Source organism: Taudactylus pleione, unplaced genomic scaffold (genome assembly GCF_031769625.1).
Source record: "Taudactylus pleione unplaced genomic scaffold, aTauple2 ptg000435l, whole genome shotgun sequence".
Classification (NCBI taxonomy): Eukaryota; Metazoa; Chordata; class Amphibia; order Anura; family Myobatrachidae; genus Taudactylus; species Taudactylus pleione.
The window spans coordinates 2,379,902-2,524,080 of record NW_028284837.1 but is presented as its reverse complement, the minus strand read 5'-3'; the positions used below and the strand labels follow the sequence as shown (position 1 = coordinate 2,524,080).

Here is a 144,179-nt window from a genome sequence, read left to right as displayed (position 1 = left end):
ACCACACCAAAAGGCAGTTAGGCAATAACCGAACCACCTTTCTCAAGTCACGAACAATCGCATGGCGCAACTCTAAGGAAGTTTGCTGGCCCAAATCATTGCCCCCGAGATGTATAATTAACACTAAAGGGGAACCAAATTCAGCCACTGACCTGTGCAAGTTGCGCAACAAAGCTTCCCAAAAAAATAAATAAAGGAGTGACCAATGAGCCAAATGGGCCTAGCGTACTGGACACCTGCAAATATACAGAAATAAAATAGATAAGCATATATGCAGCATGTGAATCACAAAGGAGGAGTGGGAGGATGGGAGGGGGGGAGGAAGACTTGACCCGAGGTGAAAACCTACAAAAAACCTGCTGGATCTTTTCTATATTTCATTCGTTCACATTAATATTATATTAAGCTAAACGATCAATGTCCAGAGCAGGGCAAAAAACAGGGCAAAATCTCTCGGGACCCCCACCGGAAAGGCAGCGAGTTGGCCAAGGCACTCAAGTCCAAACGAATAAAGTATAACAATTTATGATTCCAGACGAACATAATTTCTGTAGGCATTGGACTTCCATCTTCCGAGAGCCTGGATCTCCTGTGAAGAAAGACCCGAGGAGGCCGCAAAAGTGGCGGCACCCATTCTAAAAGAATGGGTGCCGTAATCCGAAGGGGAAAGCCCGAGGTGCCGTATGCAGCGATGGAAGACCGATCTAAATTGGAATTTAGTCAAAGGACTTCCGTCCTCGTGCATAAGCCAAGCCCCCGGCTGCATTGGCCTGCAAAGAGTATATTGGGAGGCCAAGTGAACCGGACAAATCCCGTCATCAGGACAGGACTTCAGGAAAACCCAGCGACCTCTACCCAACTGATCGGTCTTGGCACGCCGAACACGGCACCACCGCGTATCACGCAGCAAAATGTGACAACGAAGCAGAGGGGGCTGAGCGCGGCGTGAAGACGCTACCAGCTCGCTGATGCGAAAAGCCATGAAAGGCCATCGCAAAAGCGAGGCAGAATAACAGAACCTCGAATTGCGAAGAACAAATGCCCGTCAAACTTTCACCTAGACGCGCTAACAAATCAGGACCAATAGGACGACGCTGGTCATCCGCGGCAGGCCTGACGCGAGACCAACCCCTAAGGGCCCTTTGTATTAAAAAACCCTTAGTTATGTCCCTCCGCCCCGCTAGGCGCAAAAAGAACGAAAATCCCAGCAAGCCTCTGGGCAACATAAGCCCGCGACCTGCCGGAATCGAACAAGAAACAAACAAAAGCAACCATATTAGTATCACGAGAGTTACCTGACGAACTCTGTCCTTGCAAAAACTTCTCCCACTGTTGCCAAGATGTCTGGTAGGCCGTCATCGTCCGTGGGGCCACGGACCGGCGTGCGAGATCTTCCATTCTGGTTTGATGATCTGCCAACAATGAAATGGACAAAGCTCACCTTTTAATGCAGCGTACGGGTCCAATTCACGGAACCTTCGCCAATCCTGTCTGGAGAGCGCATCAGCAATGGAATTATCAGTACCCGGCACATGACGAGCTGTGAACAATATGTTAAACTGCAAAGCGCGCAGAACCAGCCAAGCAAGCAGCCGCAACACTGGCAGCGACGACGATCTTTGGTTATTGATCGCATGTACTACCCCCAGGTTATCGCACCAAAAAACTATGGAACGGTCGCGCAACCGCTGACACCATAGCTCTAATGCCACCACTATGGGAAACAGCTCCAGTAGGAGCAAGTTCTTGGTCAATCCTGCCTGTACCCATTCAGCCGGCCAAACTGAAAAACACCAATCTCCTCCCAAAAAGGATCTGAAACCTGATGATCCAGCAGCATCCGTGAAGAGCTGCAGGCAAGCATTAGGCTGAGGATCCGCAGGCCAGACGCGCACTCCATTAAAATCGACCAAAAATGCGTCCCAAACCGCCAGGTCCAGCTTTAGTTCAGACGACAGTCGCAGAAAATGGTGCGGGTGACGCAGCCCTACCAAAGCCCTCTGTAGCTTCCGACAGAAAATCTTCCCCATCGGGATAACTCGACACGCGAAGTTAAACAGCCCGAGCAGGGATTGACCTTGACGAAGAGTTACCTTTCCTCCTGCCACCGCTAGGAGTATAGTATCCTGCAAATGACGAATCTTGTCCGGCGGCAGCCGGCAAAGACCCTCCAAGGTATCAATTTCAATACCCAAGAAAACCAGCTTAGTGACTAGCCCTCAGTTTTATTGTGCGCGATAGGTACTCCAAATTCCGAGAAGAGTGCTTGCAATGAAAAAAGGAGACGATTGCAGCGACGCGAGCCAGCTGGACCTACGCACAAGAAGTCATCCAAGTAATGGGCTATGCTCGTCTCCCCAGACCCCACCGCGACACACCAATGGAGAAAGGGACTGAAACGCTCGAAGAACGCGCAGGAAATAGAACAGCCCATCGGAAGACATTTGTCCAGGTAATAGCCATCCGTCAACCGAAACCCCATGAAGCGAAATGATTCAGGATGCAGGGGCAACAATCTGAAGGCGGACTCAATGTCCACTTTCGCCATGAAAGAACCCGGACCCGCTGCGCGAACCAATGCTAACGCAGATTCGAATGACTGGTACTGTACGCGGCAGACCTCAACATCTATGGCATCGTTAACCGACGTGCCTGACGGATGTGACAGGTGCTGAATTAAACGGTAACTCCCGGGGGCCTTCTTGGGGACAACACCCACCGGGGAAAGGACCAGATCGGGTATCGGAGGCTGCGGGAAAGGTCCAATCATGCGACCCAGCCCGACCTCCTTCATAACCTTATCCTTTAGCACGTGAGGTAAATCGCAGGCCGAGCGTAAATTCCTAGGGGACCCGGAACCGACAGGCCGTATTATTGGAAGCGAAAATCCCTCTGTAAAAACACTTACGCAAAAAGGCGGCGTTGTCCCGCACAGGATACCAGTCTAACCATTTTGCCATGGCATCCAGACGAATGGGAGTCGACGCTTTACTTCGAAGTCCCAGCCCCCGACCGTTTGGCAGAGGGTGCTGCAGAGGAGGCCTGAGCTCCCCCTGGACCGCGGGAGCAGTCCTTACTGGGGTGTGCCGCGCCGCAGCGGAGGCACTGGTGTCGAAAGCGACACCTGTTACCAAGGGTACAATTCCCATTGTTGTATGCATAACACTTCCGCTTGTTTTGCCATCCATTGACTGTCCTTGGTGCCGAGGGGGACGAGGGTTGAACTGGCCGCCCAGGGGACTGATCAACAAGGACGTGTGTAGGCTGAGTCACCTCCATCCACACTTCAACATCTTTACAACCCAATTCCATGACCTTAACCTGATCTTGCTTTCGACGAAACTCTTCGTCGTATTGGCGACACGCCGTACTGCGTGAGGCCTTGCATAGGCCATGTATCAGGTGTAAATATCTTATCACATTAAGGTACTCGGAAGGCCTGGTTTTGAGATAGCAAGTTGAGAACACGCAGAACCCAGATAACCAATTCGTGTAAGACTTAAAGGCCTCCATACCAATACCCCCTTTTGCCTTTGCGGTCGCAGCAGCTTTCTTCGCCGTAGCTGTAAGGGTGAACATATCTACGTAGCGCCCTTTTTTGATCCGCTGCTTAACCCTGGTACGCATACCTCGAGTGACAGCTGTATTAGCGCAGTGTACAACATCCTCCGAACCCGCTCCGCGATCTACACTGGTACTACTGCCAGAGGACCGTTCGCTAGAATGCCTGTGACGACGTGAGCGACGTCTGCGAGACCTCCTTGCCCTTTTACGCCTAGCCTTCCGTGAACTATCGCTTGAAGAGGAGGAGGAAATGGAAGTAGACCCGCAGTCAGATGTACTGTCACACTCACCAGAAGCACTGGCAAGGGCATTGGTAACTCCAGCGCCTGCGTTAGCTCCGACTTCCACCGTCGCGCTTCTGGTCGGGGCTGCGACCACTGTTAACTCCTCCAGACTGTCGTCTGTAAAAGAAGAGACTGAGGCGGCATCGTGCGCATTGTCTGTGTCCGTAGCCTGATTGGGCTGTGGAAGGGAGATGGCAGAGGGAGAGAAAGAAACGGAAGGAGCTGCGGGCATGGGAGCGAGGGGAAGACCGCAAATCCTGCCTAATTGCTGCACCAGAGGGCCAAGCTGCGTCTGCACGGCGGACACCGCTGACGCAGAAGGGCCTCCAGTGTCAGCGTTTCCAGGCTGCTGGGTCAAAAGCGGTGTCAGTGCACCCACCACAGACACCAGCAGTCCGGCTATGGCACCAGCATCCAGCAACGGAGCATTCCCTGGTGTCGCAGGCCCTGCAGGCATAGCAGGTGCCTGAGCAGCTGCCACCCCCGTAGGCCTGGGGGAGCTGGCAACTGCAGACATGGGGGACCCCATGTCTGCATCATCATGAACAGAGGGCAGCAGAAGAGGGGGCGGATTAACCTGCCTGTCACTATGCAGGCGTTGGCTCCGCCCCCTTCGTCTCCGCCCCCCGCCTGTAGGAATATTGGCCTGCGTGCAAGCCGGCGCCATGACAGGCATCCGGCCTGCACGCTTATGTGGCCGCTTCCGCCGCCCTTCCCCCCGGACTTCAGCCGGCTCACTCCGAGCGGCCATTGGGGGAGAAGGGCCGGGCGGTGTAACTGCCCGCTGCTGGCCGCGTGAACGGCCGGAGCGCGCACCCGCTACATGCGCGGGCACTGTATTAAGCCCGGCCGCCGATCCCCGCCTGCCCTGGTCCCCCGTCGCACTAGTACTGGCGACCAGCGGGGATCCAGGGGCAGGCGGAGGCAGCAACCGCGGCGTTTCGCGGGACCGCCGCGTTCGCGTGCGCGGGACCGCAGCGTCGCCAGAGAAGGGGGCCGCTGTACCTGACCCTCCCGAACGCCGGGAGGGTAGGACCTGAGGGGGATAAAGCGCGCCGGGCCCAACACCGTCTGACAGACGGGCGGGTACCGAGCGCGCGCGCTGGGGGCGGCTCATAGTGCAGGGAAGCAAGATAGGACAGGTAAAGAAAGAGAAAGAAAAGTTAGATAAGAAAAGAGAGAGTGTAGATATAGGGAAAGTATAGAGAATAGAGTAGGGAAAGATATAAAGTAGGGAAAGAGAAAGTAGGGATGAATAAAAACGATTATCCTAACAGACAGATCTGTTAATAAAGGAACTGTACTTTCCTGGTCGCAGATCAATTCAAAGAGGCAGATTTTCCACAGTAGATTCACTACACCCTCTCACTCACCCCGCCCCTAACCTAACGTCCTATCACATCTGCCTACTACTGTCAACAAACATTTTTAACTTTATTAACCCCTCTATCCCTGACTAGAAGTTTATGTGCCGTCGGCTCTATTCCTAACCTCCGTTATATTTATATCACTGTACTGGCTATATATGTGTACAAGGCTGTGACTAGCACTATATATATACATTTATATCGCTGTACTGACTATATATGTGTACAATGCTGTAACTGGCACTATATATATATATATATATATATATTTATATCGCTGTACTGGCTATATATGTGTACAAGGCTGTGACTAGCACTATATATATATTTATATCACTGTACTGGCTATATATGTGTACAAGGCTGTGACTAGCACTATATATATATTTATATCGCTGTACTGACTATATATGTGTACAAGGCTGTAACTGGCACTATATATATATATATATATATATATATATATATTTATATCGCTGTACTGGCTATATATGTGTACAAGGCTGTAACTGGCAGTATATATATATTTATATCGCTGTACTGGCTATATATGTGTACAAGGCTGTAACTGGCAGTATATATATATATATATTTATATCGCTGTACTGGCTATATATGTGTACAAGGCTGTAACTGGCAGTATATATATATTTATATCGCTGTACTGGCTATATATGTGGACAAGGCTGTAACTGACACTATATATATATATATTTATATCACTGTACTGGCTATATATGTGTACAAGGCTGTAACTGGCACTATATATTTATTTATATCGCTGTACTGGCTATATATGTGTACAAGGCTGTAACTGGCACTATATATATATTTATATCGCTGTACTGGCTATATATGTGTACAAGGCTGTAACTGGCACTATATATATATATATATATATATATATATATATATATTTATATCGCTGTACTGGCTATATATGTGTACAAGGCTGTAACTGGCACTATATATATATATATATATATATATATATATTTATATCGCTGTACTGGCTATATATGTGTATAAGGCTGTAACTGGCACTATATATATATATATATATATATATATATATATATATATATATATATTTATATCGCTGTACTGGCTATATATGTGTACAAGGCTGTGACTAGCACTATATATATATATTTATATCGCTGTACTAGCTATATATGTGTACAAGGCTGTGACTAACACTATATATATATATTTATATCGCTGTATTGACTATGTATGTGTACAAGGCTGTAACTGGCACTATATATATATTTATATCGCTGTACTGACTATATATGTGGACAAGGCTGTAACTGACACTATATATATATATATTTATATCACTGTACTGGCTATATATGTGTACAAGGCTGTAACTGGCACTATATATATATTTATATCGCTGTACTGGCTATATATGTGTACAAGGCTGTAACTGGCACTATATATATATTTATATCGCTGTACTGACTATATATGTGTACAAGGCTGTGACTGGCACTATATATATATTTATATCGCTGTACTGGCTATATATGTGTACAAGGCTGTATCTGGCACTATATATATATTTATATCGCTGTACTGGCTATATATGTATACAAGGCTGTAACTGGCACTATATATATATTTATATCGCTGTACTGGCTATATATGTGTACAAGGCTGTAACTGACACTATATATATATTTATATCGCTGTACTGGCTATATATGTGTACAAGGCTGTAACTGGCACTATATATACATTTATATCGCTGTACTGGCTATATATGTATACAAGGCTGTAACTGGCACTATATATACATTTATATCGCTGTACTGACTATATATGTGTACAAGGCTGTAACTGGCACGATATATATATTTATATCGCTGTACTGGCTATATATGTGTACAAGGCTGTGACTAGCACTATATATATATATTTATATCGCTGTACTGGCTATATATGTATACTAGGCTGTAACTGGCACTATATATACATTTATATCGCTGTACTGACTATATATGTGTACAAGGCTGTAACTGGCACGATATATATATTTATATCGCTGTACTGGCTATATATGTGTACAAGGCTGTAACTGGCACTATATATATATATTTATATCGCTGTACTGGCTATATATGTGTACAAGGCTGTAACTGACACTATATATATATTTATATCACTTTACTGGCTATATATGTGTACAAGGCTGTAACTGGCACTATATATATATATTTATATCGCTGTATTTGCTATATATGTGTACAAGGCTGTAACTGGCACTATATATATATTTTAGGGGTGAGCGGGTTCGGTTTTACTCGGTTTTACCCGGATCTTTTTATTGGCTACCGCCGAACATGTGTTTTGGATAGCGAATAAAATCGAGCCAAATTTGCGGTAAAGTGGCGATAAGAACCGAGTAAAACCGAACCCGCTCACCCCTAATATATTTATATCGCTGTACTGGCTATATATGTGTACAAGGCTGTAACTGGCACTATATATATATTTATATCACTGTACTGGCTATATATGTGTACAAGGCTGTAACTGGCACTATATATACATTTATATCACTGTACTGGCTATATATGTGTACAAGGCTGTGAATAGCACTATATATATACATTTATATCGCTGTACTGACTATATATGTGTACAATGCTGTAACTGGCACTATATATATATATATATTTATATCGCTGTACTGGCTATATATGTGTACAAGGCTGTGACTAGCACTATATATATATTTATATCACTGTACTGGCTATATATGTGTACAAGGCTGTGACTAGCACTATATATATATTTATATCGCTGTACTGACTATATATGTGTACAAGGCTGTAACTGGCACTATATATATATATATATATATATATATATATTTATATCGCTGTACTGGCTATATATGTGTACAAGGCTGTGACTAGCACTATATATATATATTTATATCGCTGTACTAGGTATATATATGTACAAGGCTGTGACTAGCACTATATATATATATATATATATATATATATTTATATCGCTGTATTGGCTATGTATGTGTACAAGGCTGTAACTGGCACTATATATATATATATTTATATCGCTGTATTGGCTATGTATGTGTACAAGGCTCTAACTGACACTATATATACATTTATATCGCTGTGCTGGCTATATATGTGTACAAGGCTGTAACTAGCACTATATATATATTTATATCGCTGTACTGGCTATATATGTGTATGAGGCTGTGACTAGCACTATATATATATTTATATCGCTGTACTGGCTATATATGTGTACAAGGCTGTACCTGGCACTATATTTATATCGCTGTACTGGCTATATATGTGTACAAGGCTGTGACTAGCACTATATAAATATATATTTATATCGCTGTACTGGCTATATATGTGTACAAGGCTGTAACTGGCACTATATATATATATATATATATTTATATCGCTGTACTGGCTATATATGTATACAAGGCTGTAACTGGCACTATACTGTATATATATTTATATCGCTGTACTGGCTATATATGTATTCAAGGCTGTAACTGGCACTATACTGTATATACATTTATATCGCTGTACTGGCTATATATGTATACAAGGCAGTAACTGGCACTATACTGTATATATATTTATATCGCCGTACTGGCTATATATGTGTACAAGGCTGTAACTGGCACTATATATATATATATATATTTATATCGCTGTACTGGCTATATATGTGTACAAGGCTGTAACTGGCACTATATATATATATTTTTTTTTTTCTATCGCTGTACTGGCTATATATGTGTACAAGGCTGTGACTAGCACTATATATATATATTTATATCGCTGTACTAGCTATATATGTGTACAAGGCTGTGACTAGCACTATATATATATATATATATATATATATATATATTATATCGCTGTATTGGCTATATATGTGTACAAGGCTGTAACTGGCAGTATATATATATTTATATCGCTGTACTGGCTATATATGTGTACAAGGCTGTAACTGGCAGTATATATATATTTATATCGCTGTACTGGCTATATATGTGTACAAGGCTGTGACTGGCACTATATATATATTTATATCGCTGTACTGGCTATATATGTGTACAAGGCTGTAACTGGCACTATATATATATATATATATATATATATATATATATTTATATCGCTGTACTGGCTATATATGTGTACAAGGCTGTGACTAGCACTATATATATATATATTTATATCGCTGTACTAGCTATATATGTGTACAAGGCTGTGACTAGCACTATATATATATATATATATATATATATATATATATATATATATTTATATCGCTGTATTGGCTATATATGTGTACAAGGCTGTAACTGGCAGTATATATATATTTATATCGCTGTACTGGCTATATATGTGTACAAGGCTGTAACTGGCAGTAAATATATATTTATATCGCTGTACTGGCTATATATGTATACAAGGCTGTAACTGGCAGTATATATATATTTATATCGCTGTACTGGCTATATATGTGGACAAGGCTGTAACTGGCACTATATATATATTTATATCGCTGTACTGGCTATATATGTGTACAAGGCTGTAACTGGCAGTATATATATATTTATATCGCTGTACTGGCTATATATGTGTACAAGGCTGTAACTGGCAGTAAATATATATTTATATCGCTGTACTGGCTATATATGTATACAAGGCTGTAACTGGCACTATATATATATTGATATCGCTGTACTGGCTATATATGTGGACAAGGCTGTAACTGGCAGTATATATATATTTATATCGCTGTACTGGAAATATATGTGTACAAGGCTGTGACTGGCACTATATATATATTTATATCGCTGTACTGGCTATATATGTTTACAAGGCTGTAACTGGCACTATATATACATTTATATCGCTGTACTGGCTATATATGTGTACAAGGCTGTAACTGGCAGTATATATATATATTTATATCGCTGTACTGGCTATATATGTGTGCAAGGCTGTAACTGGCACTATATATATATTTATATCGCTGTACTGGCTATATATGTGTACAAGGCTGTAACTGGCACTATATATATATATATATATACATATATTTATATCGCTGTACTGGCTATATATGTGTACAAGGCTGTGACTAGCACTATATATATATATATTTATATCGCTGTACTAGCTATATATGTGTACAAGGATGTGACTAGCACTATATATATATATATATATATATATTATATCGCTGTATTGGCTATATATGTGGACAAGGCTGTAACTGACACTATATATATATTTATATCACTGTACTGGCTATATATGTGTACAAGGCTGTGACTGGCACTATATATATATTTATATCGCTGTACTGGCTATATATGTGTAGAAGGCTGTAACTGGCACTATATATATATTTATATCGCTGTACTGGCTATATATGTGTACAAGGCTGTAACTGGCACTATATATATATTTATATCGCTGTACTGGCTATATATGTGTACAAGGCTGTAACTGACACTATATATATATTTATATCGCTGTACTGGCTATATATGTGTACAAGGCTGTAACTGGCACTATATATATATTTATATCGCTGTACTGGCTATATATGTGTACAAGGCTGTAACTGGCACTATATATATATTTATATTGCTGTAATGGCTATATATGTGTACAAGGCTGTAACTGGCACTATATATATATTTATATCACTGTACTGGCTATATATGTGTACAAGGCTGTGACTAGCACTATATATATATATTTATATCGCTGTATTGGCTATGTATGTGTACAAGGCTGTAACTGGCACTATATATATATTTATATCGCTGTACTGGCTATATATGTGTACAAGGCTGTGACTAGCACTATATATATATATTTATATCGCTGTACTGGCTATATATGTGTACAAGGCTGTAACTGACACTATATATATATTTATATCACTGTACTGGCTATATATGTGTACAAGGCTGTAACTGGCACTATATATATATTTATATCGCTGTATTGGCTATGTATGTGTACAAGGCTGTAACTGGCACTATATATATATTTATATCGCTGTACTGGCTATATATGTGTACAAGGCTGTGACTAGCACTATATATATATATATATATATTTATATCGCTGTACTGGCTATATATGTGTACAAGGCTGTGACTAGCACTATATATATATTTATATCACTGTACTGGCTATATATGTGTACAAGGCTGTGACTAGCACTATATATATATTTATATCGCTGTACTGACTATATATGTGTACAAGGCTGTAACTGGCACTATATATATATATATATATATTTATATCGCTGTACTGGCTATATATGTGTAGAAGGCTGTGACTAGCACTATATATATATATTTATATCGCTGTACTGGATATATATGTGTACAAGGCTGTAACTGGCACTATGTATATATTTATATAGCTGTACTAGCTATATATATGTACAAGGCTGTGACTAGCACTATATATATATATATATATATTTATATCGCTGTATTGGCTATGTATGTGTACAAGGCTGTAACTGGCACTATATATATATATTTATATCACTGTATTGGCTATGTATGTGTACAAGGCTGTAACTGACACTATATATACATTTATATCGCTGTGCTGGCTATATATGTGTACAAGGCTGTAACTAGCACTATATATATATTTATATCGCTGTACTGGCTATATATGTGTATGAGGCTGTGACTAGCACTATATATATATATTTATATCACTGTACTGGCTATATATGTGTACAAGGCTGTACCTGGCACTATATTTATATCGCTGTACTGGCTATATATGTGTACAAGGCTGTGACTAGCACTATATATATATATATATATATATATATATATTTATATCGCTGTACTGGCTATATATGTGTACAAGGCTTTTAACTGACACTATATATATTTATATCACTGTACTGCCTATATATGTGTACAAGGCTTTAACTGGCACTATATATGCATTTATATCACAGTATTGGCTATATATTAAGTGTACAAGGCTGTAACTGGCAAAATATATACATTTATATCGCTGTACTGGCTATATATGTGTACAAGGCTGTAACTGGCACTATATATACATTTATATCGCTGTACTGGCTATATATGTATACAAGGCTGTAACTGGCACTATATATACATCTATATCGCTGTACTGGCTATATATGTATACAAGGCTGTAACTGGCACTATATATATATTTATATCGCTGTACTGGCTATATATGTATACAAGGCTGTAACTGGCACTATACTGTATATATATTTATATCGCTGTACTGGCTATATATGTGTACAAGGCTGTAACTGGCACTATATATACATTTATATCACTGTACTGGCTATATATGTATACAAGGCTGTAACTGGCACTATACTGTATATATATTTATATCGCTGTACTGGCTATATATGTGTACAAGGCTGTAACTGGCACTATATATACATTTATATCACTGTACTGGCTATATATGTATACAAGGCTGTAACTGGCACTATACTGTATATATATTTATATCGCTGTACTGGCTATATATGTATACAAGGCTGTAACTGGCACTATACTGTATATATATTTATATCGCTGTACTGGCTATATATGTATACAAGGCTGTAACTGGCACTATACTGTATATATATTTATATCACTGTACTGGCTATATATGTATACAAGGCTGTAACTGGCACTATACTGTATATATATTTATATCGCTGTACTGGCTATATATGTATACAAGGCTGTAACTGGCACTATACTGTATATATATTTATATCGCTGTACTGGCTATAAATGTATTCAAGGCTGTAACTGGCACTATACTGTATATATATTTATATCGCTGTACTGGCTATATATGTATTCAAGGCTGTAACTGGCACTATACTGTATATATATTTATATCGCTGTACTGGCTATATATGTATTCAAGGCTGTAACTGGCACTATACTGTATATATATTTATATCGCTGTACTAGCTATATATGTGTAAAAGGCTGTGACTAGCACTATATATATATTTATATCGCTGTTCTGGCTATATATGTGTACAAGGCTGTGACTAGCACTATATATATATATTTATATTGCTGTACTGGCTATATATGTGTACAAGGCTGTAACTGGCACTATATATATATTTATATCGCTGTACTGGCTATATATGTGTACAAGGCTGTGACTAGCACTATATATGTATATTTATATCGCTGTATTGGCTATGTATGTGTACAAGGCTGTAACTGGCACTATATATATATTTATATCGCTGTACTGGCTATATATGTATACAAGGTTGTAACTGGCACTATATATATATTTATATCGCTGTACTGGCTATATATGTGTACAAGGCTGTGACTAGCACTATATATATATATTTATATCGCTGTACTAGCTATATATGTGTACAAGGTTGTGACTAGCACTATATATATATTTATATCGCTGTACTGGCTATATATGTGTACAAGGCTGTGACTAGCACTATATATATATATTTATATCGTTGTACTAGCTATATATGTGTACAAGGCTGTGACTAGCACTATATATATATATATATATATATATATATATTTATATCGCTGTATTGGCTATGTATGTGTACAAGGCTGTAACTGGCAGTATATATATATTTATATCGCTGTACTGGCTATATATGTGTACAAGGCTGTAACTGGCAGTATATATATATTTATATCGCTGTACTGGCTATGTATGTGGACAAGGCTGTAACTGACACTATATATATATTTATATCACTGTACTGGCTATATATGTGTACAAGGCTGTGACTGGCACTATATATATATTTATATCGCTGTACTGGCTATATATGTGTACAAGGCTGTAACTGGCACTATATATATATTTATATCGCTGTACTGGCTATATATGTGTACAAGGCTGTAACTGACACTATATATATATTTATATCGCTGTACTGGCTATATATGTGTACAAGGCTGTAACTGGCACTATATATATATTTATATCGCTGTATTGGCTATATATGTGTACAAGGCTGTAACTGGCACTATATATATATTTATATCGCTGTACTGGCTATATATGTGTACAAGGCTGTGACTAGCACTATATATATATATATTTATATCGCTGTATTGGCTATGTATGTGTACAAGGCTGTAACTGACACTATATATATATTTATATCACTTTACTGGCTATATATGTGTACAAGGCTGTAACTGGCACTATATATATTAGGGGTGAGCGGGTTCGGATTTCTGAAATCCGAACCCCCCCGAGCCCCCCCGATCCGAGTCCGATCCGAATCAGGCTCGACTTTTCCCGCCTGACTCGGATCTGAAATCGAGGCAAAACGTCATCATCCCGCCTTCCGAGTCTCGCGGGTTTTGGATCCTATATAAGGTACCCACGTCGGCGCCATTTTCTCACTCGGCTGTGGACAGTGAAGAGGGAGGGTGGGAGTTAGGGCTGTGTAGTGTAGTGTAGTGCTGCTGTTGTCCACTACTTCAAAGTCCATAGGGGCTGGCTGTGTTGTGCTGTGCTGCTGTTGTTAATAGGGGCTGTGTCCACTACTTCAAAGTCCATAGGGGCTGGCTGGACTGTGTTGTGCAGTCAGTTCTCCATAGGGGCTGTGTCCACTCCAAAGTCCTGTGCAGTGTCCCAGTCCTAAAGAGGTGCTGTAGTGTTGTCCAGGGGGTGCTCTGTCCATCAGGGGTGCTCCCCCCAAGTGCTAAAAAAATAATATATTTTCTGTGTTTGTGAATTGTGTGCGCAGTAGCCGCACGTGCATCAACAAAGTAGTGCCAAGCGTGCGCCTGTGTCATAAGTAAAGGGCCGGCTGGCTTGACCGTTAAAGGGTGCTGTAACCCCCGAAAGTACACTCCTGTCCAAACCAAAAAAAAATTATTTTCTGTGTTTGTGAATTGTGTGCGCAGTAGCCGCACGTGCATCAACAAAGTAGTGCCAAGCGTGCGCCTGTGTCATAAGTAAAGGGCCAGCTGGCTTGACCGTTAAGGGTGCTGTAACCCCCAAAAGTACACTCCAGTCCAAACCAAAAAAAAAATTATTTTCTGTGTTTGTGAATTGTGTGCGCAGTAGCCGCACGTGCATCAACAAAGTAGTGCCAAGCGTGCGCCTGTGCCATAAGTAAAGGGCCGGCTGGCTTCACCGTTAAGGGTGCTGTAACCCCCGAAAGTACACTCCAGTCCAAACCAAAAAAAAATATTATTTTCTGTGTTTGTGAATTGTGTGCGCAGTAGCCGCACGTGCATCAACAAAGTAGTGCCAAGCGTGCGCCTGTGTCATAAGTAAAGGGCCGGCTGGCTTGACCGTTAAGGGTGCTGTAACCCCCGAAAGTACACTCCAGTCCAAACCAAAAAAAAAATTATTTTCTGTGTTTGTGAATTGTGTGCGCAGTAGCCGCACGTGCATCAACAAAGTAGTGCCAAACGTGCGCCTGTGTCATAAGTAAAGGGCCGGCTGGCTTCACCGTTAAAGGGTGCTGTAACCCCCAAAGTACACTCCAGTCTAAACCAAAAAAAAAATTGTTTTCTGTGTTTGTGAATTGTGTGCGCAGTAGCCGCATGTGCATCAACAAAGTAGTGCCAAGCGTGCGCCTGTGTCATAAGTAAAGGGCCAGCTGGCTTGACCGTTAAAGGGTGCTGTAACCCCCAAAGTACACTCCAGTCCAAACCAAAAAAAAATTAATTTTCTGTGTTTGTGAATTGTGTGCGCAGTAGCCGCACGTGCATCAACAAAGTAGTGCCAAGCGTGCGCCTGTGTCATAAGTAAAGGGCCGGCTGGCTTGACCGTTAAAGGGTGCTGTAACCCCCGAAAGTACACTCCAGTCCAAACCAAAAAAAAAATTATTTTCTGTGTTTGTGAATTGTGTGCGCAGTAGCCGCACGTGCATCAACAAAGTAGTGCCAAGCGTGCGCCTGTGTCATAAGTAAAGGGCCGGCTGGCTTGACCGTTAAAGGGTGCTGTAACCCCCAAAGTACACTCCAGTCCAAACCGAAAAAAAATTATTTTCTGTGTTTGTGAATTGTGTGCGCAGTAGCCGCACGTGCATCAACAAAGTAGTGCCTAGTGTGCGCCTGTGTCATAAGTAAAGGGCCGGCTGGCTTGACCGTTAAAGGGTGCTGTAACCCCCAAAGTACACTCCAGTCCAAACCAAAAAAAAATTTATTTTCTGTGTTTGTGAATTGTGTGCGCAGTAGCCGCACGTGCATCAACAAAGTAGTGCCAAGCGTGCGCCTGTGTCATAAGTAAAGGGCCGGCTGGCTTGACCGTTAAAGGGTGCTGTAACCCCCGAAAGTACACTCCAGTCCAAACAAAAAAAAAAATATTTTCTGTGTTTGTGAATTGTGTGCGCAGTAGCCGCACGTGCATCAACAAAGTAGTGCCAAGCGTGCGCCTGTGTCATAAGTAAAGGGCCGGCTGGCTTTACCGTTAAAGGGTGCTGTAACCCCCAAAGTACACTCCAGTCCAAACCGAAAAAAAATTATTTTCTGTGTTTGTGAATTGTGTGCGCAGTAGCCGCACGTGCATCAACAAAGTAGTGCCAAGCGTGCGCCTGTGTCATAAGTAAAGGGCCGGCTGGCTTGACCGTTAAAGGGTTCTGTAACCCCCAAAGTACACTCCAAACCAAAAAAATATATATTTTCTGTGTTTGTGACTTGTGTGCACTGTGGCTGCACGTGCATCAACAAAGGAGCAGCGCCAAGCGTGCGCCTGTGTCCCATAAGTAAAGAGCCGGCTGCCTCATTTCTTAAAGGGTGGTGTAACCCACAAAGTGCACTACTCTCCAGCAAAAATAAAAAAATATTTTCAGTGTTTGTGTGCGCTTTAGCCGCACGTATATATATCAATATAACATAAATGGAGGACCAAACTTTCTCTGATAAAAATAAAATAGGGAAAGATCAAGAACCACTTCCTACTAGTGCTGTTGCTGCTGCTGGGAGTTGTTCATCATCCCAGAGAGGAAGTAGGAACATCACTACTTTACTAAACAATTGACCCTCCAACAGTCCCTAGCGATGAGGATGAAGTACGACAGCAGTCATCCTGAAGCAAAACGTATAACTGAGGCCTTGACTGCTATGTTGGTGTTAGACGTGCGTCCGGTATCCGACATTAGTGCAGTGGGATTTAGACAATTGATGGAGGTAGTGTGTCCTCGGTTCCAAATCCCGTCTAGATTCCACCTGCATCCTCAAAGCAGCAGCGACAAGCGTGCGTCTGTCTGTTAAAGGGTGGTGACACCCTCAAAGTGTGCTACACAAACAATTAAAATATTGTTCTTTTTTTTTCTGTCTTTGTGAAATGTGTGGGCTGTAGCCGCACCTGCATCCTTAAAGCAGCAGCGACAAGCGTGCGTCTGTCTGTTAAAGGGTGGTGACACCCTCAAAGTGTTCTACACAAACAATTAAAATATTGTTATTTTTTTTCGGTCTTTGTGAAATGTGTGGGCTGTAGCCGCACCTGCATCCTTAAAGCAGCAGCGACAAGCGTGCGTCTGTCTGTTAAAGGGTGGTGTAACTCTCAAAGTGCTCCAAAAAATAAAAAACTATTTTTTTTATGTGTTTGTGACTTGTGTGCGATGTAGCCGCACTTGCATCCTCAAAGCAGCAGCGACAAGCGTGCGTCTGTCTGTTAAAGGGTGGTGACACCCTCAAAGTGTGCTACACAAACAATAAAAATATTCTTCTTTTTTCTGTCTTTGTGAATTGTGTGGGCTGTAGCCGCACCTGCATCCTTAAAGCAGCAGCGACAAGCGTGCGTCTGTCTGTTAAAGGGTGGTGACACCCTCAAAGTGTGCTACACAAACAATTAAAATATTGTTCTTTTTTTTCTGTCTTTGTGAAATGTGTGGGCTGTAGCCGCACCTGCATCCTTAAAGCAGCAGCGATAAGCGTGCGTCTGTCTGTTAAAGGGTGGTGACACCCTCAAAGTGTGCTACACAAAGAATAAAAATATTCTTCTTCTTTTTTCTGTCTTTGTGAATTGTGTGGGCTGTAGCCGCACTTGCATCCTCAAAGCAGCAGCGACAAGCGTGCGTCTGTCTGTTAGAGGGTGGTGTAACCCTCAAAGTGTGCTCCACAAACAATAAAAATATTCTTTTTTTTTTCTGTCTTTGTGAATTGTGTGGGCTGTAGCAGCACTTGAATCCTCAAAGCAGCAGCGACAAGCGTGCGTCTGTCTGTTAAAGGATTACATCGGTGACAGCATCCAAGTAGGCATGTCAGACAGTCCGTACCTGTACTGGCAGGAAAAAGAAGCAATTTGGAGGTCCCTGTACAAACTGGCTCTATTTTACCTGAGTTGCCCCCCCTCCAGTGTGTACTCCGAAAGAGTGTTTAGTGCAGCCGGGAACCTTGTTAGCGAAAGGCGTAGGAGGTTGCTTCCACAAAATGTGGAGAAGATGATGTTCATAAAATGAATGATCAACTCTTCCAGGGAGACCAGCCTCCAGAACGTACAGAGGGACCTGTGGTTCCAACAGGGACGAATTAATACTCTGTGAGGATGAGGATGTACATAACACTGAAGAGGGTGAGGAATCTGTGGATGAGGAGGATGAGGACGACTTCTTGCCTCCGTAGAGCCAGTTTGTGCAGGGACAGATTAATTGCCAGCTTGTTTTGTGGGGGCCCAAACGAACCAATCATTTCAGCCACAGTTGTGTGGCAGACCCTGGCGCTGAAATGATTGGTTTGTTAAAGTGTGCATGTCCTGTTTATACAACATAAGGGTGGGTGGGAGGGCCCAAGGACAATTCCATCTTGCACCTCTTTTTTTTCTTTGCATTATGTACAGTTTGGGGCCTAGTTTTTCAATGCCATCCTGTCTGCCACTGCAGTTTCACGCCTAGATGGGTCACATGTTTGTGCCGCCCACTCGTGTCGCTTAGCATAGTCATCCAGCTACCTCGGTGCAACCTTTTGGACATAAAAACACTATTGTGAGGTGTGAGGTATTCAGAATAGACTGGAAATGAGTGGAAATTAAGGTTATTGAGGTTAATAATAGCATAGGAGCAGAAAAACCTACAAATTCTGTGATTTTAGCTGTTTTTATGCTTTTTTTCAAAAAAATACAGATCCAAAACACAAAACCCAGAACCCAAAACACGGAAGGGTGGTTTTGGCAAAACCAATCCAGATCCAAAACACGAAGAAAGATCCAGATCCAAAACCAAAACACAAAACACGAAAAGTGGCCGGTGCACACCCCTAATATATATATATTTATATCGCTGTATTGGCTATATATGTGTACAAGGCTGTAACTGGCACTATATATATATTTTAGGGGTGAGCGGGTTCGGTTTTATTCGGTTTTCCCCGGATCTTTTTATTGGCTACCGCCGAACATGTGTTTTGGATAGCGAATAAAATCGAGCCAAATTTGCGGAAAAGTGGCGATAAGAACCGAGTAAAACCGAACCCGCTCACCCCTAATATATTTATATCGCTGTACTGGCTATATATGTGTACAAGGCTGTAACTGGCACTATATATATATTTATATCACTGTACTGGCTATATATGTGTACAAGGCTGTAACTGGCACTATATATACATTTATATCGCTGTACTGACTATATATGTGTACAATGCTGTAACTTGCACTATATATATATATATATATATATATATTATATCGCTGTACTGGCTATATATGTGTACAAGGCTTTGACTAGCACTATATATATATTTATATCACTGTACTGGCTATATATGTGTACAAGGCTGTGACTAGCACTATATATATATTTATATCACTGTACTGACTATATATGTGTACAAGGCTGTAACTGGCACTATATATATATATATATATATATATATATATATATATATTTATATCGCTGTACTGGCTATATATGTGTACAAGGCTGTGACTAGCACTATATATATATATTTATATCGCTGTACTGGATATATATGTGTACAAGGCTGTGACTAGCACTATATATATATTTATATCGCTGTACTGGCTATATATGTGTACAAGGCTGTGACTAGCACTATATATATATATTTATATCGCTGTATTGGCTATGTATATGTACAAGGCTGTAACTGGCACTATGTATATATTTATATCGCTGTACTAGCTATATATGTGTACAAGGCTGTGACTAGCACTATATATATATATATATATATATATTTATATCGCTGTATTGGCTATGTATGTGTACAAGGCTGTAACTGACACTATATATATATATTTATATCGCTGTACTGGCTATATATGTGTACAAGGCTGTGACTAGCACTATATATACATTTATATCGCTGTACTGGCTATATATGTGTACAAGGCTGTAACTGGCACTATATATATATTTATATCGCTGTACTGGCTATATATGTGTACAAGGCTGTGACTAGCACTATATATATATATTTATATCGCTGTATTGGCTATGTATGTGTACAAGGCTGTAACTGGCACTATATATATATTTATATCACTGTACTGGCTATATATGTGTACAAGGCTGTGACTAGCACTATATATATATATTTATATCGCTGTACTGGCTATATATGTGTACAAGGCTGTAACTGACACTATATATATATTTATATCACTTTACTGGCTATATATGTGTACAAGGCTGTAACTGGCACTATATATATATATTTATATCGCTGTATTGGCTATATATGTGTACAAGGCTGTAACTGGCACTATATATATATTTTAGGGGTGAGCGGGTTCGGTTTTACTCGGTTTTACCCGGATCTTTTTATTGGCTACCGCCGAACATGTGTTTTGGATAGCGATTAAATCGAGCCAAATTTGCGGTAAAGTGGCGATAAGAACCGAGTAAAACCGAACCCGCTCACCCCTAATATATTTATATCGCTGTACTGGCTATATATGTGTACAAGGCTGTAACTGGCACTATATATATATTTATATCACTGTACTGGCTATATATGTGTACAAGGCTGTAACTGGCACTATATATACATTTATATCGCTGTACTGACTATATATGTGTACAATGCTGTAACTGGCACTATATATATATATATATTTATATCGCTGTACTGGCTATATATGTGTACAAGGCTGTGACTAGCACTATATATATATTTATATCACTGTACTGGCTATATATGTGTACAAGGCTGTGACTAGCACTATATATATATTTATATCGCTGTACTGACTATATATGTGTACAAGGCTGTAACTGGCACTATATATATATATATATATATTTATATCGCTGTACTGGCTATATATGTGTACAAGGCTGTAACTGGCACTATATATATATATATATATATATATATATATATTTATATCGCTGTACTGGCTATATATGTGTAGAAGGCTGTGACTAGCACTATATGAGAAACCGAAAGATTGCATAAGAAAAGAGGTGTTTTAAACCTCTAGGATGGGGGCAGGCATGTATGCAAATTACTTGTGGGAGTTAGCCTATGGCAAGCAGGGGCGGGTTTGTAACAGGAACATTATATAGTGGGATAAAAGTGTGGCCAAAGCCTCTTTGTTCCAGATTCCTCCAGGACAGGGAAGTGCATTTTGTCAGTTGTCATTTTCCTTAATAAAACTCTCTTAGTGCTTCTCCTTCTTCTCTTCTTCTCTCCTCCTTTTCCTTATTGTATTTAGTCATTCTTTTCATTTACTTCATATCATTGCTTTTACTTTTCCTTTCTGTCCTCAATCAGTGTCTTTTCTGATTTCTTGTTCTGCTGGGGGTGGGTGTAGCTATGTCCTGCATAGTAATGAGCCTCCCCAGACCCTGGTCCCTGGCTCCACAGTGCCCCCATGTTATTAGGAGCTGCAGGTGTGGTTCCCCTATTGATAGTTCTATCACCCCTCAGGCTGCAGCAGCTTTGTGGAAGGTGTGCCAGTGTGGGGGAGGGGTGCTTCCCTTTAGTCCTTAATGCCCCTGGTCAATATTATCTTTGTGGCTGCAATGGCCAGCACCATAGGCAAATGCAGGAGGGGTTTATATTGAGTGCCTTGCCTGAACCCCCCCTCAGCCCACACCATGATGACTACAATAGAAATAGCATATAATACTAAAGTTGCATGTTTTTTAGGATCCCCTCAGTGTCACAAATGAAATAACTAGCACTACAGTCCCTGTTGATCTTTTAAATGTGTCAGCCAGTAGAAAAAGTTAAAAAGCCAGTAATGAATATTGTTGTGCACCAACTAGATCTGGAAAACATGCACTGTACGGGGTGCACTGATATGGATCACCTATTGGATCAATTATTAATACTGGATAATACACCATCCAGTACATAGGGGGACCAATCTGTGCATCTATGTCCAGGACAGTGCATGGTTTCTTTTTCTGCCCTCTCCCAGATTCCCCAACTTGCTCATATGATCTGTAAAGGAGCCGGCACATGAAATAAAAAGATTCAGCTCAGACAGGATGGCTCTACTTCTACATATAATTACTTACTGTGTTTGCTGGTCCTGTATATGCCAGAATTATATCATTCAGTACATTCGTATGATGTATTTTATAGATGGTCTAAGTGCTGATTATGCCCTCTTAATGGTAGAAAACAGTTGCAGCAAACAGTGTCAGTATTATGCTGGGCATTGAGGTATCATTGGGGGAATAGAATGCTTTAGTGATGCGTTATATGACAGTAAGGGGTAATGGCTTTGACACTGCTTTATTTATCTATAGCACCTAAGATCTAGCTTTTATCTCCTTTGAATCATTATTATCAGCCAATAGAGGAGATTGTATTATATACTGTATTCTGAGCATTTAACTTACAAAATAGACAGAATACATGTGCTACAGTGAATTTCTACAGGGTGCACAGCTTATTATTGCAATCACTGCCCCAAGCAGCTATCACCGGGAAGCTCCATTCTCAGCTATGCTCCTACTTCCACAAATATACATTGCTGGAGGTCACGCAGCCTTCGCGTCCTGCCTATGAGGGGTACAACGCGTGCAAAGCAGCTAGTTCAGTTCGTCAGGGCTAACAGCAGGCGTCTGGGGAAAATGCTTCGCCTTTAATAATTCCACATTAAAATGTCGTTTTCGTCACCTCTGCTTGCGATGTGGTGGCAATCACCCAGTTGCCAAGTGTTTCAAGGGGGGTGCCCAGCAGCAGCCTGCACAGCCAGCAAAAGGCACAAGTGCTAAGTAAAGTTCCATCCCCTGTCCGTGTCACAGCGATAGCAAAATGGTTGAGTTGGTACCCGGTTCTGCAGGACGCAGAATTTTCGTTAAAAGGCTTCAGTTTTGGTTTTCGTTTACCTATTTGCAGGGATGTCGACACATATTCGCCTAGAAATTTGAAGTCTGCCTTTGAATTGCCTCACATTCTTAGGGAAAAAGTGGCTGGCGAGGTTAGCGCAGGCGCATTGCTGGGCCTTTTGCAGAACCCCCATTAGGGATCTTGTGAATTCCCCGGTGGGAGTGGTTCCCAAGAAAATTCCAGGAAAATAAGGGCTCATGCAACATCTGTCTTATCCGCCAGGCTCGTCAGTAAATTATGCCATACCAGTTGAGGTTTCCTCGGTGGTGTACCAGTCTTTTGACGATGCTTTGGACGTCATTAGGTGTTATGGTCCGGGCGCACTGATGGCTAAGATAGATGTTGAGTCAGCTTTTCGTCTACTTCCTTTGCACCCAGAGTCATTCCAGTTTATGGGTTTTTAGCTTGGACAACGGATATTGCATAGACAAATGCTTGCCTATGGGGTGTTCTGTGTCCTGTGCGTTTTTCGAGCATTTTAGCACCTTCCTACACTGGTGCGCGGAATTTATTTATTTAATTTTTGCGGTAGTCATGGAATAGCCCACTATCTCGATGACTTTCTGTGTGTCGGCCCTTCCGGTTCAGGCAGATGCAGTTATCTTTTGTTTTCTTTACGAGCGCTGTTTTTTCATTTGGAGTTCCCGTTGCTGTGGACAAAACGGAGGGCCCTTCCCCTTGTCATTCCTGGGTATCGAGATCTGTACCTCGGTGGGTTCTTGTCGCATTCCTCTCGATAAGCCTGTCAAGTAATGCCATAGCGGAATGCACGGCTTCCAGTAGAATTACCCTGCGGCAGGCGCAATCCCTCCTGGGCCTGTAAAGTAATTCCAATGGGCAGAGCTTTTTCACGTAAATTGGAAAGGGCCACGGCTGGTGTCACTAACCGAGACATTTGCTACGTTTATCCTCAGAGATTAAGCAGGACCTCTCTGTCTGGGTCTCGTTTCTTCGGGATTTTAATGGCGTTCGGTTGTGGATGTCTCCAGCCGCTGACAATTTGCAGCTGCAGCTGTTCACCGACGCAGCAGGCACCACGGGGTTCGGATGTTACCTTGATGGCTCCTGGTGCATTGGCTGTTGGCTGGAAGAATGGGTGGGAAAGGGTTTGACTAAGGACTTACTCCTTCTCAAACTCTTTCCCATAATGGTTTCCTTGGAAATCTGGGGGGAATGGTTACGCAATCGCAGCATCATTATCAGGTGTGACAACCTGGGCATGGTCCATGCGATACAATCAGCAACATGCGGCTTCCCTGCTGGTTTTGCGCTTGCTAGCGCAGCTGTGCTCACATGTTTGCGCTGTAACATCATGTTTAAGGCAAGACACGTTCCTGGGGTGGAGAATGAGATAGACGATGCGTTATCACGTTTCCAGTGGGCTAGGTCCCGATCTGTGGCCCTGGTGCTGACGTTGTGCTTTGCCCCTCTTATGTTTGGCAGGTGATCGAGCCGGCATGGAGGGCTAAGCAGAACAGTCTTTAGCCCCCTCCACGTTGCGAGCATATCGGCAGGCATGGAATGAATGGGAAGATTATTCCCGTAGCAGCAAACAGGCAGGTAAGAGTCAGCATCGTTCGATGCTTTCTTTTATTTGGAGTCTCCGTTTGGCTGGCAGATCCAGGGCTTCTGTTGCGCGCTCTTTGGGGGGCATTGCATATTATTGTAAATTGAAGGGCCAACCTGACTTTACTAAAAGTTTTCTGATAGTGAAGGCTTTAAAGGGTTGGGCACGGGTCTCCCGGCCAGTAGCTGACCGTAGGAGACCTGTGGACGCTCATCTGCTTCCGGCAGTATTAGGGGCGGTTCTCGGAGTGGCTCTTACTGCGTATGAGGCGGTCCTGATTCAAGTGGTGTTTTCGGAGGCTTTTCACGGCACCTTGAGGGTATCGGAGCTGGTGGCATCATCCAAATGGGTTGATGCCGCCATGCTCCTCTCGGATATCCTGGTCAGTGAGAGGTCTGTTCTCTGTAGGATTCGGCAGTCCAAGACCGACCCGACTGGTAGGGGTAGGTGGATCTCGTTGGGTCCATCTAGGGACGAACAGATCTGCCCCGTGGCACTAGCTATGCGGTATGAGTTATTGCGGCCGGATGTTCCTGGTTCATGACTCATGCATATGGACAGGACTCCGCTTACCAAATACCAGTTTGGTTGGTTTTTGAAGAGGTGTGTATCAGTTTTAGGCCTCCCGCCTCAAGATTTTGGTACACACTCGTTTCTGATCGGAGCCGCAACTTCGGCGGCAGCTGCGGGTTTCTCGGCATCAGAAATTAAGGCCCTAGGACATTGGAAATCGGATAGTTATAAAGGTTACATTCGACCTAGGCATGAAGGCCCTTTGTTTAAAGTCATTTCACAGTCTGTTCGGGTTACGTTTATATTTTATGCTTGCCTGGTTTTTGTCTTGTCTCATGTACTGTCCTGTCTTGTCTGTTACCCCTGTCCGTCCTACTCGGGATTAGCTACTCGCCATTGCTGGCAATGGGAGTCTTGAGGGATTTTACAATTTTTACCTGAACTGACGGATTCAATTCGGCTATTCTCAATCATTTAATTAGGCCATAGTCCATCCCTCAGCAGGTTTTTATTTTACCTCTTGCCGAGTTCACCTGTTTTTTCCCAATTCCCCCCCACCCATTCTTCCCCTTTGTGTCTTCTGTTTGTCTCAGCCACTTCAAATAGTAAAGTCGGCGACCAATAGAAAATTTTTCTTTTTGGCAGATACTCACTTATGTTCTATCAGATCCCACTAATACACCATAAAATTTTATTGTTTTATGACAATTACTAATTTTTTATTTACTGCTTTCCTCCACCTTTAGGATTGCTCTTTGACACGCAGGACATTTGGGTTATAGGCCACTCATATATTTTCTGGGCTGATAGGTTTGAGTTCAGATCAAGCTCCAATTTTTGAATATTCAGCTAGGGTCCGTTGGATAGGTTCCAGAGGTATGAGATGGCATTCCTTTTGTCCTAAACTGTTAGAGTATGCAAGGCTTTTTGGTAGGCCACGTATTTTGGTGGCTTATTTAGGAGGCAACGACTTAGGGCAGAGGTCCACTGTAGAATTACGAGTTGATATTGTCAACGATTTGGCGAGGGTGCTATCGGCCTGGCCCTTGTGTAAATTAATTTGGTCTTGCATTGTACCTCGACAGGTCTGGCGTGGGGTTAGGAGTTTTCCTGCTAATGACGAAGCTAGGAAGAAACTTAATTTCGCAGTTGCCAAATTTGTGATGGCCAATTATGGCCGTTTCATTTACCATAATAACATTCAATTTCGATTTAGTTATATGTATAGACCTGATGGAGTTCATTTAACAGAGGAGGGTGTGTCATTGTTTATTGGGGATCTTTTTGAGGAGTTGGCGTTATTGGGGTAGTACTTGGTATGGTGGCGGTGCGGCGGTTCTATAAGCTGAACCTTGCTGTGGCGGGAAAGAACGGCAGGTCGCCAGTCCGGGTGCAATTATGATTTAAGGGCGCTCCCTTCGTTGACTGGTAGTTGGCTGTACCAACCTAACGGGGGGCAGTATCACCACCTAAACGGGTGGGAAGTCAAGATGGGGGTGAGCGTTACCTTTTGTTGATGATATGAGTTACATGGTTATGTGTATGCACTCTGGGCGATCTACGCCTGCTATGCCTTTTGTTGTTTGTGTGTGGGCATAGCAGATCTGGCTGATTTCTGGCCGTCCTTTCTTTGCCACCATACAAACTTAAATAAATAATAATTATTATTGCTCCAATAAATCGCCATCAAGTTATCTGCCAAATCCACGTCTCAGTGTCTTTATTTTATGTTAGTATGATAAGTGGTTTGCACACATGACAACACCTCATCCGATAGAAGGTTTAGAGAAACCGAAAGATTGCATAAGAAAAGAGGTGTTTTAAATCTCTAGGATGGGGGCAGGCATGTATGCAAATTACTTGTGGGAGTTAGCCTATGGCAAGCAGGGGCGGGTTTGTAACAGGAACATTATATAGTGGGATAAAAGTGTGGGCCAAAGCCTCTTTGTTCCAGATTCCCCACCCTCCCTCCCCTATAAATTTTGGTATGTTGTGGGTTTGGTTTTGGGTGGCGGGAAAGAACGGCAGGTCGCCAGTCCGGGTGCAATTATGATTTAAGGGCGCTCCCTTCGTTGACTGGTAGTTGGCTGTACCAACCTAACGGGGGGCAGTATCACCACCTAAATGGGTGGGAAGTCAAGATGGGGGTGAGCGTTACCTTTTGTTGATGATATGAGTTACATGGTTATGTGTATGCACTCTGGGCGATCTACGCCTGCTATGCCTTTTGTTGTTTGTGTGTGGGCATAGCAGATCTGGCTGATTTCTGGCCGTCCTTTCTTTGCCACCATACATCCTTAAATAAATAATAATTATTATTGCTCCAATAAATCGCCATCAAGTTATCTGCCAAATCCACGTCTCAGTGTCTTTATTTTATGTTAGTATGATAAGTGGTTTGCACACATGACAACACCTCATCCGATAGAAGGTTTAATATATATTTATATCGCTGTACTGGATATATATGTGTACAAGGCTGTGACTAGCACTATATATATATTTATATCGCTGTACTGGCTATATATGTGTACAAGGCTGTAACTGGCACTATGTATATATTTATATCGCTGTATTGGCTATGTATGTGTACAAGGCTGTGACTAGCACTATATATATATATTTATATCGCTGTATTGGCTATGTATGTGTACAAGGCTGTAACTGACACTATATATATATTTATATCGCTGTACTGGCTATATATGTGTACAAGGCTGTAACTAGCACTATATATATATTTATATCGCTGTACTGGCTATATATTTGTATGAGGCTGTGACTAGCACTATATATATATTTATATCGCTGTACTGGCTATATATGTGTACAAGGCTGTACCTGGCACTATATTTATATCGCTGTACTGGCTATATATGTGTACAAGGCTGTGACTAGCACTATATATATATATTTATATCGCTGTACTGGCTATATATGTGTACAAGGCTGTAACTGGCACTATATATATATTTATATCACTGTACTGGCTATATATGTGTACAAGGCTGTAACTGGCACTATATATATATTTATATCGCTGTACTGGCTATATATGTGTACAAGGCTGTGACTAGCAATATATATATATTTATATCGCTGTACAGGCTATATATGTGTACAAGGCTTTTAACTGACACTATATATATTTATATCACTGTACTGGCTATATATGTGTACAAGGCTTTAACTGGCACTATATATGCATTTATATCACAGTATTGGCTATATATTAAGTGTACAAGGCTGTAACTGGCACTATATATACATTTATATCGCTGTACTGGCTATATATGTGTACAAGGCTGTAACTGGCACTATATATACATTTATATCGCTGTACTGGCTATATATGTATTAGGGGTGAGCGGGTTCGGATTTCTGAAATCCGAACCCCCCCGAGCCCCCCCGATCCGAGTCCGATCCGAGTCAGGCTCGACTTTTCCCGCCTGACTCGGATCTGACATCGAGGCAAAACGTCATCATCCCGCCTTCCGAGTCTCGCGGGTTTTGGATCCTATATAAGGTACCCGCGTCGGCGCCATTTTCTCACTCGGCTGTGGACAGTGAAGAGGGAGGGTGGGAGTTAGTGCTGTGTAGTGTAGTGTAGTGTAGTGCTGCTGTTGTCCACTACTTCAAAGTCCATAGGGGCTGGCTGTGTTGTGCTGTGCTGCTGTTGTTAATAGGGGCTGTGTCCACTACTTCAAAGTCCATAGGGGCTGGCTGGACTGTGTTGTGCAGTCAGTTCCAAAGTCCTGTGCAGTGTCCCAGTCCTAAAGGGGTGCTGTAGTGTTGTCCAGGGGGTGCTCTGTCCATCAGGGGTGCTCCCCCCAAGTGCTAAAAAAATAATATATTTTCTGTGTTTGTGAATTGTGTGCGCAGTAGCCGCACGTGCATCAACAAAGTAGTGCCAAGCGTGCGCCTGTGTCATAAGTAAAGGGCCGGCTGGCTTGACCGTTAAGGGTGCTGTAACCCCCGAAAGTACACTCCAGTCCAAACCAAAAAAAAAATTATTTTCTGTGTTTGTGAATTGTGTGCGCAGTAGCCGCACGTGCATCAACAAAGTAGTGCCAAGCGTGCGCCTGTGTCATAAGTAAAGGGCCGGCTGGCTTGACCGTTAAGGGTGCTGTAACCCCCGAAAGTACACTCCAGTCCAAACCTAAAAAAAAATTATTTTCTGTGTTTGTGAATTGTGTGCGCAGTAGCCGCACGTGCATCAACAAAGTAGTGCCAAGAGTGCGCCTGTGTCATAAGTAAAGGGCCGGCTGGCTTGACCGTTAAAGGGTGCTGTAACCCCCGAAAGTACACTCCAGTCCAAACCAAAAAAAAATTATTTTCTGTGTTTGTGAATTGTGTGCGCAGTAGCCGCACGTGCATCAACAAAGTAGTGCCAAGCGTGCGCCTGTGTCATAAGTAAAGGGCCGGCTGGCTTGACCGTTAAAGGGTGCTGTAACCCCTGAAAGTACACTCCAGTCCAAACCAAAAAAAAATTATTTTCTGTGTTTGTGAATTGTGTGCGCAGTAGCCGCACGTGCATCAACAAAGTAGTGCCAAGCGTGCGCCTGTGTCATAAGTAAAGGGCCGGCTGGCTTGACCGTTAAGGGTGCTGTAACTCCCGAAAGTACACTCCAGTCCAAACCTAAAAAAAAATTATTTTCTGTGTTTGTGAATTGTGTGCGCAGTAGCCGCACGTGCATCAACAAAGTAGTGCCAAGCGTGCGCCTGTGTCATAAGTAAAGGGCCGGCTGGCTTGACCGTTAAAGGGTGCTGTAACCCCCGAAAGTACACTCCAGTCCAAACCAAAAAAAAATTATTTTCTGTGTTTGTGAATTGTGTGCGCAGTAGCCGCACGTGCATCAACAAAGTAGTGCCAAGCGTGCGCCTGTGTCATAAGTAAAGGGCCGGCTGGCTTGACCGTTAAAGGGTGCTGTAACCCCCAAAGTACACTCCAGTCCAAACCAAAAAAAATTATTTTCTGTGTTTGTGAATTGTGTGCGCAGTAGCCGCACGTGCATCAACAAAGTAGTGCCAAGAGTGCGCCTGTGTCATAAGTAAAGGGCCGGCTGGCTTGACCGTTAAAGGGTGCTGTAACCCACAAAGTACACTCCAGTCCGAACCAAAAAAAAAATTATTTTCTGTGTTTAGCCGCACGTATATATCAAATCGATATAACATAAATGGAGGACCAAACTTTCTCCGATAAAAATAAAATAGAGAAAGATCAAGAACCACTTCCTCCTAGTGCTGAAGCTGCTGCCACTAGTCATGACATAGACGATAACATGCCATCAACGTCGTCTGCCAAGGCCGATGCCCAATGTCATAGTAGAGGGCACATACAATCCCAAATGGCAAAGTTCAGGAAAATGACCTTGAAAAAGACATTTAAATCAGCTGAAGAGAAACGTAAACTTGCCAATATGCCATTTACGACACGGAGTGGCAAGGAACGGCTAAGGTCGATCCCTAGTATGTTCATGACTAGTGGTTCAGCTTCACATGACGATGGAAGCACTCCTCCCACTAAAAAAATCAAAAGAGTTAAGCTGGCAAAAGCACAGCGAAGAACTGTGCTTTCTAAGAAGATATCACAAATCCCCAAAGAGAGTCCAAGTGTGGTGGTGGTTGCGATGCCTGACCTTCCCAGCACTGGACGGGAAGAGGTGGCTCTTTCCACCATTTGCACGCCCCCTGCAAGTGCTGAAAGGAGCACCCACAGTCCACTTGCTGATATGCAAATTGAAGATGTCACTGTTGAAGTACAACAGGATGAGGATACTGGTGTAGCTGGCGCTGAGGAGGAAGTTGGCGAGGAGGATTCTGATGGTGATGTGGTTTGTTTAAATCAGGCTCCGGGGGAGACAGTTGTTGTCCGTGGGATGAAAAAGCCCATCACGGTCATGCCTGGGCAGAAGACCAAACATTCCACCTCTTTGGTCTGGCAATATTTCTATCCAAATCCGGACAACAACTGTCTTGCCATATGTACCATATGTAAAGGTGAAATAAGTAGGGGTAGGGACGTCAACCACCTAGGAACATCCTCCCTTATACGGCACCTGCAGCGCGTTCATAAAAAGTTACTGTCAAGTTCAGAAACTTTGGCTCAGACCGTAAGCAGTCCAGGGACACCTAAATCCCGTTGTCCTGTTGTATCCAAGCGCCTGCAAACCACACCGTCAACTCCCTCCTCGTCAATTTCCTCCTTAGTCAGGATCGGAAGTAGTCCTGCAGGCCATATCACTGGCATGACTGACTCTCCTATCCGGGATTCCTCCGGAGGATCCTGCATTGCTACGCCTACTGCTGCCGCTGCTGCTGTTGCTGCTGCTGCTGGGAGTCGTTCATCATCCCAGAGAGGAAGTAGGAACACCACTACTTTTACTAAACAATTGACCCTCCAACAGTCCTTAGCGAGGAGGATGAAGTACGACAGCAGTCATCCTGAAGCAAAACGTATAACTGAGGCCTTGACTGCTATGTTGGTGTTAGACGTGCGTCCGGTATCCGCCATTAGTGCAGTGGGATTTAGACAATTGATGGAGGTAGTGTGTCCCCGGTTCCAAATCCCGTCTAGATTCCACTTCACTAGGCAGGCGATACCGAGACTGTACAGAAACGTCAGAAAAAGTGTCCTCAGTGTCCTGAAAAATGCCGTTGTACACAATGTCCACTTAACCACGGACATGTGGACAAGTGGAACAGGGCAGACTAAGGACTATATGACTGTGACAGCCCACTGGGTAGATGTATCACCTTACGCAGCAACAGCAGCAGCGTCACCAGTAGCAGCATCTCAGAAACGCCAGCTCGTTACAAGGCAGGCTACGCTGTGTATCACCGGTTTCAGTAAGAGGCACACCGCCGACAACCTCTTAGAGAAACTGAGGGAAATCATCGCCCAGTGGCTTACCCCACTTAGACTCTCCTGGGGATTTGTGATATCTGACAACGCCACCAATATTGTGCGGGCATTACATCTGGGCAAATTCCAGCACGTCCCATGTTTTGCTCACACAATAAACTTGGTGGTGCAGAATTTTCTGAAAAGCGACAGGGGCGTGCAGGAGACGCTTTGGGTGGCCCGAAAAATTTCTGGCCACTTTCGCCATTCAGCGACTGCGTGCCGAAGACTGGAGCGCCAGCAAACACTCTTGAACCTGCCCCGCCATCACCTGAAGCAAGAGGTTGTGACGTGGTGGAACTCAACCCTCTATATGCTTCAGAGGATGGAGGAGCAGCAAAAGGCCATACAAGCCTATACATCCACCTATGACATAGGCAAAGGAGGGGGTATGCACCTGACTCAAGCGCAGTGGAGAATGATTTCCGTGTTGTGCAAGGTTCTTCAGCCCTTCGAACTTGCCACACGTGAAGTCAGTTCAGACACTGCCAGCTTGAGTCAGGTCATTCCCCTCATCAGGCTTTTGCAGAAGCAGCTGGAGAAAGTGAAGGAGGAGCTAAGACGGAGCGATTCCGCTCGGCATGTGGGACTTGTGGATGAAGCCCTTCATTCGCTTTGCCAGGATTCCAGGGTGGTCAATCTGTTGAAATCAGACCACTACATTTTGGCCACCGTGCTCGATCCTAGGTTTAAAGCCTATGTGGTGTCTCTCTTTCCGGCCGACACAAGCCTGCAGAGGTGCAAAGACCTGCTGGTGAACACACTGTCAGCTGAAGCGGAACGTGACACGTCAACGGCTCCTTCTTCATTTTCTCCCGCAACTGGGGCTGCCAGGAAAAAACTTAGGTATCCTAAGCAACCCGCTGGCGGTGATGCAGGGCAGGCAGGACCAAGTTTGGACATCTGGTCCGGACTGAAGGACCTGGCAACAATTTCTGACATGTCTACTGTCACTGCATATGATACTGTCACCATTGACAGAATGGTGGAGGATTACATCGGTGACAGCATCCAAGTAGGCATGTCAGACAGTCCATACCTGTACTGGCAGGAAAAAGAGGCAATTTGGAGGCCCCTGTACAAACTGGCTCTATTTTACCTGAGTTGCCCCCCCTCCAGTGTGTACTCCGAAAGAGTGTTTAGTGCAGCCGGGAACCTTGTCAGCGAAAGGCGTAGGAGGTTGCTTCCACAGAATGTGGAGAAGATGATGTTCATCAAAATGAATTATCAGCTCTTCCAGGGAGACCAGCCTCCAGAAGGTACAGAGGGACCTGTGGTGGTGGATTCAAGTGGGGACGAGTTAATACTTTGTGAGGATGAGGATGTACACACTGAAGAGGGTGAGGAATCGGTGGATGAGGAGGATGAGGATGACATCTTGCCTCCGTAGAGCCAGTTTGTGCAGGGACACATTAATTGCCAGCTTGTTTTGTGGGGGCCCAAACGAACCAATCATTTCAGCCACAGTTGTGTGGCAGACCCTGGCGCTGAAATGATTGGTTTGTTAAAGTGTGCATGTCCTGTTTATACAACATAAGGGTGGGTGGGAGGGCCCAAGGACAATTCCATCTTGCACCTCTTTTTTTCTTTGCATTATGTACAGTTTGGGGCCTAGTTTTTCTAACTGCCATCCTGCCTGCCACTGCAGTGTCACTCCTAGATGGGTCACGTGTTTGTGCCGCCCACTCGTTTCGCTTAGCATAGTCATCCAGCTACCTCGGTGCAACCTTTTGGACATAAAAACACTATTGTGAGGTGTGAGGTGTTCAGAATAGACTGGAAATGAGTGGAAATTAAGGTTATTGAGGTTAATAATAGCATAGGAGCAGAAAAACCTACAAATTCTGTGATTTTAGCTGTTTTTATGCTTTTTTTCAAAAAAATACAGATCCAAAACACAAAACCCAGAACCCAAAACACGGAAGGGTGGTTTTGGCAAAACCAATCCAGATCCAAAACACGAAGAAAGATCCAGATCCAAAACCAAAACACAAAACACGAAAAGTGGCCGATGCACACCCCTAATATGTATACAAGGCTGTAACTGGCACTATATATACATTTATATCGCTGTACTGGCTATATATGTATACAAGGCTGTAACTGGCACTATATATACATTTATATCGCTGTACTGGCTATATATGTGTACAAGGCTGTAACTGGCACTATATATATATTTATATCGCTGTACTGGCTATATATGTATACAAGGCTGTAACTGGCACTATATATACATTTATATCGCTGTACTGGCTATATATGTATACAAGGCTGTAACTGGCACTATATATACATTTATATCGCTGTACTGGCTATATATGTATACAAGGCTGTAACTGGCACTATATATATATTTATATCGCTGTACTGGCTATATATGTGTACAAGGCTGTAACTGGCACTATATATATATTTATATCGCTGTACTGGCTATAGATGTATACAAGGCTGTAACTGGCACTATACGTATATATATTTATATCGCTGTACTGGCTATATATGTGTACAAGGCTGTAACTGGCACTATATATACATTTATATCGCTGTACTGGCTATATATGTATACAAGGCTGTAACTGGCACTATACTGTATATATATTTATATCGCTGTACTGGCTGTATATGTATACAAGGCTGTAACTGGCACTATACTGTATATATATTTATATCGCTGTACTGGCTATATATGTATTCAAGGCTGTAACTGGCACTATACTGTATATATATTTATATCGCTGTACTGGCTATATATGTATTCAAGGCTGTAACTGGCAGTGTATATATATTTATATCGCTGTACTGGCTATATATGTATTCAAGGCTGTAACTGGCACTATACTGTATATATATTTATATCGCTGTACTAGCTATATATGTGTAAAAGGCTGTGACTAGCACTATATATATATTTATATCGCTGTTCTGGCTATATATGTGTACAAGGCTGTGACTAGCACTATATATATATATATTTATATTGCTGTACTGGCTATATATGTGTACAAGGCTGTAACTGGCACTATATATATATTTATATCGCTGTACTGGCTATATATGTGTACAAGGCTGTGACTAGCACTATATATGTATATTTATATCGCTGTATTGGCTATGTATGTGTACAAGGCTGTAACTGGCACTATATATATATTTATATCGCTGTACTGGCTATATATGTGTACAAGGCTGTGACTAGCACTATATATATATATTTATATCGCTGTACTAGCTATATATGTGTACAAGGCTGTGACTAGCACTATATATATATTTATATCGCTGTACTGGCTATATATGTGTACAAGGCTGTGACTAGCACTATATATATATATTTATATCGCTGTACTAGCTATATATGTGTACAAGGCTGTGACTAGCACTATATATATATATATATATATATATATATATATATATATATCGCTGTATTGGCTATGTATGTGTACAAGGCTGTAACTGGCAGTATATATATATTTATATCGCTGTACTGGCTATATATGTGTACAAGGCTGTAACTGGCAGTATATATATATTTATATCGCTGTACTGGCTATATATGTGGACAAGGCTGTAACTGGCACTATATATATATTTATATCACTGTACTGGCTATATATTAGGGGTGTGCACCGGCCACTTTTCGTGTTTTGTGTTTTGGTTTTGGATCTGGATCTTTCTTCGTGTTTTGGATCTGGATTGGTTTTGCCAAAACCACCCTTCCGTGTTTTGGGTTCTGGGTTTTGTGTTTTGGATCTGTATTTTTTTTTTAAAAAGCATAAAAACAGCTAAAATCACAGAATTTGTTGGTTTCTCTGCTCCTATGCTATTATTAACCTCAATAACCTTAATTTCCACTCATTTCCAGTCTATTCTGAACACCTCACACCTCACAATAGTGTTTTCATGTCCAAAAGGTTGCACCGAGGTAGCTGGATGACTATGCTAAGCGACACGAGTGGGCGGCACAAACACGTGACCCATCTAGGAGTGACACTGCAGTGGCAGACAGGATGGCAGTTAGAAAAACTAGGCCCCAAACTGTACATAATGCAAAGAAAAAAAAGAAGTGCAAGATGGAATTGTCCTTGGGCCCTCCCACCCACCCTTATGTTGTATAAACAGGACATGCACACTTTAACAAATCAATCATTTCAGCGCCAGGGTCTGCCACACAACTGTGGCTGAAATGATTGGTTCGTTTGGGCCCCCACAAAACAAGCTGGCAATTAATGTGTCCCTGCACAAACTGGCTCTACGGAGGCAAGATGTCATCCTCATCCTCCTCATCCACCGATTCCTCACCCTCTTCAGTGTGTACATCCTCATCCTCACAAAGTATTAACTCGTCCCCACTTCAATCCACCACCACAGGTCCCTCTGTACCTTCTGGAGGCTGGTCTCCCTGGAAGAGCTGATAATTCATTTTGATGAACATCATCTTCTCCACATTCTGTGGAAGCAACCTCCTACGCCTTTCGCTGACAAGGTTCCCGGCTGCACTAAACACTCTTTCGGAGTACACACTGGAGGGGGGGCAACTCAGGTAAAATAGAGCCAGCTTGTACAGGGGCCTCCAAATTGCCTCTTTTTCCTGCCAGTACAGGTATGGACTGTCTGACATGCCTACTTGGATGCTGTCACCGATGTAATCCTCCACCATTCTGTCAATGGTGACAGTATCATATGCAGTGACAGTAGACATGTCAGAAATTGTTGCCAGGTCCTTCAGTCCGGACCAGATGTCCAAACTTGGTCCTGCCTGCCCTGCATCACCGCCAGCGGGTTGCTTAGGATACCTAAGTCTTTTCCTGGCAGCCCCAGTTGCGGGAGAAAATGAAGAAGGAGCCGTTGACATGTCACGTTCCGCTTCAGCTGACAGTGTGTTCACCAGCAGGTCTTTGCACCTCTGCAGGCTTGTGTCGGCCGGAAAGAGAGACACCACAGAGGCTTTAAACCTAGGATCAAGCACGGTGGCCAAAATGTAGTGGTCTGATTTCAACAGATTTACCACCCTCGAATCCTGGCAAAGCGAATGAAGGGCTTCATCCACAAGTCCCACATGCCGAGCGGAATCGCTCCGTCTTAGCTCCTCCTTCACTTTCTCCAGCTGCTTCTGCAAAAGCCTGATGAGGGGAATGACCTAACTCAAGCTGGCTGTGTCTGAACTGACTTCACGTGTGGCAAGTGCAAAGGGCTGGAGAACCTTGCACAACACGGAAATCATTCTCCACTGCGCTTGAGTCAGGTGCATACCCCCTCCTTTGCCTATGTCATAGGTGGATGTATAGGCTTGTATGGCCTTTTGCTGCTCCTCCATCCTCTGAAGCATATAGAGGGTTGAGTTCCACCGCGTCACAACCTCTTGCTTCAGTTGATGGCGGGGCAGGTTCAAGAGTGTTTGCTGGTGCTCCAGTCTTCAGCACGCAGTCGCTGAATGGCGAAAGTGGCCAGAAATTTTTCGGGCCACCCAAAGTGTCTCCTGCACGCCCCTGTCGCTTTTCAGAAAATTCTGCACCACCAAGTTTATTGTGTGAGCAAAACATGGGACGTGCTGGAATTTGCCCAGATGTAATGCCCGCACAATATTGGTGGCGTTGTCAGATATCACAAATCCCCAGGAGAGTCTAAGTGGGGTAAGCCACTGGGCGATGATTTCCCTCAGTTTCTCTAAGAGGTTGTCGGCGGTGTGCCTCTTACTGAAACTGGTGATACACAGCGTAGCCTGCCTTGTAACGAGCTGGCGTTTCTGAGATGCTGCTACTGGTGACGCTGCTGCTGTTGCTGCGTAAGGTGATACATCTACCCAGTGGGCTGTCACAGTCATATAGTCCTTAGTCTGCCCTGTTCCACTTGTCCACATGTCCGTGGTTAAGTGGACATTGTGTACAACGGCATTTTTCAGGACACTGAGGACACTTTTTCTGACGTTTCTGTACAGTCTCGGTATCGCCTGCCTAGTGAAGTGGAATCTAGACGGGATTTGGAACCGGGGACACACTACCTCCATCAATTGTCTAAATCCCACTTCACTAATGGCGGATACCGGACGCACGTCTAACACCAACATAGCAGTCAAGGCCTCAGTTATACGTTTTGCTTCAGGATGACTGCTGTCGTACTTCATCCTCCTCGCTAAGGACTGTTGGAGGGTCAATTGTTTAGTAAAAGTAGTGGTGTTCCTACTTCCTCTCTGGGATGATGAACGACTCCCAGCAGCAGCAACAGCAGCAGCGGCAGCAGTAGGCGTAGCAATGCAGGATCCTCCAGAGGAATCCCGGATAGGAGAGTCAGTCATGCCAGTGACATGGCCTGCAGGACTACTTCCGATCCTGACTAAGGAGGAAATTGACGAGGAGGGAGTTGACGGTGTGGTTTGCAGGCGCTTGGATACAACAGGACAACGGGATTTAGGTGTCCCTGGACTGCTTACGGTCTTAGCCAAAGTTTCTGAACTTGACAGTAACTTTTTATGAACGCGCTGCAGGTGCCGTATAAGGGAGGATGTTCCTAGGTGGTTGACGTCCCTACCCCTACTTATTTCACCTTTACATATGGTACATATGGCAAGACAGTTGTTGTCCGGATTTGGATAGAAATATTGCCAGACCAAAGAGGTGGAATGTTTGGTCTTCTGCCCAGGCATGACCGTGATGGGCTTTTTCATCCCACGGACAACAACTGTCTCCCCCGGAGCCTGATTTAAACAAACCACATCACCATCAGAATCCTCCTCGCCATCTTCCTCCTCAGCGCCAGCTACACCAGTATCCTCATCCTGTTGTACTTCAACAGTGACATCTTCAATTTGCATATCAGCAAGTGGACTGTGGGTGCTCCTTTCAGCACTTGCAGGGGGCGTGCAAATGGTGGAAAGAGCCAAATCTTCCCGTCCAGTGTTGGGAAGGTCAGGCATCGCAACCGCTGCCACACTTGGACTCTCCTTGGGGATTTGTGATATCTTCTTAGAAAGCACAGTTCTTCGCTGTGCTTTTGCCAGCTTAACTCTTTTGATTTTTTTAGTGGGAGGAGGGCTTCCATCGTCATGTGAAGCTGAACCACTAGTCATGAACATACTAGGGATCGACCTTAGCCGTTCCTTGCCACTCCGTGTCGTAAATGGCATATTGGCAAGTTTACGTTTCTCTTCAGCTGATTTAAATGTCTTTTTCAAGGTCATTTTCCTGAACTTTGCCATTTGGGATTGTATGTGCCCTCTACTATGACATTGGGCATCGGCCTTGGCAGACGACGTTGATGGCATGTTATCATCTATGTCATGACTAGTGGCAGCAGCTTCAGCACTACGAGGAAGTGGTTCTTGATCTTTCTCTATTTTATTTTTATCGGAGAAAGTTTGGTCCTCCATTTATGTTATATCGATTTGATATATACGTGCGGCTAAACACAGAAAATAATTTTTTTTTTGGTTTGCACTGGAGTGTACTTTGGGGGTTACAGCACCCTTTAACGGTCAAGCCAGCCGGCCCTTTACTTATGACACAGGCGCACGCTTGGCACTACTTTGTTGATGCACGTACGGCTACTGCGCACACAATTCACAAACACAGAAAAGAATTTTTTTTTTGGTTTGGACTGGAGTGTACTTTGGGGGTTACAGCACCCTTTAACGGTCAAGCCAGCCGGCCCTTTACTTATGACACAGGCGCACGCTTGGCACTACTTTGTTGATGCACGTGCGGCTACTGCGCACACAATTCACAAACACAGAAAATAATTTTTTTTTTGGTTTGGACTGGAGTGTACTTTCGGGGGTTACAGCACCCTTAACGGTCAAGCCAGCTGGCCCTTTACTTATGACACAGGCGCACGCTTGGCACTACTTTGTTGATGCACGTGCGGCTACTGCGCACACAATTCACAAACACAGAAAATAATTATTTTTTTTGTTTGGACTGGAGTGTACTTTCGGGGGTTACAGCACCCTTAACGGTCAAGCCAGCCGGCCCTTTACTTATGACACAGGCGCACGCTTGGCACTACTTTGTTGATGCACGTGCGGCTACTGCGCACACAATTCACAAACACAGAAAATAATTTTTTTTTTGGTTTGGACTGGAGTGTACTTTGGGGGTTACAGCACCCTTTAACGGTCAAGCCAGCCGGCCCTTTACTTATGACACAGGCGCACGCTTGGCACTACTTTGTTGATGCACGTGCGGCTACTGCGCACACAATTCACAAACACAGAAAATAATTTTTTTTTTGGTTTGGACTGGAGTGTACTTTCGGGGGTTACAGCACCCTTAACGGTCAAGCCAGCCGGCCCTTTACTTATGACACAGGCGCACGCTTGGCACTACTTTGTTGATGCACGTGCGGCTACTGCGCACACAATTCACAAACACAGAAAATAATTTTTTTTTTGGTTTGGACTGGAGTGTACTTTCGGGGGTTACAGCACCCTTAACGGTCAAGCCAGCCGGCCCTTTACTTATGACACAGGCGCACGCTTGGCACTACTTTGTTGATGCACGTGCGGCTACTGCGCACACAATTCACAAACACAGAAAATAATTTTTTTTTTGGTTTGGACTGGAGTGTACTTTCGGGGGTTACAGCACCCTTAACGGTCAAGCCAGCCGGCCCTTTACTTATGACACAGGCGCACGCTTGGCACTACTTTGTTGATGCACGTGCGGCTACTGCGCACACAATTCACAAACACAGAAATTTTTTTTTTTTTTTGTTTGGACTGGAGTGTACTTTCGGGGGTTACAGCACCCTTAACGGTCAAGCCAGCCGGCCCTTTACTTATGACACAGGCGCACGCTTGGCACTACTTTGTTGATGCACGTGTGGCTACTGCGCACACAATTCACAAACACAGAAAATAATTTTTTTTTTGGTTTGGACTGGAGTGTACTTTGGGGGTTACAGCACCCTTTAACGGTCAAGCCAGCCGGCCCTTTACTTATGACACAGGCGCACGCTTGGCACTACTTTGTTGATGCACGTGCGGCTACTGCGCACACAATTCACAAACACAGAAAATAATTTTTTTTTTGGTTTGGACTGGAGTGTACTTTCGGGGGTTACAGCACCCTTAACGGTCAAGCCAGCCGGCCCTTTACTTATGACACAGGCGCACGCTTGGCACTACTTTGTTGATGCACGTGCGGCTACTGCGCACACAATTCAAAAACACAGAAAATAATTTTTTTTTTGGTTTGGACTGGAGTGTACTTTCGGGGGTTACAGCACCCTTTAACGGTCAAGCCAGCCGGCCCTTTACTTATGACACAGGCGCACGCTTGGCACTACTTTGTTGATGCACGTGCGGCTACTGCGCACACAATTCACAAACACAGAAAATAATTTTTTTTTTGGTTTGGACTGGAGTGTACTTTCGGGGGTTACAGCACCCTTAACGGTCAAGCCAGCCGGCCCTTTACTTATGACACAGGCGCACGCTTGGCACTACTTTGTTGATGCACGTGCGGCTACTGCGCACACAATTCACAAACACAGAAAATAATTTTTTTTTTGGTTTGGACTGGAGTGTACTTTCGGGGGTTACAGCACCCTTAACGGTCAAGCCAGCCGGCCCTTTACTTATGACACAGGCGCACGCTTGGCACTACTTTGTTGATGCACGTGCGGCTACTGCGCACACAATTCACAAACACAGAAAATAATTTTTTTTTTTGTTTGGACTGGAGTGTACTTTCGGGGGTTACAGCACCCTTAACGGTCAAGCCAGCCGGCCCTTTACTTATGACACAGGCGCACGCTTGGCACTACTTTGTTGATGCACGTGCGGCTACTGCGCACACAATTCACAAACACAGAAAATAATTTTTTTTTTGGTTTGGACTGGAGTGTACTTTGGGGGTTACAGCACCCTTTAACGGTCAAGCCAGCCGGCCCTTTACTTATGACACAGGCGCACGCTTGGCACTACTTTGTTGATGCACGTGCGGCTACTGCGCACACAATTCACAAACACAGAAAATAATTTTTTTTTTTGTTTGGACTGGAGTGTACTTTCGGGGGTTACAGCACCCTTAACGGTCAAGCCAGCCGGCCCTTTACTTATGACACAGGCGCACGCTTGGCACTACTTTGTTGATGCACGTGCGGCTACTGCGCACACAATTCACAAACACAGAAAATAATTTTTTTTTTGGTTTGGACTGGAGTGTACTTTCGGGGGTTACAGCACCCTTAACGGTCAAGCCAGCCGGCCCTTTACTTATGACACAGGCGCACGCTTGGCACTACTTTGTTGATGCACGTGCGGCTACTGCGCACACAATTCACAAACACAGAAAATAATTTTTTTTTGGTTTGGACTGGAGTGTACTTTCGGGGGTTACAGCACCCTTTAACGGTCAAGCCAGCCGGCCCTTTACTTATGACACAGGCGCACGCTTGGCACTACTTTGTTGATGCACGTGCGGCTACTGCGCACACAATTCACAAACACAGAAAATATATTATTTTTTTAGCACTTGGGGGGAGCACCCCTGATGGACAGAGCACCCCCTGGACAACACTACAGCACTCCTTTAGGACTGGGACACTGCACAGGACTTTGGAGTGGACACAGCCCCTATGGAGAACTGACTGCACAACACAGTCCAGCCAGCCCCTATGGACTTTGAAGTAGTGGACACAGCCCCTATTAACAACAGCAGCACAGCACAACACAGCCAGCCCCTATGGACTTTGAAGTAGTGGACAACAGCAGCACTACACTACACTACACTACACAGCCCTAACTCCCACCCTCCCTCTTCACTGTCCACAGCCAAGTGAGAAAATGGCGCCGACGCGGGTACCTTATATAGGATCCAAAACCCGCGAGACTCGGAAGGCGGGATGATGACGTTTTGCCTCGATTTCAGATCCGAGTCAGGCGGGAAAAGTCGAGCCTGACTCGGATCAGACTCGGATCGGGGGGGTTCGGGGGGGGTCGGATTTCAGAAATCCGAACCCGCTCACCCCTACTATATATACATTTATATCGCTGTACTGACTATATATGTGTACAAGGCTGTAACTGGCACTATATATATATATATATATATATATATATATATATATATATATATATTTATATCGCTGTACTGGCTATATATGTGTACAAGGCTGTGACTAGCACTATATATATATTTATATCACTGACTGGCTATATATGTGTACAAGGCTGTGACTAGCACTATATATATATTTATATCGCTGTACTGACTATATATGTGTACAAGGCTGTAATTGGCACTATATATATATATATATATATATATATATTTATATCGCTGTACTGGCTATATATGTGTACAAGGCTGTGACTAGCACTATATATATATATTTATATCGCTGTACTGGATATATATGTGTACAAGGCTGTGACTAGCACTATATATATATTTATATCGCTGTACTGGCTATATATGTGTACAAGGCTGTAACTGGCACTATGTATATATTTATATCGCTGTACTAGCTATATATGTGTACAAGGCTGTGACTAGCACTATATATATATATATATATATATATATATATTTATATCGCTGTATTGGCTATGTATGTGTACAAGGCTGTAACTGACACTATATATACATTTATATCGCTGTACTGGCTATATATGTGTACAAGGCTGTAACTAGCACTATATATATATTTATATCGCTGTACTGGCTATATATGTGTACAAGGCTATGACTAGCAATATATATATATTTATATCGCTATACAGGCTATATATGTATACAAGGCTGTGACTGGCACTATATATATATTTATATTGCTGTACTGCTATATATGTGTACAAGGCTTTTAACTGACACTATATATATTTATATCGCTGTACTGGCTATATATGTGTACAAGGCTGTAACTGGCACTATATATATATTTATATCACTGTACTAGCTATATATGTGTACAAGGCTGTAACTGGCACTATATATACATTTATATTGCTGTACTGGCTATATATGTATACAAGGCTGTATCTGGCACTATATATATATTTATATCGCTGTACTGGCTATATATGTATACAAGGTTGTAACTGGCACTATACTGTATATATATTTATATCGCTGTACTGGCTATATATGTGTACAAGGCTGTAACTTGCACTATATATACATTTATATCACTGTACTTGCTATATATGTATACAAGGCTGTAACTGGCACTATACTGTATATATATTTATATCGCTGTACTGGCTATATATGTATACAAGGCTGTAACTGGCACTATATATATATTTATATCGCTGTACTGGCTATATATGTATTCAAGGCTGTAACTGGCACTATACTGTATATATATTTATATCGCTGTACTGGCTATATATGTATTCAAGGCTGTAACTGGCACTATACTGTATATATATTTATATCGCTGTACTAGCTATATATGTGTACAAGGCTGTAACTGGCACTATATATACATTTATATCGCTGTACTGGCTATATATGTATACAAGGCTGTAACTGGCACTATATATATACATTTATATCGCTGTACTGGCTATATATGTGTACAAGGCTGTAACTGGCACTATACTGTATATATATTTATATCGCTGTACTGGCTATATATGTGTACAAGGCTATAACTGGCACTATATATACATTTATATCACTGTACTGGCTATATATGTATACAAGGCTGTAACTGGCACTATACTGTATATATATTTATATCGCTGTACTGGCTATATATGTGTACAAGGCTGTAACTGGCACTATATATACATTTATATCACTGTACTGGCTATATATGTATACAAGGCTGTAACTGGCACTATACTGTATATATATTTATATCGCTGTACTGGCTATATATGTATTCAAGGCTGTAACTGGCACTATACTGTATATATATTTATATCGCTGTACTGGCTATATATGTATTCAAGGCTGTAACTGGCACTATACTGTATATATATTTATATCGCTGTACTGGCTATATATGTATTCAAGGCTGTAACTGGCACTATACTGTATATATATTTATATCGCTGTTCTGGCTATATATGTGTACAAGGCTGTGACTAGCACTATATATATATTTATATCGCTGTACTGGCTATATATGTGTACAAGGCTGTGACTAGCACTATATATATATATATATATATATATATATATATATATTATATCGGTGTACTGGCTATATATGTGTACAAGGCTGTAACTGGCACTATATATATATATATAAATTTATATCGCTGTACTGGCTATATATGTGTACAAGTCTGTGACTAGCAATATATATATATTTATATCGCTGTAAAGGGTATATATGTGTACAAGGCTTTTAACTGACACTATATATATTTATATCACTGTATTGGCTTTATATGTGTACAAAGCTTTAACTGGCACTATATATGCATTTATATCACAGTATTGGCTATATATTAAGTGTACAAGGCTGTAACTGGCACTATATATACATTTATATCGCTGAACTGGCTATATATGTGTACAAGGCTGTAACTGGCTCTATATATACATTTATATCGCTGTACTGGCTATATATGTATACAAGGCTGTAACTGGCACTATATATACATTTATATCGCTGTACTGGCTATATATGTATACAAGGCTGTAACTGGCACTATACTGTATATATATTTATATCGCTGTACTGGCTATATATGTATTCAAGGCTGTAACTGGCACTATACTGTATATATATTTATATCGCTGTACTGGCTATATATGTATTCAAGGCTGTAACTGGCACTATACTGTATATATATTTATATCGCTGTACTGGCTATATATGTATACAAGGCTGTAACTGGCACTATACTGTATATATATTTATATCGCTGTACTGGCTATATATGTATTCAAGGCTGTAACTGGCACTATACTGTATATATATTTATATCGCTGTACTGGCTATATATGTATTCAAGGCTGTAACTGGCACTATACTGTATATATATTTATATCGCTGTACTGGCTATATATGTATTCAAGGCTGTAACTGGCACTATATATACATTTATATCACTGTACTGGCTATATATGTATACAAGGCTGTGACTGGCACTATACTGTATATATATTTATATCGCTGTACTAGCTATATATGTGTACAAGGCTGTGACTAGCACTATATATATATATATATATATATATATATATATATATATTTATATCGCTGTATTGGCTATGTATGTGTACAAGGCTGTAACTGGCACTATATATACATTTATATCGCTGTACTGGCTATATATGTATACAAGGCTGTAACTGGCACTATATATATATTTATATCGCTGTACTGGCTATATATGTGTATGAGGCTGTTACTAGCACTATATATATATTTATATCGCTGTACTGGCTATATATGTGTACAAGGCTGTACCTGGCACTATATTTATATCGCTGTACTGGCTATATATGTGTACAAGGCTGTGACTAGCACTATATATATATATATATTTATATCGCTGTACTGGCTATATATGTGTACAAGGCTGTAACTGGCACTATATATATATATATATATATATATATATATTTATATCGCTGTACTGGCTATATATGTGTACAAGGCTTTTAACTGACACTATATATATTTATATCACTGTACTGGCTATATATGTGTACAAGGCTTTAACTGGCACTATATATGCATTTATATCGCTGTACTGGCTATATATGTGTACAAGGCTGTAACTGGCACTATATATACATTTATATCGCTGTACTGGCTATATATGTATACAAGGCTGTAACTGGCACTATATATACATTTATATCGCTGTACTGGCTATATATGTATTCAAGGCTGTAACTGGCACTATATATATATTTATATCGCTGTACTGGCTATATATGTATACAAGGCTGTAACTGGCACTATACTGTATATATATTTATATCGCTGTACTGGCTATATATGTATACAAGGCTGTAACTGGCACTATATATACATTTATATCAATGTACTGGCTATATATGTATACAAGGCTGTAACTTGCACTATACTGTATATATATTTATATCGCTGTACTGGCTATATATGTGTACAAGGCTGTAACTGGCACTATATATACATTTATATCACTGTACTGGCTATATATGTATACAAGGCTGTAACTGGCACTATACTGTATATATATTTATATCGCTATACTGGCTATATATGTATACAAGGCTGTAACTGGCACTATACTGTATATATATTTATATCGCTGTACTGGCTATATATGTATACAAGGCTGTAACTGGCACTATACGGTATATATATTTATATCGCTGTACTGGCTATATATGTGTACAAGGCTGTAACTGGCACTATATATACATTTATATCACTGTACTGGCTATATATGTATACTAGGGGTGAGCGGGTTCGGATTTCTGAAATCCGAACCCCCCCGTGCCCCCCCGATCCGAGTCCGATCCGAATCAGGCTCGACTTTTCCCGCCTGACTCGGATCTGAAATCGTGGCAAAACGTCATCATCCCGCCTTCCGAGTCTCGCGGGTTTTGGATCCTATATAAGGTACCCGCGTCGGCGCCATTTTCTCACTCGGCTGTGTACAGTGAAGAGGGAGGGTGGGAGTTAGGGCTGTGTAGTGTAGTGTAGTGTAGTGCTGCTGTTGTCCACTACTTCAAAGTCCATAGGGGCTGGCTGTGTTGTGCTGTGCTGCTGTTGTTAATAGGGGCTGTGTCCACTACTTCAAAGTCCATAGGGGCTGGCTGGACTGTGTTGTGCAGTCAGTTCTCCATAGGGGCTGTGTCCACTCCAAAGTCCTGTGCAGTGTCCCAGTCCTAAAGGGGTGCTGTAGTGTTGTCCAGGGGGTGCTCTGTCCATCAGGGGTGCTCCCCCCAAGTGCTAAAAAAATAATATATTTTCTGTGTTTGTGAATTGTGTGCGCAGTAGCCGCACGTGCATCAACAAAGTAGTGCCAAGCGTGCGCCTGTGTCATAAGTAAAGGGCCAGCTGGCTTGACCGTTAAGGGTGCTGTAACCCCCGAAAGTACACTCCAGTCCAAACCAAAAAAAAAATTATTTTCGGTGTTTGTGAATTGTGTGCGCAGTAGCCGCACGTGCATCAACAAAGTAGTGCCAAGCGTGCGCCTGTGTCATAAGTAAAGGGCCGGCTGGCTTGACCGTTAAAGGGTGCTGTAACCCCCAAAGTACACTCCAGTCCAAACCAAAAAAAAAATTATTTTCTGTGTTTGTGAATTGTGTGCGCAGTAGCCGCACGTGCATCAACAAAGTAGTGCCAAGCGTGCGCCTGTGTCATAAGTAAAGGGCCGGCTGGCTAGACCGTTAAAGGGTGCTGTAACCCCCGAAAGTACTCTCCAGTCCAAACCAAAAAAAAAATTATTTTCTGTGTTTGTGAATTGTGTGCGCAGTAGCCGCACGTGCATCAACAAAGTAGGGCCAAGCGTGCGCCTGTGTCATAAGTAAAGGGCCAGCAGGCTTGACCGTTAAAGGGTTCTGTAACCCCCAAAGTACACTCCAAACCAAAAAAATATATATTTTCTGTGTTTGTGACTTGTGTGCACTGTGGCTGCACGTGCATCAACAAAGGAGCAGCGCCAAGCGTGCGCCTGTGTCCCATAAGTAAAGAGCTGGCTGGCTCATTTCTTAAAGGGTGGTGTAACCCACAAAGTGCACTACTCTCCAGCAAAAATAAAAAAATATTTTCTGTGTTTGTGTGCGCTTTAGCCGCACGTATATATATCAATATAACATAAATGGAGGACCAAACTTTCTCCGATAAAAATAAAATAGGGAAAGATCAAGAACAACTTCCTCCTAGTGCTGTTGCTGCTGCTGGGAGTTGTTCATCATCCCAGAGAGGAAGTAGGAACATCACTACTTTTACTAAACAATTGACCCTCCAACAGTCCCTAGCGATGAGGATGAAGTACGACAGCAGTCATCCTGAAGCAAAACGTATAACTGAGGCCTTGACTGCTATGTTGGTGTTAGACGTGCGTCTGGTATCCGACATTAGTGCAGTGGGATTTAGACAATTGATGGAGGTAGTGTGTCCTCGGTTCCAAATCCCGTCTAGATTCCACCTGCATCCTCAAAGCAGCAGCGACAAGCGTGCGTCTGTCTGTTAAAGGGTGGTGACACCCTCAAAGTGTGCTACACAAACAATTAAAATATTGTTCTTTTTTTTCTGTCTTTGTGAATTGTGTGGGCTGTAGCCGCACCTGCATCCTTAAAGCAGCAGCGACAAGCGTGCGTCTGTCTGTTAAAGGGTGGTGCAACTCTCAAAGTGCTCCAAAAAATAAAAAACTATTTTTTTAATGTGTTTGTGACTTGTGTGCGATGTAGCCGCACTTGCATCCTCAAAGCAGCAGCGACAAGCGTGCGTCTGTCTGTTAAAGGGTGGTGACACCCTCAAAGTGTGCTACACAAACAATAAAAATATTCTTCTTCTTTTTTCTGTCTTTGTGAATTGTGTGGGCTGTAGCCGCACCTGCATCCTTAAAGCAGCAGCGACAAGCGTGCGTCTGTCTGTTAAAGGGTGGTGACACCCTCAAAGTGTGCTACACAAACAATAAAAATATTCATCTTCTTTTTTTTTTGGTCTTTGTGAAATGTGTGGGCTGTAGCCGCACCTGCATCCTTAAAGCAGCAGCGACAAGCGTGCGTCTGTCTGTTAAAGGGTGGTGACACCCTCAAAGTGTGCTACACAAACAATAAAAATATTCTTCTTCTTTTTTCTGTCTTTGTGAATTGTGTGGGCTGTAGCCGCACTTGCATCCTCAAAGCAGCGCGTCAAGCGTGCGTCTGTCTGTTAAAGGGTGGTGTAACCCTCAAAGTGTGCTCCACAAACAATAAAAATATTCTTTATTTTTTTCTGTCTTTGTGAATTGTGTGGGCTGTAGCCGCACTTGAATCCTCAAAGCAGCAGCGACAAGCGTGCGTCTGTCTGTTAAAGGATTACATCGGTGACAGCATCCAAGTAGGCATGTCAGACAGTCCGTACCTGTACTGGCAGGAAAAAGAAGCAATTTGGAGGTCCCTGTACAAACTGGCTCTATTTTACCTGAGTTGCCCCCCCTCCAGTGTGTACTCCGAAAGAGTGTTTAGTGCAGCCGGGAACCTTGTCAGCAAAAGGCGTAGGAGGTTGCTTCCACAAAATGTGGAGAAGATGATGTTCATAAAATGAATTATCAACTCTTCCAGGGAGACCAGCCTCCAGAACGTACAGAGGGACCTGTGGTTCCAGCAGGGACGAATTAATACTCTGTGAGGATGAGGATGTACACACTGAAGAGGGTGAGGAATCGGTGGATGAGGAGGATGAGGATGACATCTTGCCTCCGTAAAGCCAGTTTGTGCAGGGACAGATAAATTGCCAGCTTGTTTTGTGGGGGCCCAAACGAACCAATCATTTCAGCCACAGTTGTGTGGCAGACCCTGGCGCTGAAATGATTGGTTTGTTAAAGTGTGCATGTCCTGTTTATACAACATAAGGGTGGGTGGGAGGGCCCAAGGACAATTCCATCTTGCACCTCTTTTTTTTCTTTGCATTATGTACAGTTTGGGGCCTAGTTTTTCAATGCCATCCTGTCTTCCACTGCAGTTTCACGCCTAGATGGGTCACGTGTTTGTGCCGCCCACTCGTGTCGCTTAGCATAGTCATCCAGCTACCTCGGTGCAACCTTTTGGACATAAAAACACTATTGTGAGGTTTGAGGTATTCAGAATAGACTGGAAATGAGTGGAAATTAAGGTTATTGAGGTGAATAATAGCATAGGAGCAGAAAAACCTACAAATTCTGTGATTTTAGCTGTTTTTATGCTTTTTTTCAAAAAAATACAGATCCAAAACACAAAACCCAGAACCCAAAACACGGAAGGGTGGTTTTGGCAAAACCAATCCAGATCCAAAACACGAAGAAAGATCCAGATCCAAAACCAAAACACGAAAAGTGGCCGGTGCACACCCCTAATGTATACAAGGCTTTAACTGGCACTATATATATATATTTATATCACTGTATTGGCTATGTATGTGTACAAGGCTGTAACTGACACTATATATACATTTATATCGCTGTACTGGCTATATATGTGTACAAGGCTGTAACTAGCACTATATATATATTTATATCACTGTACTGGCTATATATGTGTATGAGGCTGTGACTAGCACTATATATATATTTATATCGCTGTACTGGCTATATATGTGTACAAGGCTGTACCTGGCACTATATTTATATCGCTGTACTGGCTATATATGTGTACAAGGCTGTGACTAGCACTATATATATATATATATATATATTTATATCGCTGTACTGGCTATATATGTGTACAAGGCTGTAACTGGCACTATATATATATATATATATATATATATATATTATATCGCTGTACAGGCTATATATGTGTACAAGGCTGTGACTAGCAATATATATATATTTATATCGCTGTACAGGCTATATATGTGTACAAGGCTTTTAACTGACACTATAAATATTTATATCACTGTACTGGCTATATATGTGTACAAGGCTTTAACTGGCACTATATATGCATTTATATCACAGTATTGGCTATATATTAAGTGTACAAGGCTGTAACTGGCACTATATATACATTTATATCGCTGTACTGGCTATATATGTGTACAAGGCTGTAACTGGCACTATATATACATTTATATCGCTGTACTGGCTATATATGTATACAAGGCTGTAACTGGCACTATATATACATTTATATCACTGTACTGGCTATATATGTATACAAGGCTGTATCTGGCACTATATATATATTTATATCGCTGTACTGGCTATATATGTATACAAGGCTGTAACTGGCACTATACTGTATATATATTTATCTCGCTGTACTGGCTATATATGTGTACAAGGCTGTAACTGGCACTATATATATACATTTATATCACTGTACTGGCTATATATGAATACAAGGCTGTAACTGGCACTATACTGTATATATATTTATATCGCTGTACTGGCTATATATGTATTCAAGGCTGTAACTGGCACTTTACTGTATATATATTTATATCGCTGTACTGGCTATATATGTATTCAAAGCTGTAACTGGCACTATACTGTATATATATTTATATCGCTGTACTGGCTATATATGTATTCAAGGCTGTAACTGGCACTATACTGTATATATATTTATATCGCTGTACTAGCTATATATGTGTACAAGGCTGTGACTAGCACTATATATACATTTATATCGCTGTACTGGCTATATATGTATACAAGGCTGTAACTGGCACTATATATATATTTATATCGCTGTACTGGCTATATATGTATACAAGGCTGTAACTGTCACTATACTGTATATATATATATATCGCTGTACTGGCTATATATGTGTACAAGGCTGTAACTGGCACTATATATACATTTATATCACTGTACTGGCTATATATGTATACAAGGCTGTAACTTGCACTATACTGTATATATATTTATATCGCTGTACTGGCTATATATGTGTACAAGGCTGTAACTGTCACTATATATACATTTATATCACTGTACTGGCTATATATGTATACAAGGCTGTAACTGGCACTATACTGTATATATATTTATATCGCTGTACTGGCTATATATGTATACAAGGCTGTAACTGGCACTATACTGTATATATATTTATATCGCTGTACTGGCTATATATGTGTACAAGGCTGTAACTGGCACTATATATACATTTATATCACTGTACTGGCTATATATGTATACAAGGCTGTAACTGGCACTATATATACATTTATATCACTGTACTGGCTATATATGTATACAAGGCTGTAACTGGCACTATATATACATTTATATCGCTGTTCTGGCTATATATGTATTCAAGGCTGTAACTGGCACTATATATACATTTATATCACTGTACTGGCTATATATGTATACAAGGCTGTGACTGGCACTATACTGTATATATATTTATATCGCTGTACTAGCTATATATGTGTACAAGGCTGTGACTAGCACTATATATATATATATATATATATATATATATTTATATCGCTGTATTGGCTATGTATGTGTACAAGGCTGTAACTGGCACTATATATACATTTATATCGCTGTACTGGCTATATATGTATACAAGGCTGTAACTGGCACTATATATATATTTATATCGCTGTACTGGCTATATATGTGTATGAGGCTGTTACTAGCACTATATATATATTTATATCGCTGTACTGGCTATATATGTGTACAAGGCTGTACCTGGCACTATATTTATATCGCTGTACTGGCTATATATGTGTACAAGGCTGTGACTAGCACTATATATATATATATTTATATCGCTGTACTGGCTATATATGTGTACAAGGCTGTAACTGGCACTATATATATATATATATATATATATATATTTATATCGCTGTACTGGCTATATATGTGTACAAGGCTTTTAACTGACACTATATATATTTATATCACTGTACTGGCTATATATGTGTACAAGGCTTTAACTGGCACTATATATGCATTTATATCGCTGTACTGGCTATATATGTGTACAAGGCTGTAACTGGCACTATATATACATTTATATCGCTGTACTGGCTATATATGTATACAAGGCTGTAACTGGCACTATATATACATTTATATCGCTGTACTGGCTATATATGTATTCAAGGCTGTAACTGGCACTATATATATATTTATATCGCTGTACTGGCTATATATGTATACAAGGCTGTAACTGGCACTATACTGTATATATATTTATATCGCTGTACTGGCTATATATGTGTACAAGGCTGTAACTGGCACTATATATACATTTATATCAATGTACTGGCTATATATGTATACAAGGCTGTAACTTGCACTATACTGTATATATATTTATATCGCTGTACTGGCTATATATGTGTACAAGGCTGTAACTGGCACTATATATACATTTATATCACTGTACTGGCTATATATGTATACAAGGCTGTAACTGGCACTATACTGTATATATATTTATATCGCTGTACTGGCTATATATGTATACAAGGCTGTAACTGGCACTATACTGTATATATATTTATATCGCTGTACTGGCTATATATGTATACAAGGCTGTAACTGGCACTATACTGTATATATATTTATATCGCTGTACTGGCTATATATGTGTACAAGGCTGTAACTGGCACTATATATACATTTATATCACTGTACTGGCTATATATGTATACTAGGGGTGAGCGGGTTCGGATTTCTGAAATCCGAACCCCCCCGTGCCCCCCCGATCCGAGTCCGATCCGAATCAGGCTCGACTTTTCCCGCCTGACTCGGATCTGAAATCGAGGCAAAACGTCATCATCCCGCCTTCCGAGTCTCGCGGGTTTTGGATCCTATATAAGGTACCCGCGTCGGCGCCATTTTCTCACTCGGCTGTGGACAGTGAAGAGGGAGGGTGGGAGTTAGGGCTGTGTAGTGTAGTGTAGTGTAGTGCTGCTGTTGTCCACTACTTCAAAGTCCATAGGGGCTGGCTGTGTTGTGCTGTGCTGCTGTTGTTAATAGGGGCTGTGTCCACTACTTCAAAGTCCATAGGGGCTGGCTGGACTGTGTTGTGCAGTCAGTTCTCCATAGGGGCTGTGTCCACTCCAAAATCCTGTGCAGTGTCCCAGTCCTAAAGGGGTGCTGTAGTGTTGTCCAGGGGGTGCTCTGTCCATCAGGGGTGCTCCCCCCAAGTGCTAAAAAAATAATATATTTTCTGTGTTTGTGAATTGTGTGCGCAGTAGCCGCACGTGCATCAACAAAGTAGTGCCAAGCGTGCGCCTGTGTCATAAGTAAAGGGCCAGCTGGCTTGACCATTAAGGGTGCTGTAACCCCCGAAAGTACACTCCAGTCCAAACCAAAAAAAAAATTATTTTCTGTGTTTGTGAATTGTGTGCGCAGTAGCCGCACGTGCATCAACAAAGTAGTGCCAAGTGTGCGCCTGTGTCATAAGTAAAGGGCCGGCTGGCTTGACCGTTAAAGGGTGCTGTAACCCCCAAAGTACATTCCAGTCCAAACCAAAAAAAAAATTATTTTCTGTGTTTGTGAAATGTGTGCGCAGTAGCCGCATGTGCATCAACAAAGTAGTGCCAAGCGTGCGCCTGTGTCATAAGTAAAGGGCCGGCTGGCTTGACCGTTAAAGGGTGCTGTAACCCCCAAAGTACACTCCAGTCCAACCAAAAAAAAAATTATTTTCTGTGTTTGTGAATTGTGTGCGCAGTAGCCGCACGTGCATCAACAAAGTAGTGCCAAGCGTGCGCCTGTGTCATAAGTAAAGGGCCTGCTGGCTAGACCGTTAAAGGGTGCTGTAACCCCCGAAAGTACTCTCCAGTCCAAACCAAAAAAAAAATTATTTTCTGTGTTTGTGAATTGTGTGCGCAGTAGCCGCACGTGCATCAACAAAGTAGGGCCAAGCGTGCGCCTGTGTCATAAGTAAAGGGCCGGCAGGCTTGACCGTTAAAGGGTTCTGTAACCCCCAAAGTACACTCCAAACCAAAAAAATATATATTTTCTGTGTTTGTGACTTGTGTGCACTGTGGCTGCACGTGCATCAACAAAGGAGCAGCGCCAAGCGTGCGCCTGTGTCCCATAAGTAAAGAGCTGGCTGGCTCATTTCTTAAAGGGTGGTGTAACCCACAAAGTGCACTACTCTCCAGCAAAAATAAAAAAATATTTTCTGTGTTTGTGTGCGCTTTAGCCGCACGTATATATATCAATATAACATAAATGGAGGACCAAACTTTCTCCGATAAAAATAAAATAGGGAAAGATCAAGAACAACTTCCTCCTAGTGCTGTTGCTGCTGCTGGGAGTTGTTCATCATCCCAGAGAGGAAGTAGGAACATCACTACTTTTACTAAACAATTGACCCTCCAACAGTCCCTAGCGATGAGGATGAAGTACAACAGCAGTCATCCTGAAGCAAAACGTATAACTGAGGCCTTGACTGCTATGTTGGTGTTAGACGTGCGTCTGGTATCCGACATTAGTGCAGTGGGATTTAGACAATTGATGGAGGTAGTGTGTCCTCGGTTCCAAATCCCGTCTAGATTCCACCTGCATCCTCAAAGCAGCAGCAACAAGCGTGCGTCTGTCTGTTAAAGGGTGGTGACACCCTCAAAGTGTGCTACACAAACAATTAAAATATTGTTCTTTTTTTTCTGTCTTTGTGAATTGTGTGGGCTGTAGCCGCACCTGCATCCTTAAAGCAGCAGCGACAAGCGTGCGTCTGTCTGTTAAAGGGTGGTGCAACTCTCAAAGTGCTCCAAAAAATAAAAAACTATTTTTTTAATGTGTTTGTGACTTGTGTGCGATGTAGCCGCACTTGCATCCTCAAAGCAGCAGCGACAAGCGTGCGTCTGTCTGTTAAAGGGTGGTGACACCCTCAAAGTGTGCTACACAAACAATAAAAATATTCTTCTTCTTTTTTCTGTCTTTGTGAATTGTGTGGGCTGTAGCCGCACCTGCATCCTTAAAGCAGCAGCGACAAGCGTGCGTCTGTCTGTTAAAGGGTGGTGACACCCTCAAAGTGTGCTACACAAACAATAAAAATATTCATCTTCTTTTGTTTTTGGTCTTTGTGAAATGTGTGGGCTGTAGCCGCACCTGCATCCTTAAAGCAGCAGCGACAAGCGTGCGTCTGTCTGTTAAAGGGTGGTGACACCCTCAAAGTGTGCTACACAAACAATAAAAATATTCTTCTTCTTTTTTCTGTCTTTGTGAATTGTGTGGGCTGTAGCCGCACTTGCATCCTCAAAGCAGCGCGACAAGCGTGCGTCTGTCTGTTAAAGGGTGGTGTAACCCTCAAAGTGTGCTCCACAAACAATAAAAATATTCTTTATTTTTTTCTGTCTTTGTGAATTGTGTGGGCTGTAGCCGCACTTGAATCCTCAAAGCAGCAGCGACAAGCGTGCGTCTGTCTGTTAAAGGATTACATCGGTGACAGCATCCAAGTAGGCATGTCAGACAGTCCGTACCTGTACTGGCAGGAAAAAGAAGCAATTTGGAGGTCCCTGTACAAACTGGCTCTATTTTACCTGAGTTGCCCCCCCTCCAGTGTGTACTCCGAAAGAGTGTTTAGTGCAGCCGGGAACCTTGTCAGCAAAAGGCGTAGGAGGTTGCTTCCACAAAATGTGGAGAAGATGATGTTCATAAAATGAATTATCAACTCTTCCAGGGAGACCAGCCTCCAGAACGTACAGAGGGACCTGTGGTTCCAGCAGGGACGAATTAATACTCTGTGAGGATGAGGATGTACACACTGAAGAGGGTGAGGAATCGGTGGATGAGGAGGATGAGGATGACATCTTGCCTCCGTAAAGCCAGTTTGTGCAGGGACAGATAAATTGCCAGCTTGTTTTGTGGGGGCCCAAACGAACCAATCATTTCAGCCACAGTTGTGTGGCAGACCCTGGCGCTGAAATGATTGGTTTGTTAAAGTGTGCATGTCCTGTTTATACAACATAAGGGTGGGTGGGAGGGCCCAAGGACAATTCCATCTTGCACCTCTTTTTTTTCTTTGCATTATGTACAGTTTGGGGCCTAGTTTTTCAATGCCATCCTGTCTTCCACTGCAGTTTCACGCCTAGATGGGTCACGTGTTTGTGCCGCCCACTCGTGTCGCTTAGCATAGTCATCCAGTTACCTCGGTGCAACCTTTTGGACATAAAAACACTATTGTGAGGTTTGAGGTATTCAGAATAGACTGGAAATGAGTGGAAATTAAGGTTATTGAGGTGAATAATAGCATAGGAGCAGAAAAACCTACAAATTCTGTGATTTTAGCTGTTTTTATGCTTTTTTTCAAAAAAATACAGATCCAAAACACAAAACCCAGAACCCAAAACACGGAAGGGTGGTTTTGGCAAAACCAATCCAGATCCAAAACACGAAGAAAGATCCAGATCCAAAACCAAAACACGAAAAGTGGCCGGTGCACACCCCTAATGTATACAAGGCTGTAACTGGCACTATATATATATATTTATATCACTGTATTGGCTATGTATGTGTACAAGGCTGTAACTGACACTATATATACATTTATATCGCTGTACTGGCTATATATGTGTACAAGGCTGTAACTAGCACTATATATATATTTATATCACTGTACTGGCTATATATGTGTATGAGGCTGTGACTAGCACTATATATATATTTATATCGCTGTACTGGCTATATATGTGTACAAGGCTGTACCTGGCACTATATTTATATCGCTGTACTGGCTATATATGTGTACAAGGCTGTGACTAGCACTATATATATATATATATATATATATATATATTTATATCGCTGTACTGGCTATATATGTGTACAAGGCTGTAACTGGCACTAAATATATATATATATATATATATATATATATCGCTGTACAGGCTATATATGTGTACAAGGCTGTGACTAGCAATATATATATATTTATATCGCTGTACAGGCTATATATGTGTACAAGGCTTTTAACTGACACTATAAATATTTATATCACTGTACTGGCTATATATGTGTACAAGGCTTTAACTGGCACTATATATGCATTTATATCACAGTATTGGCTATATATTAAGTGTACAAGGCTGTAACTGGCACTATATATACATTTATATCGCTGTACCGGCTATATATGTGTACAAGGCTGTAACTGGCACTATATATACATTTATATCGCTGTACTGGCTATATATGTATACAAGGCTGTAACTGGCACTATATATACATTTATATCACTGTACTGGCTATATATGTATACAAGGCTGTATCTGGCACTATATATATATTTATATCGCTGTACTGGCTATATATGTATACAAGGCTGTAACTGGCACTATACTGTATATATATTTATCTCGCTGTACTGGCTATATATGTGTACAAGGCTGTAACTGGCACTATATATATACATTTATATCACTGTACTGGCTATATATGAATACAAGGCTGTAACTGGCACTATACTGTATATATATTTATATCGCTGAACTGGCTATATATGTATTCAAGGCTGTAACTGGCACTATACTGTATATATATATATATCGCTGTACTGGCTATATATGTATTCAAAGCTGTAACTGGCACTATACTGTATATATATTTATATCGCTGTACTGGCTATATATGTATTCAAGGCTGTAACTGGCACTATACTGTATATATATTTATATCGCTGTACTAGCTATATATGTGTACAAGGCTGTGACTAACACTATATATACATTTATATCGCTGTACTGGCTATATATGTATACAAGGCTGTAACTGGCACTATATATATATTTATATCGCTGTACTGGCTATATATGTATACAAGGCTGTAACTGGCACTATATATACATTTATATCGCTGTACTGGCTATATATGTATACAAGGCTGTAACTTGCACTATACTGTATATATATTTATATCGCTGTACTGGCTATATATGTGTACAAGGCTGTAACTGGCACTATATATAGATTTATATCACTGTACTGGCTATATATGTATACAAGGCTGTAACTTGCACTATACTGTATATATATTTATATCGCTGTACTGGCTATATATGTGTACAAGGCTGTAACTGTCACTATATATACATTTATATCACTGTACTGGCTATATATGTATACAAGGCTGTAACTGGCACTATACTGTATATATATTTATATCGCTGTACTGGCTATATATGTATACAAGGCTGTAACTGGCACTATACTGTATATATATTTATATCGCTGTACTGGCTATATATGTGTACAAGGCTGTAACTGGCACTATATATACATTTATATCACTGTACTGGCTATATATGTATACAAGGCTGTAACTGGCACTATATATACATTTATATCACTGTACTTGCTATATATGTATACAAGGCTGTAACTGGCACTATATATACATTTATATCGCTGTACTGGCTATATATGTATACAAGGCTGTAACTGGCACTATACTGTATATATATTTATATCGCTGTACTGGCTATATATGTGTACAAGGCTGTAACTGGCACTATACTGTATATATATTTATATCGCTGTACTGGCTATATATGTATACAAGGCTGTAACTGGCACTATACTGTATATATATTTATATCGCTGTACTGGCTATATATGTATACAAGGCTGTAACTGGCACTATACTGTATATATATTTATATCGCTGTACTGGCTATATATGTGTACAAGGCTGTAACTGGCACTATACTGTATATATATTTATATCGCTGTACTGGCTATATATGTGTACAAGGCTGTGACTAGCACTATATATACATTTATATCGCTGTACTGGCTATATATGTATACAAGGCTGTAACTGGCACTATACTGTATATATATTTATATCGCTGTACTGGCTATATATGTATACAAGGCTGTAACTGGCACTATACTGTATATATATTTATATCGCTGTACTGGCTATATATGTGTACAAGGCTGTAACTGGCACTATACTGTATATATATTTATATCGCTGTACTGGCTATATATGTATACAAGGCTGTAACTGGCACTATACTGTATATATATTTATATCGCTGTACTGGCTATATATGTATACAAGGCTGTAACTGGCACTATACTGTATATATATTTATATCGCTGTACTGGCTATATATGTGTACAAGGCTGTAACTGGCACTATACTGTATATATATTTATATCGCTGTACTGGCTATATATGTGTACAAGGCTGTGACTAGCACTATATATACATTTATATCACTGTACTGGCTATATATGTATACAAGGCTGTAACTGGCACTATATATACATTTATATCGCTGTACTGGCTATATATGTATACAAGGCTGTAACTGGCACTATACTGTATATATATTTATATCGCTGTACTGGCTATATATGTGTACAAGGCTGTAACTGGCACTATACTGTATATATATTTATATCGCTGTACTGGCTATATATGTATACAAGGCTGTAACTGGCACTATACTGTATATATATTTATATCGCTGTACTGGCTATATATGTATACAAGGCTGTAACTGGCACTATACTGTATATATATTTATATCGCTGTACTGGCTATATATGTGTACAAGGCTGTAACTGGCACTATACTGTATATATATTTATATCGCTGTACTGGCTATATATGTGTACAAGGCTGTGACTAGCACTATATATACATTTATATCGCTGTACTGGCTATATATGTATACAAGGCTGTAACTGGCACTATACTGTATATATATTTATATCGCTGTACTGGCTATATATGTATACAAGGCTGTAACTGGCACTATACTGTATATATATTTATATCGCTGTACTGGCTATATATGTGTACAAGGCTGTAACTGGCACTATACTGTATATATATTTATATCGCTGTACTGGCTATATATGTATACAAGGCTGTAACTGGCACTATACTGTATATATATTTATATCGCTGTACTGGCTATATATGTATACAAGGCTGTAACTGGCACTAAACTGTATATATATTTATATCGCTGTACTGGCTATATATGTGTACAAGGCTGTAACTGGCACTATACTGTATATATATTTATATCGCTGTACTGGCTATATATGTGTACAAGGCTGTGACTAGCACTATATATACATTTATATCACTGTACTGGCTATATATGTATACAAGGCTGTAACTGGCACTATACTGTATATATATTTATATCGCTGTACTGGCTATATATGTATACAAGGCTGTAACTGGCACTATACTGTATATATATTTATATCGCTGTACTGGCTATATATGTGTACAAGGCTGTAACTGGCACTATATATACATTTATATCACTGTACTGGCTATATATGTATACAAGGCTGTAACTGGCACTATATATACATTTATATCACTGTACTGGCTATATATGTATACAAGGCTGTAACTGGCACTATATATACATTTATATCGCTGTACTGGCTATATATGTGTACAAGGCTGTAACTGGCACTATACTGTATGTATATTTATATCGCTGTACTGGCTATATATGTATACAAGGCTGTAACTGGCACTATACTGTATATATATTTATATCGCTGTACTGGCTATATATGTATACAAGGCTGTAACTGGCACTATACTGTATATATATTTATATCGCTGTACTGGCTATATATGTGTACAAGGCTGTAACTGGCACTATACTGTATATATATTTATATCGCTGTACTGGCTATATATGTATACAAAGCTGTAACTGGCACTATACTGTATAATATTTATATCGCTGTACTGGCTATATATGTATACAAGGCTGTAACTGGCACTATACTGTATATATATTTATATCGCTGTACTGGCTATATATGTGTACAAGGCTGTAACTGGCACTATACTGTATATATATTTATATCGCTGTACTAGCTATATATGTGTACAAGGCTGTGACTAGCACTATATATACATTTATATCGCTGTACTGGCTATATATGTATACAAGGCTGTAACTGGCACTATATATATATTTATATCGCTGTACTGGCTATATATGTATACAAGGCTGTAACTGGCACTATACTGTATATATATTTATATCGCTGTACTGGCTATATATGTGTACAAGGCTGTAACTGGCACTATATATACATTTATATCACTGTACTGGCTATATATGTATACAAGGCTGTAACTTGCACTATACTGTATATATATTTATATCGCTGTACTGGCTATATATGTGTACAAGGCTGTAACTGTCACTATATATACATTTATATCACTGTACTGGCTATATATGTATACAAGGCTGTAACTGGCACTATACTGTATATATATTTATATCGCTGTACTGGCTATATATGTATACAAGGCTGTAACTGGCACTATACTATATATATATTTATATCGCTGTACTGGCTATATATGTGTACAAGGCTGTAACTGGCACTATATATACATTTATATCACTGTACTGGCTATATATGTATACAAGGCTGTAACTGGCACTATATATACATTTATATTGCTGTACTGGCTATATATGTGTACAAGGCTTTGACTAGCACTATATATATATTTATATCGCTGTACTGGCTATATATGTGTACAAGGCTGTAACTGGCACTATACTGTATATATATTTATATCGCTGTACTGGCTATATATGTGTACAAGGCTGTAACTGGCACTATACTGTATATATATTTATATCGCTGTACTGGCTATATATGTGTACAAGGCTGTAACTGGCACTATACTGTATATATATTTATATCGCTGTACTGGCTATATATGTATACAAGGCTGTAACTAGCACTATACTGTATATATATTTATGTCGCTGTACTGGCTATATATGTATACAAGGCTGTAACTGGCACTATACTGTATATATATTTATATCGCTGTACTGGCTATATATGTGTACAAGGCTGTAACTGGCACTATACTGTATATATATTTATATCGCTGTACTGGCTATATATGTATACAAGGCTGTAACTGGCACTATACTGTATATATATTTATATCGCTGTACTGGCTATATATGTATACAAGGCTGTAACTGGCACTATACTGTATATATATTTATATCGCTGTACTGGCTATATATGTGTACAAGGCTGTAACTGGCACTATACTGTATATATATTTATATCGCTGTACTGGCTATATATGTGTACAAGGCTGTGACTAGCACTATATATACATTTATATCACTGTACTGGCTATATATGTATACAAGGCTGTAACTGGCACTATACTGTATATATATTTATATCGCTGTACTGGCTATATATGTATACAAGGCTGTAACTGGCACTATACTGTATATATATTTATATCGCTGTACTGGCTATATATGTGTACAAGGCTGTAACTGGCACTATATATACATTTATATCACTGTACTGGCTATATATGTATACAAGGCTGTAACTGGCACTATATATACATTTATATCACTGTACTGGCTATATATGTATACAAGGCTGTAACTGGCACTATATATACATTTATATCGCTGTACTGGCTATATATGTGTACAAGGCTGTAACTGGCACTATACTGTATATATATTTATATCGCTGTACTGGCTATATATGTATACAAGGCTGTAACTGGCACTATATTGTATATATATTTATATCGCTGTACTGGCTATATATGTATACAAGGCTGTAACTGGCACTATACTGTATATATATTTATATCGCTGTACTGGCTATATATGTGTACAAGGCTGTAACTGGCACTATACTGTATATATATTTATATCGCTGTACTGGCTATATATGTATACAAGGCTGTAACTGGCACTATACTGTATATATATTTATATCGCTGTACTGGCTATATATGTATACAAGGCTGTAACTGGCACTATACTGTATATATATTTATATCGCTGTACTGGCTATATATGTGTACAAGGCTGTAACTGGCACTATATATACATTTATATCACTGTACTTGCTATATATGTATACAAGGCTGTAACTGGCACTATATATACATTTATATCGCTGTACTGGCTATATATGTGTACAAGGCTGTAACTGGCACTATACTGTATATATATTTATATCGCTGTACTGGCTATATATGTATACAAGGCTGTAACTGGCACTATACTGTATATATATTTATATCGCTGTACTGGCTATATATGTATACAAGGCTGTAACTGGCACTATACTGTATATATATTTATATCGCTGTACTGGCTATATATGTGTACAAGGCTGTAACTGGCACTATACTGTATATATATTTATATCGCTGTACTGGCTATATATGTATACAAGGCTGTAACTGGCACTATACTGTATATATATTTATATCGCTGTACTGGCTATATATGTATACAAGGCTGTAACTGGCACTATACTGTATATATATTTATATCGCTGTACTGGCTATATATGTGTACAAGGCTGTAACTGGCACTATACTGTATATATATTTATATCGCTGTACTGGCTATATATGTATACAAGGCTGTAACTGGCACTATACTGTATATATATTTATATCGCTGTACTGGCTATATATGTATACAAGGCTGTAACTGGCACTATACTGTATATATATTTATATCGCTGTACTGGCTATATATGTATACAAGGCTGTAACTGGCACTATACTGTATATATATTTATATCGCTGTACTGGCTATATATGTGTACAAGGCATACTTGACATCTTTTGAAAAAGCATTTCAGGGAGATTGTGAAAGCAGCACCTATGAGCGCGTGTTACAGTGGGCGTGTACTAATAAATCTGAGAGGCGTGTCCTAAACCTGACTTACATCCAAATGTAAACCCAGCCCAAAAGCAGTTAGTAAGATCTGTTTGTTGATGAAAACACACTAATACATAGGGATCATTGTGCCTTATAATTACCAAAGCAAGGAAATGACACTAATGATCCCATTTGAATGTATATATCTCTGTATTTTAATATAACAGCTTCATAATGGGGGTAAGGATGAAATGAGGGAGATTGATAGACTACTCAGGGAGACAGGGAGATTGCTACTATTTCAGGGAGTCTCCCTGACAATGAGGGAGAGTTGGCAAGTGTGGTACAAGGCTGTAACTGGCACTATATATTAGGGGTGTGCACCGGCCACTTTTCGTGTTTTGGTTTTGGATCTGGATCTTTCTTCGTGTTTTGAATCTGGATTGGTTTTGCCAAAACCACCCTTCCGTGTTTTGGGTTCTGGGTTTTGTGTTTTGGATCTGTATTTTTTTTTTAAAAAAAGCATAAAAACAGCTAAAATCACAGAATTTGTGTGTTTTTCTGCTCCTATGCTATTATTAACCTCAATAACCTTAATTTCCACTCATTTCCAGTCTATTCTGAACACCTCACACCTCACAATAGTGTTTTTATATCCAAAAGGTTGCACCGAGGTAGCTGGATGACTATGCTAAGAGATACGAGTGGGCGGCACAAACACGTGGTCCATCTAGGAGTGACACTGCAGTGGCAGACAGGATGGTAGTTTGAAAAACTAGGCCCCAAACAGTACATAATTCAAAGAAAAAAAAGAGGTGCAAGATGGAATTGTCCTCCCACCAACCCTTATGTTGTATAAACAGGACATGCACACTTTAACAAACCAAACATTTCAGCACCAGGGTCTGCCACACGACTGTGGCTGAAATGATTGGTTCGTTTGGGCCCCCACAAAACAAGCTGGCAATTAATCTGTCCCTGCACAAACTGGCTCTACGGAGGCAAGATGTCGTCCTCATCCTCCGATTCCTCACCCTCTTCAGTGTTGTGTACATCCTCATCCTCACAGAGTATTCATTCATCCCCGCTGGAATCCACAACCACAGGTCCCTCTGTACGTTCTGGAGGCTGGTCTCCCTGGAAGAGTTGATAATTAATTTTATGAACATCATCTTCTCCACATTTTGTGGAAGCAACCTCCTACGCCTTTTGCTGACAAGGTTCCCGGCTGCACTAAACACTCTTTCGGAGTACACACTGGAGGGGGGGCAACTCAGGTAAAATAGAGCCAGTTTGTACAGGGACCTCCAAATTGCTTCTTTTTCCTGCCAGTACAGGTACGGACTGTCTGACATGCCTACTTGGATGCTGTCACCGATGTAATCCTTTAACAGACAGACGCACGCTTGTCGCTGCTGCTTTAAGGATGCAGGTGCGGCTACAGCCCACACATTTCACAAAGACAGAAAAAAAAAGAAGAATATTTTTATTGTTTGTGGAGCGCACTTTGAGGGTTACACCACCCTTTAACAGACAGACACACGCTTGTCGCTGCTGCTTTAAGGATGCGGGTGCGGCTACAGCCCACACATTTCACAAAGACAGAAAAAAAAGAATATTTTTATTGTTTGTGGTGCGCACTTTGAGGGTTACACCACCCTTTAACAGACAGACGCACGCTTGTCGCTGCTGCTTTAAGGATGCAGGTGCGGCTACAGCCCACACATTTCACAAAGAGAAAAAAAAAGAATATTTTTATTGTTTGTGGTGCGCACTTTGAGGAGGGTTACACCACCCTTTAACAGACAGACGCATGCTTGTCGCTGCTGCTTTGAGGATGCAGGTGGAATCTAGACGGGATTTGGAACTGGGGACACACTACCTCCATCAATTGTCTAAATCCCACTGCACTAATGGCGGATACCGGACCCACGTCTAACACCAACATAGCAGTCAAGGCCTCAGTTATACGTTTTGCTTCAGGATGATCTTTCCCTATTTTATTTTTATCAGAGAAAGTTTGGTCCTCCATTTATGTTATATTGATATATACGTGCGGCTAAAGCGCACACAAACACAGAAAATATTTTTTTATTTTTGCTGGAGAGTAGTGCACTTTGTGGGTAACACCACCCTTTAAGAAATGAGCCAGCCGGCTCTTTACTTATGGGACACAGGCGCACGCTTGGCGCTGCTCCTTTGTTGATGCACGTGCAGCCACAGTGCACACAATTCACAAACACAGAAAATATTTATTTTTTTATTTGGTTTGGAGTGTACTTTGGGGGTTACAGCACCCTTTAACGGTCAAGCCAGCCGGCCCTTTACTTATGACACAGGCGCACGCTTTGCACTACTTTGTTGATGCACGTGCGGCTACTGCGCACACAATTCACAAACACAGAAAAAATATAATTTTTTTAGCACTTGGGGGGAGCACCCCTGATGGACAGAGCACCCCCTGGACAACACTACAGCACCCCTTTAGGACTGGGACACTGCACAGGACTTTGGAGTGGACACAGCACCTATGGAGAACTGACTGCACAACACAGTCCAGCCAGCCCCTATGGACTTTGAAGTAGTGGACACAGCCCCTATTAACAACAGCAGCACAGCACAACACAGCCAGCCCCTATGGACTTTGAAGTAGTGGACAACAGCAGCACAGCGCAGCACAGCACAGCACAACACTACTCTGCACTACACTACACTACACAGCCCAGCCAGCCCTAACTCCCACCCTCCCTCTTCACTGTCCACAGCTGAGTGAGAAAATGGCGCCGAAGCGGGTACCTTATATAGGATCCAAAACCCGCGAGACCCGGAAGGCGGGATGATGACGTTTTGCCTCGATTTCAGATCCGAGTCAGGCGGGAAAAGTCGAGCCTGACTCGGATCGGCCTCGGATCGGGGGGGTTCGGATTTCAGAAATCCGAACCCGCTCACCCCTACTATATATGTATATTTATATCGCTGTATTGACTATATATGTGTACAAGGCTGTAACTGGCACTATATATATATATATATATATATATATATATTCAGGGCCAGATTTACAGCTTTGTAACCTAGGCACCTGCCTAGGGCCTGGCGGGTCCCAAGGGGACCGCGGTCAGGGCTCCCAAAATCCGGCCCTGGGACACAACTGCAGTCCACATATAGGTCCCGATGTGTAGACAAGAAGACATTGTCGGCGTCCTCCTTTACATCACTTCTCTCTGAGAAGCATTTGCCTCCAGTCGCCAGCAGGGGGAGCTGCTGAGAGGATTACGGCTTCCTTAGTGTAGTCCTGAGTGACTCCTGGGCAGCTCTATACTACAAGTTGCGAAGGGGCTGTTACATACTGTGTGTACCTGCCCTTTGAATTCACAAATTAAGTTTTTCTGCTCTGCCACAGTGAGCTGTGACAGGGAGACAGGCGAGTCACTTGAGTTTTGTACAGAGGGGAGGAAAAGGCTCTGCTGAGTGAGTGATGTGCTAGTGATGCAGTGTGTGCTGGCAGTGTCAGGTCAGTGCTAGTGATGCAGTATGTGCTGGCAGTGTCAGGTCAGTGCTAGTGATGCAGTGTGTGCTGGCAGTGTCAGGTCAGTGCTAGAGATATAGTGTGTGCTGGCAGTGTCAGGTCAGTGCTAGTGATGCAGTGTGCGCTGGCAGTGTCAGGTCAGTGCTAGTGATGCAGTGTGCGCTGGCAGTGTCAGGTCAGTGCTAGTGATGCAGTGTGCGCTGGCAGTGTCAGGTCAGTGCTAGTGATGCAGTGTGTGCTGGCAGTGTCAGGTCAGTGCTAGTGATGCAGTGTGTGCTGGCAGTGTCAGGTCAGTGCTAGTGATGCAGTGTGTGCTGGCAGTGTCAGGTCAGTGCTAGTGATGCAGTGTGTTGGCAGTGTCAGGTCAGTGCTAGTGATATAGTGTGTGCTGGCAGTGTCAGGTGAGTGCTAGTGATGCAGTGTGCGCTGGCAGTGTCAGGTCAGTGCTAGTGATGCAGTGTGCGCTGGCAGTGTCAGGTCAGTGCTAGTGATGCAGTGTGTGCTGGCAGTGTCAGGTCAGTGCTAGTGATGCAGTGTGTGCTGGCAGTGTCAGGTCAGTGCTAGTGATGCTGTGTGCACTGGCAGTGTCAGGTCAGTGCTAGTGATGCAGTGTGTGCTGGCAGTGTCAGGTCAGTGCTAGTGATGCCGTGCGCTGGCAGTGTCAGGTCAGTGCTAGTGATGCAGTGTGTGCTGGCAGTGTCAGGTCAGTGCTAGTGATGCAGTGCGCTGGCAGTGTCAGGTCAGTGCTAGTGATGTAGTGTGTGCTGGCAGTGTCAGGTCAGTGCTAGTGATGCAGTGTGCACTGGCAGTGTCAGGTCAGTGCTAGTGATGCTGTGTGCACTGGCAGTGTCAGGTCAGTGCTAGTGATGCAGTGTGTGCTAGCAGTGTCAGGTCAGTGCTAGTGATGCAGTGTGAACTGGCAGTGTCAGGTCAGTGCTAGTGATGCTGTGTGCACTGGCAGTGTCAGGTCAGTGCTAGTGATGCAGTGTGTGCTAGCAGTGTCAGGTCAGTGCTAGTGACAAGTATGTGTTTGTCGATTTTGTAGGTGATTTTGAAGTGCACATTCCAAATCTTCCATTTTTACACTCTTGAAAATCGACCCACATCGTGTTAGATTTTAATATCAATTTCTATATCAAATATTAGTAAATTAGAGATTTGGCCAGTGATTTACACAGTCAATTTATATTGATATAAAAATGTACTCAAAAATCGACATTTAGTGAATATATCCCGGAATAGGAAAGCAAAAGTGCAATGCAAACATTTGAACATCAGCATTTTTGCAAAATATACTTTTTCCATCGTGGAATCGGATTTTCTTGAAATTTCACTAATCTTTACTATGATCATACACACAATGGACCTTATTCAGAGCTGGCCATACGGTCTACGACTGCACGGCCGCCTCGATGTTTTGCCAGTGCGCATGCGCATGAGGGAGCCGGCTCCCTCATGCACATGCGTGAGACCCGCTATGACCGACAGCGCCGGTCGTAGCGGGTCTCTTTCCAAAGGGGGCGAGCTGTCGATGTTGATTGACAGCTCACCCCGTTTGGAAGGCAGGCCGGGGGGGTGGCAGCCCAAACGGAGGCGTTCCCATGGGAACGCTTGCTGTTTGGGAGAGGCCCCACTGACATCACCAGTGATGTCAGTGGAGAGCTTCCGGCTCTGACAGAGCCAGAAGCTCTCCGGGGCTTACGACAAGTAAGACCCTACCCTAGGGTCTCGTCGTAAGCCCCAATGGTCGCGATGGTCTATGACCATCGCGACCATCACCCGAGCGGTCGTTAGAGCTGTGGGTGTTAACCCACAGCCTAACGACCACAACAGAGGCGGGCGGTCAGGATACAAGTGGCCGCCCAGTTTCTGAGCGACCGCTTGCATCCTCCGACTGCCTCTGAATGAGGCCCAATGTGTATAGAGGGATCACAAAACTGAGAATTAGACCTAATTTACTGTTTTTTGAAATTTATTGATTGGCAAATTGAATTCCATAACCTGATATGTAGCAAGCATTACCAAAGTGTAGTACTATAGTAGAGAAGCTGCTATTATTATTATAATTTAATTACCAGTTATTTATATAGCACACACATATTCCGCAGCGCTTTACATAGAATATTTGGTCATTCACACCAGGCCCTTCCCCAGTGGATTACAATCTATATTCCCTATCACATGCGCACACACTACGGTTAATCTGTGTTGGGAGCCAATTACCCTACCAGTATATTTTTGGAGTGTGGGAGGAAACCGGAGTACCCGGGGGAAACTCATGCAAGCACAGGGAGAAGATACAAACTCTGCACAGGTAGGGCTGTGGTGGGAATCGAACCCATGACCTCAGTGCTGTGAGGCAATAATGCTAACCATTACACCGTCTGTGCTGCCCATGCAATGGATATATATATGAGCAACTGTACCTAAAAAAAAATAACTATTGGATCATTTGTAAATGTAAAGCTATTTTTTGTACAGTACGATACGTCAGTAGTATTAAAAATCTAATTCTATGTTTTTGTGATCTTATCATATTAAGCTCTTTCTCTCCCCATAAAATTTGCTTTAAGATTCAAATTGGGTTTAAATAGAATGATGAAGCATTTAGGAAGGAACATACAGATCACCAGGGCCCAACTGGAGGCCAAGATGGCAAATACTTCCATGGCCACAGTGTATTTTCCCTGAGCACTGAGGGAGGCTGGGATAAAGGAGACCCAGACACTGAGGAAGGCCAACATGCTGAAAGTGATAAACTGGGCCTCATTGAAGCTGTCAGGGAGTCTCCGAGCCAGGAAGGCAACAATGAAGCTAATGGTGGCCAGAAGAAACAGGTAACCTAGCATAGTCCAGAATGCAATGGGCGATCCCTCATTACACTCAGCAATGATGTATCCAGGTTTAGTTTGAGTGTTGTATTGTGGGAAAGGAGGGGCGAGTGACAGCCAAGTGACACACAAGAGGAATTGTAGAAGGAAACAAGTAAAAATGATCATGTAGGACACTCGAATATTGGTCCATCTCCTCAGGCTGCTCCCTGGTCTAGTGGCCATGAAAGCGAACACCACCATGACAGTTTTAGCCAAAATGCATGATATGCAGAGGGTAAAAACCAGGCCAAATGTAGCTTGACGGAGCAGACATTTCTCAGGTTGGGGATATCCAATAAAAGCCAGAGGGCAGAGGAAGCAGAAGGACAGCGACAACAGAAGAAGGCAGCTTAGAGAGTAGTTGTTGGCTTTTACTATAGGAGTGGATTTGTATTGAATGAAAAGCCTTAAAATGACATTTGGAAAGAAAAAGGACAAGATGGATATAGTGGTTAAAGTAGCTCCCAATGGGTCATCATAGGAGAGGAACTCTAAGGGTTTCTCCAGGCATCTGGACTTCTGTGCATTTGGCCACTGATTCCATGGACACGTGACACAAGCAACAGAATCTGAAATATAATAATAATACAATAACTTTCATGTCTGCAGAATCATTTTACACATGTCAAAATAGTATAAATACTCAAACATACATATAAAATCAATCTATTCTATTCTCATTAATAAGTTTCATACAATGCTGATACAGATGTGTCCTCATACACTGAGCGTCTTTACACCATACGATACGAGACACCCAGCAAGACTGAGATGCTCCTAGAGGAGTAACATATCGTATTTTACACCTTTATCTTATCACTGATGAAGTGGAAGAGCTGCTCACAGGGTACCAGAGACGCTGGTCTGTGAATGTAACTGCACGGGAAATTGTGTAACACAATTATACAGTTGCAGATGAAGCACAACGGAACTGGGTGTGAGGAAAAGCCGCAGCTGCTCATATTGGAGCCCTTTTTATGCAGATTCAGGTTTAGTTTCAGACAGATGTACAAAGTAGCTGATGTACCTGGCATGCCCTGGTTTAAATCTTCAAGTTATTAAGTTTTATTAAGTGATTTCGTCCAGATCCATCCAGTGGACCGCCCAGAACAGGCTCCTTTGGTCAAAGTTCTGCCCGGCGCACTTCAACATGAGGTCCAACTGGGACTCCAATCACTACATTAGACATCCCAGACCAATTGCCACCCCTCTGTGAAGTTTATCCAAATCTATCCATTGGAAGGCCCAGAATAGGCTCCACTGGTCAAAGTTCTGCCCAGTGTCCCCAGGCCAAAGTTCAGCTCAGCATACACCAATGGGATTTCTGAGCAGGGCCTCATCCCCCTAGTATGTCTTCTGGGATCCAATGTTACCACTCTGTGAAGTTTTCATCCAAATTATGTGATGTTGTCCATATCCATCCAGTGGAAGGTCCAGAACAGGCTCCCTGGGTCAAAGTTTTTCCTGGCACACTCCGCTGTGAGGACTGTCCAGGACCCCAACCACTTAATTAGCCATCTCAGACCAATTGCCACCCCTGTGTAGAGTTTTAATCCAAATCCATCCAGTGGAAGGCCCAGAACAGGCTCACTGGGTCAAAGTTTTACCCAGCGTACACCAACGGGAGGTCCAAGTATGGACTCTAACCTGCCTAAAACCTGGCCAGGATCCAACTTGAGCGCCTCACATTGGTTTCATCCCATTTGATGCAGGGGTATCCGAATGCATAACTGGATAGACAGACAAACAGACCAGTGAATTTTATATGTAAGATGTTGCAAACCCCAGGGGTCAGTGTACACTAGCAGTCCAGTTTTGTTGATTCCAGTTGTTTTTATTTACGTATGCGAACAACATGCACAATTTGAGTGAAAAAGATGCTCTGCGCGGCCGAGTAGCCCAGGACCTGTGGCGCAGAGGGGGGATATTTGGCAGGACTTGAGCCACAGTGTAAAAGGACAAATCTGTACCATGGGTACACTACACAAACAGTAAAATCTAAATTTCACATTTTAACTGATTGTCTCTCAGGCACAGAATATTAGATAGCTATGATTCCATGTGAGAGCAATGAGCGACATACAGGCTTTACATTTGGTAAATTTTGTTTTTGAATATTACTTTGATTACACCTCTTACCTGTATGGTTGGAGATCTCCCCCTGTGGGCAGGGGACGCACTGGAAGCAGCAGGTGGGTTGTCCTCTCCTAGCTGCCTTTCTGAATCCTGGGGGACAACTCTCAGAGCAAACGGACACTGGCACCTGGGGAGATGGCAGACAGACTAGTTAGTTTTAATCTCCATTATTGGTTCTTTAGCTTATTAATTGTAGTTTTGATAAAAAAATTGTAATATAAAACACATGATAAAGTATGATCAATATGAATAATAATTGTTTTGAATAAAATTGCAATCAATATATACTATATAGATGGCTATACACTGCATAAAAGTGTACAGCATGTATTAACTACTTGGTATGTCATTATGTCATATTCTCTCTCTCTCTCTCTCGGGCAGATATCTGATATCTTATAGAGAGATAAAGTACCAACCAGTCAGTCATATTTAAAACACATCCTGTAAAATGACAGTCAGGAGCTGATCGGTTGGTGCTTTCTCTCTCTCAACTTTATTTCTCTCTAAGGGCTCTATTTACTACAATCCACATTTGTAATGCAGATTGTAGTGTGATATTACCGACTGAGGGCCTGATTCTGACCCGCTCGCGAGCGCTGTATGCTCGCAAGCGGGTCGATGGTGCCTAAGTGCGCATGCGCACGACGGAGGGAGCTCCGTCATGCGCATGCGCGAGACCCGGCAAGCGACGGGGAATCCGTCACTCGGGGTCTCGCACCAAAGGGGGCGTGCTGTCGATGGTGAGTGACAGCACGCCCCCTTTGGTGGGTGTGCCAGGGGCGTGGCTGCCAGATGGAGGCGTTCCCATGGGAACGCCTACGGTCTGAGTCCGGCCCCACTGACATCAGTAGTGATGTCAGTGGGAGTGATTTTGGCTCTGATAGAGCCAAAATCACTCCAGGGCTTGCGGCAGCGAGACCCTACCGCTGGGTCTCGTCGCAAGCCTGATGGTCGTGATGGTCTTGACCATCGCGACCATCATCATGGACGCTCGCTATAGCTGTGGGTGGTAACCCACAGCTATGCGAGCGTCCATGAGGCCGCTCCAAGTTGAGGTAGGAGGGCCCTGATTCAGAGCGAGCGCTCTGGTCAGAGCGTCCAGCTCTGAATCAGGCCCTGAATTCGCATTGCAAATTCATGCAATAGCACAGGGATTTACTAAAAATCCCTTGCAGGGACAGAGCTTGCGATAAAACTCTGTCCCTGCTAATCCCATCCGTACACTATTTACGGTATTTTTGCAAAAATACCGCTACAAGTGCCGACACATGCACCAACCGACCACCGTTAAGCCCCGCCCCTGTTGCTAAGCCGTGCCCCCCATGATTGCGGACCCCCCATGACCCTCCCTCCCTTAATTACACTTACCTGCAGTGTTCTGTGCTCCGGTGATGTCCTCTGTGTCTCCGGTCAGCTGACATCCCATACTGCACTGGGACCCTGTCAGGTGATGACCGGGCCCCAGTGCAGCATGGGAGACCAGCTGACCGGAGGGAGGACATCACCCGGAGCCTTGATCACCTGTCCCTGGACTCAGGTAATTTTTTTTTATAGTGTATCAGCTTGCCATCTGTTTAGACCACACAGCTGATTACTGGGCCCGGCACCGGGCTCTGCTCTGCTCGTTAGAGCGGAGCAGGAGTCCGGTAACTGGGGTTGACCCTGGATAACGCCACCTCCAGGTAACTTGCAGACAGATCACATTTCCCATTGCAATTATGGGAAATGCGATCTGCGTACTAAAAATAAGTGATACTTAGGGGTTGGAGTAGAATTTTACGAGTTCTACTCCAATTGCCCTGTAGTAACTTTAGGTGAAACTAAAATAATGTGAAAAGGGTGTGAAAACACCCTTTTTCTCTTTATTTTAATAAAAATAATGTTAATAAATAGAGCCCTAAGGATTTTGTACATCTCTCAATAGTCTGTAAATTGCAGGAGCTACCAAGATTCTGGATGAGATAATCTAGTCAACAGACTTAGAATGGCTGCTAGTTTGAAACAGTGGTTCTGAGCCTCTACTCTCAATTTTTCCCAACAGCTCATGCTTTGAGGATTTCTGTCTGGTTAAGCTGGTAGGATAATTATGACCAAGCAAAATAGAGTAACTCTTTTGTGTGTGATTAAAAAAAAATCTAAAAACATGAGGACTGCAGTTGGCAACCCCTGGTTTAAATTCAAAACCATGTAAGTTTTGCCTTTAAACTAATTGCTACTTTAGATCTAGTGATTATATCACCACAACTTGCTGGCCACTGTTGTAACTACCGTAGGTGCAGTGGGTGCGGCTGCTAAGGGACCTGGACCACCTCCGGGGCCTGGACCTCCCTGTACATCTATAGTGCCAGGCCAGCCGTGGTGGCGTTCTCCAGCAGTGTGCTCACAAGGCAGGCACATCTGCCCTCCCGGTTGGCTCCACCTCTGGCTCTCCTCATTGACTGATACTGGGAGGAAGTGGCCACACCAGCACCAGTCAGTGAGGAAAGATAGAGCCGACCGGGAGAGGAGGTGTGCCTGCCCTGCGCAGCACACAATGAAGGAGGACGTGACCACCTTAGGTAAGTTGAGGAGAGGGGAAAGGGGAGGGGGGATTGGGGAGAGTGGGAGTATGGATGGGGGACCAAGGGGTGGCCAGGGACCTAGGGGGCCCATGGAAATTTTGCTATGGACCCCCCCAGGTCTAGTTACACCCCTGTTGCTGGCTATTACATTTAACCCCAAATCTAGCTTTGTAGTAGGAGCCTTTATTTATAGAGAACAATCTGAAGTACCCGGCATTGCCCAGATTTAAATCTTCAACTTAAGTTTTATTATTTAATGTCATCTAAATCCATCTAGTGGAAGGCCCAGAACAGGATCCCTGGGTCAAAGTTCTGCCTGGTGCACTACTGTGAGGTCCTACTGGGACCCCAACCACTTTATTAGGCATCCCAAAACAGTTGAGACCCCTCTATGGGGTTTTCATCCTAATTCATCCAGTGGAAGGCCCAGAACAGGCTCCCCGAGTCAAAGTTCTGCCCAGCATACACCGACAGGAGGTCCAACTGAGACCTCAACCCCCTAGTATGTCTTCTGGGATCCAATGTTTCCCCTCTGTGATGTTTTCATCCAAATTATGTGATGTCACCCAAATCCATCAAGTGGAAGGCCCAGAACAGGCTCCCTGGATCAAAGTTCTGCTCTGTGCACTCTGCCGTGAGATCCGACTGGGACCCCAACCACTCCATTAGGCATCTCAGGCCATTTGCTACTCCTTTGTGAGGTTTTCATCCAAATCCATCCAGTGGAAGGCCAAGAATAGGTTCCCCGAGTCAAAGTTCTGCCCAGTGTCCTCGTGTCAAAGTTCTGGCCAGCATTCACCAACGAGAGGTCCAATCAGGACCCTAACCCCCCTAAAACCTAGCCAGGATCCAATTGGACCACCTCACATTCCTCATATAGATGTGACAAACAGTATGGAAAAAATGCAATTTAGGCAGAGAAAATACCTAGTAATGAGTGAGGTAGACCAAAGGATCCCAAACTCCACCGGTCCAGGTTTTAAAGATATCCATGCTTGAGTCGAAATGGTTAAATCAAATTGACTGAGGTACTAATTAAGTCACCTGTGCTCAAGAATGGATATCCTTAAAACGTGGACTGTAATTGTTGCGTTTGGGAACCTCTAAAGTAGACATTATTAATGGGTTATTCCAAAGATGGTGCTCTGTATAATGCATCTCTGGAAGATGATAACTCAATGTGCACCAACCTCCATGTTTTGGTTTTGTATCTGAATTCATCTCCGTGTTTTGGATCTGTATTTAAAAAAATAAAATAAAAGCCAGCTAAAATTATGTAAATTTGAACAGCTTACATGCAATCCAAAACCAGAGTTAGTTTTTTAAATCTGAGTTACAAACCGCAGGAAGATCTGAACCGCGACTTGGTTCAGCTTGGTACTCCAAAGTGATTTCAAACTGAGACTCGGCTTGACTCGAAATCCCGAAATTTGGTTGTTGCCCCTCTTGGAACCAAACCTGTACATCTCTAATTTTAAAGTCAGGAATGCCTTGACCTATTCTATATACAAAGTTTTATTTTAAGTGAATATAGCACTTATTTTGACTGAAATACACTAACAGTAAATGTGCCCTTGTCACAAATCACAGATAGATAATAGATGCTAACCCGTACTTCAGGATTGCCTAGACCTAGGATTGAGGCGCGGAGTCTAACGTGCCATCGGTGTTCACCAGGGACCCTGGCAAGGAGGTTTGGACTTACAGATGTGTCCTCTTGCATCTTTGCTGCATACGCATCAAATCGGGCCACACATGGTGCGAGGCATGTGCCTGCGTGCGGATACGGTCACTGTGTTCGTACCTGCAAGTACGTAGCATCCATAGCCTATGCTGCTGCGGGTAATCGCATGGCGTGATGCATGTGCACGTTTGTAGTGCAATCGGCAGAGATGCATGAGGACACATCTGTAGCTGCATCCAACATGCAGGTCATGGCTCTCAGGCTAGGTTCTCCGGTACAGGTGCTGGCAGGGCCGTCATCAGGGGGGGACTGCCAGAACTTTAGTCCGGGCCCAGACACTCGGAAGAAAGGAGGGGGCCCGGGTGTGCACTGGACCACTAAATTGAATTAACCTCTGTCTTCCGCTCCCACCCGGGCAGGACCTTCCGAGAGCACTTAGTAAGTTGGCTGCAGTGACTAGCATGCACCCTCCCAATCCGAGCTACCGGTCCACCTCCCCTGCTGCTTCCTCAAATAAATGGGCTTTCTGCCTATTACGCGCACATGACATGACGATGTCACACTGTGTACTTACTTCTCACTGTGTGCCAATGAAGAAGGGCAGAGGAGCCAGTGCAGCACGCAATCAACAGGAGCAGTAGGACTCCGAATCTCTTGAGTTATATAGTGAGTTATACAGAAGCACCTTTGTCATGTGGGGAAATTATTTAGTTTAATTGACTGAGTTCTAGTTTTGTTGTGCCTGGTCAGCTACTAATATATATATATATATATATATATATATATATATCGCTCCAAGGGGTTTCAATGAGAATATTAATTATAGGTGTTTCTTGTAAATACTGATAAATACAAACAGTTAGGAATCTGGTTATGGACTGGAAGGACGTCATGTCCGGGATTCTGACAGACATGTGGGCAGAAGTGATTCACTACAGCCGCGGGATAGCGGTGTGCTGCCGGGACTGCATAAGTAGAGTAGTCAATGGGGGTAAGTAATGTGGCATTGTTCTCCGTACGCATGGAGTAGCGATGTCTTGATGCTGGTCTTTTAAAGGTCCGGAGATTGGGGGACCGAGGTCGATAGACATCTATTATATATGCGATTATGACATGTACTGAACGTGGGTGACTATGGAACAGCCTGATGGCTGCCACATTTAGTTATGCAAGGAGGCTTAAGCCGATTTCTATGTATTGGGTGGTGATGAAGAATCGATTGGTCACATTGGAACATTATTTTTGAATAAATATGGACTAAGGCCCTCATTCAGAGCCGCTCGTTAGCGGCAGTACGCTCGTTCCGAGTGATGTTTGCACATCTGCGCATGCGTACGGTTTTTAGTACGCATGCGCGAACCAGTCAGTGCGAACAAAAATCGTTTGTACGCTATATAGCGAGTGCCTGCTATTTTGAGTGACAGAATGAGGCGTATGTGGGTGGTAACAGGGGAAGGTGCTTGAAAATGGGGAGTGGAGATCCGAACGCAGGCGTGCTTAAAGGTCAAAACGGGCGTATTATGGGTGTGCATAATTAATACAGCAGCGTCATTGACCACGTCACTGGGTTATTTTATAGCCAGAACTGCTCGCAAATTTGTGGTAGCAAACACCAACCACAAGAATAGCGAGCAGTTCATACGCTGGTCGATGTACTCGATTAATCTAATAAATAGCGGACATGACGTATGGTGCGAGCGGCCAGGGGGTGTTTTTAACAAATAAACGAGCGTATGTTTTGCTCGCTCGTTCAGACTTAGAGGTGTTAACAGACTGCAATTTGCGAACGGATCATTTGAATAGCCACCCCTTGTTTTTGAACGAACGACCGCAAATAGCGAACGGCTCTGAATCAGGGCCTAAGATCATGTAGTGCAATATAAGTTTTTCTATTTTTGAAAGAGAGTGCCCTCTGGTTTTTGGAACTATTTAAGAGCCAGTTCAGTTTTAGGCTGGTAATTTGGGAGTGAGCACCTCGTCAGTTGTGGACTTTTGAAGGGAGTGCAAACTTGTTTTGTATATATATATATATATATATATATATATATATATAACCCCCCTTTTACCCTCTGTAGGGTCACCAGGTTACTAACGCCCTTGTTATCCAATGTACCCACCCTTCTCATTCCTCTAAGTGGTGTACATCCTTTTATCAGTGCCTCCACCCAAGTACTAGTAGTCAGTCTGGGCCTACTTGGGAAAACCCAAATGTTAATAGGAATTAAGTAATTTGGAGTAGATAACCCAGTAAATAAATGATAATAGTAGTCCTGTTCAAATCCTGTCCCTCTTAGGTTTGCCGTTCCCCAATAACTCTCGGTGCTCTTTCAGCTAAGTAACACACTTAGATTATAATTCATATATCTTTATATGAATAAGTAATACCTAGGCAATAACAAATGTTTGCTATATACCTTAACTTTGAAATACACAGTTATACATGTTTATATATTCATACATTTTAACTGAACAATACATTTATACCACAACAGAATAATCTATATAGAGATATATTGATCCGTAAATAGAAACTATGCAGGAATCTAGAATCTTACAGCGAATCTGACATCCCTGGAAAATCACAGTCATATACAGTGATCCATGTCCACTTGTGTGAATAGTCTCATATAATAAAGTAGTTAGATCAGAGTAATAATGACGTATCATAAAGGCAGCGGAGGAAGTAGCCATAGAGTAAACTTATGCGCTGGCCTGTGGCTCTAACATCCTCTATATTATATCTTCAACTGTAGTAATATACTTATTTATCCCAACAAAAGTGTATATCCTGTAATTGGCAATGCTTGTATTTCTAGTTGGAGCTGCTGCAAAGTTTAAAGTTGAATTGCTTTAACGCCTGGAATTAGCAGTTTTCCCAATGACAGAATACCTGAAGGCCTGTCACTGAATTACCTCACGTAAAGTTGTTATAAAGATGATACCTCAGTGAGGGAGGATATATTTGGGTGTGGGTAAAAGCCGGAAACATAGTAACTGCATTGAAAAAGCCGGAAACAATGTAAAGTGTATTAAAAAAGCCGGAAATCTATAGTAAGTGTATTAGAAAAGCCGGAAATCATAGTAAATGTATTGAAAAAGCCGGAAATCTATAGTAAGTGTATTAGAAAAGCCGGAAATCATATTACATGTATTGAAAAAGGCGTAAATCATTGTGAAGTGCATTAAAAAAGCTGGAAATTATAGTAAATGCATTGAAAAAAATGGCTATCATACATTTACTATGGATTTCCGGCTTTTCTAATACATGTAATATGATTTCCGGCTTTTCTAATACACTTACTATGGATTTCCGGCTTTTCTAATACATTTACTATGGATTTCCGGCTTTTCTAATACATTTACTATGGATTTCCGGCTTTTCTAATACATTTACTATGGATTTCCGGCTTTTCTAATTCATTTACTATGGATTTCCGGCTTTTCTAATTCATTTACTATGGCTGTCCGGCTTTTCTAATACATGTAATATGATTTCCGGCTTTTCTAATACATTTACTATGGATTTCCGGCTTTTCTAATACATTTACTATGGATTTCCGGCTTTTCTAATTCATTTACTATGGATTTCCGGCTTTTCTAATTCATTTACTATGGATGTCCGGCTTTTCTAATACATGTAATATGATTTCCGGCTTTTCTAATACATTTACTATGGATTTCCGGCTTTTCTAATACATTTACTATGGATTTCCGGCTTTTCTAATTCATTTACTATGGATTTCCGGCTTTTCTAATTCATTTACTATGGATGTCCGGCTTTTCTAATACATGTAATATGATTTCCGGCTTTTCTAATACATTTACTATGGATTTCCGGCTTTTCTAATACATTTACTATGGATTTCCGGCTTTTCTAATTCATTTACTATGGATTTCCGGCTTTTCTAATTCATTTACTATGGATGTCCGGCTTTTCTAATACATGTAATATGATTTCCGGCTTTTCTAATACATTTACTATGGATTTCCGGCTTTTCTAATACATTTACTATGGATTTCCGGCTTTTCTAATTCATTTACTATGGATTTCCGGCTTTTCTAATTCATTTACTATGGATGTCCGGCTTTTCTAATACATGTAATATGATTTCCGGCTTTTCTAATACACTTACTATGGAGTTCTGTTTTTTTCAATGCATTTACTATGTTTCCGGCTTTTACCCTCTTCCAATATATTTCAATATATGGAATCCTCTGGCACAATTAATACTCATAATATGCTCCCCCAGCTCTCCTCTCACGCTGAAGATTTCTTAAAGTGCTGAATGTAATATTGTGTTTCAATCACTCACTGCCTGTTCTCCTATCTAGCTGCCGGCTATAGTGAGCATATATACAGTAGGTGAATGACACTGTATATCTCCTATGTCTGCCATTGGTGCTATGTGAGTGCTCACCACCTCCTATAGTAGCGGGGACTTCTGCTATCCGGGCTCTGCTCAGCTGACAGACCCTTGAATTTTGCTAAATGCAGCCATTTCCTCCCGGACGGCTGACTAGTCCGGCCCCTTAGGTGCCGCATTGTCTCCTATTACAGCGGAGCCCCCTCAGCTGACTGACTCATCTCAGCTGCTGCTGATCTCAACTGCTGCCCGCTCGCCTCCTAAACTACAGGTGCGCCCCCTCTCCTGGAACGCTGCCTCTTAGCAGTGAAGATGTGCCGCAACTCCACCTTCAATGTCAGCGGGGCACCTCTTGTCACCGTCAGTTCCCACCTCCGCTCCCGCACAGCCGCTGGCCAACACAATCGCCTCTCTGGGCAGGGCAGCTCCCTGCTCCCTCTCTGACTCCACCCCCTTGCGCCCGATACTGCTTGGGACACAGGGGGGTGACACTGTAGGGAGAGATCTGCAGACTCCTATCAGCTGTACTGAGAGCTGTTCTCTATCTCCTGAAAACCGGACCCTCTTTCTCTGACAGGAACCAGCTTACTCCCAGCGGTATTACTCCACCCCCTTCCTCCACAGTGCATGTACATCCCACACACTGGAGCTCATCCTCACCACAGAAAAAAGTACCACATCAACCCATATATAAATACATGAATCACATATACCTATTATACATGAATGAAATCATATATATATAGTTTACATATTTGTCTTTCTTTTACATATTTGTAGCAACACATACATGGTTACTAATATATGCAACATACTTTTACCAACTTTAAAATAGTTAAATAATTCCCTCAAGTGTAAATATATGAAATATATATCCATATATACATTCTTATCAATTCAGTATATTTCTCTAACCCGTAACCTGGGTTACATTTCTCTAACCCGTAACCTGGGTTACATTATACACACACAGATACAGGGGCACTCACTTTGTTATACCGAGTCCTGTTTATAAACCCAGAGTGTCACCTACTTGTTCATGTATTTGTATTTCAGCAGCTGCTGTTACAATGGAGGGCACACGTTCAGTAAGACACAAGTCAGAATCACTGCACTGAATTCCAGAGAGACAGTTGTGTATGTGTGTGTACACACACACACACACACACACACCATACTTACCTACCTTTAATAATCTCTTCCCGGTAGAAGTCCGGGTAAATGAAGCAGCAGGGGGTCGATGGGGGCAGGGCCTAACAATTCGCGTCATTAAGCCCCGCGCGGCAAAACTGCCTCGATTGGGTAAAATTTACATAGGGGGCGGGGCCAAATGCTGTGATTCATGCAGAATCACATCTTAAGCCCCACCCCCTTCATGGAGACCCGCGATTGCCGCGGGTATTTTCCTCATTCTGCCCACTTCACCAGGAAGTGGGCAGAATGCAGGAGAAATGCCTACCCTTCCGGGGTTGTGGCGGGTTACCCGAAAAATCGGGAGCCACCCACGAAAACCGGGAGGGTAGGCATGTATGACACACACACACACACACTATTCTCAGAACATAAGCAATCAATGTTGTTTGGATACATATGAAGAATGGTAGAAAATTGACTTGTATGAGCAGGTCAGAGATAATGTGCACAGACATTTTTAAAAAGAAAATATACTCACGGAGCAAGCAGTGCTACTATTTCAGGAGCACGGGTTGAGTAGCACTGATAGCCACTAAAGGCACCACATGGGGAGGGCAGGGATCGGCGGCCACTTCCCAGGATTCTGCAGTTAGTGAGAGGGATTGCTCATCACAGCCCACCTATCACACCTGTCAGGGAGAAATTTGCAGTGTGCAGCAGCAATCCTAGCCCAAACTGCTCCCTAGCACCCACGGAAGTTCCACCAGCCATCCCCCCAGAGGAGGGCCCTGTCTCTTTTGTCAGTACCGGTCCCCTCAATTTCTGATGGCAGCCCTGGGTGCTGATGTACTCGAGGATGATGAAGGCGTTCAATGTGGTCAACAAGCCAGGTCAGAACCAACCGAATAAGACGACAAGGTACATGCTGTGGACTGGTTTGCCTGACCAACAACCTTGTGCCATTCGTATGCAACTCTGTATGGTTACTAAGCGGTATCGCTGACCTCCCAGACCTGTGGGGTCTATACAGAGGCAGGACGATCTGGACCGCAGGAGGAAGTCCCCTACCCTATCCCGTGTGTTGGATGTGGGGCCTTTGGGGATGCCTGTCTTCTTGTGCTATTAAGCACATCCTAGCAATTACTTACCTGGCCGGGTTGGGAGACCGATTACTGGGGGACTGTCCATGGGGCACCTCAAACCGCTTCCTCAATTGGTGACTATATACCATTTATGTCAAGACTTTTCTATGTGCTGGAAGTGCCCTATTTTTTGTCTTCAGGTGGACATTGTGAATTATACCATTGTTATTATCAGATGTTGGTATATTAAATCTTATGTGTTTATCTTGTGCTTCAGTTACATTGTAGCACTCTCAATTTAAGCTGGGAGATATGGCCATAGTATTTACTGTTTATTTGTTTTATGGAGGTGAACTGCTGATCATATGTATGTTGAATAAATTTTATTGTTATTTTAACAGCCTTGGGAATTCATATAGATACTAGCACAGACACTATTTACATATTATAATACGATACCAGGGGTCAGGCAATATCAGGTCAGGAACCAGAATACCAAGTGCAGTGCCATGGAGGAGACCGAGACAGTTTATGAACAATCCAAAGGTCTGAACGAGCAGACAGTATCACTGGTATGAAGGCTGGAGTAAGGTAATGGAGCTTATACTCTGGCAAAAGAGTGTCCTCAGTGACTTCCTTACATAGGAGGAGGCTAATTTTGGCACCCTAGTGATGTCTTTCCCCCAAGGTACCTGGTCCTTTAAGAATGATACTTATCGGTCCGTGTGGCACTAGGGGAGCCGCAGCTGCTCACTAACAGAAGGAGAGACATGCACACAGGGTGTCCCAAGCAGCTTCAGCACAGAGAAGCCAGCCGAATGTAGAAGCAGCAGGCGCCGAGAACCACCCACCCACTGTCCCATGGACCACCAGCGCTGCCAGACCTGGTAAGTGGATGCCAGGGTCTGGCACACCGTCCGGCACGCCGTTACAGCCCTGTTTCCATGCAAACAAATGTCAGAGTAAAGCCTATGGAATCAGTGTAAAACATATCAGGAAAGTGTATTTGCATCAATAAATTCCAATAAATTATATTCTCTTGATTGCACCTGGTTGTCTTCAGTAGCCCAATGCAACAGACTTGAGTTGATGGTGAAAACTTGACCAAGAGGCGCCGCAGTGTCGTAACTGCCGACCTTGACTACCCACATGGCACCATTTGGACTCGGCTGCCAATTCACAATGTCATAGACTGCAGGTGGGTCTCCATTCTCATCAAAGAAAAGTTCTCTTCCAGTACTCAGTACTTTTATCCTCGCCCTCTTCATATAGTGCAGGATCTGTGGAGTGATGGACATTTAAAACATGAGCTCAGTTTATTAGATGGCATCTACTGATGGAAATTTTTTTAAAATTTTTTACAAGCCCACAACACTCCATCAGGGACCGGGCTGCCGTCATTTATATTAATATTGTATTTGGTACCAATTTAGGATGTACAGGCCAATATACATTATTAGCACTGTTCATGCCTCATTTTGGTGCCTTTGGTCCCATGGCTGCCCATTTTAGTGGATCATGAACGTTTTTACATAACCAAACTCCATAAACAAGCATGTGCACCTTTTGGTGTTGCAGAGTAACTGGGCAGCAATAAGGTGTTCTAACAAAGACAAAGTTCAGACAGGGCACATAGATGGAATTGCAGCATATGCAAAGTTGTGTGTGCACATATTTACACCTTTTTTGAAAGGATCTCCAGCCCCAGGGCTCCGGCTGGTGCAAGGGAGCACTAATAATGATGATGGTTCTGATACTGATCATGTGGATAGCGGTGATCTGGCCACAGAGATACATAGAATCTGCATATGAGTGAGATCCATTATGACCAACTTGCTTTCAACGACCTATATCTCAGAAACCATGAAACTACTTTAAACAAACTACTGGGCTTTTAGACTCCTTCAAACACATACAGCGGCTTTCTCCATAACCTGGACCATCCACACTAAAATACCTAAATGGACTTTACAAACAATTGCCACTTTGCTTACTGGACTTAGCAAGGTTTTATGTAATTTTCCCCATACAACAAATAATTGTTGAAAATGCTCCCGTACCATAGTAATTTACACATCTGTAAATCCTACCTGCATTGTCATTGTTTTTTACCATTCATCAATCTCGACTTCAAAAGGACTACTTTGAAAGAACAAATTTCAGTTAGCAAAATCTCCAAAACAAACACCTGCTGCCAGCATGACCTGGATTCTCTACACTGAGCTCCCCGCTTGGAAACTTCAAAAACATACCACTCTACTTACATCTACAGTATATGTGCTGGTTTTTTGTTTTCAAATCATCTCACTGCAGATCTGTATTTGGTACTAATGTCAATTTGCCTTTACACTCTTGAAAGTCCTGTCTAAATTGCCATCGCTCTGTAACCTAGCCTCATATCTTCTCGCTTCTAATATTGTCTATTTTAGATTTGAATTTATGCACCCATAAATTCACCAGAGCTCTTCCGCTCTATAACTCACTGTACTTTCACCTATATTGAAGCAAATTGACTGCACTGTCTCATACAGCCTCAATTCCTACTTTTCTAAAATTTTCCTCCTATTTCTTTCATACCATGACCACATTATCTTCAACTCCCCCTTTACTCAGTGTCCACATGATTCTTTACTCCACCACCTATTACCACCTCTATCCTCAACATCCTTCTCAACCCTCTCTCCCCCCTCCTATGTCTTCATTCCACCCCTCTGGAATGCCAGATCTTTTTTTAACAAACTGGTCCACACCAATGACCATTTCATCTCCAACTCTCTGAATCTCGCATTACTGAAACTTAGATTTCTCCCACTGACATCACTTCTCCTGCAGCTCTCTCATCTGGGGCCTCACATTATATCACACACCACAGCCCAAGTGGTAGTGTTGGAGTTCTTCTATCCTCCAGTTACTCCTACCAATTCATACCTTTAAAACCACCCCTTTCATTCTCTACACTCAAGGTTTTTGCTCTTCACCTCTTTCAACCTGCACATTTGTCATCCATCTGGTCCTCCCCCCAAATCCTTGACAACTTTGTGTCCTGGCTCCTCCACCCTCTCTTCAGACCTTCCTGTCCTCATCTTAGGTGACTTTAATATATATCGATGTCCCCACAGAATCCTCTGCCTCTAAACTCATTTCCCACACATCATCACTTTGTCTCTCTCCAGTGGCCCTCCTCACCCTCCCATGTGAGTAAACACTCACTTGATCTTTTCTTTACTCACCGCTGTGATATATCTCTGATTACATCTATTCCCCCTCTCTGACCATCACCTCTTTTTTATCTTATCCCTCACCCCTTCCCCACCTCTGCCTCCTAATATTATCTTCACTGAGCGTAACTTTGAAGCTATAGACACCATATACTTTTCCTCCCTGTTCGACTCATCTCTACCCCATTATCACTCTACTGCGCTGTACAAGTTATTATCTTTAACAACATCTCCATTACTTCTGCTCTTGACTCTGGGCTTTGCTGACCACTACTCACCCTCGCAGATACGCACCCCAACCCTGGCACTCTAAATGTAGCAGATACCTGCAAAAGTGCTCACGAACTGCTAAGTGGATGAAATCATGCTCCTATACAGACTTCCTTCATTAAAAATGTATGCTCTCAACCTATTGTACAACTTCTCTCTCTCTCTAAAGAGCCATACAGTATTTCAAGAACCTTATATTCCTCCTGTCCTCAAACTTGCATTGTCTCTTTACCACTTTCAACTCCCTCCTTTGCCCTCCTACTCCTGAACTCCCTTTTGCACTCTCTACTCTTGACTTTGCCACCCTCTTCTCATCTAAAGCTGACTCCATATGTCAGGCCATCTCATCCCACCAGACCCTCAGCACCTAACCTCTTCTTTTCCACACCACCCCTTCCTATCCATCTCTGCCATCTTTCTCCTATGTATCTGGAAATGAAGTCATGGCTCTCATCCAGTCCTCCCTCCCTTCCTTCCACCTACCCCCTTTATCCTAACCTCTCCTGCCTTCTTTGCTACCTCTCTCCTGTTGCCTGTTCCCATCTTGCCCACCACTTCAATCTATCCCTCACATCAGACACTGTCCCTTTATTTAAGCATGCCCCTGTCTCCCCTATTTTTAAAAAGCCTACCCTTGATCCTATCACCCTCTCCAACTACCACTCCATCTTTTTCTTCTCATTTGCCTCCAAACTCCTTGAATGGATTGTCTACAACTGCCTTATCAACTTTCTTTCCTCAAACTCTCTGCTTGAGTCTGACTTATGTCTTCTCCACTCCGCTAAAACTGCACTCACAAAAGTCAGCAATGCCTTCTTGGTGCCAAATCCAGGGGCCACTACTCTCTACTCATTCTTCTTGACCTCTCTGCTGCTTTTGATACTGTGGACAACCTTCTCCTTCTGCAAATCCTTCACTCTCTCAGTCTGCAGGATACTGCCTTCTCTAGGCTGTAGTCCTAACTTTCTGACCACTTTTTCTCTGTCTGCTCTCATGACTACACTGCCCCTTATTTCACTAACATTAGGTGTCCTCCAAGGTTCTGTTCTAGGTCTACTCCTATTCTGCTTCTCTAGGTGAGCTTGTCAGCTCTTTTGGTATAGAATATCATCTCTACGCAGATGATTCTCAGATCTACATCTCCTCCCCTAACCTCTCCCCCTCTCTCCTGTTCTCCAACTGTGTATCTGCTATTTCTTCAAGGATGTCCCAGTGCTTTTTTAAACTTAACATGCTTAAGACTGAGCTGATCATCCTCCACCATCCCACATAACCTCACCTCCCACAATTTCATTATCTATTGGCAGAACAATCATGTCTTTTAGCCCAAAAGCGTGCCGGACACTCGGGGGTACTTACCGGGTCCAGCAGCACTGGACTGTCAGGCAGCAGGCGGGGCATCCCCGGCGCCCACTGCCGATGCTCTCCAGTGGCTGTGAAGGATGTTCGTGGCTCCCCTAGGAGCGCGCATGCCGACCTGCATAGAATTTAAAGGGGCAGGAGCGCCAAATGTGAAGTCACGTTTGGCGTGGGATTTTCTCTCTTCCCTATAAGAGGAGTCTCTGGCAGCACACAGGTGTCAGAGTATAGGCTCCATTTCCTTACTCCAGCATTCATGTGCATATCCTATCTATTCCTGACCTTGGCTTTGTTCATGATTCCGATTTTATCTGACCCCTGGTACTGCGTTTGATATCTGGTTCTGACCTTGGCTATCCTCTGTGAACCGCAGATGTCTTCTCCCTGGTACCAACTTGTCTGTTTGGTTCTGATCCGGCTTGTTGACTATGCTGAAAGTCTTCTCGGTTCCATCCAGAGTTCCCTAACACGTGCATAGGGGAACCTAACCTGAGGGCCGCGACCTGTGTGTCAGACGCAGCCAAGTCCATACCATCTTGTTAGGGTCCCTGGTGAATACCACCAGCACATTAGACTTCGCACCTCAGGAATTGGTCATCCCAATTCTCCAAATATGGGTTGCATCCACTACCACTATCTACCTGAGAGTTGCAACACTGTCTAGGCAGTAAATTTAATAAGAATCGAGTTTCGTCAAGTTTTGTATTTCTTAAATACTCTTTACTTCGCCGATGTTACATGTGCCGCTGTGGCTCTCTGCCTGATTGGCTCTCAGTTGCTATCCTAGCTACCTGGACTTTGGCTGCTATGTGCAGCTACTTACCTGTTGGTAGTCTCGTTACCTGACCTCAGCCTGATGAACCAATCACAGGAGACCTCTCCCTTCATTAGGGATTCAAGTCAGTTCCTGCCTGCCGGTGATATTACTAAGTTCTTGTACCTAGTGGATGTTCACGTGGTCGCTGCACGCTGTGCAGTTCCTCGCTCCCTAACCTTTGTTCCTGTGTCCAGTATCCTGCTGTTGTAAACCTTTGCTCCCAGACTCAGGGCCTGATTCAGAGCCTGACACTCTTTGAGAGCGCTCGCACTGAATCAGGGCGTCCCTTTTTTTTTAAAGACGGCCTCCTGGCCACTCGATAAGCTGTGGGTGACCACCCACAGCTTATGCGAGTGGCCAGGTGATGGTCGCGATGGTCAAGACCATCGCGACCATTCGGCTTTCGACAAAACCCTTGCGGTAGGGTCTCGTGGCCGCAAGCCCCAGTGGACTTCCTGCTCTAATAGAGCAGGAAGTCCACCTACTGACATCACGAGTGATGTCAGTGGGGCCGCCCACAAACGGTAGGCGTTAATTCGGGAATGCCTCCGTTTGTGTAGCCACCCCCCGCCCTGCCTACAAAACGGGGTGAGCTGTCGATCAACATCGACAGCTGCCCCTTTTGTGTGAGTCCTGGAGCGAGAGAATTTCTCTCTCGTTCCGGGGCATGCGCACACGCCGGAGCTGGCTCCGGCGTGTGCATGCGCATTAGGGGTCCATCGACCCGCTAGGGAGCTCTGTGCGCTTGGGAGCTGGTCTGAATCAGGCCCTCAGTCCTCAGTGTCCTTTCACTGCCAGTCTTACTCCTGTGTCCTGCTGGATTCTGCCCTGTTCCCGTGTCCATCCTAGCTCCAGCTTACCTTCTGTGTCTCCTCCAGTTTATGTCTAGTCCCAGCATGTACCTGTGCATCTGCCTGCCAGTTCAACCATTTCAAGTACTGATTCTGTTACAAGCTCCAACCTGCATTCACCTGTCAGTTCAACTATAGAAAGTACTGGCTCTGTTACAAGCTCCCACCTGCATCCTGAGTAGCTGGTCTGCCACAATCAAATCCATGTCCAGCATTGCAGGTTTCACAGTTTTCCCACCTGCATCCTGAGTAGCTGGCCTGCCACAATCAAATCCATTTCCAGCATTGCAAGTACAACAATATTCTCACCTGCATCCTGAGTAGCTGGCCTGCCACAACCAAGTTCATATACAGCATTGCAGGTACAACATTATTCACACCTGCATCCTGAGTAGCTGGCCTGCCACAACCAAGCCCAAATCCTGCATTGCTGCTTTGACATTGTTCCAGCCTGCATCTTGTTAAGTTGGCATGCTACAGTCCAGATCTGCATCCTAATTGATTTTGTGCATAGCCACCTGTGCCAGTTGATTACTTCCAGCACCAGTCTCCATCACACACCTGCATCAGCTATTAACCCCTATCTTGCCTGCTGCCATTACTTCAGGTAAACTTTCTGTGTGCTTACTGGGTGCATCCATAACAGCCAAAACTCGGGTGAGTTTTCCGTTTTTCAACTCGCAAATTTACTAAGAAGTGAGTTTAGCTGAAAATAAGTTTTCCGAAGGTGAAGTAGATGGAGATTTCTTCCCCTAGTTGCGAGTTTAGATGAGATCACTCACCCGAGATTGCAGTGTTTTCTCTTTGCCAAACTCCCCTGAACAAGCAGCCTGCACAAATCAGTGAGATATGTGAAGGCTGCTTGTGTTGTACCTGTAAAAACAGGTTAAAATATTATAAAAAAATGAAGTAGGGTCCACCCCCAAAAAGCATAACCAGCCCCGGACTTGTCAGCCAGTCCTGGTTCCAAAAACTGAGTAGGGTTCCACCGTAATTTAGGTACCAGCACCAGGCTGCAGGGCTAGTCTCGGTTTTAAATATAGGTGTAAAAAATTGCATAAGGGTCCCACTATATTTAAAACCAGCACCGGACCCAAACTGACTGGGGTGTAATGCTACAACCAGGAGACCATATTACCGGGTCTCCAGGGCCAAAGCATTCTCACCCCAAGCTGGTCAGACCTAGCCGGGGATCTCAGGGGAGATGGGGACCCCACAAAAAGGGGTACCCCCTCTCCCGAAACCCCAGGCTTGGTCTGAAGCCTGGGGCTCTTCCGCGCACCACTGGGCTGTGGGTGCAGGGGTATTAAAGTGTCAAATCAAAGAAAACTATTGTGTTTTACAGTGGAACTACAGGTGCCAGCATGCCTGCCCTTTTGCACTTGTAGAATTAAAAGTGCCAGCAGGCGGCTGGCACCCATACCACCACTGTAAAATAAATAGTTAAATAAAGACATAACACATACACCTTAGATAGTACAAGTTTATTACACACAAACATCAATCACACATACTTACAAGTATCAGCCGGTTGGTCCACTTGACCCAAGTAGAAATCAGTGTGCATGGCCCTGCAAAAAAAAATCATATACTCACCTCCATCCTTGCTCTGGTCTCTGTAGAATCCAGGGGGTTCTTTGCAAAAAACAAACAAACCAAGTGCGCAATCCATATACTTACCATTAGTGGTGTATGTGTGTGACCACATACACCGCTAACTGGCTCCCGACTGATCCGTGAGAACTGTCAGGAGCCGGCAGTCAATCAGCAGCCACTCTACGGTTAACAGCTGCTAATTGGCTCCGGCTCCAGACAGTTCCCACGTGGGCTGGTCAGTGTGTCAGGAGCCGGAAGCCAATCGGCTTGGGGTGAGAATTCTTTAGCCCTAAAGACCCGGTAATAGGGTCTCCTGGCTGTGGTATCACACCCCGGTTGGTTTGGGTCCTAAATTACGGTGGAACCCTACTCGTTTTGTTCTCTGTAATTTTTGGAACCAGGACTGGCTGACAAGTCCGGGGCTGGTTATGGCTTTTGGGGGGGGGGGACCCTATGTCATTAAAAAAAACAAAAACCTTTACATTAGGTTTACAGGCTGAAACTTACACAAATCACACTGATCTGTGTATGTTTCTTACAAACTTGCAGCTCAGGAGGTGGTCTATTTGAAACTTCAATTTATCCGTGAGTTTGCTACAATCTCACCCGAAATTGTAAACTCGAATCTTAGTAAATTCCCGAGTTGCATCTTTTTCATGAAAAGTACTTCCTAGTTTGGCTGATGGTGAGTTTTTTGGAGTTTGCTATCTCACACGAGTTTTAACAGTGAAAAGAGAGAACTCTCTTCCAAACTCACTCCAGTTTGTCTTTAGTAAATTTGCAAGATGAAACACATGCCTAAACTTACGTGAGATTCCAATCTCACCCAAACTCGATTTCTAGTAAATTTACCCCTAGGAGTTATCTTTGACTCCTCTTTCACCTTCAAACCACACATTCAGTGCTTTTCGCAGTCCTGCCATTTCCACCTCTGAAATATTTCTAGGATGAGACCCTTTCTCACTCTGAAGGCAACTAACACTAATTAGTCATCTCAAGATTAGACTACTGTAACCTCCTCCTATCTGACCTCCATCACTCCCACCTCTCTCCACTCCAATCAGTCCTCAATGTTGCAGCCTGGCTCATCTTCCTCTCCAAACACACTATATCGGCATCCCATCTACTGCAAGCCCATCTCTGGCGCCCATTCCTCTTTAGAACTCAATTCAAGCTTCTCACACTCACTTACATAGCCCTCACCCAATACTATTCAATTTACATCTCTGACCTTACCTCTCTTCAAACTCCCACCCACTGTGCTCCACAAATGCATGTCACCTTTCCTGTCAACTGATTACTTCCTCCCAATCCCACCTCCAAGACTTTGCACATGCTGCCCCTGGAACTGTCTTCCTCCCTCTATCAGACTCTCCATCTCTCTACTAAACTTCAAAAAGGCTCTCAAAACTCACTTCTTCATTACAGTCATCTAGCTCTCATCCTAACCCACGGCTCCTTGATCCTTGTTCACGGTCTACCCCATCCCCTTCAGACTGTATGCTCTTATGAGCAGGGCCTTCTTCCCTCATGTGCTTCTCCTTTCTCTTACTTACACTATGGTATACTCCCTATAATGGCACCTAACATTTGGTAGCTGCTGCCCAGTAGCTTATTTGAGGGCTACAATCACGGATGCAGCAATGTTTATAAACCGTGTACTTATCCTTCATTGTTTTGTACTGTAAGTCACTGTTATTTTATTTTGCTCATTTGTAAGGTGCTGTGGAACCCTTGTGGTGCCAGAAAAATAAAGGCTAATGGGTGGTTGCAATAGCTCAGGCAGTTCTGCCGCGATAATATGCTAATGACTGCGATCACACTGCCGTCACAGCCTAATAAAAAGACGCCCATTTCCCCTTACTCACAACCGTAATACCTTGCAAGTCTGCGAAAAAATCGGTAACATCGGAGCCTTATGCACAATTATACAAGGTCAGACCTTACTCAGAAATTGCTAAACTTTTTGCACGCAATAAAAGTATGGCATTGCATTGGCTAATTTATGCACGCCCTTGTAACGGCGTTCAAACGCACTGGCACGCCTGCATTTCACCAACCGCCCTCCCCAAATGGTACTTCCTGTCAATCTATCTGCAATGGGCCTGCGTAGGCACTGCGATCGCAGGCCTGATCGCAATGAAGAGTTTGCGCGTGCTCACTGCGATGCATACGCATGAGCAGTGCACATCAATCGGCCGTCTGCATGCATATTAGCACTTGCGATCTGTGCTGAATCAGGCACAATAATAATAATAATAACTCTGTGCAAGCCCCACTATTTTATTCTACACTCTTTAAAACATTTTTGAGTAAAATAGAGCTAAATGTGAAACAAACATTTTTTTTTAGATAATATATATTTTACTGATTTTCAATAAAGCAAAAGCAGAAAAAAAAAAAAGAATACAATTGTTACAGATCCAAAAATACAGCGGAAATACAGACATAGACGAATTAGACAATACAAAAGAATCCTTGTTGGAAAAATACGCAAAGAGCACGGGTGAAAATGTGGTAAATGAGCAAAAAAAATCCCCGAGGTGCAACAGTTGAAAACAAACATAATATATATATATATATATATATATATATATATATATATATAAAAATAAAATAAGTAAGTGCGCTAGTGCACAGGCAACCCCCCCCCCCCCAAAAAAAAAAAATGACTAGACTTCAAGTGATGAAAGGACTCTGGGCCTGATTCAGACACGGTCGCAAGTGCTGAGCACTCGCAACCGGGTCGATGTTTGCCCACTGGGCATGCGAACGACGGAGCCGACTCCGTCGTGTGCATGCGCGAGACCCGGCTAGCGACAGGTGCTCTGTCGCTCCGGGCCTCGCACCAAAGGGGGCGGGCTGTCGATGGTGAGTTACAGCTCGCCCCATTTGACCATCGCGACCATCAACCTGGCCGCTCACTATAGCTGTGGGTGGTCACCCACAGCTATGCGAGCAGCCAGGAGGCCGCTCAAAAAAAACCAAAAAACGCCCTGATTCAGAGCGAGCGCTCTTTCAGAGCATCCGGCTCTGAATCAGGCCCTCTATTTCTCCGACCATAGTGAGTTGTGTACCAAAGTGACCACACTTTATGGAATTTGGGTAAAGCCCCTATTTTACCAACTATATATTATATAAAACTATAAATGCATGACCCGTCTAGAGAACTCTTTCCTGTTCTTCAATAGTGTCCAGTGCTTAAGATTCAACATACTACAGCAAATGTAGATTTATCCATTAGTTTGTTAGTTAGGGAACTGGACCAGTAATTAGTACATTGACAAAATAAACCATCTAGCGCCGTCTGTCATTAAATGCACTAATGTGTTTGAGCAGAGCAGCTTAATATTTAGTCAATACATAAAATAGAGTTCACAGTTAACCTTTACCAAGAGCATTTTGGTAAACAGACGATTGGAGAGAGGGGCCCAATGTGCAATGTAGTATGATAGTAATCTCATTACCATGTGTGAGTACTCAAGCTCACATGTCAGCCCTTTGGCCTGGCTGTGGTAGCTGAAGCTTACCACAGCCTGACTTGGTCCTGGCAGCTTGCAAGTCCAGGAAATCTCATCCATCCCAGAAAACAAGGGTGATAGACAGAGCCATAGAGAGGTTTCTGATGCCCTAGTACTCTCAGGGGTGTGAGCTAAATTTAGAAGGGGTGTGGCCATGTCCCTATGAGTAAAAAAGTAAAAATGTTCCTTGCAGCACTGCTTTGCGCTGAGCAGGGAAGCGCTGTTAGCCCCTCAGCCATATGCTGGGCTGCAGACAAAGGCTGCTGACAAGTAAGAGGAAGGGGGGGCGGCAGTGGACCTGGACCCCCATTGGACATCTCTAACAAGTTTGGGCCTGGGTAATTAGTACCTGCTCCCCCTCTCAACTCCCTTGGTGACACATGCCTTTTATGAGGAACCTTGCCAGAAATGCCTTCGCTCCTCCTCCCAAATCAATCAGGCTACAGCTGGGAGGCACTACTAGCAAACTTCAGAGGTTCCTGCACTGACAATTACTTACATTTTTGTGCTGCACCTCAGTGTTACTATGCCCACCAGGTGCCCACATTTCTCTCTCTCTGCACCAAAAAAGTAGTTTGCATCAACTGTAACCTGCAAAATGTATTTGTTCTAGGGAATAGAACTGTCACTTAGCAACTGCTGGTGGGTTAGGTGGTCAGGCCTCCCGACAAGGCTGGAAAGTTGAAGTTAAATAACTTTCACTTTCCCTTCCCACAGCTCTAGGGAGCGGGTCTGGCATTGTGTCACTGTTTGTGTGCAGGTCATGTGCACGTGTGGGGTCATGTGTGCACTGATTCCTGCCCCCTTTTTCAGGCTTTTTGGAAACTGGCTGTTGATCTTGAACAATAGATAGTAGAAAACACCAAACAGTCTATTTCACGATGAATAATGACAGGTAGCAGTGAGATTCAACATGAAGGTGTTTACTGAAGAACTTAAGAAAACTCAATATATTAAGAACTGGTAAAAAGTGGGAAGAAAGGAAGCATAGTCTGTGATAATGAAGGAAAACTTAGAACTATGGAAGATCTGATCAACTCAGGGAATGGAACGAAGATGAAACTGGAAGAAACTGGATTCACTTTGTTTCCTTAGGTGGTTGCATCTGCTGTCTCTTTTGACCTCTTTGGGTGCCTGCAAAGAGATGGAACCAAATTCTAGAATTAGTGTGGCCCCAGGTAACACAAACCAATAGACCTAGCCTGGGGCACCGAACCTGGGCCTGTTGGAGGGGCCCGGCATGGGACCATGCCCTGCAACCTGCACCCTAGCCACCGCCGTTACTTAAGTTTAGCCAGAGAGAGAGGACTGACTGCTGATGTAGCAGCCTCTTTGCCCAGCCCAACACATACACTGCTGTCACGCTGTGTGCTGGGCTAGGGAAAGAGGAGGCCGCAGTCACTTCTCTCTCTGCCTGTGTTATATGCATGGGGGAGCACCCCCTAAAACCGGCACTCCCTGTGAAGCAGGCAGCAATGAACATGTTGATTTTGTTTGTAAGGAGGGTGTCTGGACACTCCTCCCTGGTTGGCCTTGCCCCCACCTTGTACCTAGGTGGGTTGGGTGGAAGCTGTTGCTAGGTGGTAATCCTATTCCCTAGAGCAAAGAAAGTTTGCAGGTCATAGATTCCTGTGAAATATTGTTTGTCGGGAGGCCTGCCGATGCGCATACTACCACATACCTGGTGGTTGCTCTAATAAACTCGATTCTCAGAGAATTAAAGTGTCTCCAGTAGTGCGTTACAAAGGTATGACTGGGAGGCCAATGGGCAGCTTGCATTATAGATTGTAGTAGTAACCAGTTTAGCAGCAGTGACAACAGTGTCATGAAAGGAATGACTCTTAAAAATGGAGGTATCTATTCTCGAGAGCTTCCTGGCAATAACTATCCATTTTAAGATAGTGGAAGGTCTAGCAGGCAGAAGGGTTTATAGCGGGTAATGAAGAATTTGGAGATGTCACCATACAGGGATGCTGTGAAATCCAGGTATTCAGACAGGAATGTAACTAAACAAAAATCAGGGTCTTACTGGTCTGTAACTAGTTCAAATTCAACTAATGGATAGTTCAAGGAACTGGTATTCATGTGACCCTTGGGAATGACATGGATCTCCATGGAAGCCTGGGTCACCCAGGGATCTGATATAACTATAAGGTTGAGTTTGGTACCCCTTGCATCAAAATCTAAGGCTAAAAGGGATGCTAACTTTCTGGAAAACCTGAAAACATCAGAAGTGGAAATTATTGTAGCCAAAAAACTCAAGCAAGATTCAATATCCCATGTGTTAGAGAAATGTGGACAAAACAATCTAGACAAGGATGCACATTTAAGCAGGCAGAGATAAAGTTTATTCTCATTCAGGCCTTTGACCAATATGGTTAAGGCAGAGCCAAAGGAACATATTGCAGCCATAACGAAGCCTGCTTCAACTTGGTGGCCAAGAAATCTATTGCCAGGTTGAGTGTAGTAGATGATGATGGGAGCATTTGGCTAGCTATCCAGGTACTACCAATATAATGCCACGGTATGTAAATCTTGTACTGGGTCTAAGATAGACATTAATTAAGGTGTTTGAAGCAGCAGACAGGTTAGAGTTGGATAACAACTGATCATTATCACCATATACCTGGACTGTAGGAGCTCTGGATGAAGGACTGGATTCCCCTAAAAAAGTCCTTGGACAAGTCTACAGAAATCTTAAACCCCTTATGTATCTGGCTGTTTTGGTTAAACCAAATCCAGAGGGCTAAACTGGGTAAACTAGGATGAGTTGAGAAATATTGTCTAGTCTGACCTTGTGAAGGACTCTCAGCAGTATGGCTGGAGGAGAAAAAGGTATAAGGAAGGGGAAGATCTGTCCATGGGAAAGACATGGTATCCATGTGGAGGGCTCCTTGGGTCTAAACTCTAGAGACAAAAGTTGTAACCTGGATGCTGGACTCGGTTGCAAACATCTCCTACCAAGGAAAGCCAAATATTCTGACAGTGCTCTGGAATACCTCTGGTTTGAGGTTCACTTTATCTAACATGAGGTGTTTTTGGAACAAGAAGCCTTCTGGCTCATTTACCTACCCAGGCATGTAAATGACAAATAGGAGAATATTCCTCCAATTCCATATCTCTGCAAGTAAGAATTTTAGAAACCAAAAAGACAGCATACCGGACACAGACTTTGGTATAAACACCTTCCTCTACCAAACATATTTAGATACACTTCCCTTCCCTCACTCACACAACTTCTCCTCCCACACTTACAGTTAGGTACACATCCCTACTACCCAACACAATCAAGTACCCTCATCCTCTCTTCCTACACTCCCATGCAACCTCAGGTATACCCACCCCACCTGCCCAAGATTATCATCAGCTAACCATTGACAGTCTGAAACTGATGGTAAATAGTTTTACCTTTGATGTCTGTTTACCGATGACAAATATCAGCTGTGGGAGTCTAAAGGCAGCTGGTGGCTGTGGATTTCACGTATGCAACCAGCAACCATCAGTGGCTAAATCATCAATGGTTTGCCCTTGATGGCATAAAATCATTGATCATTGATGGGTATGCCATTGATGTCCACCATTACCCAGACCTTTGATTACAAGATGGTTCTTTCTTGACACAGGACAAAGAATTTTGGAGGATTGCCTGGTGTCAAGAAGGGCAGCAAAGAAGCCACTTCTCTCCAGGAAAAACATCAGGGACAGGCTGTTATTCTGCAAAAGGTACAGGGATTGGACTGCTAAGGACTGGTGTGAAGTTATTTTCTCTGATGAATCCACTTTCAGATTGTTTGGGGCATCTGGAAAAATGCTTTTCTGGAGAAGGAAATGTGAGTGCTACCATCAGTCCTGTGTCATACCAACAGTAAAGCATCCTGAGACCATTCATGTGTGGGGTTGCTTCTCAGCCAAGGCAGTGGGATAACTCACAATTTTGCCTAAGAACATAGCCATGAATAAAGAATGGTACCAAAACATCCTCTGAGAGCAACTTCTCCCAGCCACCCAAGAACAGTTTGGTGACTACCACACATAGTCTATTGGTGACAAACAATGCCTTTTCCAGCATGATGGAGCACCTTGCCATAAGGAAAAAGTGATAACTAAGTGGCTCGGGGAACAAAACATCAAAATTTTGAGTCCAAGGTCAGGAAACTCTCCAGACCATAATTCCACTGAGAACTTGTGGTCAATCCTCAAGAAGAGGGTGAACAAACAAAAAACCACAATTCTGACAAACTCCAAGTATTGAGTAGGCAAGAATGGGCGGCCATCAGTAAGTATGTGGCCCAGAATTTGATTGACAGCATGAAAAAGAAGGGTCAACACTGCAAATATTGACTCTATATAAACTTGATGTAATTGTCAATAAAAGCCTTTGACACATAAAATGCTTGTCATTTTTCTTCAGTATACCACAGTAACATCTGACAAAAAGGTCTAAAAACACTGAAGCAGCAAACTTTGTGAAAACCAATACTTGTGTCATTCTCAAAACTTTTGGCCATGGCTGTACTATGGTAACATACAAAGTTGTCACATTGTGCAATCTTCTACAATATACCATACTTCACCGCGAAATTACTGTATGTAGGTTAAACTGTAATATAGTTGGGTCAAAGTAACATTATTTCAACAACATATTATTAAGATGTAATTAATAAACCAAATTTGCTTTGTTTTCCACTTACCAGCCATGGAGTGAAATTCCATGTTTGTGGACAGCCATCATGAGAAAATTTACATTGTCCTTTACCGTAGTCTCTAAGATATTTCAAGACATTGGCCACCACATAAACAGAAGTGTAGATATTATAGGGAGTCCTTAAATTGGAGACATCATTGTAACTGTTCTGGATGCTGTCTAGACTCTCTTCTCCTGTACACAATTTGTCCTGGATTGCCAAGCTTTTGTCATTTGGAAATTTACATTTAAAAGCTTCTTCCCAAAATGACTTCACCAAATTACCTCCTAGAGTCATGTTAGGGTGGATCTTATTAAGAAATTCTTTAAAGCCCGGCATAAGCCCACTGTAAAAAGTTAAACCGACTGTGCCAAGCACCAGATGAGAGAAGCGTTCCACATATTGTAAGGAAATTGTAGACCACCCTTCACTCGCCACAAATGAGATGCCCTTAATGTTTTGTTTCATCATTTCATCCCAGATGGGGAGCAAATCGAGTCCAGTGGAGAAGACGACCACAGTTCTAGCTGTTGAATCCTTAATGACTTTAATTATGTGTGGAGCATTGCGATCTTGCTTGCTAGTTAAAATATTCTCCATGAAGGCTACACATACTCCAGCCTTGATGATCACTTGTCTGACTATCTGAATTCCCTGTTGCCCATAGTCATTATCGGAAGCCAGTAGACCAACCCAAGTCCAACGGAAGCGTAACACAAGCTTTGCAAGGCCTACTGACTGGAATGCATCACTGGGGACAGTCCTGAAGAAGGAGGGAAATTTTATCTTGTCACTCAGAATGGAGCTTGTGGAATAATGGCTGACCTGTTGAAAAAAAGCAATGATACAGTAAAAGGGAACAACATGTAAAGGACAGGTCACAGTTTTTCTTTGTACATGGTGTAAAGTATATCAGCACTTACACTACAGAGTAATCCTCCTTGAGTTCTATTTAAGTTAGAGATGAGCGAGTTTGGTTCTCAGACAACTGAACCCACTCGAATTTTGCAGATCCGAGTCGGATCCTAGACCGGCTCAGGTTATCCCACCTGACTATGCTCTCAAAGCGAGGCAATACGTCATCATCCCACTGTCAGATTCGCGTGGGTTTTGGATTGTATAAAGGTTCCCCACGCTAGCTTCCATTTTAATTCTGGCTATGGAGATTGAAGAGTACGCAAAGGAGGGGCTGTGCGGCTGTGCTGTTGCTGTGCATAGGGGCTGGCTGCTGTTGTCATAGGGGCAGACTGGGCTGTTGTTAGGATCTGGTTTGTTGGGGACCTGGAGTGGTAACAGGAGCAGACACCTGAACAGATTTAAACTGAAAAGTGTTTTTTTTAAAGGGTGAACTTGAAGACATGTACACAGATAATATAAAGTCCTGAATATAGATAGGGATGACTAGAAACTGTAGTAAAGTATGAATGGGTAATGTCCAGGTAGTGGCAGAACTAATAAAAAGTCTTTGTAATCCAAATGGTCACTGCAAGGCTGCAGACAGGATATCAGGTTACAAATTGATACAGGTGAGATGAAATCCTGAGATGATATGGAGTAATTTTAATAGTAGTAGCTGTTGGTTTTACTGGAGAGTTGTACTGAGATGGGTTAATGTAGAAACTGGATTAGCTGCAGTATGAGCCAACAGAGAGCTAGGTAAGTGGAGGCAGTGTAGGTACAGGGTTAACTGCACACTCAGGTCTTTTGGCAGGGAAAGGGTTGATAGAAGGTGCAGGGTGGTTCCAGCAGTAGGCTTGGAGCAGGCAGAGTGGTGAAGGCAGCTAGGAAGCTGGGATCCAGCAAGAGCACAGGTGAGCACTTGAACAGACAGGTCTCAGGAGCACAGGAACTCTCTCACAGCATGCACTGTGAAACACGTTGCACTGGCAACTATGGGAAGCTCTGAACTCCCTTAAGTACCCAGTGCAGGATCGTGATAGGTCAGAGAGAGCATGTGACAAGCCAAGTTTGGAGCAACTAAGTCACATGACTAGAAGCAAGATGGTAGCGCCCATACCAGAGCGGAATGAAAACACCACCAGACTTACCCCAGTCAGAATAACACAGTGCCTGCGAAACACTTTGCACAGCCAACACCTGCCACCAGACACCAGCCCCTCTGCGGGAAGGAACCATGCCACAGCGCCCTCACAGGTAATAACCATCATCCCATATGCCAGAAAACCCTGGTCATGACAGCTGTGCTGTGCTGTTGTCCATAAGGGCTGTGTTGTCAATACTCTATAGGAGCTGTGATGCACACAGAAGAGGGGGGCTTCAGTGGATCCTTTGTCACTGCAATCCATAAAGGGGTGCTGCTGTGTTGTCCAGGGTGTGCTCTGTCCATCAGGGGTGCTCTTCACCCCCAGTGTGAAAAAAATATAAAGTGTTTTTTTCTGTGTGTGTGTGTGTGTGTGCATGTTAGCCACACTTATCAGCAACATAGCTGCACAGGTGTGCTGCCTGTCTCATTTATCAAGGTGCTGCTGCCTTGTTCAGGGGTGCTCTCCCCCCCAAGTGCCAAAAAAAATAATTTAATAAAAGTGTTTTTTTTTCTGTGTGTTTGTGTCTGTGCACATTAGCCATACTTATCAGCAATGTAGCTGTGCAGGGGTGCTGCCTGTGTTGTTTATCAAGAAGCTGCTGCCTTGTTCAAGGGTGCTCCCACCCCAAGTGCCAAAAAATAAATAAAAGTGTTTTTTGTTTCTTTGTGACTGTGTACATCAGCCACACTTATCAGCAACATAGCTGTGCAGGGGTGCTGCCTGTGTCGTTTATCAAGGGGCTGCTGCCTCATTCAAGGGTGCTCTTCCCCAGTTTTAAAAATATATATTTTTTTTGTGTGGTTGTGTGCATTAGCCACAACTTAGCTGCACTATAATTGCTTGGTGACACTGCTGCAAGACTGCAGTGAGTATGGATGACAGTCACATTACAGGAGAGCAGGAACCACATACCAGTCTTGTAGTTGCCGGCAGCAGTCATGATGATGATGCAAGGCCGTCAACATCATCTATGAAGGCTAATGCCCCAGTCAGGCCATGTAAAATCAACTTTTGCCCTGTTAAAGAAAAAAAATCTAAAGCTAAGACAGCTTTAGAGAAACAAAAAATTGGCAATATGCCATTCACTACATGAATTTGCAAGGAAGTAATAAGGCCTTGGCCTTTATTTATGACTGGTGGTTCTAGTTGTGATGATTTAAGCCCTGCTTGTAAGAGAGGTATAAAAAAAATGAAAATTGTTAAGACGAGTAAGACACCGGAATCAACTGTGTGCTCCAAAAAATCATAGATCCCTGGGGAGAGTCCAAGTGTGTCCGTGGCTGCCATGTGTGAGCCTGACCTTTCTAACACTGTACTTGAAGAGGATCCTCCTTCCACCATTTGTGTGCCCTCTGCAACAAATGTAACTGTAACTCAGGCAACAGTTGTTGCCCATGGTGGGAAAAATCCCATTGTTACCATGACTGGGCAAAGGACCAAAAAATCCACTTTTCATGTGTGGAATTATTTCCACCCAAATCCGGACAACCTTTACCAAGCCATTTGTAACCGTTGCCAAGTAACAGTGAGCAGAGGTAAGGACCTTAACCATCTAGAAACCTCCTCCCTGTTATGTCACTTGCAGTGCAATCATCAAATTGAAAAGGGTATTTCAAATTTAGAAACTTTGGTTACAAAAAACTAACAACAATCAGTCCAGTGTCACCTAGCTGCTCCCTTCTATCTGGATCCAAGTGCCTGCAATCTCCACCACCAACACCTGCATCATCAACATCCTCATTCATGATCGGAAGTAGTACTGCATCCAGTTTCATATGGACTGACTCCTCCAATCCGTGGTTCCTCAGAAGGATCCTTGAGTGCTATGCCTGCTACTGCTGTTGCTGTGAGTGGATCTTCATTCCAGAAGGGGACCAGGAAGAAGACTACTTTTTGTAGTTTAACCAAACAATTGACTATCAAACAATTCTTTCCCTTGCATTGGGGAGCAACTATGACAGCAGACATACAGTTGCACAATGGATGACTAACGCCATAACAGCTATGCTGGTATTAGATGTGCATCCAGTATTTGCCATTAATGCAGTGGGTTTTAGACAGTTAATTGAGGACCTCTGTCTCCGCTACCATGTCCCTTCTAGATTCCACTTCTCTAGAATAGCAATTCCCAATCTGTATAGGGACATAAAAAAATACCCTATTAATGTACTCCAAAATGCTGTTGTGCCCACTGTCTACTTAATCACAGATATGTGGAGAAGTGGGACAGGGCAAACTAAAGATTACATTACTGTGACAGCTCACTGGGTAGGTGTATTGCCTCCATCAGTGAAAACAGCAGCAGCATCTAAGAAATGCCAGCTTATTCAAAGGCAGGCTACTCTGTGTATCACCAATTTCACTAAGAGGCATACCACTGAGAGCCTCTTAGAAAAACTCAGGGAAATCATTGCAAAATGGCTTAGCAGCTTGGACTCTACTCGGGATTTGTGATTTCTGACAATGCCAGCAATATTGTGCGAGCATTACATGTGGGCGAATTCGAAACACACCATGTTTTGCTCACACAATTAATTTGGTGGTGCAACATTTTTTTTAAAATTACAGGGGTGTGCAGGAGATGCTCTCGGTGGCCTGAAAGATTTCGGGACATTTTCAACATTTAACAACTGCTTGTCAAAGATTGCAGCACCAGCAAGTACTGTTGAATTTGCCCTGCCATCAGCTGAAGCAAGAGGTAGAAACTAGGTGGAATTCTACCCTCTATATGCATCAGCGGATGGAGGAGCAGATAAAGGCCATCCAAAGCTACACTGCAGCCTATGACATAGAGAAAGGAGTGGGAATGCACCATAGTCAATTGCAGTGGAGAATATTTTCTGTGTTCACATGTGGCAAGTTCTCAATCCCTTTGAACTTGCCACATGTGAAGTTAGTTCAAACACTGCCAGCTTGAGTCAGGTCATTCCTCTAATCAGACTTTTGCAAAAGCAGCTGGAGAAACTGAAGGAGGAGCTGAAATGGAGTGATTCCGCTAAGTATGTCGGACTTGTAGATCTCCTTCAGTTTCTGCAGCTGCCAGGAAAAAAAATATATTTTCCTAAGAGACCAACTGCTGGTGGTGATGCAGATCAGTAAGCAAAATCTAATGACATCTGGTTGGGTCTGAAAGAACTGCCTTCAATTAGTGATATGTCTACCGTGACTTTGTCCGATACAGTCACCATTCAGAGAATGGTGGATGATTATTTTAGGGATAGCATCCAAATAGGCATGTTACACAGTCCGTTTCAATACTGGCAGGAAAAAGAGGCAATTTGGAGTCCCTTACACAAACTGGCTTTGCTTTACTTAAGTTGCCCACCCTCCAGTGTATACTCTGAACAGTGCAGCCGGGAACCTTGATTGGCATAGGAGGTTACTTCCCCAAAATGTGGAAAATGATATTTATCAAAATGAATTACAAATTCCATGAGGAAGACCTTTACCAGCAATGAAGTAAAAAAATACAGAGGCGTCTGCAATGGTGGATTCCAGCGGGGACAAATTCATATTGTTTGAAGAAGAGGATGTACACACTGATGGGGATGATGATGATGACATCTGATCTTACCTATGTTGTAAAGCCAATTTGTGTATGGGATCATTGCCACCAATGTCCACTGCGCATTGGCAGCTTGTTTTGTGGGGGGTCCAAACAAACCAATAATTTCAGCCACAAGTGGCAATCCCTGTCACTGAAGTGATTGGTTTGTTAAACTGTGAATGTCCTGTTTCATATATACAAGATAAGGGTGGCTTGGAGGGCCCAAGGACAATTCCATCTTGCACCTCTTTTCTCTACATTATCTGCTGTTTGGGGCATTGCTGCCTGACAGTCTTAATTTTATGGTTTATGAATGTCCAGAAATTGTAATGGCGACAGACAGCATCTCCTGTATGCTCCTTTCTGAACCAACAAATTGATGGGGTGGCCATCTGGCTGACATCACCTCTGCTGGAACAGGACTGGTGTGTCCTCCTTTTTCTACCTTGCTGATGCATTGTTCAGGTGCCAGTGATAGCGTTCACACGTGTTTCTGGTTCTGCTGTGAGTCTCCTGTTCAAGTCGAGTATCCAGTTCCCCAGTCTGCGTTGTTTTGCTCCTGCCATTTGTGGCATCCAGGCGGCACAAGCCGCACCTCAGCACCCAGTGTTTGCAATTCAGTGTGCTGCTTGTGACGACCTGGCGGCGCAAGCCACACTGCAGCGGCAAGTACACACAAGCCAGCGTACTGCAGCTTGTATGAACCCGGTGACACAAGCCACAGATTAGCGTCAAGTGTATGCAAGCCAGTGTACTGCTGCTTGTGTCAACCAGGCGGCACAAGTCACACATCAGCGTCAAGTGTATGCAAGCCAGCGTACTGGTGCTTGTGTAAACTAGGGGTGAGCGGGTTCGGATTTCTGAAATCCGAACCCCCCGAGCCCCCCCAATCCGAGTCCGATCCGAGTCAGGCTCGACTTTTCCCGCCTGACTCGGATCTGAAATCGAGGCAAAACGTCATCATCCCGCCTTCCAAGTCTCACGGGTTTCAGTACCTATATAAGGTACCCGCGTCGGCGCCATTTTCTCACTCGGCTGTGGACAGTGAAGAGGGAGGGTGGGAGTTAGGGCTGTGTAGTGTAGTGTAGTGCTGCTGTTGTCCACTACTTCAAAGTCCATAGGGGCTGGCTGTGTTGTGCTGTGCTGCTGTTGTTAATAGGGGCTGTGTCCACTACTTCAAAGTCCATAGGGGCTGGCTGGACTGTGTTGTGCAGTCAGTTCTCCATAGGGGCTGTGTCCACTCCAAAGTCCTGTGCAGTGTCCCAGTCCTAAAGGGGTGCTGTAGTGTTGTCCAGGGCGTGCTCTGTCCATCAGGGGTGCTCCCCCCAAGTGCTAAAAAAATAATATATTTTCTGTGTTTGTGAATTGTGTGCGCAGTAGCCGCATGTGCATCAACAAAGTAGTGCCAAGCGTGCGCCTGTGTCATAAGTAAAGGGCCGGCTGGCTTGACCGTTAAAGGGTGCTGTAACCCCCGAAAGTACACTCCAGTCCAAACCAAAAAAAAAATTATTTTCTGTGTTTGTGAATTGTGTGCGCAGTAGCCGCACGTGCATCAACAAAGTAGTGCCAAGCGTGCGCCTGTGTCATCATAAGTAAAGGGCCGGCTGGCTTGACCATTAAAGGGTGCTGTAACCCCCGAAAGTACACTCCAGTCCAAACCATAAAAAATATTATTTTCTGTGTTTGTGAATTGTGTGCGCAGTAGCCGCACGTGCATCAACAAAGTAGTGCCAAGCGTGCGCCTGTGTCATAAGTAAAGGGCCGGCTGGCTTGACCGTTAAAGGGTGCTGTAACCCCCGAAAGTACACTCCAGTCCAAACCAGAAAAAAAATTATTTTCTGTGTTTGTGAATTGTGTGCGCAGTAGCCGCACGTGCATCAACAAAGTAGTGCCAAGCGTGCGCCTGTGTTATCATAAGTAAAGGGCCGGCTGGCTTGACCGTTAAAGGGTGCTGTAACCCCCGAAAGTACACTCCAGTCCAAACCAAAAAAAAAAATATTTTCTGTGTTTGTGAATTGTGTGCGCAGTAGCCGCACGTGCATCAACAAAGTAGTGCCAAGCGTGCGCCTGTGTTATCATAAGTAAAGGGCCGGCTGGCTTGACCGTTAAAGGGTGCTGTAACCCCCGAAAGTACACTCCAGTCCAAACCAAAAAAAAAATTATTTTCTGTGTTTGTGAATTGTGTGCGCAGTAGCCGCACGTGCATCAACAAAGTAGTGCCAAGCATGCGCCTGTGTTATCATAAGTAAAGGGCCGGCTGGCTTGACCGTTAAAGGGTGCTGTAACCCCCGAAAGTACACTTCAGTCCAAACCAAAAAAAAAATTATTTTCTGTGTTTGTGAATTGTGTGGGCAGTAGCCGCACGTGCATCAACAAAGTAGTGCCAAGCGTGCGCCTGTGTTATAAGTAAAGGGCCGGCTGGCTTGACCGTTAAAGGGTGCTGTAACCCCCAAAGTACACTCCAGTCCAAACCAAAAAAAAAAATATTTTCTGTGTTTGTGAATTGTGTGCGCAGTAGCCGCACGTGCATCAACAAAGTAGTGCCAAGCGTGCGCCTGTGTCATAAGTAAAGGGCCAGCTGGCTTGACCGTTAAAGGGTGCTGTAGCCCCCAAAGTACACTCCAAACCCAAAAAAATATATATTTTCTGTGTTTGTGACTTGTGTGCACTGTGGCTGCACGTGCATCAACAAAGGAGCAGTGCCAACCGTGCGCCTGTGTCCCATAAGTAAAGAGCCGGCTGGCTCATTTCTTAAAGGGTGGTGTAACCCACAAAGTGCACTACTCTCCAGCAAAAATAAAAAAATATTTTCTGTGTTTGCGTGCGCTTTAGCCGCACGTATATATCAATATAACATAAATTTAGGACCAAACTTTCTCTGATAAAAATAAATTAGGGAAAGATCAAGAACCACTTCCTCCTAGTGCTGTTGCTGCTGCTGGGAGTTGTTCATCATCCCAGAGAGGAGGTAGGAACATCACTACTTTTACTAAACAATTGACCCTCCAACAGTCCCTAGCGATGAGGATGAAGTACAACAGCAGTCATCTTGAAACAAAATGTATAACTGAGGCCTTGACTGCTATGTTGGTGTTAGACGTGCGTCCGGTATCCGCCATTAGTGCAGTGGGATTTAGACAATTGAAGGAGGTAGTGTGTCCCCAGTTCCAAATCCCGTCTAGATTCCACCTGCATCCTTAAAGCAGCAGCGACAAGCGTGCGTCTGTCTGATAAAGGGTGGTGTAACCCTCAAAGTGCGCTCCACAAACAATAAAAATATTCTTCTCTTTTTTCCTGTCTTTGTGAAATGTGTGGGCTGTAGCCGCACCTGCATCCTTAAAGCAGCAGCGACAAGCGTGCGTCTGTCTGTTAAAGGGTGGTGACACCCTCAAAGTGTGCTACACAAACAATAAAAATATTGTCCTTTTTTCTGTCTTTGTGAATTGTGTGGGCTGTAGCCGCACTTGCATCCTCAAAGCAGCAGCGACAAGCGTGCGTCTGTCTGTTAAAGGGTGGTGTAACCCTCAAAGTGTGCTACACAAACAATAAAAATATTCTTCTTTTTTCAGTCTTTGTGAATTGTGTGGGCTGTAGCCGCACTTGCATCCTCAAAGCAGCAGCGACAAGCGTGCGTCTGTCTGTTAAAGGGTGGTGTAACCCTCAAAGTGCGCTCCACAAACAATAAAAATATTCTTCTTTTTTTTTCTGTCTTTGTGAATTGTGTGGGCTGTAGCCGCACTTGCATCCTCAAAGCAGCAGCGACAAGCGTGCGTCTGTCTGTTATAGGATTACATCGGTGACAGCATCCAAGTAGGCATGTCAGACAGTCCGTACCTGTACTGGCAGGAAAAAGAAGCAATTTGGAGGTCCCTGTACAAACTGGCTCTATTTTACCTGAGTTGCCCCCCCTCCAGTGTGTACTCCGAAAGAGTGTTTAGTGCAGCCGGGAACCTTGTCAGCGAAAGGCGTAGGAGGTTGCTTCCACAAAATGTGGAGAAGATGATGTTCATAAAATTAATTATCAACTCTTCCAGGGAGACCAGCCTCCAGAACGTACAGAGGGACCTGTGGTTGTGGATTCCAGCGGGGACGAATTAATACTCTGTGAGGATGAGGATGTACACAACACTGAAGAGGGTGAGGAATCGGTGGATGAGGAGGATGAGGACGACATCTTGCCTCCGTAGAGCCAGTTTGTGCAGGGACAGATTAATTGCCAGCTTGTTTTGTGGGGGCCCAAACGAACCAATCATTTCAGCCACAGTCGTGTGGCAGACCCTGGCGCTGAAATGTTTGGTTTGTTAAAGTGTGCATGTCCTGTTTATACAACATAAGGGTGGGTGGGAGGGCCCAAGGAAAATTCCATCTTGCACCTCTTTTTTTTCTTTGCATTATGTATAGTTTGGGGCCTAGTTTTTCAAACTGCCATCCAAAACACGGAAGGGTGGTTTTGGCAAAACCAATCCAGATCCAAAACACGAAGAAAGATCCAGATCCAAAACCAAAACACAAAACACGAAAAGTGGCCGGTGCACACCCCTAGTGTAAACCCAGTGGCACAAGCCACACATCAGCGTCAAGTGTGCACAATGAAGTGGACTGATGCTTGTGTCAACCCTGAGGCACAAGTCGCACAACAGTGACGTTCAGCAAGGGTTCTCAGCCCTCAAGGCTGCTACATGGCCCAAAGGCCGCATCCTGCTGCACGGCCCAAAGGCTGCATCCCACCAAGAGTTCTCAGCCCTCAAAGCTGCTACATGGTCTAGAGGCCACATTCTGCTGCACACGGCCCAAAGACCACATCCCACCAAGAGTTCTCAGCCCTCAAAGCTGCTACACGGTCCAAAAGCCGCATCCTGCTTCATGGCCCAAAGGTTACCTGTCGTCACTCCTCACCAGCCCTCAAGGCTGTAATGGCAACAACTTGCCAAGAGTTCCAGCTCTCAAAGCTGTTGCAGGACTGGTTCCTAATCATAGCTCTATATTCCAGTACTACTCAGCCTGGAGGCTGCATCAACAATTAACTATCAATTGTTACTTCAGCCAGTGGCTGCATCAATTATCAACTATAAACTATTCTTACATCAGCCAGTGGCTGTGCCAACTATCAAGTACCAACTCTTACTTCAGTCAGTGACTGTATTAATTATCAACTATCAATTATTCAATCCTCAAGGGGTACCCCAACCATCATATTTGGACAGTCCTCAACTCTATTTATCACTCAGTTTAGATTCTGCCTAGGAATCGTGACAGCCAGCTAGCTGGATAAAACTTTTTGGCCCTTAACTAGATGAAAAAAATCAATATTGTGAGCTGTGAGGTGGTCAAAATTTACTGAAAACAAGTGGAAATAAATGTTATTGAGGTTAATAATACCGTAGGAACAAAAACAGGCCCATTTTATGTGATTTTAGCTGTTTTTATGATTTGTTTAGAAAAAATCCAGATCCAAAACCAAAACAAAAAACAAAACACGGAAGGACGGTTTTGGCAAAACCAATCCAGATCCAAAACCAGAGGAAAATACAGATCCAAAATCAAAACCAAAACACAGGGTCAGCGCACATCTGTAATTTAAGTGATAATGAGCTTTGATGTTTCTGTAGAATTTAGAAGCAAGATTATAAGACATCCAAGTGTCACCTCATAATACTGTAGTTACTTCTCCTTTTATTGCTGTGGGCAGCACAGATGGTGTAATGGTTAGCATTACTGACTCACAGCACTGAGGTTGAGTGTTCGCTTCCCACTACGATCCTAACTGTGCATTGTTTGTATATTGTCCCTGTGATTGCATTGGTTTCATCTGGGTACTCCTGTTTCCTCCCACGCTCCCCAAAAATATACTGGTAGTTTAATTGGCTCCCAATAAAATAACCCTAGTGTGTATGTGTGTGAGCATGTGGTAGGGAATATAGATTGTAAGATCCACTGGGGCAGGGACTGATGTGAATGGCCGAATATTCTCTGTAAAGTGCTGAAAAATATGTGTGTGCTATATAAATAATTGGTAATAAGTAAATAAATTAATAATGCACAAAGTGTATTAATCAACTACACTACGTATACATGATGTAATGAAAGATCATTCAGTAATTACAGTAAAGAGTACTTTGACAGTTTCCATTATTTTCTGATTAAACATGTTTTCTTGACCTATAGTAAACCTGAGTCATGCAGCTGTCTTGTTTAACCTTGAGCTAAATATTAATCATACAGTACTCATAGCGTGCTATGTTATAAAACAGTGTATTAGTATGACACTGTTCCTACTCCCTCCTCCTCCTCCAAACCTTCCACTCCTTTGGGTTTGCAAATCCTCTCTCTCATGGTCCACCTATGGGACCTACTTGTCAAACCACTTTTTTCAATATCTACACCCACCTCCTCCTCCCCTCTGCTTCCCATTTCATTGGTGTCCCCCAAGGTTCTTTTCTCAGCCTGATTCTCTTCTGCATGTACATTTTGTCCCTCAGTGAGTGCCTTTGACACTACTGCCATTTCCATCTCTGTAATATATATAGAATCAGACAGAATCAGTATGGAATCCCGGCTGCCGCATGGCCGGTAGTTCGATTCCCGGCAGCCCGACAGATCAGCAGAGCACAACGCTGGAAATCCCAATTGTCCCTAAGGTAAGTATAATCTAACCTAACTCCCTAACCCTCCCTAGGGGTGCCTAACCCTAACCTCCCCCCCAAGTGCCTAAGCCTAATCCCCCCTCTAAGTGCCTAACCCTAAACCCCCCCATCCCTGCTACCTAAACCTAAGTCCCCCGGGGGGGTACCTAACCCTAAGTCCCCCCCGAGGGTGCCTAACCCTCCCTCCCCCTAGCCTAACCCTAACCCTCCCGGGGGGGTGCCTAACCCTAAGTCCCCCCGGGTGCCCTATACCCTCCCCCCCGCTGCTGTCCGCTCAATGGCAGCTTTGAGTGTGACCAAGAACTCAATCTGTTAACCATTATTAACGACCAGATTTGACAAAAGATAAACATAATATAAATAGATAAATAGATAGATGAGAGACAAATATATATATAGTTAGACATTATATACTGTAGATAGATAGATATGAGATAGATAGATAAATATGAGAGAGATAGATCGATATATATTATATAGATAGATAAGATATATATATATATTATAAGGGCATAGTCGTGCCCTTATATTAAGGCTTCATCTAAAAAAACGCATTTCTCCATAGAGAATTCTGAAGGGGTGGCAGGGTGTTCAAGGGGCTATACCTCAAAAGCTATAGGAGTGACGGATCTGAAATTTGGCATGGCCGGGTAGAACTGTCGCTCGGTGCTGCATGCCAAATTTCAGGGAAAAAACATTAAAAAATGAGGACATGGGAGTAATCTAAATTTCCAACTGTCACTTTTTTCTGACTGTCAATTAGGAACCTTTTTCTGCTGTAGCCTATAGGGGATTTTTAGGAAGCAAAACTCAGGGTAGGGGGCAAATTTAGACTTGAGGTTTGTTTTATTAGGTAGCTATTGTGCCAGGGTACGTGCTTTTCTGGTTCAGGTAAATTAGAAAGTTACAGTTTTTAAACTATTACCTCAATAATGCGCCATTATAAAGATAGGACTTTTCAACTTTTTGCGGAGCTGCAGTAGGAGCTTCCAGCAGGTGTAGTCATGTTGGCTTCACTTGGGTGCAGCAAGATGGCCATCGTTTGTGGGCGGTAGTGGGCAAAGCAGCGGCGGGGACACGGATGCGACGGTGAGGAGCTCAGTGGAGGAGGGTCGCGGTTGTCGGTGGGGGACATGGGTGTTGGCGGCAGAGGGTCTGGCGGTGGTGAGGGCGTTGGCAGCGGGCCTGGACCCAAGAAGATTCAGACCCCGCCAGCCATTATGCTGAATACGGCAGCAGTGCCCATTTAAAAAATGGCGCCTCAGCGCTATTTTTGAAATTCAAAGATGGCTGCCACTAGTAAATCACGGCTTGCGGCAGCCATCTTTGAATTTTAAAATGGGCGTCACTGCCATACTCGGCAGAATGGCTGGTGGGGACTAAATCGTCTTGGATCCAGGCCCGCCGCCGATACCCGAACAGGCGCCGGTCCCGCAGCTGCCGCCACCTATTTCGTTGTGAGCCATGATTGGCTCGCGGCAGCCATCTTTGAAAATCAAAGATGGCTGCCACGAGCCAATCACGATTCATGATGTCATTGGAGGCAGCGGCACCTGCAGAGGACCATAGAAGCCCTGGTGAGGTGGCAGCCACCCACCAGGTGAAGATGCCGAAGCCCTGGCGGGTTGGCACCTGCCAGGCAAAGATGCCGAAGCCCTGGTGGGTTGGCACCTGCCAGGCAAAGACATCGAAGCCCTGGTGGGTTGGCGCCCACCAGGCAAAGACGCCGAAGCTCCGGCAGGTTTCGCCCGCCAGGCAAAGACACCGGAAGTCCTAGTTGGTGGCGGCCATGCAAAAGAGCTGACACAGGCTGCCACCCACTAGATGAAGAGGCCGAAGCCCTGGTGAGTTGGCGCCCGAGGTGAAAATGCCGATGCCCTGGTGGGTTGGCTCCTGCCGGGCAAAGACACCGTAAGTCCTAGTGGGCGGTGGCCATGGAAAAGAGCTGACACAGGCTGTCACCCACTAGGTGAAGAGGCCGAAGACCTGGCGGGTTGGCGCCCACCAGGCAAAAACGCCGAAGCCCTGGTGGGTTGGCGCCCACCGGGCAAAGACACTGGAAGCCCTAGTGGGCAGCGGCCATGCAAAAGAGCTGACACAGGCTGCCGCTCACTAGGTGAAGAGGCCGAAGCTCTGGAGGGTTGGCGTCTGCCAGGGGAAGACACCGAAGCCCTGGCGGGTTGGCGGCCGCCGGGCGAAGACACCGGAAGTCCTAGTGGGTGGTGGCCATGAAAAAGAGCTATCACAGGCTGCCGCCCACTAGGCAAATACACCAAAGCCCTGGCGGGTTGGCGCCCGCCAGGCGAAGACGCCGGAAGCCGCGAAAAAGAGCTATCACAGGCTGCCGCCCACTAGGTGAAGACATCAAAGCCCTGGTGGGTTGGTGCCCACCAGGTAAAGACTCCAAAGCCCTAGTGGGTTGGTGCCCGCTAAGCGAAGCCGCCATAAGTCCTAGTGGGCAGCAGCCATGAAAAAGAGCTGACACAGGCTGTCAACCACTAGGTAAAGATGTGGAAGCCCTGGCGGGTAGGTGCCCGCCAGGTGTAGACAACAGAAGTCCTAGTGGGAGGCAGCCATGAAAAAGAGCTATCATAGGCTGCCGCCCACTAGGCGAAGACACTGAAACCCTGGCGGAATGGCACCCACCAGATGAAGACGCCGGAAGTCCTAGTGGGCGGCAGACATGAAAAAGATCTATCTTACGCTGCCGCCCACTAGGCAAAGTCGTCGAAGCCCTGGCGGGTTGGAGCCCGCCAGGTGAAAATGCCTAAGCCTTGGCGGGTTGGCGCCCGCCAGGCAAAGATGCCTAAGCCCTTTGGTGGTGGCAGTCATGCAAAAGAGCTTAAAGGCTGCCGTCCCCCAGGTGAAGACCTGTAAAGTAAAATATTACAATATTAAAGTGTGTTGTGTTATTTTAATATTTTTTTTACAGGAGGCAGTGGGCCCTAATGCCCAGCATTCTTGTGGTTTTCCAAGTACCAGCATGCAGGGAGGCATGCTGGGACCTACAGTTCACCTGCAAAAGAAAATATTCTTTAAAATGCACCACACAACACAATCAACCCAGCACCCACCACCCAGTGGTGCTGGGGATAGCCCCAGGCTATCAGCCTGGGCCTGGGGTACCCTGAGGAGGGGGACACCTTTATTGGGGGGGTCTCCAGCTCCTCAGGGATCCCCGGCCTAGACTGACTAGCGGTCAGGGTTGATGCTGTGGCTGGGGGGACCGGATCAGAGCCCAGTGTTGGTTGCACAACGTATGGGGGACCCTTTGTCCCCCGTATTTTGGCAACCAGGGCTGGTTCTGACTATTCCAGTGCTGGTTGTGCTTAATTATGGGGGAACCCTATGTCATTTGTTCCCTGCATTTAAGCACAAACAGGACTGGCTGCCTGTGTTAAAAAAAAAAAAGGCATGGCCCCACCCCCCCAGAAATCAACCAGTCCCGGGTTTTGGAGCCCCAGTACTGGTTGTGCTAAATACAGGGGACAAATGACGTAGGGGTCCCCTGTATTACGGCACACCCAGCACCAGGCTTTTGAGAACCTGTACAGGTTGCCAAAATGCTGGGGACAAATGATGTAGGGGTCCCCTGTATTTGGCACAACCAGCACAGGGCCCTGAGCTGGTCCCGATTCTGGAAATACAGCAGGAAAAATGAATATTGCTTCCCCTGTATTTCCCCAGGGTTGCCTACCCTCCCGATTCGGGCGGGATCCTCCCGATAAACGGGTGCAGCTCCCGCCCCCCCGGAAAGGCAGGCAAGCCTCCCGCCTGCCGCCGATCCCCCGACCACCCCTCCCGATTACCTGATTAACCCCCGCAGCGGGGGGCCGCTGACGCGATTTGCGTCATTTTGGCCCCGCCCCCTGCTTCGCAATGCCTTTTTTTCTACATTGTGTAGCAGGGGCGGGGCTAAAGTGACGCGATCACGTGACCCCGCCCCCTGTCATGCCCGCAAACCGACCTCCGCTCCTTTGGACATGCCCCCTTTTGCCAGCCACGCCCCCTGTTCTGCCGATCTGGCTGCTCCCTCCCGGAAGGAGCAGCCAGATTGTCGGCAAGTATGTATTTCCCAGAACCAGCACCGGACTCCGTCTAGTGGGGGGGTGATGCCACAGCCAGGGGAGCCCTTTCATCAGGCCCCCCAGCAGCAGCATCACCCCTGACCGCTAGTCAGCCCAGGCTGGGGATCCCAGGGGAGTTGGGGACTCCCCCAATATAGGGTTCCCCATCCTCAGGGCACCCCAGGCCCAGGCTGATAGCCCGGGGCTATCCCCGGCACCCCTGGGCGGTGGGTGCTCGGTTGATTATGTATAGTGTGGTGCATTTGAAAATATAAATATTGTCTTTTGCTGTGGAACTACAGTTCCCAGCAAGCCTCCCCTGCATGCTGGTACTTTGAAAACCACAAGTATCAGCATGTGGGGCATTACGGGCTTGCTGGTACTTTTAGTTCCCCAGCAAAAGCAATATTAAAAAAAAATCTCACACACACTGTAGAAAAGTATAATTTTATTAAAACATACATGCACACACACATGTACTCACACATGCACACACTATCTCACATACTCACCTAGTATCTCTGAAGCCAATCTGTCCTCTTCTCCTGTAGATTATCCAATGGATTACCTGCAAAAAAAAATTTCATACTCACCTCCTCCTATGCGTGGATCAGGTCCTCTGCACACAATCCAGGGTCTTGGCAATAAAAAAAAAAAATGGAGATACCCGGACCCACGAACTTTAGTAGTGTTCTACTACCCGAATGACAGCTCTGTTCGGCATTTCAGTCCAGAAATCCCGGTGCGGAGCGCTCATTGGCTTAGAGAGGGAGCCTTCCGCCTCTCAGCCTCTCAGCCAATGAGTGGTTCTAACCATTGAATTCAATGGTGAGAACCGAGCGTGCCCTTTTCAAAAATGGCGCCTCAGCGCCATTTTTGAAATTCAAAGATGGCCGCCTCGAGCCAATCACAGCTCATGACATCATCAACGCCCCACCCCCTTAGCTGGCTTAAATACAGGCAGCAGCGCGAGCCCCGTCTATTCAGTCATCGGCCGGGGAGCTGGAGAGGCCAGCTGAAGAATGAAGATGATGGGAAGCCCTAGATGTGCGGCGACCACGCAAAAGAGCTTACTAGCCGCCGCGCTCAAGGTGAAGACACCGCAGAATCCCTGGATGTGCGTTGGCCGCGCTAAAAAGCTTACTGGCTGCTGCGCTCCATGGAGGTGAAGATGCCGCAGAAGCCCTGGATGTGTGTTGGCCGCGCTAAAAAGCTTACTGGCTGCTGTGCTCCAGGTGAAGGTCCCAGTAAATAAAAGATTTAGAAGACTGTGTCTGTGTGTTTTATTTGAATATTTCTTTTGCAGGGGTACTATAGGTACCAGCATGCCCTTAGTGCCCCACCTGCTGGTACTTGTGGTTCTCCAAGTGCCAGTATGCGGGGGATGCCTGCTGGGTCCTGTAGTACTACTGCAAAAGACAATATTTATATTTTCTTATGCACCACACTATGCATAATCAACCCGGCACCCACTACCCAGCAGTGCTGGGGATAGCCCCGTGCTATCAGCCTGGGTCTGGGTTGCCCTGAGGAAGGGGACCCTGACCCCTTTCGTCGGGGGTCCCCATCTCCCCAGGGATTCCCAGCCTGGGGTGATGCTGCTGCTGGGGGGCCCGGTGAAAGGGCTCCCCTGGCTGTGGCATCACCCCCCCAATAGAAGGAGTCCAGCGCTGGTTCTCAGAAATACAGGGGGATCCCTATGCATTTTTTTCCCCTGTATTTCCAGAACCAGGACTGGCTCAGAGCCCTGTGCTGGTTGTGCAGAATACGGGGACCCCATACGTCATTTGTCCCCTGTATTTTGGCAACCAGGACAGGTTCTGAAAAGCCCGGTGCTGATGGTGCTTAATACGGGGGACCCCTACATCGTTTGTCCACTGTATGTAGCACAACCAGCACTGGGGCTCCAAAGCCCGGTGCTGGTTGTGTTTTAGGGAGTGGGGCTACATTTTAAATTTTTTTTTTTTTTTTTTACACATTCAATTTTTAACAGATGCGTAGATGGATCTCACTGCTGCATTTGTGTATCTGTGACTTATTGATTTTATTTTCTCAGGTGCATACGCACTACCAATGAGCCCTCTGTCACCCACTGATGCCCCCTTTGCACTACACTGCTGCCACTGCTCTGCACCACCACTGCTGCCACTACACCACACGCCTACAGCTGTCTCACACTCTGCACCTCCCAAACCAATCTCCTGTGTGTTGTCCCCTCTTCCACCTGCACTAGTGTAGAATTTTGTTGCCCTTCTCCCCTGCAGGTGGCCCGGTTTGCTCATCCAAACCCTGATAGTTAATACATTTTAAAAAAGCTATGAAATACCTTAGACAAAAAACCTTACGGTTTCATATGTCCCATTAAGGCTGCTTAGACATGATCTGAAAATTCACAAAACCTATTGATTTTCTGCCACTCAAACTCCAAAAGGCATTACTTTGGCAACCCCCCCTCTGTACTGCTTAAACTTCCCTCCTCTACACGCCTTTGTGTCTCACCTATCCACGCTGCTGTGTCTTCTCCCCCCATCCACAGCACTTTTATCCCATCTGCACAGATCTATTCTCTGCTTTGACCTCAGTTACATAGACTGCATGTGTGTATTCCAATGAGCACACAATTCTGTGAATTAGCAGCTCCACCATTTTGTGAGTGACAGCAATCTCATTCTGTGAGAGTGGTGAATCTGCCGTTAACCACAGGGTGTGATGACATACCATATCTGTATTGTGCAAAGAACATGTCCATTAAGGCGTCAGCCTTAATGATCATAATTTCATTGCTTTTTGGAGTTTGAGTGGCAGAAAATTAATAGGTTTTGTGAATTTTCAGATAATGTCTAAGCAGCCTTGATGGGACATGTGAAACCATAAGGTTTTTTGTCTATGGAATATATAATATATATATATATATATATATATATATATATATACATACAGTATATATGAGATAAATAGACAGGCAGAGAGATAGATATGAGGGAGATAGATATGAGATAGACAGACATAGATAGATAAATAGTTAGATAGTATATAGATAGATATATAGAAAGATGCATACATAGATATTATATAGATAGATAAGAGATAGATAGGTAGATAGATAGACATGATATAGATATAGATACCCCCCCGAGCCCCCCCGATCCGAGTCCGATCCGAGTCAGGCTCGACTTTTCCCGCCTGACTCGGATCTGACATCGAGGCAAAACGTCATCATCCCGCCTTCCGAGTCTCGCGGGTTTTGGATCCTATATAAGGTACCCGCGTCGGCGCCATTTTCTCACTCGGCTGTGGACAGTGAAGAGGGAGGGTGGGAGTTAGTGCTGTGTAGTGTAGTGTAGTGTAGTGCTGCTGTTGTCCACTACTTCAAAGTCCATAGGGGCTGGCTGTGTTGTGCTGTGCTGCTGTTGTTAATAGGGGCTGTGTCCACTACTTCAAAGTCCATAGGGGCTGGCTGGACTGTGTTGTGCAGTCAGTTCCAAAGTCCTGTGCAGTGTCCCAGTCCTAAAGGGGTGCTGTAGTGTTGTCCAGGGGGTGCTCTGTCCATCAGGGGTGCTCCCCCCAAGTGCTAAAAAAATAATATATTTTCTGTGTTTGTGAATTGTGTGCGCAGTAGCCGCACGTGCATCAACAAAGTAGTGCCAAGCGTGCGCCTGTGTCATAAGTAAAGGGCCGGCTGGCTTGACCGTTAAGGGTGCTGTAACCCCCGAAAGTACACTCCAGTCCAAACCAAAAAAAAAATTATTTTCTGTGTTTGTGAATTGTGTGCGCAGTAGCCGCACGTGCATCAACAAAGTAGTGCCAAGCGTGCGCCTGTGTCATAAGTAAAGGGCCGGCTGGCTTGACCGTTAAGGGTGCTGTAACCCCCGAAAGTACACTCCAGTCCAAACCAAAAAAAAAATTATTTTCTGTGTTTGTGAATTGTGTGCGCAGTAGCCGCACGTGCATCAACAAAGTAGTGCCAAGCGTGCGCCTGTGTCATAAGTAAAGGGCCGGCTGGCTTGACCGTTAAGGGTGCTGTAACCCCCGAAAGTACACTCCAGTCCAAACCTAAAAAAAAATTATTTTCTGTGTTTGTGAATTGTGTGCGCAGTAGCCGCACGTGCATCAACAAAGTAGTGCCAAGCGTGCGCATGTGTCATAAGTAAAGGGCCGGCTGGCTTGACCGTTAAAGGGTGCTGTAACCCCCGAAAGTACACTCCAGTCCAAACCAAAAAAAAATTATTTTCTGTGTTTGTGAATTGTGTGCGCAGTAGCCGCACGTGCATCAACAAAGTAGTGCCAAGCGTGCGCCTGTGTCATAAGTAAAGGGCCGGCTGGCTTGACCGTTAAAGGGTGCTGTAACCCCCGAAAGTACACTCCAGTCCAAACCCAAAAAAAATTATTTTCTGTGTTTGTGAATTGTGTGCGCAGTAGCCGCACGTGCATCAACAAAGTAGTGCCAAGCGTGCGCCTGTGTCATAAGTAAAGGGCCGGCTGGCTTGACCGTTAAAGGGTGCTGTAACCCCCTAAGTACACTCCAGTCCAAACCAAAAAAAAAATTATTTTCTGTGTTTGTGAATTGTGTGCGCAGTAGCCGCACGTGCATCAACAAAGTAGTGCCAAGCGTGCGCCTGTGTCATAAGTAAAGGGCCGGCTGGCTTGACCGTTAAAGGGTGCTGTAACCCCCGAAAGTACACTCCAGTCCAAACCAAAAAAAAATTATTTTCTGTGTTTGTGAATTGTGTGCGCAGTAGCCGCACGTGCATCAACAAAGTAGTGCCAAGCGTGCGCCTGTGTCATAAGTAAAGGGCCGGCTGGCTTGACCGTTAAAGGGTGCTGTAACCCCCGAAAGTACACTCCAGTCCAAACCAAAAAAAAATTATTTTCTGTGTTTGTGAATTGTGTGCGCAGTAGCCGCACGTGCATCAACAAAGTAGTGCCAAGCGTGCGCCTGTGTCATAAGTAAAGGGCCGGCTGGCTTGACCGTTAAAGGGTGCTGTAACCCCCGAAAGTACACTCCAGTCCAAACCAAAAAAAAAATTATTTTCTGTGTTTGTGAATTGTGTGCGCAGTAGCCGCACGTGCATCAACAAAGTAGTGCCAAGCGTGCGCCTGTGTCATAAGTAAAGGGCCGGCTGGCTTGACCGTTAAAGGGTGCTGTAACCCCCGAAAGTACACTCCAGTCCAAACCAAAAAAAAATTATTTTCTGTGTTTGTGAATTGTGTGCGCAGTAGCCGCACGTGCATCAACAAAGTAGTGCCAAGCGTGCGCCTGTGTCATAAGTAAAGGGCCGGCTGGCTTGACCGTTAAAGGGTGCTGTAACCCCCGAAAGTACACTCCAGTCCAAACCAAAAAAAAATTATTTTCTGTGTTTGTGAATTGTGTGCGCAGTAGCCGCACGTGCATCAACAAAGTAGTGCCAAGCGTGCGCCCGTGTCATAAGTAAAGGGCCGGCTGGCTTGACCGTTAAAGGGTGCTGTAACCCCCGAAAGTACACTCCAGTCCAAACCAAAAAAAAATTATTTTCTGTGTTTGTGAATTGTGTGCGCAGTAGCCGCACGTGCATCAACAAAGTAGTGCCAAGCGTGCGCCTGTGTCATAAGTAAAGGGCCGGCTGGCTTGACCGTTAAAGGGTGCTGTAACCCCCGAAAGTACACTCCAGTCCAAACCAAAAAAAAATTATTTTCTGTGTTTGTGAATTGTGTGCGCAGTAGCCGCACGTGCATCAACAAAGTAGTGCCAAGCGTGCGCCTGTGTCATAAGTAAAGGGCCGGCTGGCTTGACCGTTAAGGGTGCTGTAACCCCCGAAAGTACACTCCAGTCCAAACCAAAAAAAAATTATTTTCTGTGTTTGTGAATTGTGTGCGCAGTAGCCGCACGTGCATCAACAAAGTAGTGCCAAGAGTGCGCCTGTGTCATAAGTAAAGGGCCGGCTGGCTTGACCGTTAAAGGGTGCTGTAACCCACAAAGTACACTCCAGTCCAAACCAAAAAAAAAATTATTTTCTGTGTTTAGCCGCACGTATATATCAAATCGATATAACATAAATGGAGGACCAAACTTTCTCCGATAAAAATAAAATAGAGAAAGATCAAGAACCACTTCCTCCTAGTGCTGAAGCTGCTGCCACTAGTCATGACATAGACGATAACATGCCATCAACGTCGTCTGCCAAGGCCGATGCCCAATGTCATAGTAGAGGGCACATACAATCCCAAATGGCAAAGTTCAGGAAAATGACCTTGAAAAAGACATTTAAATCAGCTGAAGAGAAACGTAAACTTGCCAATATGCCATTTACGACACGGAGTGGCAAGGAACGGCTAAGGTCGATCCCTAGTATGTTCATGACTAGTGGTTCAGCTTCACATGACGATGGAAGCCCTCCTCCCACTAAAAAAATCAAAAGAGTTAAGCTGGCAAAAGCACAGCGAAGAACTGTGCTTTCTAAGAAGATATCACAAATCCCCAAGGAGAGTCCAAGTGTGGTGGTGGTTGCGATGCCTGACCTTCCCAGCACTGGACGGGAAGAGGTGGCTCTTTCCACCATTTGCACGCCCCCTGCAAGTGCTGAAAGGAGCACCCACAGTCCACTTGCTGATATGCAAATTGAAGATGTCACTGTTGAAGTACAACAGGATGAGGATACTGGTGTAGCTGGCGCTGAGGAGGAATTTGGCGAGGAGGATTCTGATGGTGATGTGGTTTGTTTAAATCAGGCTCCGGGGGAGACAGTTGTTGTCCGTGGGATGAAAAAGCCCATCACGGTCATGCCTGGGCAGAAGACCAAACATTCCACCTCTTTGGTCTGGCAATATTTCTATCCAAATCCGGACAACAACTGTCTTGCCATATGTACCATATGTAAAGGTGAAATAAGTAGGGGTAGGGACGTCAACCACCTAGGAACATCCTCCCTTATACGGCACCTGCAGCGCGTTCATAAAAAGTTACTGTCAAGTTCAGAAACTTTGGCTAAGACCGTAAGCAGTCCAGGGACACCTAAATCCCGTTGTCCTGTTGTATCCAAGCGCCTGCAAACCACACCATCAACTCCCTCCTCGTCAATTTCCTCCTTAGTCAGGATCGGAAGTAGTCCTGCAGGCCATGTCACTGGCATGACTGACTCTCCTATCCGGGATTCCTCTGGAGGATCCTGCATTGCTACGCCTACTGCTGCCGCTGCTGCTGTTGCTGCTGCTGGGAGTCGTTCATCATCCCAGAGAGGAAGTAGGAACACCACTACTTTTACTAAACAATTGACCCTCCAACAGTCCTTAGCGAGGAGGATGAAGTACGACAGCAGTCATCCTGAAGCAAAACGTATAACTGAGGCCTTGACTGCTATGTTGGTGTTAGACGTGCGTCCGGTATCCGCCATTAGTGCAGTGGGATTTAGACAATTGATGGAGGTAGTGTGTCCCCGGTTCCAAATCCCGTCTAGATTCCACTTCACTAGGCAGGCGATACCGAGACTGTACAGAAACGTCAGAAAAAGTGTCCTCAGTGTCCTGAAAAATGCCGTTGTACACAATGTCCACTTAACCACGGACATGTGGACAAGTGGAACAGGGCAGACTAAGGACTATATGACTGTGACAGCCCACTGGGTAGATGTATCACCTTACGCAGCAACAGCAGCAGCGTCACCAGTAGCAGCATCTCAGAAACGCCAGCTCGTTACAAGGCAGGCTACGCTGTGTATCACCGGTTTCAGTAAGAGGCACACCGCCGACAACCTCTTAGAGAAACTGAGGGAAATCATCGCCCAGTGGCTTACCCCACTTAGACTCTCCTGGGGATTTGTGATATCTGACAACGCCACCAATATTGTGCGGGCATTACATCTGGGCAAATTCCAGCACGTCCCATGTTTTGCTCACACAATAAACTTGGTGGTGCAGAATTTTCTGAAAAGCGACAGGGGCGTGCAGGAGACGCTTTGGGTGGCCCGAAAAATTTCTGGCCACTTTCGCCATTCAGCGACTGCGTGCCGAAGACTGGAGCGCCAGCAAACACTCTTGAACCTGCCCCGCCATCACCTGAAGCAAGAGGTTGTGACGCGGTGGAACTCAACCCTCTATATGCTTCAGAGGATGGAGGAGCAGCAAAAGGCCATACAAGCCTATACATCCACCTATGACATAGGCAAAGGAGGGGGTATGCACCTGACTCAAGCGCAGTGGAGAATGATTTCCGTGTTGTGCAAGGTTCTCCAGCCCTTCGAACTTGCCACACGTGAAGTCAGTTCAGACACAGCCAGCTTGAGTCAGGTCATTCCCCTCATCAGGCTTTTGCAGAAGCAGCTGGAGAAAGTGAAGGAGGAGCTAAGACGGAGCGATTCCGCTCGGCATGTGGGACTTGTGGATGAAGCCCTTCATTCGCTTTGCCAGGATTCCAGGGTGGTCAATCTGTTGAAATCAGACCACTACATTTTGGCCACCGTGCTTGATCCTAGGTTTAAAGCCTATGTGGTGTCTCTCTTTCCGGCCGACACAAGCCTGCAGAGGTGCAAAGACCTGCTGGTGAACACACTGTCAGCTGAAGCGGAACGTGACACGTCAACGGCTCCTTCTTCATTTTCTCCCGCAACTGGGGCTGCCAGGAAAAAACTTAGGTATCCTAAGCAACCCGCTGGCGGTGATGCAGGGCAGGCAGGACCAAGTTTGGACATCTGGTCTGGACTGAAGGACCTGGCAACAATTTCTGACATGTCTACTGTCACTGCATATGATACTGTCACCATTGACAGAATGGTGGAGGATTACATCGGTGACAGCATCCAAGTAGGCATGTCAGACAGTCCATACCTGTACTGGCAGGAAAAAGAGGCAATTTGGAGGCCCCTGTACAAGCTGGCTCTATTTTACCTGAGTTGCCCCCCCTCCAGTGTGTACTCCGAAAGAGTGTTTAGTGCAGCCGGGAACCTTGTCAGCGAAAGGCGTAGGAGGTTGCTTCCACAGAATGTGGAGAAGATGATGTTCATCAAAATGAATTATCAGCTCTTCCAGGGAGACCAGCCTCCAGAAGGTACAGAGGGACCTGTGGTGGTGGATTCAAGTGGGGACGAGTTAATACTTTGTGAGGATGAGGATGTACACACTGAAGAGGGTGAGGAATCGGTGGATGAGGAGGATGAGGATGACATCTTGCCTCCGTAGAGCCAGTTTGTGCAGGGACACATTAATTTCCAGCTTGTTTTGTGGGGGCCCAAACGAACCAATCATTTCAGCCACAGTTGTGTGGCAGACCCTGGCGCTGAAATGATTGATTTGTTAAAGTGTGCATGTCCTGTTTATACAACATAAGGGTGGGTGGGAGGGCCCAAGGACAATTCCATCTTGCACTTCTTTTTTTTCTTTGCATTATGTACAGTTTGGGGCCTAGTTTTTCTAACTGCCATCCTGTCTGCCACTGCAGTGTCACTCCTAGATGGGTCACGTGTTTGTGCCGCCCACTCGTGTCGCTTAGCATAGTCATCCAGCTACCTCGGTGCAACCTTTTGGACATGAAAACACTATTGTGAGGTGTGAGGTGTTCAGAATAGACTGGAAATGAGTGGAAATTAAGGTTATTGAGGTTAATAATAGCATAGGAGCAGAGAAACCAACAAATTCTGTGATTTTAGCTGTTTTTATGCTTTTTAAAAAAAAAATACAGATCCAAAACACAAAACCCAGAACCCAAAACACGGAAGGGTGGTTTTGGCAAAACCAATCCAGATCCAAAACACGAAGAAAGATCCAGATCCAAAACCAAAACACAAAACACGAAAAGTGGCCGGTGCACACCCCTAATATATAGATAAATAGAAATATATAGAGATAAGATATTGATAGATAGATATGAGCAATATAGATAGATATGAGCAATACAGATAGATAGATAGATAGATAGATAGATAGATAGATAGATAGATAGATAGATAGATAGATAGATATGAGCAATATAGATAGATAGATAGATAGATAGATAGATAGATAGGAAATAGATGGATAAATAAGAGAGATAGACATAATATAGATATATATGTATATAGATATTTAGAGAAATAGATATGAGATAGATAAACATGATATAGATAGATAGATAGATAGATAGATAGATAGATTTGAGAAAGATAGATTGAAATGATATAGCTAGATAGATAAGAGATATATATGATATATATATATATATATATATAAAACTATGAGATAGATAGACATATATATATGAGATATATAGTTAAAGTATATTGATATGAGTATAGATAGATAGACATGAGATAGATAGATAGTCATGAGATAGATTGATAGACATGAGATATATAGATAGATAGAAATGGGATAGATAGATAGAAATGAGATAGATAGATATTATATAGATAGATAGATAAGAGATCAATAAATAGATAGAAAGATATGAAATAGATAAATAGCTATATATTATATAGCTAGATACATAATATATAGATAGGTAGATAGATAGCTGGACATGATATAGATAAATGTGAGATTGATATACAGTATATATATATATATATATATATATATATATATATAGATACATAGATATTATATAGATAGATAAGAGATAGATAGATATATAGATAAATACATAGATATTATATAGATAGAGTATATTGATATGAGTATAGATAGATAGATAGACATGAGATATATAGATAGATAGAAATGAGATAGACAGATAAATAGATAAATATTATATAGATAGATCGATAGATAGATAGATAGACATGATATTGATAGATATGAGATAGATAGATACAAAGGAGTTACATAGACACAGAGCCGGCCCTAGGCATAGGCATTATAAGCAAATGCCTAGGGGCGACTCAGCATACTAGGGCATTCCAGGGCTGAGCAGCGCTCTGCGGCTGCCTCTGCCTGTCTGTCCTGCTCCTCCCCCCGCCACCGCCTGCCCTTAGTCAGAATGAGCTTCTGTATAGAAGCTCATTCTGACAGTCTATAGGAGGAGCTAAGATGGCCACGGGAGGGCACTGAGTAACAACTCATGGCTCCGCCTCCGCCTCCATCTTGTCCCAGCCACAGCCAGCCATTGTGAATGACGCAGGCTGCTGCCCACAGCGCAGGTAAGGCAAGACTTAGAGATACACTGTCTGTCTCTGAGTAAACACAAATAACAATAAAGCACAGCCAGCCACAGCAGTCAGCATCATTAAATTTAGCTGAGGGAAAGGCTTGGGGGCAAAGAGTGGTTTTGTCAGAGCTGCGCCTGATGGGGGAGGGGGGTAGTGGTGTAATCTATCTGTATGTGTATAAATATGTATATGTGTGTGTGTATATATATATATATATATCTCAACATCAACAATAGGAAGTGGCACTCCTCAATCCAAAGAAAACGGAAGTGTATATACTTAAGCCACTTTAATATGTGATGCTGTATGCCGAGATCCCATGATGACGGCACTTGGAATAAATACACAGGCAGGCTGGATTACCAATGTTTCAATGCCTCAAGTGTTGCATTTTTATCAGGGTCAGCACCCTGATGAAAATGTGACATATACAGCATTGAAACATTGGTAATCCAGCCTGCCTGTGTATTTATTCCAAGTGCCACCATCATGGCATCTCTCTCTATACACATGGTAGGGGGCACCAGCCAAAATTTTGCCTAGGGCACCAAATTGTCTAGGGCTGGTTCTGCTTAGACAGATGGATAGATATATAGATAGGAGATATATAGCTAAATAGACATGATATGTATAGATAGATAAATAGATGGATATAGATAAGATATTGATAGAGTAGCTGTCATCTACCGTCCCCCTGGCCCTCCCTCCAAGTTCCTTGACAACTTTGCTTCCTGGCTCACTCACTTTCTCTCCTCAGACGTTCCCTCTATTATCCTCGGTGATTTCAATATTCCTATTGATATCCCCACAGAATCTGCTGCCTCCAAACTACTCACCCTCACTTCCTCATTTGGACTCTCCCAATGGACCTCCTCACCCTCCCATGCGAGTGGGCATTTGCTTGATCTGGTATTCACTCACCGTTGTGATATTTCTGCTTACTCCAATTCCCCATTCCCCCTCTCTGATCATCACCTCCTCTCTTTTAACCTATCCCTCTCTCCTTCCCCTCCACTACCTCCGAAAGCCACCATCACTAAGCGTAACATTGAAGCCATCGACACTGTTTTATTTTCTTCCCTACTTGACTCACTTCTCTCCCCTATCCTCTCTTTCTCCTGCGCTAAACAAGCTGCTTCCCTATACAATGCCTCCCTTACTTCTGCTCTTGACTCTGTTGCTCCGGCAATCACTACTCACCCTCGCAAATTCACACCTCAACCCTGGCATTCCAAATGCACCAGATACCTGCAAAAATGTTCACGAACCGCCGAGCGACAGTGGAGAAGATCACGCTCTCAGGCAGATTTTCTCCATTTCAAATTCATGCTGTCATCCTACAGTGCTGCCCTTTCCCTCTCTAAACAGTCATATTTCAAGAATCTCATCTCCTCCCTGTCCTCAAATCCCCAGCGTCTCTTTTCCACCTTCAACTCCCTCCTCTGCCCACCCCCTCCTCGTCTCCCCTCCTTGCTCTCTGCCACTGACTTTGCTACCTATTTCACATCTAAAATTGAATCCATACATCTGGACATCATATCCAACCAGTCCCCCAGCTCTCCACTTCCTCCTTTCCCGGATCACCCCTCCCCATCCATTTTACAGACTCTGACATCCTTCTCCCCTGTGACTGGAGAGGAAGTTAAGGCCCTTATCCAGTCCTCCCCCCCTTCCACCTCTCCCCTCGACCCTATCCCCTCCCACCTCCTCCGCTACCTCTCTCCTTCTGCCTGCTCCCATCTTGCCCACCTCCTTAATCTCTCCTTCTCATCTGGCACTGTTCCTTCTGCATTCAAGCATGCCCATGTTTCCCCCATTCTTAAAAAACCTAACCTTGATCCTAACATTCTCTCTAACTACCGTCCAATCTCTCTCCTCCCTTTTGCTTCCAAACTCCTTGAGCGTATTGTTTACAACCGCCTCACCACATTTCTTTCCTCCCACTCCCTCCTTGACCCTTTTCAGTCTGGCTTCCGTTCTCTCCACTCAACTGAAACTGCCATCACAAAAGTCAGCAACGACCTCCTTGCTGCCAAATCCAAGGGCCACTACTCACTGCTCATTCTCCTTGATCTCTCTGCTGCTTTTGACACTGTGGACCACCCTCTACTGCTGCATATACTTCACTCCCTTGGTCTACGTGACACTGCTCTCTCCTGGCTGTCCTCCTACCTCTCTGACCATTCCTTCTCTATTTCCTCTCATGGCGACTCCTCCCCCCCACAGCCTCTTACAGTAGGTGTTCCCCAAGGTTCTGTTCTTGGACCTCTCCTATTCTCTCTCTATACGTCTTCTCTAAGTAAACTCATCAGCTCTTTTGACCTCCATTATCATCTCTATGCTGATGATACTCAGATCTACCTTTCCTCACCTGATCTTTCCCCCTCTCTACTGACTCGTATCTCTAACTGTCTCTCTGCTATCTCTTCCTGGATGTCCCAGTGATTTCTCAAACTTAATATGTCTAAGACTGAGCTGATAGTCTTCCCACCCTCCCACATAACATCATGTCCCACTATTTCTTTATTAATAGATGGCATTACTATCTCATCTAGCCCCAAAGTGCGTTGTCTTGGAGTCATCCTGGACTCTTCCCTCTCCTTCAAACCACACATTCAGAACCTCTCGCAGTCCTGTCATTTCCATCTCAAGAATATTTCCAAGATCAGTCCCTTTCTCACCCAGGATGCTACCAAAACCCTTGTACATTCACTGGTCATGTCCAGATTGGACTACTGTAACCTTCTCCTAGCTGGCCTCCCCAAATCCCATCTCTCTCCTCTCCAGTCTGTGCTCAATGCTGCTGCTTGGCTCATCTTCCTCTCCAAACGCTCTACATCTGCCTCCCCTCTTTTGCAAGCCCTCCACTGGCTCCCATTCCCTTTCAGAACCCAATTCAAGGCTCTTACACTCACTTACAAAGCTCTCACCCATTCCTCTCCCATTTACATCTCTGATCTCATCTCCCTTCACTCTTCTGTCCGCCCTCTTCGTTCACTTAATACACGCCGCCTTTCATGCCAATTGATTGCTTCCTCCCACTCCCGCCTCCAAGACTTTGCCCTTGCTGCTCCTCACCTTTGGAACTCCCTCCCTCTCCCTATCAGACTCTGCACCTCTCTACCATCTTTCAAATGAGCTCTTAAGACCCACTACTTCATTAAAGTCTTCCAGCTCTCATCCTAACTTGCTGCTACATCTTCCTTTCTCCCGGCCAACCCCATTCTGTGTCACTCCTGTTTGTCTTCCCTTCCCTTAAAGAATGTAAGCTCTTTCGAGCAGGGCCCTCTACCCTCTTGTGCTTCTCCCTACTGTAATTTAATTTATCTCTTACTAGCCACTAGGGCAACTAACACTTGGCTGCTTATGCGGGCGTTAATGTCACTAATATAGCAATGTTTATCCATGTCCTGTATTGTATTGTATTGTAAGTCAATAGTTACTTTTTTGTCTATGTACTTTGTAAGGCGCTGCGGAACACTTGTGGTGCCATATAAATAAATGATAATAATAATAATAGATGAGAGATAGATAGATATAAGCAATATAGATAGATAGATAGATAGATAGATAGATAGATAGATAGATAGATAAGAGATTGATAGATGAGAGATAGACAGATACATAGATAGATAATTAGATAGATCGATAGATAGGAGATAAATAGATAGATAGATAAAAGATAGATATATAGATAGACATAATATAGATATATATGTAAATAGATATTTAGAGAAATAGATATGAGATAGATACATAGATAGACATGAGATAGATAGACAGATATATAGATAAATAGATTTGAGATAGATAGATAGAAATGATATAGCTAGATAGATAAGAGATAGATAGATTGATAGATAGATATGAGATATATAGATAGATAGATAGATAGATAGATAGATAGATAGATAGATAGATATGAGACATATAGATACGGTATATTGATATGAGTATAGATAGATTGACATGAGATAGATAGATAGACATGAGATATATAGATATAAATGAGATAGATAGATCGATAGATAGATAGAAATGAGATACATAGAAAAGATTGAGATAGATAGACATGAGATAGATAGATAGATAGATAGACATGAGATATATAGATATATTTATATGAGTATAGATAGATAGATAGATGGATATGAGATAGATAGACATGAGATATATAGATATATTGATATGAGTATAGACAGACAGATAAATAGATAGAAATGAGAGATAGATAGATATTTCACATTTTAGATAATGTAGTTATCTTTTAAAAAAATTCAAAAAAGTACTGCTTACACCTTTATCACTAGATTCTACCTGAGGGTATCTGTAGAGTCCCAGGATATTGGCGATAGATATAGAGTGCGTAGAAGAGGCAGAGCCAATGAAAGAGCTGAGAGGAACATTGTGAAGACACCGATAGTTCGGGATGGCCGTACCGTGTCCTGATAACACTTGTAGAGTCGCTGCTGTGTTCATATTTATCACCCCACAAGAGTCATACCACTGAGCTCCCAGGGTTACATTAGGTAATAACCTCCCATCTTTGTTGATCTCCTCTACAGCAAATAAGAAGGCTTGAAGTTGTTGAAACAAAGATAAATAAAACCTTGAAACATAAAGATAAAATAGTTTAATTAACAAACACTTATATAGGCAGAATATTTTCTGGGGAAAATGTCTTCTGTATGTATGTATGTATGGGATCGATATGAATGAAAACCGTACCTATGTCCCGCGGTTCAAATCCCGACGCCGGAAGACCAGCACCACTGAAAATTCTGATCGGTAAGTACACTAACTATCCTTATCCCCCCCTAACACTAACCCTCCCTTAGGGGTGCCTAACCCTAACCTCCCCCCCTAGTGCCTAACCCTAATCCCCCCTAAGTGCCTAAACCTAACCTCCCCGTCCCTGCAACCTAAACCTAACCTACCCGGGGGGGTGCCTAACACTAACCTCTCCCCGGGGGTGCCTAACTCTAACCCCCCCTTCCCCTAGCCTAACCCTCCCAGGTGGGTGCCAGACCCTAAGTCCTCCCTGGGAGCCCCTAACCTAACCCTCCTCCCCCATGGCTGCCCACGCCCACCACCCGGATTACCTTCGTTTGGTATGCCGGGGATCGGGCTCCTGGCGTAGGGATAATGATAGGCATCAGGATTTTGACGCCCATAATTTGTTCCCTGTTGGGATTGCACAGTCAGGAAGCCGGCGGTCAGCATTTTGACCGTCGGCTTCCTGACTGCATACCGTATGTATGTGTGTATGTATGTGTGTATGTATGTATGCACTGTATGTGTGTATGTGTGTGTATGTATGTGTGCATGTATTATGGATGGATGTGTGTATGTATGTACTATATGTTTGTATGTGTGTGTATGTATGTATGTGTGTATGTGTATGTGTGTATGTATGCACTGTATGTATGTATGTATGTATGTGTGTGTGTATGTATGTGCTATATGTATGTATGTGTGTGTATGTATGTATGGATGGATGTGTCTATGTATGTACTATATGTATGTATGTGTGTGTATGGATGGATGTGTGTATGTATGTACTATATGTATGTATGTGTGTGTATGTATGTGTGTGTGTATGTATGAATGTCTGTATGTATGTACTATATGTATGTGTGTGTATGTATGTGTGCATGTATGTATGGATGGATGTGTGTATGTATGTACTATATGTTTGTATGTGTGTGTATGTATGTATGTGTGTATGTGTATGTGTGTATGTATGCACTGTATGTATGTATGTATGTGTGTGTATGTATGTGCTATATGTATGTATGTGTGTGTATGTATGTATGGATGGATGTGTCTATGTATGTACTATATGTATGTATGTGTGTGTATGTATGTGTGTGTGTGTATGTATGAATGTCTGTATGTATGTAGTACTATATGTATGTATGTATGTGTGTGTATGTATGGATGGATGGATGTGTGTATGTATGTACTATATGTTTGTATGTGTGTGTATGTATGTATGTATGTGTGTATGTGTATGTGTGTATGTATGCACTGTATGTATGTATGTGTGTGTGTATGTATGTACTATATGTATGTATGTGTGTATGTGTATGTATGTATGGATGGATGTGTGGAAATTGTAATAAAATCACATAAAATAATATTTTGCACCAATTCTTTTGAATTGATTGGATTATATAAATGAAAGGAGGAGGATGGCACAATGTGTAGTAGTACTGTATCTCTGTAGGTATTCAGTCATATAAATTGTAATAATACATTCACAGTCAGAAGAGGGCTAGAACTACTGTACTATTGTTATTTTTATATTACTATGTGGCAGAGCTGTTATCAGTCATTCTATGCGTATGTGTAAGTGTAACAATTTATATTATAGAATGTTCTGTATTAGTATACTGAAGCTCATTATGGCTAAGCACTATGTGGGGTTTGCCACTACCAACCAATTAGAGAAGCTTTGTCAAGCTATGACCAATCAGAGTGCAGTTGATCTGTATGGCAGAACACTACTTACGTCTTTGACACAAATGCAGCCAATTGTAAATGAGCCTTTGCTTTAGGAACAAATTCCAGGGACCAAGACAGAAGAAAGATTATTTCCAAGAACAGGTTAAAAAAAAATGTCATTGTAATCTGGCCCATTCTTTAGTATTATGTGGCCTTTGTCATCAATATACATCTTACATCCTTGCCGATCACGCTACAAATGTGCGCACACATCGCACCATGCGAATAACCGTAGCAGCTTACATGCACTGCGATCACACCATGCACTCCTATGGAGTTGCAGTTGCAAACACAGTGCGTGTATCCACATGCAAGCACACGCTTCACGCCATGCATGGAGTGATTTGCCGCGTATGAAGCAGAGGACATATCTGTAATATATGTACCATTAATTCCACTCTCAGACATATTGGAGCCTAATACAGTTGTTCCAAGGTGGACGTACTGTACTGTAGCAACTAGAAAATCAGTTAGCAACAACGGGCATGCAATAATGAAACCAGTCCCCACTGGAGAAGGTGAGGTATAACATACCTTTGTTAACTGTTTTTCTTCGAGGTCCATAGGGTCCACAGAATCTACCTTGGGGTATGTAGTTGGAATGTTCCAATTCTTCAAATAGCTACAGCTTTGGAGCTCCCAGCATGCACTATATACATTCCCCGCAGCCACAGGCATTCAGTTTGTAAACAAGCCTAATGGCAAGAGACAGAAAGTGGAGAAGGAAGTACAATGTACCACAGAAACACTCAACATACGAAGAGGGAATAAGTGACACAAAAATGCTTAAGAACAGATCCCAACTGAGGCTAGGTGCGTCAGGGTGGGCGCCCTGTGGACCCTATGGACCTCAAAGAAAATTAGTTAACAAAGTTATGTTATACCATAACTCTAATTTTCTTCTTCAGGGTCCATAGGGTCACCAGGATCTATCTTGGGGATGTCCTAAAGCAGTTCCCTTAAGGGTGAGGACGCTCCTGCACAGAGTGGAAAAACCACCACCCAGTGGAAGCATCCTGGGAGGCAAAAGTATCAAATGCATAGAATTTGATAAAAGTATTTATGGAAGACCAAGTGGCTGCCTTGCAAAGCTGTTCAGCCGAGGTGACATCTCTAACCACCCATGATGGTCCCACAGACTGAATGGAATGTGTTGTCACCTTGTTAGGGACAGGGAGACCAGCCTGTGTATAGACCTGAGAAATAGTCATACGCAGCCAGCGAGCCAAACTGTGTTTGTTTGCTGGCCAGCCTCCTTTGTGAAATCCATATAACACAAAGAGAGAATCTGATTTCCTGATGGAGGTGGAACGATCCATATAAATATGAAGGGCTCAAACCATATCCAGGGAAGCCTCACCTGTAGACAGGTCTGAATACTAAAAGGCTGGGACTACGATTTAAAAATTTACTGTATATGAAAACGAGAAACAACATTTGGGTAGTAACCCACCTTGTTACAGAGGACAGCTCTATTATGATGAAAAAATCAAATATGGAGAGCGACATGACAGTGCTGCCAAGTCCGAAACTCTGCGAGCTGAAGCAATATCGAGTAGAAAAAGTGTCTTTGCTGTCAGCCATCGCACGTCCACCTTATCCAAGGGTTCAATTGGAGGCGATTGCAATGCCCTTAGAACCAAAGATAAATCCCACTGTGCCATTGGTGGGAGAAATGGAGGTTGCAGCTGAGAACCCCCTGTAAGAATGTTCTAACATCCGGCAAAGGGGCAATCTTGCACTGGATCCAAACTGTCAAAGCAGAAATTTGGACTCTCAAGGTAGCCAAATCTTATGGTCATATTTTCTGTGAAAACACCAAAGAAAAAATGAATGGCAAATTATGTGATAGATGTGGGCAGAAGCAGTCTTCCTTTACTTTAGCATCATCTGAATCATGGAAACAGAGAAACCCCTGGCCTTTAAGATGGAAGACTCAAAAGCCATGCCATAAAAGCCAGCCGAGGAAAAACCTGGTATAGGCCGGGACCCTGTACTAGCAGATCTGACCACAGAGGCAGTGGAAGTGGACTGTCTATGGGTAGATGTGTCAGATCAAAGATCCAATGCCTCCTAGGCCAGGCAGGAGTTATTAGTATCCTCCTGCCATCTTCCTGCTTGAACTTTCTGACAACTCTTTGAAGGAAGAGATTGGAGGAAACAGGTATGCCAACCTGAAGTTCCACCTCACCACCAGATCATCAACAATGGCAGCTGAGGGGTCCCTTGTTCTGGAGCCGTACCTGGGGACCTTGTGGTTGTGACATGATGCCATGCGGTCTACATCCGGTAATCCCCACTTGCCCACCAGGAGTTGAAGCACATCCGGATGAAGAGCCCATTCTCTGGCATGCATGTCCTGGCGACATAGAAAGTCCACTTCCCAGTTCAGTACACCTGGGATGAATAATGCCGAGATTGGTGGAAGATGGCATTCTGCCCACAGCAGAATCTTTGCCACTTCGTTCAGGGCTGCCGGATTTTGTGTGCCTCTCTGATGATTGATGTAGGCCACTGCTGTCACATTGTCAGACTGAACCTGGACAGACCTGCCCTGTAGGAGGTCCTACGCCAGTATGAGTGCTTTGTGCACTGCACAAAGCTCCAATATATTTATTGGCAGGTTACTTTCCTGGACCGTCCACCTTCCCTAAAAGATGTGATGACCTGTTACCACTCCCCATCCTCGCAGACTTGCGTCCATAGTGGGGAGTACCCATTCTGGTATCCATAACGGATGACCCTTGCTTAAATGAGTTGTATCCAGCCAACAAGCTAAGAAGAGCTGAACCTCTGGTGAGATATGAATCATCTAAGACTTTATCCGATGATACTGACCATCCCAATGAGCCAGAATCCAATGCTGCAGGGACCTGGAGTGGAACTGGTCATAAGCCACCATGTTGACTGTGGCTACCATGGAGCCCAGCACCTGCATTGCCAAGTGAACTGACACTGTTTGCTTGCAGAGTAGACTATGCACACCAGATTATAGTGCCACAATCTTTTCTTCTGGTAGGAGAATCCTCTGTCCCAGGAAATCCAGCAGCACCCCCAAGTGCACCATCTGCTGAGTTGGAGAAAGAGAAGACTTTTTCCAATTAATTACCCAGCCGTGCTCTTGTAAGAAGACAATGTTCATCCGTAGATGACATTGTAACATCTCCTGAGATTGTGCCAACTTCAGGAGGTCATCTAGATATGGCAGTATACTGACCCCTTGTTGTCTGAGATGAACCATCATCTTTGCCATTGCCAAGTAAATACGTGAGGGGCTGAGGCTAGACCAAAGGGTAGAGCCTGAAATTGGTAATGTTGCTGATCTACCACCAATCTGAGAAAGCCTAGGTGGGATCTTGCAATCAGGACATGCAGATATGCATCTTGTATGTCCAGGGAGACCATAAAGTCTCCATGCTCCATCCCCAGCATAATTGACCATAGAGTTTCCATAAAGAATTTGGGCACCTTAATGAATCTGTTGAGAGACTTCAGATTCAGAATAGGGCGGTGTGACCAATTGGGCTTTTGAATAAAAAATTAATTTGAATAATAACCTCTTCCCTGTTGTGTCACAGGAATGACCATAGGAGGGCTTCAGCAGACTACCAGTAGGCCAAAGCTCTGACCATGTCCTAAGGCAGAGTTGTACCAACAAACCTCTGAGGGAGATGCCTTAGGAATGTGATGGCATAACCATGAGAGACCAGCTCTCAAACCCAGGCATCCGTAGTCATCTGATGCCAGGCTGGAAAAACTGTAGAAGTTGGCCTCCAACCTTGATATCCTCCAGGGGGAGGCCCGCCCCATAAGACAGTAGGCTTACTGTCTGGCATGAAAGCAGGACATTTGGATTAACAAGATTTCTTGGGCTGTGGTTTCCTGTGGGAATGACTCTGACCAGAGGAAGACTGTTTCTTTGCCCTACCCTGTGGGCGAAAGGACTGGGATGATGACTGCCTAAATTTAGAAGCAGTCGTGGATGGTAATTCATTAGACTTTGGTGTTGCCATAGAAGTCATTATGTCATCCAGCCCTGATCCAAACAGTACTTTACCCGCAAAAGGCAAAGGTTCCAGAGCCTTCTTGGATCCTGTATCCACCTTCCAGGTCTTTAGCCAAAGGGATCTTCAAACTGCACCAGAGTTTAGCCGAAACCCTATGAGCCAAGATACCTGGTGAATAACCACTTCCCCCATATACACAGCTGATTCTTGCATTTGACTGAGAAGAGACTATTGTTCTCTGGTTGCATCAGGTATAGTATCTTCCCGGGACTGTCCATTCTTCCATAGCTTTGGCTAAACAGGTTAGAGCCATAGCTGGTCTGGTAATAGCTCCAGAAAATGAAAACATTGATTTCAAATAAGTGTCAAGTTTTTTATCTGTAACCTCTTCCAAAGAGGTTGCTGCAACAATGGGTAACGTAGCGCTCCTGATCAATCTCATAACATGAGAATCTATCGATGAGGGAACTTCCCATATGTTACACTCACCAAGTGCAAATGGGTATTGAGAGGTTGTATTCCTTGTAGCTTGGAAATGCTTCCCAGGAGTACTCGATGCCCCAGACATAAGATTCATCAGTTGCTCAGACTGAGGGAAATAATCCTTAGCCACCTTCTGACGCCTAAAGACCGGAGCTTTGGCTGTGAGTGGAGACTCCTCTTCCTCTATACTGAGGACAGATCTAGCCACTCTCACCAGAGAAGGAACATCCACAAGGGACGGATGGTCTTCTTCCACTGAGTAAGACCCAGAACTCTGAGTATCAGAGTCTGCTGAGGAGGCTGAGTCAGTCTCCTGGGGAAACAACTGATGAGAACCACTCTTATGCCCCTTCTTTACTGCTACAGGTCTATCTGCCTGCTGCGAGGCTATAGACGGCAGCATACTCTGACTAGAGTGAGCAGTAGAATTAACCCAACAGGAATTCATGGGGGGCATACATATAGAAGGATGCACATGCTGTGAACACCCCATGGCATGTGGTAATATCACAGCAGCAGGAGCCCGCACTTCTGCGACTTTGTCTGCTAAGTATGACAAAACCTGAGGCAGCATGCTCGTGCAGGTTTACCGGATAGCACAGGTGGCTGTTTACAACAGTTACTACACCTTCCATCCTTAATAACATCCTGCTTAGACAGGCCTGCAAAACAGGACTTACTGTACATGTTCTCAGCACTGGTGGTTCATCCTCCTCACCTTTACATTTAGACATATGTGTAAATGGTATAATTTGGACAGTATAAATGTAATGTGACATTTATCAATGAAACTCCCCACACACATCTTCAGAGGGATGAGAAGAAACACAGTGAAAGTAATAACTGACAGTTAGAAAAAAACAGGCAGTATACACACAGCAGCAAGCATACAGTCACATACAATGCATAAATACGCACAATTGCTATTGCAAATGGACTCTGAATCAACTAACCCACCCCAAGGGGGTATTGGTAGGATGTAGAGTGCTATATACCAGACCCAGGGGAAAGGTACTGTATACAGAGAGACAGACCAAAACATCTGAGACCAACAGCTACAACAGTACACACACACAAACGCTAACTGCGAGTGTCTCATTACACAAGGTGGTCAGATATAGTAAACCAGATGCGGAAATCCGTACCCGGAAGTTCATGCCTGGTGGGGAGGATCAGCCAGGGGAGCGCCTATCTCTCCTAGGCTGCGATTTTGATGGCCGGGTATGCTGACCTCACAGTAGTAAGATGTTTGACTAGTGCACATCTAGTGCGTCTTACCACCAGTCCCTGGCAACAGACAATATGGTCCCAGCCACTTTAGTGAGGACACGTTACACAAGGCCTTCACCCACAGCTACCTCCAATGCATCTCTACATCGGAGGCCAGGTCGTCCGTGCACGATTCCCCATGAGGAATCGCTTACCTGACATCTCCATGATCCAACTGCAGTCCGGACTTCAGCAAAAGCCGCTAGCAAGGCCACGTTGAGGCCTGCCAAAAACCTCCGGGCATATAGTGGTACTGGTATTTCGGCATCAGCAAAGGTAGAAGGAGTCGTGGTACATGAGTCATTATCGGCACCTGGTACCGCTAAACTCTGATGTTATAAAAAGCTACGGTAAATCATAAAAGAAAAAAGCTTGGAACTGCCTAGGCAGGCCTGCTGTATAACAGGTGCGACTGGTCTTGCTACGCACCAAACAAAAAACTGAATGCCTGTGTTTGAGGGTGGGGTATATAGGGCAGAGGACCAGTGCATACTGGGAGCTCCAAAGCTTGTAGCTGTCTGGTGCATTGGAGCGTTCCAACTACATTCCCCAAGGTAGATCCTGTGGAGCCTATGGACCCTGAAGAAGAAATACAGACTATGGGAAAACAAAGTAAAACCGGTTTGGGTGGAGAACTGTTTCCATCAGAATAGAGTTTGAGGTGGACTTGAAAGAACACAAAGAATGTGGCCCTGATTCAAAGCCGGACGCTCTGACAGAGCGCTCGCTCTGAATCAGGGCCGGGCTATTTTTATTTTAACGGCCTCCTGGCCACTCGCATAGCTGTGGGTGACCACCCACAGCTATAGCGAGCGGCCAGGAAGACGGTCGCGATGGTCAAGACCATCGGGCTTGCGATGAGACCCTTGTGGTAGGGTCTCATTGCTGCAAGCCCCAGAGAGATTGCGGCTCTAGCAGAGCCGAAATCTCTCCCACTGACATCACTCAGTGGGGCCATCCCCAAACGGAGGCATTCACATGGGAACGCCTCCGTCTGGGCAGCCTCGGCCCGCCCACCAAAGGGGGTGTGCTGTCACTCAACATCGACAGCACGCCCCCTTTGTTGTGAGACCCGGAGCGACGGCTTGCCCATCGCTATCCGGGTCTCGCGCATGCGCATGATGGAGCTGGCTCCGTCGTGCGCATGCGCACTGGCCCACCATCGACCCAGTTGCGAGCGCACAGCGCTCACGACCGGCTCAAAATCAGGCTCTCAGTGCACAGCATTATTTTGCTAAATGAGACTCTAGGGCTTGGCGTCTGCCTAATTGGCAGTTCCTAAACTAACTTGAGGCATCCAATTTCCCTATCTCCTAGTCCCTAGGGATGGGTCAGTTACAGACCTCATCTCATTGAGTATATTGAGTATATTGAGGGGACACCTGCCTAGTGGAGATCCAGGACTGTCCTTCCATTTAAAATGGCATTTAGTAGCTGACTGCTTGGAAATGTTTTAACTCTCTCCAAGGCTTAGTACATGGACCCAAAGTGCCCTCACCAGCCCAGTACTTTAACACAGAAGCATTAAACTTGTTGCCTTGACATTTGTACTCTTACACTTTGCAGGATCAGCCAGCGCCAGATATCATGACTAAAAAAAAATATTTTCTGAATTCAACGCTGTCTGTTAATGATACCTACTGCGGAACCACTTACTTTGTACAAGTAGTCATTGGGGGCCTTTCAGCAAATGAAGGAGGCAGGTAAACATCAGCAATGCGAACTGGTAACACAGCCCCTAGTATTACATCTCCGGGCTTTGAAATCCCCTCAAACTTTGTAGTGTCCAGATTACATTGGTGGTCTACATTATATGAAGACGAAAGGATCATGGTTAGAAGGAAGATCCAAACTGTGTAGTATAAAGTGGTCATCATTGTGAATTACCTGTGAAAACAAGTAACACTTCCTCAATTAATTAATATTACTAGACAATATTAAAGAAATGATACAATATGCAAAGGTTGGATAAAGTGTTATGTTGATTTTTTATCATCTTTATTGGCTTTTTACTTTATATGAAGCTATTAAACAACTCTACTCTAACTCAGAGTCTGCACCCGGCTCCTGGAGGAAATAGCACAAACAATGTGATAAAATGAAATCTAACTGAAGTGGAAGACCTTCACAGAGATTTATATTTTATATATGAAATTCATTGGTCTGTTTGCTTGTTTGTCTGTACGGTAAATGCATTTGGACACCCCTACACTGATTGGGATGAAATGGAAGTGAAGTGGTTCAGTTGGATCCTGGCCAGGTTTTAGGTGGGTTTGGGTCTCAGTCAGACCTCCTGTAGGACTACGCTGGGCAGAATTTTGACCCAGGAAACCTGTTCTGGGCCCTCCACTGGATGGATTTGGAAAATAACATCACAAAGTGGTAACATTGGATCCCAGAAAACATATTAGGGGGTTGAGGACCCGGTCTGACCTCCTGTTGGTGTATGCTGGGCAGAAATTTGACATGGGTGCCAGTTCTGAGCCTTCCACTGGATGGATTTGGATGAAAACTTCACAGAAGGTCGGCAATTTGTCTGGATGGCTTAAAGGAGTGGTTGGGATCCCTCATGGCAGAAATTTGATCCAGGGAGCCTGTTCTGGGCCTTCCTTTAGAAGGATTTGGATGACATCACATAATTTGGATGAAAACTTCATACAGTGGTAACATTGGATCCCAGAAGACATATTAGAGGATTGGGGTCCCGTTTGGACCTCTTGTTGGTGTACACTGGGTAGAATTTTAACCCAGGGAGCCTGTTCTGGGCCTTCCACGGGATTGATTTAGATGAAAACTTCACAATGGGGTGGCAATTGGTCTGGGATGCCTAATTTAATAATTAGAGGAAAAGATCCCGGTTGGACATACGCTTGGTAGAACTTTGACCCTTGCAGCCAGTTCTGGGCCTTCCACTTGGTGGATTTGGATGAAAACGTCACAGAGTGGTGATTTAAACCTTGGAAATGTTGGGTACTTCAGCTAGTACACATATAAAGTAATTCCAAATTAATTAAAACAAAATAGTTTGCTTTGTATAAAATTGATTTCATGTCACTACTCTATTTAAAAACATTTAAAACATGTATTT

At 43.7% G+C, this 144,179-nt stretch overlaps 1 protein-coding gene across 1 annotated transcript; it reads right to left on the bottom strand.

Moving 5' to 3' along the window:
- Positions 1 to 71,775: 71,775 nt before the first annotated feature.
- LOC148505896 (extracellular calcium-sensing receptor-like) lies at positions 71,776 to 142,971 on the bottom strand. The gene is made up of 6 exons (XM_088447617.1): positions 142,748 to 142,971; positions 133,143 to 133,434; positions 101,439 to 102,257; positions 86,165 to 86,395; positions 74,291 to 74,414; positions 71,776 to 72,720 (listed from the first exon to the last, which is right to left on the bottom strand). Exons 1-6 carry the CDS (start codon positions 142,966 to 142,968, stop codon positions 71,816 to 71,818), a joined length of 2,592 nt encoding a protein of 863 aa, XP_088303743.1. The 5' UTR covers positions 142,969 to 142,971; the 3' UTR covers positions 71,776 to 71,815.
- Positions 142,972 to 144,179: the final 1,208 nt, after the last annotated feature.

Bases quoted from the DNA above. Each gene is read 5' to 3' on its own strand.
- LOC148505896 (XM_088447617.1), bottom strand. From the start codon at position 142,968: ATGATGACCACTTTATACTACACAGTTTGGATCTTCCTTCTAACCATG. The intron at 102,258-133,142 runs GTAGAATCTAGT...TTTTTTCAACAG, and splicing joins GACTCTACAGATACCCTCAG to GTCAGCCATTATTCCACAAG. The intron at 86,396-101,438 runs GTAAGTGGAAAA...ATCACTCCACAG, and splicing joins GGAATTTCACTCCATGGCTG to ATCCTGCACTATATGAAGAG.